Source organism: Lissotriton vulgaris, chromosome 11, assembly GCF_964263255.1.
Source record: "Lissotriton vulgaris chromosome 11, aLisVul1.2, whole genome shotgun sequence".
Classification (NCBI taxonomy): domain Eukaryota; kingdom Metazoa; phylum Chordata; class Amphibia; order Caudata; family Salamandridae; genus Lissotriton; species Lissotriton vulgaris.
The window spans coordinates 540,178,515-540,298,245 of NC_141699.1; the positions used below are offsets into that span (position 1 = coordinate 540,178,515).

Genomic DNA, 119,731 nt, shown 5'->3' on the forward strand with positions numbered 1-119,731 from the left:
TAGGCGTTAGATTTTGACGCATTAGCGTCCAAGAAATGGCACAGTGAAATCTTATAGATTTCACTGCGTCACTTCTATGACTCTTTCTAGCGTCAAGACGCCCCCCCTTGCATACATTATACCTGGCGCAGGTATAATGTGGTGCAGGGGTTTACAAAGTGACGCATCTACCTAGATGCGTCACTTTGTAAATATGGTGCAACAAGGTGCATTTTTTACTCCGCATGTGCGTCACAAAAAGTGACGCACCAGCGGCGTAAAAGTGACGCAAGGGATCATAAATAAGCCCCCATATCTCTGAGATATGGCTCTCTACTGCTCCCTCCCTATCACACAACACAGCACAGCCTCTTTGGATGCTGCGCTGCCTTGTGTGTCGTTTTTGAAAATCAGCCCCTCTGTGTTCTATACAGCTCCCGTCGTCATCCTGATGTCTGTGTGCAGCGCGGAATGTATGGATCTTCGGTATTTCTAAAAGTTTGGTTCCAGAAATGTGTTCTGTAACAGGCAGTTAAATATTTTTTACTGTATTATCTTCTTTTGGATTGAAGCATTTGTATAGCGCTTATGACCTCTATTTGGGGCTCTGAAGTGCTCGCCCTTATGGGCAGCGATACACATTTTGCGGTGTGCAGTCGGAAGAGTATTCTTGTTTTGAGCCTACATTGAAAGTGATTTCATGTTGTGAGTGATGACCACGAGGTGTGGTTATCATATTATGGAATAAAGCACCTTGCAGTGTGATTGGTGATGGTATGTGAGCGACAGACGTGCAAGTATTAATTGTAGACGTAGTAAAGCATAAAGGCAGCTACACAGCCGGAGTGGCCTTTTACTCCACCGGGCATTTTCCCGGTGGGCTGTTGCCATTGGAGGCCACTTCAGAAGACCCAGGGCCACTCTGATGCCTCTGTCATGTTCCCTAGCTCCTTGAGATTAACTGCAGCAGGCACAGGTGGGTTCAAGAGGTAAAGAGAGGGGAGCGTAAAGAGAAGGAAAGCGAGAGAATAAGTGGATAGAGGAAGGAAGCAGGGCAGGTTCCAGGGGCCTTATTTATGAAGGCCTTGCGCCACCGGTGCGTCACTTTTAAAATGGGAAAAAGTGACGCACCGGTGGCGCAAGGCCTTCATAAATAAGGCCCCAACATTTTTGCCAGGGCTGCTTTTGCTTCCTCAGTCAAGCTCTAGAAGCTCAGTGTGTGTACATCAAAAAGAGCGGGAATCAGAGAAGGCCCAATAATCCCTATGGCAGCCTGTGCCAGACACAGGGTCTGTGAATAGTCTTGCTCCTACCACGCTTTTGACTGTCCATGACCCCGAGGTCAGCTTATCTCCAGGCTGGCCTCTCAGTCTGCCACCTTCCTACAGTTCGACAGCTACCCAACAACCTCTCAGTCTCCTTGCAGAGCCCTCAGTGCCCACCATCCAGCGGTCTGTCCTTCTACCTCCTGTTTAACAGCCACCCTCTTCTTCCTGAGCCCTCTGTCTGTCGCTTACCCCTTCAGAAACAGCCCTGTCTCGCATCTCAGCAGAACTGCACTTCTCCCTGCAGTCTGACGTGTCAACAGTGGCGTAGAATGAGGGGCGGGGCCCCGCGCTTACCTGCGGCATCGCCAGCACCCCCCCTGTGCTTTTACATAGGGCCGCGGGCCCACCAGGGGTGCAAATCGTCTAGCTACACCCCTGCCCTTCAATGCAGAGACTGCCCTTCTTGGATAGCCTCCTTATCACCTTGCTCTCTGCCTGGCGCCATCTGCCACTCTTCATCTGGGCTGGCTTCTTACCGCCTACTTCTGCCCGTCTGCCCTTTCTGAAGTACTAGTCACTGCTGCCCCTATAGCTCCTTGTATAGATAACATTCTCTGAGTTCCTCCTTACACAGCCTTTGTTACTACATACACGTCCCCCTTCAATTATTACAGAACACGTTTTTCTGCAACTGACCCGCTCACATGACGACCAGAAGGAGGTTCTTCTAAGCCAGTGGTTCTTAACATTTTGACTTCTGTGGACCCCCACTTAATCATTACTGCAATCTGGAGATCCCCAATGAATCATTATTGGAATTTGGTGGGTCCCCAACTGAGTCTTTCGTGGAATCCAGGGACCAAGGCCTAAGCAATTTTGAGAATTTGAGCTGGTGTTTACTTTTCTTTCTCTGACTTCTAGTGAGAGGATTCATCGGACAATCTCAGGGTGTAAAAGAAAAAATTATTATCTAGCAAACAACAACATTTAAGTGTTTGTAAATGGACTGTGCAAATATTTCACAATATATCAGAATTAGAAAAGCGTAAATGAAACATATATTTTAGTAATTCTGAAGTGTGCTGGAAACAAACATTTTAATACGATCAACAAACAAATCCATACTCTTGGTAATGCCATTTCAATGACACTCCACTCTATGACACTCTATGCGACTCTGCAACACTCTATGCCACTCCACCCTACTACACTATACTCTACGCCACTCCACTCTATACCACTTTACTCCACTCTATGCCATGTAACGCCCTTTACTCTACGCCACTCCACAACACACTATGCCACTCCACTATACGTCACTCCACTCTATTCCCCTCTACACCTCTCTACACAACTCTATACCACTCCACTCTACGACACAGTACTCTTCTTCATTCTACTCCATTACACTCTACATCACTCCACTCTATGACACTCCTCTCCACTCTATGCCATTCCACTCTAAGCAACGCCACCTCATTCTATGACACTCCACTCTGTGCCACTCCGTTCTACAACACTCCACTCTAGGACACACTCTCTACTCTACTCTATGCCACTCCACTCTGCACTACTCTACGCAACTCTACTCTACGACACTCAACTCTTGTGCAACTCTTCTCTATGACACTCTACGACACTTAATTCTAGGATGCTTCCCTCTAGGTCACTCTACTCTACTTTATGACACTTCACGACACTTTATGCCACTCCATGACACTCCACTCTACAACACTCTATGCGACTCTGCAACACTCTATGCCACTCCTCCCTACTACACTCCACTCTATGACACTCCACTCTATACCACTTTACTCCACTCTACGGCACTTTACTACACTGTACACTACACCACTCCAATCTACGTCACTACACTCTATAACACTCTGCTCCACTCAGCACCATTCCACTCTAAGGCACTCTACACCATTCTACACCACTCTTTGCTACTTAACTCTAGGCCACGCCACTCCACTCCATGACTCTACTTCACTTTACGCCACTTCACTCTACAACACTCCTCTCTACAACACTCTATATTACTCCACTTTACTCCACGCTATGCTATGCCGCTCCACAACACTTTCCTCCACTCTACGTAATACCATTCTACTCTACAATACTCTACTCCACTCTACGCAACTCACTCTATGCCACTACATGCCACTTTACTCTACTGCACACCACTTCACTCCACTCTACTCCATTCCACACCACAATCCTCCATTCTGGACCACTCCATCCTACACTCCCCCACTCTATGCAACTCCACTCTATGATGCTATACGCCACCCAGCCCCACTCAACGTCCCTCCACTTTTCACCACTCTGCACCACTTCACTCCACAACACTGTAATCCACATCACTCCAATCTACTCCACAGCACTCCACTCTAGGACATTCCACTCTATGCCACTCCAATCTACAGCTCTCTACTACACTCTCTAACACTCCACTCTACTCTAATCTACGCCCATCCACTCTACGACACTACTCAACTCCATCTATGTCACTCCATGTCACTTAACTTCACTCTACACCACTCCACAACACATTACTGCACTAAACTCCACTACTCCACTCTATGCCACTCCGCTACAGCCACCCTACTTTATGTCACTCCATTCTTTGACACTCAAATTCACTCTATGCCCTCCATTCTAAGCCACTCTACACCATGCCACTGTACAGCACTCCACTATATACCACTGCACTCTAAAGCACTCTACTACACTCTCTGGCACTCTACTCTACTCTACTCTACGCCCCTCCACTCTACGACACTCTACTCAACTCCATCTAGGCCACCCCATGCCACTTACCTTCACTCTACTCTACTCCACTCCACGACACATTACTGAACTCAACTCCACTACTCCACTCTATGCCACTCCGCTACAAGCCACCCTACTCTATGCCCCTCCACTCTACGACATTCATTGCCACTCAAATCCACTCTGTGCCCTTCATTCTATGCCACTCTACACCACACCACTGTACAGCACTCCACTCTACACCACTGCACTTTTCACCACTCCACTATATCTATTACACTCCTCTCTACTCCATGACACTCCACTCAACAACATTTCACTCCACTCTACGACACTCTACAACACTCTGCTGCACTCTATGGAACTCCACTCTTCAACACTCTATTCGCCTCCACTCTATGCCACTCCACTGTACTCTATGCCCCTCCACTCTATGCCACTCCACTGTACTCTATGCCACTCCACTCCACTGTACTCTATGCCACTCCACTCTATGATACTCTACTTCACTTTACACAACTCCCTCTATGCCACTGCACGCCACTTTACTTCACTCCACTGTACTCTACGACACTCCACTCCACTACACTCTACGCCACTTCACTCTATGATACTCTACTCCACTCTACACAACTCCCTCTATGCCACTCCACGCTACTTTACTCCACTCCACTGTACTCTACACCACTCCACTCCACTACACTCTACGCCACTTCACTCTATGATACTCTACTCCACTCTACACAACTCCCTCTATGCCACTCCACGCCACTTTACTCCACTCCACTGTACTCTACACCACTCCACTCCACTACACTCTACGCCACTTCACTCTATGATACTCTACTCCACTCTACACAACTCCCTCTATGCCACTCCACGCCACTTTACTCCACTCCACTGTACTCTACGACACTCCACTCCACTGTACTCTACGCCACTCCACTCTATGATACTCTACTCCACTTTACACAACTCCCTCTATGCCACTCCACGCCACTTTACACCACTCCACTGTACTCTACGACACTCCACTCCACTGTACTCTACGCCACTCTACTCTATGATACTCTACTCCACTCTACACAACTCCCTCTATGCCACTCCACGCCACTTTACTCCACTCCACTGTACTCTACAACACTCCACTCCACTACACTCTACGCCACTTCACTCTATGATACTCTACTCCACTCTACACAACTCCCTCTATGCCACTCCACTGTACTCTACGACACTCCACTCCACTGTAATCTACGCCACTCCACTCTATGATACTCTACTCCACTTTACACAACTCCCTCTATGCCACTCCACGCCACTTTACACCACTCCACTGTACTCTACGACACTCCACTCCACTGTACTCTACGCCACTCCACTCTATGATACTCTACTCCACTTTACACAACTCCCTCTATGCCACTCCACGCCACTTTACACCACTCCACTGTACTCTACAACACTCCACTACACTCTACGCCACTCTACTCTATGATACTCTACTCCACTCTACACAACTCCCTCTATGCCACTCCACGCCACTTTACACCACTCCACTGTACTCTACAACACTCCACTACACTCTACGCCACTCTACTCTATGATACTCTACTCCACTCTACACAACTCCCTCTATGCCACTCCACGCCACTTTACACCACTCCACTGTACTCTACGACACTCCACTCCACTGTACTCTACGCCACTCCACTCTATGATACTCTACTCCACTCTACACAACTCCCTCTATGCCACTCCACGCCACTTTACTTCACTCCACTGTACTCTACGACACTCCACTCCACTGTACTCTACGCCACTCCACTCTATGATACTCTACTCCACTCTACACAACTCCCTCTATGCCACTCCACGCCACTTTACTCCACTCCACTGTACTCTACACCACTCCACTCCACTACACTCTACGCCACTCCACTCTATGATACTCTACTCCACTCTACACAACTCCCTCTATGCCACTCCACGCCACTTTACACCACTCCACTGTACTCTACGACACTCCACTCCACTGTACTCTACGCCACTCCACTCTATGATACTCTACTCCACTTTACACAACTCCCTCTATGCCACTGCACGCCACTTTACACCACTCCACTGTACTCTACAACACTCCACTACACTCTACGCCACTCTACTCTATGATACTCTACTCCACTCTACACAACTCCCTCTATGCCACTCCAAGCCACTTTACACCACTCCACTGTACTCTACGCCACTCCACTCCACTGTACTCTACGCCACTCCACTCTATGATACTCTACTCCACTCTACACAACTCCCTCTATGCCACACCACGCCACTTTACACCACTCCACTGTACTGTACTCTACGCCACTCCACTCCACTGTACTCTACGCCACTCCACTCTATGATACTCTACTCCACTCTACACAACTCCCTCTATGCCACACCACGCCACTTTACACCACTCCACTGTACTGTACTCTACGCCACTCCACTCTATGATACTCTACTCCACTTTACACAACTCCCTCTATGCCACTCCACGCCACTTTACTCCACTCTACGCCCCTCCACTGTACTCTACGACACGCCACTCTACGACACTCCACTCTATGACACTCCACTCTATGACACTCCACTCTTTGACACTCCATTCTGTGACACTTCACAACATCCTTCTCCACTCTACGCCACTCCACAACCCTCCAAACCACTCTACGGCGCTCCATTCCACACCACTCTCCTCTACACCATTAACTTTTAGTTATGTTGAACAGCAGCCACGCTGGTGTACAACATGGCTAAAACACACTGACAAAGTCAATAGCTCTTGAATGGGCAAGACCTATTGGATTTGCCAATGCTTGTTTATCTGTTTTGTAATCCCTTTCTTTTTCTCTCTCTGTTTTCCCTATCTCCTCCCGTTTTCTTTTTCTGCACCTTCAGCCTCCTCCCACTCTGTTTTTATCTCTGTCCCTGCTCCACATTCTTCCTTTTTTCTGGTATTTCACTGAAGTTTCTCCTTTCTGTTGCACCCAGTCTCCGTGCTTCCTCTACTTCCGGCCTTTCTTTGCTGTTTCCTTCCTCTCACGCTCTCTCAATAGTTTTTCTCTTCCTGTAATTCTCCCCACTCTTTTCTCCTTCTCGCAGCGTTTCCTTTTCCTCCCTCTATTCCCTCCACTCGCTAGGTCTCCTCCAGCTTTCTCTCTCCATCTCCTGCCTGTCTTCCCTCGCCTCCCTCTTCCTCCCTCTATTCCCTCCACTCGCTAGGTCTCCTCCAGCGTTCTCTCTCCATCCCCTGCCTGTGTTCCCTCGCCTCCCTCTACAGCTGCCTTTTCACTGCCTCTCTCCCTTATCTCCCCCCTGCTGGGCTCTGCTAATCTCTTCACTCCCGCGGCATCACGGAGTCACATTCCTGGTGCTTTCACTGTAAATATTTTCAGCTAAACTGATTTAATATCAGTTTGAGTAGTTTCCTGGCACCAGGGAGGGACTGAAATAATTAAACACTCCTCCCCCTCCCGCCCCCCATAGGCTGTGAGTTCACTGGCACCTGCCCGCTGACCCGGTGAATAACTGATGGGCTGCGAGCCAGGACCACAGACACCCTCCACCCACGTCTGTCCCGCATCACTGCTCCCTGCCCCGCTCTCATCCTCGGGGGAGCGTCCTTCGGTGCCATCTTCCCTCACTCCGAGAGTCAACCCCTCCTCTTACTTCCTGGTGAGTGCCCCCTCTTCCCCAGCCCTCCTCGGAGGAGAGCTCTCCCAGCCCCTCCCCTGCTGCTCGAAAGCTTAAGATGGACTGAGGCCGCCCTTGGTGGCCAGAGCTGAGTCGGAGGCGCGGAGGAGAGGAGGACAGGAGGACAGGCAGCCCAGACTGAGGAGAACACTCGGGCATCCTGGGAGGCAGAGGGACAGCAGAGGCCAGACCTGAGGCGTCCTGGGAGGCTGAGGGACAGCAGAGGCCAGACCTGAGGCGTCTTGTCAGACTGAGGGACAGTGGAGGCGTCCAGGGAGACTGAGGGACAGCAGAGGCCAGAACTGAAGCGTCCAGGGAGACTAAGGGACAACAGAGGCCAGACCTGAGGCGTCCTGGGAGACTGAGGGACATCAGAAGCGTCCAGGGAGACTGAGGGACATCAGAGACCAGAACTGAGGCGTCCAGGGAGACTGAGGGACAGCAGAGGCGTCCAGGGAGACCGAGGGACAGAAGAGGCCAGACCTGAGGCGTCCTGGGAGACTGCGGGACAGCAGAGGGCTCCAGGGAGACAGGGGGTCAGCAGAGGCCAGAACTAAGGCGTCCGGGGAGACTGAGGGACAGCTGAGCCGTCCAGTGAGACTGAGGGACAGCAGAGCATCCTGGGAGACTGGGGGTCAGCAGAGGCCAGAACTGAGGCGTCCAGGGAGACTGGGGGACCGCAGAGGCGTCCGAGGAATCTCAAGGGGCCATACAGTGAAATTCCAGGGGGCATAGACACGTCAAAAGACATCCAAGGTATATAGAGCGTCTAGGGAGGGCCCAGGTGACAGCCAGGGAGCACCAACGAAACAGAAGACACCAAGAGAGAGCGGAGACATCCAGAGGCTTGGGAAGCCTAGTACAGCCGAGGGCACCACAAAAGACACCCAGGGACGCCGTAGGACCGCAGAGGAGGTAAGCGTCCCATCTGGGTGCATGCAGTTACATCTGTACAGAGCTCCATACCCCGGATAAGGGGCTCTTGTGAGGTGAGCCCACCTGGGAAGCGTTTGGAGGTGTCCGTGGGGATGTATGACGTTACAAAGCAGGCTATTACAATGCCTGCCTTTACAACGCGGTTTTTACATTGCATACCGTTACAACACATAGCGCTTAGAGGTGCTGGATAGTGAAAAGTTTAATTTTCTATTCCAACTCCAGTCCCCGTAGACACTAGGGAAGGTGTTGGATAGAAAATTAAACTTATTCCCTATCCTAGAGCGCCCCCGGCGCAATGCGTTGTAATGGTTTGCGTTGTAATGACCGCGTTGTAATGGTAGTGCGTTGTAAAAGTTTTGTTGTAAAGGTTGTTCACCCTTCTGTGGGGGTCCGATCGGTGCTGTTACCCTGTCTTGATTGGCAGCACTGACAGCGCCGTCAGAGCGCATGCAGTTTACATTAGTCGGTTACTGAGCATTACTCTGCACGTCCCGGCCGTAATGCATTCTGGGTGACGGCCAAAGCCATCAGCCCACACCTGGGCCGGACCCAGCTGTCAAGACTGAAGCTCTGTGCAGCCTCGGAGCCACAGGCAGTGCTTTAAATGTGCCAGTACTCACCGGTACTGAGTACCGGCACTTCCGAAATTTTGGGTCCTCAGTACCGGCACTTCTCTGACCGGTACCCTCATCGACGGCAGGCTCGGGCTAGGCATCTCCTCCAGGGGCCAGGCAGAGCAGGGCTTCCGAGCAGCCTGCAAGTAAATGAGCCGTGAAGTAGGCACCCTTTCGCAGAGTTGCTGCTGAAGATTAGAAGAGCCCATTTCATTGCGCCCAAACTGCAGGGGTTTGAGTGGGCGCTTGTCACACAGTGATTAACAGGGCAGGGTCTCTAGACAGACCCTGCTCTGTCAATATGTTGTGCAGTGATGAAAGTAAGTGCCAAACTGGGGTGTGTTGCGAGGGGAGCGTTGTGATTCTGGCCTCCGGTAATGTGCTTTGCAAGGGGTTGATTCACCCTTCATTAAACCCTGCTGTGTTGTTGCCTGAATTAAGTCAGGCAGCACAGTAAGAGAATCTGTCCCTGGTATCTTGAGAGGGCCGGTGTGAAGGTGAGCCTTCACATTGATATGATATGATATGATATAGTTTTTGTAAAGCGCGGCTTACACTCCAAGGAGCATCTTGGCGCTAGTGATAAGAGTGTCATCGGAAAGAAAGAGGGAAAGTGCTGGCAAAAAAAGGGGGGGGGGGAGTGCTGAAACTAAAAAGAGTTAAGTTAGATTAGTTTTAGAACTAACGTGTCAGGTGCATTAAAAATCCAGGTTTTGAGGGCCTTGCGAAATAGAATTTCAGAGGGGATCTGACGCATCTGGGAGGGGAGTTTGTTCCAGGCTCTAGCTCCCAAAAAACCTAGCGATTTGCCACCTTTGGTTGCGAGCCTGAATCTAGGGACCACCAGTAGGTTCAGGTTGGAGGACCTGAGTGATCGAGAGGGGGTGTATTTTCCAAACCTTTGGGACAGATAGGAGGGACCCGACTGGTGGTAGGCTCTGAAAGTGATAAGCAGGATTTTAAATAGTACTCTCTTATGAATGGGCAGCCAGTGTAGGGTTCTAAGTGCTGCTGAAGCAGATGACCTCCTGGGCAGCCTTAGTACTAGGCGGGCTGCGGTATTCTGCACCATCTGCAATTTGTGCAGGACGCTTTTGTTGGAACCTGCATAGATGCTATTGCAGTAATCCAGGCGGGATGTGATGAGGGCCACTGCGATTGTCTTCCTGGCCGTCAGGGGAAGGAGGTCGAAGAACCTTCTCAAGCCCTTGATGATGTTAAAGCAGGACCCTGCCACGGTACCTGCTTGTTGCTTGAAAGAGAGGGCTTCATCAAACCTAATCCCGAGGTTGCGGGCTGATTTGATTGTGTTTGGCGGGACCTCAGCATCTTGGGGCCACCACTGTTTCGGGCAGAAGAGGTTATCTTGACCGAAGGGGAGGATTTCCGTTTTTCCTGAGTTACACTTAAGGTGGTGGGTTCTCATCCATTCAAAAGTGGCGGTGAGACAGTCTTTCAGGTTTTCTTCAGCTGAGGTAGTGTTGTCTTGAACCAGGATGAGCTGCGTGTCATCAGCATACGATATTGTGCTGATGTTGAAGGAGCTGATGAGCTCTATCAGGGGGGTCATATATAAGTTAAAAAGAATTGGGCTTAGGCTAGAGCCCTGTGGCACCCCTGTGGTTAGTGCCTTCTCGCCTGATCGATAGTTTCCCAATAAAGTGACTTGCTTTCTATGGCTAAGGAAGTTTTTTAGCCAGTTTAGGGCGGTTCCTGCAATTCCCAAGTTTGCCAGGCGGCCAATTAATACGGGATGGGAGACCGTATCAAAGGCCGCCGACAGGTCGAGCAAGATCAGGACGGCTTTTTTGCCTTGGTCCATTGCTGTCTTGAGGGTCTCTACCGTATGTAGGAGGGCTGACTCCGTGGAGTGTTTTGCTCTGAAACCTGCTTGGCTAGGATGTAGTAGGTTGTTGTCCTCCAGAAATGCGGTCAACTGTTTGTTTACTGCTGACTCTGTGAGTTTAAACAGTAGTGGAAGCAGCGATATAGGGCGGAGGTTGGAGAGTGTGGTGGGGTCGGCAAGGGTTTTCTTTTGGAGGGGTTTCACGGCAGCGAGTTTCCATTCAGAGGGAATGGCAGCGGTAGCAAGGGAAGAATTGATAATATTGTTTATAGTGGGATTCACAGTGTCCACTATGGTTTGGAGTAGCAAAGGGGGACACGGATCGAACGGGGAGCCTGACTTGGTAGAGAGGATAGCTTGGCGAGTTTCCTCCATGCTGACCGGGGCAAAATTGCTTAGCTGCGGGTTTTTGTTTGTTGCTGGTAGATTTTCCTGTAGAAGGGATTCGGGGGGGTCTGGAAAGTCTTTAATTAGGTTTTGAATTTTTTGTTCGAAATAGTCCGCAATTGAGTTGCACAGGGCGGGAGAGGGTGGAATCTCTTGCCTAAGGATTCTGGGATTCATGAAGTCATCGACTATTTTGAAGATTTGCTTTTGATTGTTGTTAGACTTAGTGATGGCTTCAAGGAAATGTTCTTTTTTGGCGGTTTTTATCATTTCATGATAATGTTTCCTAGCAGTTTTGTAATCTAGGAGTTCAGTGTCGCTATAGGTGCGACGCCATTTCTTTTCGAGGGTTCTAACCTCTGAGCGCTTGTCTTTGAGGTGGGGGGAGAACCATGGGGCACATTTTTTGTTATGCTTTTTTCTCACTATTTGCGGATTGGGGGGTTTGCCGAGATTTGTGATCCATGTGCAGAAATTACTGTAGTCTGTTTCAGTGCAACCAGTGGGGAGGGGTTTTAATTTCTCGGCAACGAGGTGCAGATTGGGGGAGTTTGCTAGTTTTTTCCAGTCTGTCTGTGCCTGAGTGTCAACTCTTGGTTTGGGAATGTTTGTCCTTTTTTTAAGAGCGAGGTTGAAGGGGATTAGCCAGTGGTCAGTCCACGTTTGCGGCAGAGGAGTTGCTGTAGTAAGGGTAGTGAGATTGGTGCAAATGCAGTCCAGGGTGTGGCCTGCTTTATGCGTGGGCTTCTTGGTCAGTATTTCCAGTCCCAGAATATCGGTGAGTTCATTGAGCCATATTGTGTTAGGGTCGTTAGCTTTGTCCAGGTGGAAATTTAAGTCGCCCAAAACTGTGAAATTGGCGTATTTCATGGCGAGAGTGCTGAGTGCCTCTTCAAAACTAAGTGAAAAACCGTTCTGTGGTCCTGGTGGGCGATAGATGAGGGCACCGGCAAAGGTGTTCTCATCATTTATCTGGATGCGGAAACCTAAGCTTTCTGCTCCCTTAATGTCCGATATCTCGAACGTGGAGCATTTTATGGAGTCCCGGTGGATGATGGCAAGGCCACCACCTCTTTGTTCCTGTCTGTCAGCACGTTGAATGAGGTATCCCTGTGGAACAGCCTGGGCTATAACAGGGTTGCACCATGCTTTTAGCCAGGTTTCGGTTACGAATAGTAGGTCAAAATCGTTTTCTGTGATAAGGTCATAGATGTGAGCTCCATTTTTACATATTGACCTAGCGTTGATTAGGGCTCCTCGGACCAGGGTCGAGTCTTCCGTAGCGGGTGACAATTTCTCTGGGGTGAAAATGTTCGTGCTCACCCGACCCTCTCTCAAAACCGGGACATTTGATCATTTTTGCAATAAGTGTCGGACACCGGGACATTTCCCGAGAAATCGGGACTGTCCTGACAAATCCGGGACGTTCGGTCACTCTAAATTAGTGAGTACCGGCACTTTTAATTTTCCACTTAAAGCACTGGTGTTTAGTCTGCTGATCCAACGATGGATGCCTCCACAATGCAACATCTGGTGACTATACAGAGCACCATGGGTCACACACTTGCCTCGGACTGTCCAGAACCCAGACCCTCACGATTTAACTCTCCAGCACAATAATTTGAGGGCGATCCCCATTTTTCAATCTGTTAGCCCGGCCGTGACACTTTGTTCCTGGCTAGTGTTTTGAATCAGCCAATCGAGCGTACCCAAAATGAAGGGTTTATCTTGCGCTAGAGACGAGATGCTGCAGACATTTTAGAGGTTCTATATCACAGTGCTTAATTTGAGCCGGTGTTTTCCGGTGCTCAGCACCAGCACTTAATTGTCAGCACTGGAACTTATGACAGCCTGCCTACATGATGGCTGTGATTGTCTAATATAGAGAGGAACACAACATTTGCCTATTATTTCAATCTGCATTATAAATTACTAATACCTGCTGCCAAAGCCATTCTTATAGCCCTGGGGGGCTCGAATATAGTATGAATTGTCACACTTGGTAGTAAGAGTGATGGATAGTAGCTGTGTTGGTACTGCCATTGGCAACGCTGGCAGGGGAATGGGTGGTGCAAGCTGCTGTGGCCTCCTGACCAGGGCCCGGGTACTTTTTTTTTTTTTTTTACAAATTAAGCACTGCTCTATTAGCTCGAACTTATGCGTGGCTTAAAAGGAAAGAGCGGGGTTTGCTGGGGCAGGGTGTCCGAATGAGGAGAGCGTCCACGTAGGAGCGGATCTGAATATTCTCTGAGTCAGCACCGCAGCTTGCGGGAGAAAGCCAGGCTGGTGGGAGACACTTGTGCTGCTAGTGCACTAAATCCTCCCGCGCGCCCAGGGCTGTAACTGTTAGAGCTTTTCAGTAATAGCAGTGCTCAGGTCCCGCCCACCAACCTCCAGGCTGAAGATAAGGAACCGCAGCTTACAGTAAAAGTGTTTTGATGGCCTACCGCAGAGGAAGGGAAGCACTTTAGCGTGTTAAATATTTAACCCTGGGAGCTTCAGGTTCCGCTTTCTCAGCAACAAGCGCAAAACCCACTGAGCATCCTCATGGATTTGTTACTTCGCTGACTCGAATTGGTGTCCAGTGACAGCAGAACCTGGCAGGCATATGTGTGACTTGTGTTGTGTGTCTAAAACCCTGTCATAGTGGAGTGCCAGGGAAGATTCGTTCATACTTCAGGGCACTGTGTTTGAAAAGCTGGTAGTGGGGCAGCATGACTAGGCGGCCCCTACAGTATTAAGGAGCTTTCTTATTTGACTTCCAGCAGGACCCAAAAAAAAGTCCTGATTTAAGGGTCCGTCAGCCCTCTTTTTGCTCACCCTGAATGGGAGCTATATAGCGCCTAACACCTGGATGATGCCAATACAAAGAAGAGAAGCAGACCCACATCTTGTTATTGCTTCACATGTACTTAAAATAAACTATGCTTTGGAGGCAAGGTTTTTACTTTGTTCAACCCATGACTAATAGATGCACGCACTGTAAGCATGGCAGATGCACCTGTCCGTGTGATTAATGACACAAATAATTTACATAGCACAGTTTTTTTTTACTTAATATTTTTGTAGCACTACTCATCCCAATGAAGGGTGTGAGAGCGCTCTACATCACACACACACACACATTACACAGAGACAATGTGTTAAATTTGTAAAATGTAAGTATGTAAATCAATATATAGGAAATGTTGCGTAATGCAAGAAAGGCGTAGAAAACACTTATTGTCCTTACTTGTAGGCATTATTCGTTAATTGCACATGGTTGAGAAGAACCACAACGACAGGATTTAAAATGTAGCACAGTTGTCGTGCTTGTTTGTACTAGTAAGACTTTATTACTGCCCAAAATAACCCTTTTTAGCAATTTTAGAAATGACAGATTGAGAAACAAAACAATACGTTTCTAAACCCATGCATTGAAGTTTGCGTATAGTTCCTTGATGCCAGTTCATAGCTCACTGTGCTATATTAGAAGGACTGCAACTAAGGGACCACAAGTAATCAAAAGGTCTCTGTGTCAAATGCAGTAACCCACTTGCCCATCTACATAAAATAAAATCTGTGATCTGCATGTTGCATGATGTGCTTTGCAGTAGGCACATTAACCCTCTCTGCTGCTTTGAGTCAAAACTGTGACTAAATAAACACAGATCTCCCACGCAAGTGCATTAACATCCAGAGTTTTCTTACCTTTAATATTACTCCCTCAAAATTTCTAGGCACACAAAATCTCTGCAGCTGGTGCCTTAACCCTATTAAGATAAAATGCTGCCTCTTTGTAACTGAATAATCCACAACATGTGTCCTGTCATGATTCTCCTTTTTAATCAATTTCTTTGTATCAGAGATAATAAGAAAAATGAAAACTGACTGTCAGACTCCGCCTTTCATGACTCTGCCTCTCGCTACTCCACCCCCTTTCTGCTGCCACACTCTGACCCCCAATTTCTGAATTCCCAGAATAACATTTTTCCCAACTCTAACAGTGGTGTTAATACTTCTTTAGTGATACTTCTGTCCCAGAATGATTTTATTCCTGACATTAGTCTTATTCCCAGGAGGGCTTCTGTTTCCCCAGGTACACATATCACAGACAGCAACCATGCTCACCAGAGTACTTATATTCCCTGATATGCTTATATTCCACAGAGTTGTCATATTCCTTTAATTACCCAGAGAATTGCTGTTCCCCATTCCCTGTTAGTCCCCAGAGTACTCTTTTTTCCAGAGTACTTTTATACTCGAGCGCACTTCTATAAGTAGTTCTAACATTTCTCAGAATACCTCTCTAATCCCTATCACTCCTGTTTCCCAGAACACATTCTTTGCCCAGAAAACTGCTATTCCTAGCTCATATCGCACACAATGCGTTTGGTCCCCGGCTTATCCACATTCCCTAGAGTGAGAAACAACCGTTTTAACCCCGCATGTCGTTACAACGTGAATGGCTTGTTGCAGGGGGTAGAAGGTGTTGGATTTAACTCTAACACCTTCCCTACCGTTGCACTCACTGGAGTTCGAATAGTAAATTATACTATTCCTACTTCCAGGGCACCCCCGACAGAAAGTCAGGGTAAAGATTTGCGTAGTAACTGCATGCAGGGTAATGGCATGTGTTGTAACGTCATACAACCCCCTAAAGTACTTCTATTCCACAAAGCACTTTTATTTCCCAGACTTCTTTATCACCAAAGTCCTTGTGTTTTCCAGACCAATATTATGCGAAAGAATGCTTTCATTCCCATAGCATATCCTATTGCCTCTTCCGCGGAGGACACCCAATACCTACACTACTCCGATAAACCTGAGTACTCCTACTCCCCAGAGTACTGGACACCAGGGCACTACCTTTAGAGTGGTGAGGGGAGGATTCCTATTGGAAACCTGAGGCGGCGCGTGCAGCAATGGCTGACCGGAACTGAAGGAAGGCAATCTCTACGTGGAGCTGGGGTTCCGAGTAGGGGACGGCGCCAGCCGGTAGAAAAGTTATTGATTTTTGCTAATTCGAAGCCTCTTCTTTTTTTCCTGAGGAGGCGGTCAGCTCCTTTAATATTTCATGCTCCTGACTCAGCTTGGCTCACTTCCTGCAGATTTGTAAACAGTATGGCAGCCTGAGCGTCTTCCCGCGAATGGGACGGTGCTCTCTCAGGCCCACCATTCACTTCCCAGCTATGCTGGGCCACTGATGGACGAGCCGGACATGTTGGTGACACCTCCGCAGCTCTCTTGGCTTTTCAGAGCTGCCGACATTAAGTGGGACGACACAACATAATCAGGTCACCTTTAAGAGCAAAAGGCTGCTTTATTAGGACAGGTATGCAGCTGAACTTCGTGTTTAAGTACAACATTTAGCAAACCCCACTTCACTAATACATTAGTCAACCTATCCCTTCCACCCTTAAACCTCCCCCCAACATGAACGAACCCCAACAAATAATCTAAACACTCAATACCCCATCCCTTTCATTTCATTCACCGTTCTTCCACTCACGACCAGGGCCGGACTGGGAACCAAAACCGGCCCTGGCACAGTGCTCGCCCCTCCCTCAGGGGGTGCAGTGGAGCTCTTTTCCAGGGCCAGTTTTCGGCCGATTTTGTTACAGGGCCGATTAAGCTGCAAAAACGTCCCTGTAACAGAAACGGCCCCCAGGGTCCCAAAACCGCCCCCCATCCGTGCAGCCCACCGGGGGATTGCCTGGTGCCCGCTACGGCCAGTCCATCCCTGCTCACGCCCCAAGCGCTTCTCCCCTGTACTCCATTTGCCAATGTCTCCAGGCAAGGTCCCAACCCTTTGGGCCTAGTGCCCGAGTCCTATGCTGGTCTGCCATCTGTCCTCACAGCAGCAACAACCAGAAACTCATTTGCATCTTGAAAGTTTAACCTCAATAAAAGAGACCTAAAGGCAATGAAGAATTCATGTTTCTAAAGCTGACCCAAAAGGGAAAGAAGGACCAGGATTCAAATCGATATCTACTGTACCTGGCAGCATGGCGGGACCACAGTGCCCCTGGCAAACCGACTGTCCGTAACTGTCACTCAAACCGTAACCAATAGTGCTGACCCCAGCCCTGGTCAGCACCGTCCCCTTCAGGCATCCTGGTGGTGGACGCCTTCCAAGCTGCCTCCCCTGGCAGTCCCATTTTGGCCCATCACACAGGTCTCTCAGCATTGTTCTATGAACAATTCACCTGGCTTGAACTTTGACACATAGGCCAGCCTATTCAAAGCATCAAATCAAATTAAAAAGACATATACAGAAACGTAAATGCCCACATTAATTAACCTCCCAAAAGGGCGAACGTCAGGCAGCATCTTCGTGACCTCCACTGGTTGCCGGTGAAAGAGAGGGTGACGTTTAAATCCCTGGTAAGAGTTCACTCCGCCCTCCATGGTCACGGCCGAGCCTATTTAAGTGCAAGATCTAGCATCTACACTCCGGCTAGGCGACTAGGCTCTTCGACTAAGCTAATGGCGTGCGTCCCTAGGTTCCTCAAACAGAGGGCCGGTGGCAGATCTCTGTCACGGATGGGGGCTGTGGCCTGAATTAACTCCCAGTGGAGCTTCGCGCTGTGAGTGACCTGAAGGCTTTCAGAAAGAGACTGAAGACCCTATTTTTTTAATAGTCTTCTGTGATCCTTCTAATCACCTTGTAGGGCACGCGCCGGGACCCTCCTTGGAGTAGCTGTGCGTGCTAAAAGTGCTGTTAACATAGCATAACATATGGAGTAAGCGGGTAATTCACCTCACATAAAGATCCTAAGCACACAAAGACATTTATTTAGATAGGTACGTGGGGATGCTCCCTTCTTGTACCTTTTTGAGGGAGCATCACTGCCACTGCAATCAACGAGTGCGTAGTTAGTAAGAGAATAAATGCAAGGGTTCAAAGTTTTGCTCAAAAGCCCAAGGCTGACGTTTTCGTCAGGGTGCCAATTACCAAGGCAGCACAGGCTTGAGCCCATGTTATGACTCTTTAATCTACCACCAGACACTCCCTGTCCCTTTATCTCACTCTTGCAGGTTCTTTTTCATCTCTGCTTTCTGCCCGTGTTACTGTATTTCCACTTTACTCTTCCTCCTACTTTCCCTTGCTTGTGTTTTCCTTTCTCCTACTCTGGATCAAAGTTTGTTGAGCAAAAATAAGTGCCAGTCCCAAGGCTGGAAATGGACCAAAAAAACCTAGGCCGGTAAGGCATAAGTTAGCGGTCAAGTTGTGGCAGCAGAAGGAGTGTGGAGTCGTGGGGGGCGGAGTCATTTGTTAAAACTCTGTGGCAGAGAAATTTGCAAGGACAATTGTGACAGTAAACCTGTCCTGGCTTCATGGGTCCCAAAGAGGCTGCTTTTTAAAATATCTTAAAGGTTTAAGGCACCTGCTGCAGAGATCTTTGTGTGCCGGGTATTTTTATGGGATAATAATAAAGGTAAGGTAACTGGTGGTTAATGCACTTGCAGGAGATATTTGTTTTTGGTCTAGTCACAGTTTTTACTCAAAGTAGCTTAGAGCGTTAACCTTTTCGACGCTATTGACGGAACCGTTCCGTCATGCCCCTCGGGTGGGCTGTGCTCATGACGGAACGGTTCCGTCACGGCCCGCTCGCCGCGCCTGCGCGGCGCGTTTCATTAAGCGGGCGGGGCCGTGACGGAACCGTTCCGTCACAAGTACAGCTCACCCGCGAGCCGCGACGGAACGGTTCTGTCACCCACGCAGGTGAGCCGCGCGCCCCCCGCGACCGTTAGCGCTGCGGCGAAATAGCTGCCGCAGCGAAGGTGTTAATGTGCCTGCTTCATAGCACAGCGAGAGCCATGCAAATCACATATTTGTATTTTATGTAGATAGCTCAGTAAGTTACTGCTTTTGTCACTGAAATCTGTTGTGCAGTTCATAAGGCGCAATCCATGTAATATAGTAGCACAATGAGCTATGAACCGGCACCAAGGAGCCGCATGCAAACTGCAAGGCATGGGTTTAGAAACATATTTTTTTCCTCAATCTTTCGTTAGTCTAAAGTTGCTAAAAAGTTTTTTTTAATTGTAATAAAGTCTCATTAGCATAGACAACTCCTAAATCCTGACTTTGTGTTTCTCCCGACCATGTGGCCTTAAAATATAATGCCTACTAGTATGGATGGACAATATGTGCCTCCTACACCTAATCCTCATGGTTTTTTATGACGTTTCCTGTACATTTATTTACGTACTTGTAGAATTTATTGTCTCTGTATAATGGGTTTGTGTGATGCCAAGCGCTATATAAGAAATTAAGTAGAAAAAATAAATTAATTAGAGCTATTTAAATCATTATTAATGTAATTACTCATACATGTACATCTGACATTCTTACAGTGTTTGCATATTTTTTTACATATAGAGGTTGAACAAAGTCAAAAACCTGCCTCCAAATTATACATTCTCTTAAGTGCTTGTGAAGTGATAACACACTGTGTGCATTTTTCTCTTCTATTACATTGGCATCTAACTGTTAGTCCTCAGTTACTCCCTGCCAGGATGGTACTCGAACGAGGAGTGATGACCCTTTAAATGAGGCCTTTGTTTTGGGGCCAACATAAAGTGTCAAATCAGAAAACACTTTCACCGTTTGCAGCTTGCTGTTCTGAACTGAAAACAGACACATTCAACATATTTCACGGGGTCAACCCAGATCCCAGATCCGGCTGAATAATAGTTGCCGGATCTGGGATCTAGCTAGAACCCACCTCATTTGCTGCACTGCTAGTCCCCAGAAATGAGTGCAGGTTGGCCCAACCTGCAACAACCTGCTCAAATTAAGGACTGAATACAACATGATTGGCAGAAAAAGCACTCTTTCATTAGGCACCGCCCATCCAGATGATGTTCAAACCCAGTGTACGTACAGCAGTAAGAGCTCAAAGTATCTAGAATTCCTCAGATACGATGTGAGGAAATCTTGCCCTGAAGGACTTGGACCAACATGTCTCCATCCAAGTGCCGGCTTTAGGGCTGTGCGACTGGTGCTGTTGCACCAGTTGCCAAGGTCAAGGAGTGCTCTCTGCATGACAGGCTAAATTGATGCAAGAGCAGCCTACAGAGATCTTTTTGTGTGCAGCATTTTTCAGGCGATATTACACTGGCATGATAATGTTTGTGGTTAATGTGCATGAGGGAAAGAGCTTTGATTTGTCTAGTCACAGTCATGACTCATAAAGTAGCATAGAGGGTAAACGTTCCAGCCGCAAAGCACCACTTGTGACATACAGACCTCAGATTAGTACTTTATATTGAGGGTTATTCCTTTTTTCTCAGAGATCCTTTCGTTAGTTGTAGTTCACAAGTTACAACCTTCTAGTAAGCACATTGAGCTATGAACTGGCATCAAAGCGCTGCATGAAAATTAAAAGGCATGGGTTTAGAACCTTATTGTTTGTTCCCCTCAATCTTTCACTATTCTAAGGCTGCTAAAGCTTATTAGTATGACACCCCAGTTATTGTGTTATCTTTATATGGTGGATTAATTAACACTTTATGCCTGTTTTCATCACAAAAGTGATACAAACCTGGTTCAAAGTGTTGTTTTGTGACTTACTTTCCAGTTCAAACTCTGAATTTAATTGGACAGTAGCCCTAAAAATAACACAGAGTAGAGTTATGTGCTACTTTATGTAAAAGAGGCATACCATGGGTGATACATGGACCTTCCCATGCACTCACCCGTGCATTTTTAGGCAAATCCATGTCTACTAACTTTGGTAGAGATTGGCATAAAAAATTATGCCTCCCCTGGGGTGGAATAAATAATGTGAAAAGATGTATTTTCTCCAAACCTTTCCAGCTTTGTATGTGTGCTGCACCATACAGCACACATACAATGCAGTAAAGTGTTAAACTAGAATCGTGTGCTGGAAGGGTACCCTTCCAGTATAAAACCTAAGCTTGACATCACGCAAACACCCTGACACTATGGTGCAAGGATGTGTGCATTGGATCAAGTCAGCCTAAGGTATGCCAGCCTTAGAGGAGAGAGTAACACCACCATATCTTAGTAGTACATACGGTGCTGTCGCGCTCTCATTTTCACGCAGTGCAGCACAGCAACTTTGTTTACAGCGCATCATAAAAACCTCTGCTCCTTCGTTGCTCCAGACCAAGTACTTTTAACATATAATTCTTACCAGTATAGATAACATGTGACTCCTACACCATGTACTCCTCATTGTCTTAAGTTACATTTCCTATACATTGATTTACCCACTTATAGGAATTATTGCCTCTGTAAAATGTGTTTGTGATGTAAAGCGCTCGGACAGTCGACTTACGGGTAAGTACTGCTATAAAAGAACAACAGTTACCGCAGCCTCCTCGCATCCCCATACATGTACTGCCTCTCAGTGGCCCATCTGAACCAATAGGAGAAAGGCAGAATCGACCAGGTCCACGGAACTGATCATCTCAGGATCCATCAAACCACGTGCATTTGCATCTGTTGTGGAAATGCTACTCCCTTTTGCTAAATGAACAGTTAACCCCCTGTCATTTTCCATAGCCTCCGCCTTAGCATTCTCCAAGGTGGACCTGTATCTCAGAAGTTATTTTAATTGCATGTTCTACAGATCTTTTTTACAGCGCTGCATTATCTACATGTGAAGACTGTAACCTAGAAATATGTTTTTTAAGCACACAAATCAAATACAAATGCAAAAACCACAGTTGGTGGACAGAATGCAGAACAATGTCATACATTCACCCCAGTACAGAGATCTGGGCCCTAATCCGACTGATGTGCATATGGCCATGTCTGAACTGGGGTGGTGTGGTGTGGAGTGCAAAAAACGATGGATTTAGGCCCAGATCTCTGTACTGGGGTGAATGTATGACATTGCATTCTGTCCATCAACTGTGGTTTTTGCATTTGTCACCCCGAGTGGGATGGGTATGCTCAGACGTGAGTCCCTTGCACTCCACACCACTGGATTCAAGCAAGCTGGGCTGAAGACAGCTGGAATGCCAGAAACCGGTCCCCGGAAGCCTGTTTCCGGTCCAGGGAAGGCATGGCTTGACAGTTCGGGCTGGACTGTTCCCATGAGGCACAGGGTCAGACTGATTTGCATATGGCCATGTCTGAACTGGGGTGGTGTGGAGTGCAAAAAAACGATGGATTTAGGCCCAGATCTCTGTACTGGGGTGAATGTATGACATTGTTCTGCATTCTGTCCATCAACTGTGGTTTTTGCACAAATCAAATACAGGCATCTTCCCAGGGACCCATCAGATAGAGCTGGAAACCATAACTGTTGTGTGGGACAAGTTTGATTCTCAACAAAGAATCAATTTGGTTCACTGTGGAAGAATCAATGGTTAGGATAGTTGGGTTGAACAGTGTTTGAAAATAAGGGTTGGTACTTGTTTGTTGAAAAGATTAGGCACATGTCTGCATCTGAAAGAGAAGCTTCAGAGAGCTGCTGAGGGCATGGACAGGAAATCTGTACTTGAAATGACCTCCTGTGAGATCTGTGAAGGACGGAGAACCTGTAATGGTTATCTAACACAGGCTCCTGGAATGGGTTCAAAGAGAAGCTGATGCATACAAGCTTGAGCGAATGACCGGTTCCTCACATTGCGGGAGGTCAGGCTGGGTGTGATGGTGTCTTTCAGGACAGGAACTGGAAAGCTCATTGCAGTGTCACTACTTTTGGCTCAAAAGGAGAATGATGACGTGGATGAGGTCTCGGAACACATCCCGTGATTTCCTGGTACAAGTAAATAATGAAGGCGCTTATTCAGAATGAGATCACGTCTGTGGGCCAGATCGCCCTCCGTAGCGTGTTTGCCTAGCTTTCTTCTTACTGCTTCCTTCTAGATGATCTCTGGATCCAGAGACCACCAGATGAAGGAAGCATTGTCGCATAATGATGCAGTAGAATTGAAATGTGGTGAGGTGAGATGACATGCAGTTAGGTGATGTGTGGTGAGATATGGTCGTGAGGTGGTCAGTAGTGAAGTGTGGTGATCTGTAATGTGGTACAGTTATGCATGGAGACTGCAGTGAGGTGTGGTAAGGTAAAGTGTGATGAGGATAGACACTGTATGGCTGGATGCTATCTAAGTGTAATGAGTTGTGATGTGATCTGTGGCGGGTGAGGTGAGTTATTGTCGAGAGCATGATGTGTGATCTTTACAGATTGGTCTGTTTACATAAGTGTTAGGTCTTTTGTCCATGTCTTGGCGTTTGAAGGGATCACTGTCTGTATGTATGTATTTGCTGGTATTCATAAAGCAGGAACCTAGCTACCTAGCACTGTTCATTATGTTGGGTGTTGGAAAATGGTCAATATCATAAGTACATTACACACAATTTATGTTTTTCTTTTTTTCCTGACTGGTAGATGATTCTAGATATGACTTTCATACAAGGGTTAGCCACGACTCCCAGAAGAGTTTCCATGTCTCTCCACTGGGAAGTATGCTTCAGCTGTCAAACTTTACTCAAAGGAGGTGATGTAAAAGTGGGTCTTAGCATTTCTAGGGGTGGCAGCCAAAGTCCTCCTCCTGCTGATTATGTATGTATGTATTTGGTATTCGTTAAGTGCATATTTCACCCGTAGGTCTCATAGTGCTAGCTTATACTCAAAAACCAGAAAGAAAAGGGGTGAAAGAGCGAAAAAAGCCAGGTTTTGAGGGATCTGCAGAATTTCTTGTGATCGATTCCCAATCGGAGATGTAAAGGCAATGTGTTCCATATCACAGGAGCAGTTCTGGAAAAGGTTCTACCACCGTTCCTGACTGTGCAGACCTTAGGTACAGTTAGGAGTTGTTTACTGGTGGAGGGGAGGGTTCTTACTAGTTGATGTTTTATCAGTTTCTTAGCTGGATATTGCGGTCCTTTACTGTTGAGGGTTTTGTGTACCAGACAGCAGAGTTTGAAATTGATCCTTTTTCTGATGGGAAGCCAGTGGAGGGTCTTCGGGCTCGGAGCCGAGGGTGAGCGGGGGGAGGTTTAGGGCCAGCCTGGCCGCAGTGTTCTGCAGGACCTGAAGCTTTGTTAGATGTTCTTCATTTATGGATGCTATTAATGTGTTTCCGTAGTCCAAGCGGCTTATGATTAGTCCCTGTACTAGGGGCATGCGAGAGGATAAAGGAATCCATTTAAAGATGTTTCTAAGACTACACATTAGACCACAGCTGGTGCTAACCACATTGTTAATGTGGTCCAACATGGAGAGTTTGTTGTCTATTATCACTCCTAGTTTGCGGGCTGCCGTCTTGGGTGGGGGGGGCAGGGTCCCAGAGAGGGCGGCACCAGTCGTTGGTCCATAGTTTCTGGGCTTCACCAAAGAGCATGATTTCTGTTTTACTAGCGTTAGGTAGAAGATGGTTGTTTGTCATCCAGTCATTTATGGCTGTCATGTAATATTTGAATTTGCATTTAGTGTCGGATTATGGTTCCGGACCACAGAAAAACACACTCATAAATGCCTATTGTGGTTGATCACCAATTGCTACACCCTGGTACTGACCAGTGCAGCCATGGATAGCAGTCACTGCATCCTGGTCCACTGACTAGTACACCCACCTTTAAAGGGCACTGAACACTCTATCTGGCACTGTGGCGGAATACACCAGTTTCTGTATCCCTTAGTCAAACCTATTGATAATCCTATGATTAATATGTTTTGCTACATGCTCCAGGCCTCTTTGCAGTCATTGGAGGCCCCAGGAAGGGTAGTAGTACTTTCTTTTGGCATTGGACAGTTCTATACTGTCCTAGCGTGCATTGGGATCTAATGCTCCCTTTTACAGATGCTCTGAGATTCCGATGCCCATGTCAAAGAGGCAGAATTTGGGCAAAGTTTATGTGAATTATTACACACTCTCTTGTGGTGCTCTTGTGATTGTGATTCTGGGTTAAGCCAGTGTTTAATTTGAGCCAGTGCTCGGCACCAGCACTTAATCGCTAACACCGACGCTTACAGTACGAACTCGACCCAAAGGTATATGGAGCGCTTTTTATGAGCACCAGTTAAGGACTCATTCATTTTTTGTAGGCACAGGAAGATTAAGTGATTTTCCCAGAATCACAGGATGTTGAGCCTACGCCGGTACTCAAACCGGTTTCCACAACTCTATAGTTGGAAGCTCTGGCCATTATGCCACACCCACTCCTCACTTGTAGGGTTTCATTGTTAGTAGTTCTGTTATAGGCAGCGCTAATAGGAGCAATGGGCTTTTGCAAGCTGCCTCCTGACGAAAGCCCCAGCACCTTTTTTTCCACAAATTAACCAATGGGTTATTTTAAAGTGTGTTGTCATTTGCTTGCTCGTTTTCCACCGCCGTTGCCTGGGGCTGTAGTCCAAGCCATGTGGGGTCTGTGAGATAGGACGCACCGTGTTATCATGCCTGACACACACTTGCATTGCAGCAACCAGTCTGTCTCAGGACTTACACACACAGGCCCTCATTATGAGACAGACAGAGCAGAATTCTCATATTCAAGTCTGCTCCGCCTGATCACAAATTACTCATTTTCGAAACTAGGGGGCAGATTTACAAGCCCCTTGCGTCACTTCTGCGTCATTTTTAACATGGGAAAAATGACGCAAAAGTGGCGCAAAGGGCTTGTAAATAAGCCCCTAGGTTTCCTGGGTGCTGGAACATAGACCCAATGTTACTGGTCGGAATAACTAGCCAGTAAAATAGCTTCAGGCGTCAGTGGCAAAAGCAGACTGGCCTCCCAACCCCATCGCCTTCTGACCACCTCATCTGGCTTGGGGAGAGCATGCAATGCCCTCACTGCCAGGACACTCCTGACAAAGGCAGAGGCAATCCTAGGGGGAGCCCAGGGCAGAAGGACCTCTGCCACCACACACTGCTCCCTTGCTTCCTCTGCTATCATCCACCTCCTGTCATGGGGAGGTTGGGTTTATACCTTACACGCTTAGTTGAGGAACACTTTATGCAGGTTCACAAGACAGAGATGTGTTGAGTAAATGCCAGGCGCTATTACTCATACCGCTGTGGAACCCTTCCTGGCTTTCCCTGTGATGTGTCCACTCCTGGGCACCCCCAGGCATTCCAGCGCTGTTGTGGAGGTTAAGCAAGCTATTACTCAGCGTTGGGCCCATGATTAGAATAGGCACCGAGTCGAGAATTGTCAGGTCCAAGGAAATTGAGCCCAAGACCCACCAAGGCGGGAATTGAACCCTGGTCCCGGACCAGAACTCTGCATCAGGGTCTGCCGCTCTAACCATTGAGCCACACGCCTCCACATGAGTACTGACCATCGTTTTCTGCCAAAAGTTATAACACCCTATCAGAGCAATGAATCTGTTGAGTTACATTGTTTTTTTCCCGCCCCAAAACAGCTAGCACTAAATATATTTGATGGTGGAAAGGCCATTATGCATTATGTCATCTGTCCACCGCCTATTAGAAAGACGTACCAACATTTAATTGCATTTGTACTACCACATTTTGGTAGGCCCATCTCAAAGAAAGCTCTAGCAAGATGGATTATTAGGTTCATTAAAATCTGTTATGCCTAAACCAAAAGCGCCTACGCAACGGTTCCCAGATCGCATACCACTCGAAAAAAGAAGCCAAATGCCATCCCTAAACGATATTTTATTGACAGACGTTTGTGAAGCTGTCACACAGTGTTCCAGCCAAACATTCAGTAAACATTTCTTTGTGGATATTCACGTTCTGGAAGAAGCATTTGATAGGCAAACAGTACTTAAAACATTGTTCCAAACACCGCCCACTTCTTCTTACAAGCCATCGCATAAGACGTTTCGATACTACGTTTCCGTCTATGCACGGCATGTGATGTACAGCGACTTATTCTGCAAAAGGAGCACATTACTTACTTGTAACAAGTGGTTTGCTGCCTATGGTGCTGTAGATTCACATGCCGCCTACCCACCTCCCTGGAAGTGAACAACAAAAAGGCATATGACTATAGTCAGAGTTCTACGTGATTCATACACATGCATTATAAAACGTTATTTCGTCACATGCATACCTACCACTGGAGGGGGAGCACAATCTGAGGTAGAGTCTGTGCTCTGGTGCAGTGTGGATTTTAAAGGAGGTACCAGAAGTCACCTTGAAACCCCTTCTTCGAAGAAAAAACACTTGTATCATTCCTATCCCAACACTAAACCGCAGAGGTATGCACAGCTTGTGATCTACAGTAAGTGAGGGTGCAAATCTATTGCAGCAGTAAGAATGTGTTCCTTTTTGGCCGTCAGTGTCTCTGCGTGTCTCCATATTTCTCCATTTGCTTAAATTGGACTGAAGTTTTAGGTTGGAGAAACCTACATTACATAATTTTAGCTTTAAAGTCACAGAGTTTGCGTGTTTGTGTCAGTGCATGTGAATTTGTGAGTCTTACCGCACATTTTTTTGCGTTTTCACACCCTTTTAAATGAGTCTGTGAGAAGCCATTGTAGGTACGACATTAGCACACACTGTGTTTGTGGTGGTCTGAAATGTTAACCCTCATTTATTGATGGTCAAGAAATTGTGATTAATAATACCATTCAGTAATTGTGATATCCTAGACTCGGGTGGGAATGGGGTGTGATGTTGGCACATGGCTTTTGCTCGTGCTAAGGTGCACTGAACCGCAGTGAAGTTGTATTACTTCATTCAGTACACACCCTTTGTATTTTGGCCCACTTCTTGGTCTAGGAACTATTACACTGCCCGCCTATCTTACGTGATTGTAACTTTCAGCCAGAACCCTCAGTAATATGTAATTCAACAGGCCTTAAGTGCTTATATATTGTAAGTGCTCTCATGTAAAGGGCTCTGTCACCCTCCAGACTTGTCCACACTTCATAAAACTGCAAATAAATAATAACAACACATTACTGTAAACAAGAAAACACTGCTCAAATGCACAGAAATGTGCTTGCCGGACATTTCTGCCAGTTTTTCCACTTTCCGACCTTTTCCATATGAGGGCCTTACCCATGCATCTATATGACTCTGCTTCTCTATTCTAGTTCCCCTATTCTTTCCTTGCTTCCTCCTCTTTTTTTCCAGTCCTCTCTCTTCCCTTTCCCCTTATTACAACTTTTTTTTTCGCTGTTCCCTCTCGTCATTCTCCTTTCATCTTTTTTACAATCTGGCTTCTCTCTTCTCCTCTCACTGTTTCTTCTCCTCATTTCCTGTTCTCATTTTGCTGACCCTGGTGCTCCTTTTCTCTTTCTAAATCTCTCTACTCTGATTTTCCCCTTTCGTCTTTCTTCCTTCCTAGCCTCCGTGCTGTTTTGTATTATAATCTGGCCATTTAAATTGTGCGATTCTGTGGCCCTGCTGGTTTCTGCACAGTTATGGATTTATTCCTATATAAATAGCTTTTCTTGCCGCCTAATTTCATGAACCCTGTCAACTAATTCGAACCTCCCCTGGTGCATAACCCCAGTGACCCTGCTTCCATTGCAGCACTAGTATTATGCCTCGAACCCATCACGAGGCCGTGATCACTTCCTTGTTGCAGTCGAATAGGAGGGGCTGCCTACAGTGGGAAGAGTTTAGATTTTGAGCCTGATCTTCGAAGGGGTGATACTGCTGTGATGAAGCAAACGTGTCACTCCTCTTTCTTATTTCTTCTTCCCACCGCCCCAGTGGTAGCCCGGGGGTTAAACGCTGCCCTAGATAATGTCGTCATTCCACCCCCCCTAGTGTACCAATTAAGTGTACTGAGTGAGGGCGATTGTCGCATTGTAGGGGAGTGGATGGAGGGGGGGAGGATATACGAGACTACAAGAAATTGTGTTATTCCCTTTGAATTTATTACCACGCTTGGAAGGTTGACGGCCCTTCCTTCCATCCTCCACTGACCGCAGCACGCCGGCCCTCAGCCTGGGAGGGGGGTTTCCTGTGTGTCAGAGGCCCACCTAGTCCATCTCTGCACTCGCCCTTCTTCCCTCTCTCTGTCTTCTCTCTTCTTTCGCCCTTACACTTCCCTCACTCCACCCCTTTCCTTTGCTCCCTCATTCCCTGTTCTTCTTCCCCCCCTCTGTCTTCTCTCTCCTTTCGTACTTACACTTCCCTCATTCCTCCCCTTTCCTTTGCTCCCTCATTCCCTGTTCTTCTTCCCTCTCTCTGTCTTCTCTCTCCTTTCGTCCTTACACTTCCCTCATTCCTCCCCTTTCCTTTGCTCCCTCATTCCCTGTTCTTCTTCCCTCTCTCTGTCTTCTCTCTTCTTTCGCCCTTACACTTCCCTCACTCCACCCCTTTCCTTTGCTCCCTCATTCCCTGTTCTTCTTCCCTCTCTCTGTCTTCTCTCTCCTTTCGTCCTTACACTTCCCTCATTCCTCCCCTTTCCTTTGCTCCCTCGTTCCCTGTTCTTCTTCCCTCTCTCTGTCTTCTCTCTTCTTTCGTCCTAACACTTCCCTCACTCCACCCCTTTCCTTTGCTCCCTCATTCCCTGTTCTTCCCTCTCTCTGTCTTCTCTCTCCTTTCGTACTTACACTTCCCTCATTCCTCCCCTTTCCTTTGCTCCCTCATTCCCTGTTCTTCCCTCTCTCTGTCTTCTCTCTCCTTTCGTACTTACACTTCCCTCATTCCTCCCCTTTCCTTTGCTCCCTCATTCCCTGTTCTTCCCTCTCTCTGTCTTCTCTCTCCTTTCGTACTTACACTTCCCTCATTCCTCCCCTTTCCTTTGCTCCCTCATTCCCTGTTCTTCCCTCTCTCTGTCTTCTCTCTCCCTTTGTCCTGACACTTCCCTCACTCCACCCCTTTCCTTTGCTCCCTCATTCCCTGTTCTTCCTCCCTCTCTCTGTCTTCTCTCTCCTTTCGTACTTACACTTCCCTCATTCCTCCCCTTTCCTTTGCTCCCTCATTCCCTGTTCTTCCCTCTCTCTGTCTTCTCTCTCCTTTCGTACTTACACTTCCCTCATTCCTCCCCTTTCCTCCCTCATTCCCTGTTCTTCCCTCTCTCTGTCTTCTCTCTTCTTTCGTCCTAACACTTCCCTCACTCCACCCCTTTCCTTTGCTCCCTCATTCCCTGTTCTTCCTCCCTCTCTCTGTCTTCTCTCTCCTTTCGTCCTGACACTTTCCTCACTCCACCCCTTTCCTTTGCTCCCTCATTCCCTGTTCTTCCTCCCTCTCTCTGTCTTCTCTCTCCTTTCGTCCTGACACTTTCCTCACTCCACCCCTTTCCTTTGCTCCCTCATTCCCTGTTCTTCTCCCCTCTCTCTGTCTTCTCTCTTCTTTCGTCCTGACACTTCCCTCACTCCACCCCTTTCCTTCCCTCCCTCATTCCCTGTTCTTCCTCCCTCTCTCTGTCTTCTCTCTCCTTTCGTCCTGACACTTCCCTCACTCCACCCCTTTCCTTTGCTCCCTCATTCCCTGTTCTTCCTCCCTCTCTCTGTCTTCTCTCTCCTTTCGTCCTTACACTTCCCTCACCCCTCCCCTTTCCTTTGCTCCCTCATTCCCTGTTCTTCCTCCCTCTCTCTGTCTTCTCTCTCCTTTCGTACTAACACTTCCCTCACTCCACCCCTTTCCTTTGCTCCCTCATTCCCTGTTCTTCCTCCCTCTCTCTGTCTTCTCTCTCCTTTCGTCCTTACACTTCCCTCATCCCTCCCCTTTCCTTTGCTCCCTCATTCCCTGTTCTTCCTCCCTCTCTCTGTCTTCTCTCTTCTTTCGTACTTACACTTCCCTCACTCCACCCCTTTCTTTTGCTCCCTCATTCCCTGTTCTTCCTCCCTCTCTCTGTCTTCTCTCTCCTTTCGTCCTTACACTTCCCTCATCCCTCCCCTTTCCTTTGCTCCCTCATTCCCTGTTCTTCCTCCCTCTCTCTGTCTTCTCTCTTCTTTCGTACTTACACTTCCCTCATTTCACCCCTTTCCTTTGCTCCCATTCCCTGTTCTTCCTCCCTCTCTCTGTCTTCTCTCTCCTTTCGTACTTACACTTCCCTCATCCCTCCCCTTTCCTTTGCTCCCTCATTCCCTGTTCTTCCTCCCTCTCTCTGTCTTCTCTCTTCTTTCGTACTTACACTTCCCTCACTCCACCCCTTTCTTTTGCTCCCTCATTCCCTGTTCTTCCTCCCTCTCTCTGTCTTCTCTCTCCTTTCGTCCTTACACTTCCCTCATCCCTCCCCTTTCCTTTGCTCCCTCATTCCCTGTTCTTCCTCCCTCTCTCTGTCTTCTCTCTCCTTTCGTCCTTACACTTCCCTCATCCCTCCCCTTTCCTTTGCTCCCTCATTCCCTGTTCTTCCTCCCTCTCTCTGTCTTCTCTCTCCTTTCGTCCTTACACTTCCCTCATCCCTCCCCTTTCCTTTGCTCCCTCATTCCCTGTTCTTCCTCCCTCTCTCTGTCTGTCTTCTCTCTTCTTTCGTCCTTACACTTCCCTCATCCCTCCCCTTTCCTTTGCTCCCTCATTCCCTGTTCTTCCTCCCTCTCTCTGTCTGTCTTCTCTCTTCTTTCGTACTTACACTTCCCTCATCCCTCCCCTTTCCTTTGCTCCCTCATTCCCTGTTCTTCCTCCCTCTCTCTGTCTGTCTTCTCTCTTCTTTCGTACTTACACTTCCCTCATTCCTCCCCTTTCCTTTGCTCCCTCATTCCCTGTTCTTCCCTCTCTCTGTCTTCTCTCTCCTTTCGTACTTCCACTTCCCTCATTACTCCCCTTTCCTTTGCTCCCTCATTCCCTGTTCTTCCTCCCTCTCTCTGTCTTCTCTCTCCTTTCGTCCTTACACTTCCCTCATTCCTCCCCTTTCCTTTGCTCCCTCATTCCCTGTTCTTCCTCCCTCTCTCTGTCTTCTCTCTCCTTTCGTCCTTACACTTCCCTCATTCCTCCCCTTTCCTTTGCTCCCTCATTCCCTGTTCTTCCCTCTCTCTGTCTTCTCTCTTCTTTCGTCCTAACACTTCCCTCACTCCACCCCTTTCCTTTGCTCCCTCATTCCCTGTTCTTCCTCCCTCTCTCTGTCTTCTCTCTCCTTTCGTCCTTACACTTCCCTCATTCCACCCCTTTCCTTTGCTCCCTCATTCCCTGTTCTTCCTCCCTCTCTCTGTCTTCTCTCTTCTTTCGTACTTACACTTCCCTCACTCCACCCCTTTCCTTTGCTCCCTCATTCCCTGTTCTTCCCTCTCTCTGTCTTCTCTCTCCTTTCGTCCTTACACTTCCCTCATTCCTCCCCTTTCCTTTGCTCCCTCATTCCCTGTTCTTCCTCCCTCTCTCTGTCTTCTCTCTCCTTTCGTCCTTACACTTCCCTCATTCCTCCCCTTTCCTTTGCTCCCTCATTCCCTGTTCTTCCCTCTCTCTGTCTTCTCTCTCCTTTCGTACTTACACTTCCCTCATTCCTCCCCTTTCCTTTGCTCCCTCATTCCCTGTTCTTCCCTCTCTCTGTCTTCTCTCTTCTTTCGTCCTTACACTTCCCTCATTCCACCCCTTTCCTTTGCTCCCTCACTCCCTGTTCTTCCTCCCTCTCTCTGTCTTCTCTCTCCTTTCGTCCTTACACTTCCCTCATTCCACCCCTTTCCTTTGCTCCCTCATTCCCTGTTCTTCCTCCCTCTCTCTGTCTTCTCTCTCCTTTCGTCCTTACACTTCCCTCATTCCTCCCCTTTCCTTTGCTCCCTCATTCCCTGTTCTTCCTCCCTCTCTCTGTCTTCTCTCTCCTTTCGTCCTTACACTTCCCTCATTCCTCCCCTTTCCTTTGCTCCCTCATTCCCTGTTCTTCCTCCCTCTCTCTGTCTTCTCTCTCCTTTCGTCCTTACACTTCCCTCATTCCTCCCCTTTCCTTTGCTCCCTCATCCCCTCTTCTTCTTCCCTCTATGTTTACTGGTCCCCCTGCTACTATTTTCTTCGTCTCCGGGAAGAAGGCGATTCCATTCGATACAATATCTCTGTGTTGTCTTGCCGAGCGGTCCAGGGCCTGCTTAGGGGAGGCTGCTTGGGGGACATGTTTTCAGATGCTCTGCCCTCCCCCCGTCCGTCTCTCAGCCTCTGGCTCGGTTTCTGCTCTGACTCACGCCTCTGTCACGCACCCTCTCCCGGAGCCGCGGCAGCTGCAGCGCCGATCTGCTGAGGCTGCACCCCGAGCTGGAGAGCACAGAGGACCGAGGGAGATGGGGAGAGAGCGGCGGAGGGACGGAGAGAGATCCGGAGGGAGTGACGGGGGGTCGCTTCGCGTCCAGCAGGTGAGAATTGCGGCATCCATCGTCCTCTTTTCAGAAATCACCACTCTGTGCCCACTTCTTAATGTCACGCAGAGGCTGAACTTGAGCTAATGCGGAGCTGTGCTGGGCTCCCTTCCCACGGGTGCACGTGGCCAGGCCGTGTATTCGGGCTGAACTCCTCGAGTGCATGTGTGGGCTGCACATAACTCCGACATGTCTCAGCCATACGCAAATCAGCCTCGTCCCTAATCCTCATGGGAACAGTCCAGTCCGAACTGCCAGGCCAGGTCCTCCCTGGACCGTAAGCAAGCATCCTGGGACTGGTTTGAGATTAACACCCCTCATCAGCCAGGCTAGATTGAATCCAGTGGCACAGTGAGTCTGGGCATACCCTTCCCAATTAGGATGACTATAGCTACACAAAGAGATGATGGACAGAATGTTAAACATTGACAAATATTCAACCCACTCACAGATATGGGTTAAATCCACCCTTTTTTTGCTCATCACCTCACCCTAGTTTGGACTCAGCCATATGCAAATCAGTCTTACCCCTGCTCCCCATGGGAACAGTCCAGGCCAAACTGCCCAAATTTATTTGGGGTGCACATGTTGTGCATGCCTATAACTATACCTGTAGATGACCAGTTAATTTTTCTGGGGCACACATCCAGGACATAGCTTTGGTTCTGGGTGCCCGTGAATGTCTTCAGGAAGCGTGTTCCAAGACATGCCTTTGGGTATAAATTTCTGGGCATATCTTCAGGGTGCATGTTCCAATACATGTTTTTGAGGTACACACGTCCGGGGTATGCCTTCAGGGTATTTGTTCCAAGGTATGACTTTAGGTTCTGGTCCATGTTCCAAGACATGTCTTTGGGGTGCTTGTGTCCTGGGACTGTCTTCAGGAAGCATGCTCCAAGAAATAACTTTGGGATACAGGTGTCAGTGGCATGTGTCTTGAGTGCATGTTCCAAGACATGTTTCCGGAGTCTGGGTGTCCGGTGTATATTTTGAGGGAGCATGTTCCAAGACATGTCTTTTGGACGCAAATATCTGGGGCATGTCTTCAGGGTGTATGCTGTAAGAAAAGTCTTTGGAGTGCACATATCTGTGGCTTGTCTTCAGGGTGCATGTCCTAAGACATACATATGTGGTCTGTGAGTTCGGAACATGTAACCAGGAAGTATGTGCCAAGACATGTTTTTGAGGTGCTCTTGTCCAGGGCATGTTTTCAGGGAGCATGTTCCAAGCATGTTTTTGGTGTACTCGCTTCCAGGGCACGTCTTTGGGGTCTGGGTGTTTGGGGCATGTCTTCAGGATCATGTACCAAGACATGTCCTTGGGGTGCGTGTCGCCAAGGCATGTCTTAAGGGTGTATGTTCCGAGGCATGCCGTTAGCGTGCGCCTGCCCTAGGCATGTCTTCAGGGTGCATGTTCCAGGACATGCCGTTAGGGTGCGCCTGCCCAAGGCGTGTTTGCCTTTCGTGGTACACCTGCCCAAGGCATGTCTACAGGCTACTTGTCCTAAAGATGTTTTTTGAGTGAAGGTCCATATCATGCGTCTGGAGACCCCATTTGTAGTATGAGACTCCACCTACAGCCCTCTGAGATTACATGAATCCGTGCAAGCTGCAGGTTCCGAGTGTCTGGGGCATGCCTTCATGGTGCATGTTCCAAGATATGTCTTTGGAGTGATTGTGCCCTGGGACTGCCTTCAGGAAGCATGTTTCAAGAAATAACTTTGGGATATGGGTGTCCGTGGCATGTGTCCTGAGTGCATGTTCCAAGACATGTTTCCGGGGTCTGGGTGTCCGGGGTTTGTCTTCAGGGGAATGTCTGACATAATATCGACAGACAGAATATCGAAATGCAAAAATATTGGAGCAAAAATATCGACATCAAAAATATCGGAATCCTATCTTCATAAAGGTAAGTACAAAAAAATCGAAAAAATAATATCGTAGTACAAAAATATCGGAATCAAAAATATCGTTTTTTTAAATGTATTAATAATAATGTAAAAATAATTTTAAAATACATATAATTTTACAAATATGAAATAAAAATATTAAAACAAAATTAAAACTAATACATATACATTTAAAATAAATAAAACACTTAATAATTTAATGTAATTTTTTTTTTAATGTTATTTATTTGATTTAATGTAATATTTTTTTGTTTTTACCCTGTACGCCTGTACCCCAAAAACCCAAAACTGACCCTGAACCCTAAAAATATCCCTGTACCCCAAAAACCCAAAACTGACTCTGAACCCTAAAAATACCCCTATACCCAAAAACTGAAAACTGACCCTTATCCCTAAAAATACCCCTTTACCCAAAAACAGAAAACTGACCCTGAACCCTAAAAATACCCCTTTACCCAAAAACTGAAAACTGACCCTGAACCCTAAAAATACCCCTTTACCCATGAACTGAAAACTGACCCTGAACCCTAAAAATACCCCTTTACCCAAAAACTGAAAACTGACCCAGAACCCTAAAAATACCCCTTTACCCCAAAACTGAAAACTGACCCTTAACCCTAAAAATACTCCTTTACCCAAAATTAATTAATATTATTTAATTACCAATTAATTATTAATTAACAATAACAATAAAGTAAATATATTAGCACATTAGCTGTAATAATTTAATTTAATATTTAATATTATTTTTCCAAATTAATTAAGAATAACAAAAAATTATATATAAAAAATTACTATAATTAATGTAATTAAATAATTAATATTAATTATTTACCAACTAATTAATAATTATAAATATGTACAAAATTATATTAATTAATTAACTAATTAATATAAATTAATTACCAATTAATTATTAATTAAAATATGTACAAACATATATCAATTAATTAATTATTATTAAATTACTTCCCACCCTATTCCCCTATAAACCCATAACCCGCTACAGAACATATTTATCAATTAATCAATTAATTAAAATTAATTAAAAATTATTTCTCAATTAATTAATTAATAATTCCTACTAATTAATAATTAATTTAACATAATTAAATTACTTCCCACCCTATTCCCCTATAAACCCACAACCCGCTACAGTAGTAAAAGACAATATTTAATTAAATTACATTAAAAATAAATAATAAAACATAATAAATACAATATAATATACACTACATTTATTTAAAAATTGATATTAGTAACATCAAAGTTATTTATTTCGATATTATTGACATCGATATTTAAAACTTCGATATTACTGATATCATACTAATATCGATATTAAGACTGTCGATATTACTTACCTTCGATATTTTGTCCCATCGATATTTAAACTTCGATATTTTTGTATATCGATATTTAAAAATCGATATTTTGTCTGTGTACCCTTCAGGGAGCATGTTCCAAGCAAGACATGTCTTTGGGGTGCAAATGTCTGGGGCATGTCTTCAGGATGCATGTTCTAAGAGATGTGTTTGGAGTGTACATATCTGGGGCATGTCTTCAAGGTGCATGTCCTAAGACATGCCTATAAAGTCTGGGTATTTGGGACATGTCACCAGGAAGTAAGTGCCAAGACATGTTTTGGTGTGCTCTCGTACAGAGCATGTTTTTAGGGAGCATGATCCAAGGCATGTCTTTGGGGTGCAAATGTCTCGGGTATGTCTTCAGGGTGCATGCTCTAAGAAATGTCTTTGGAGTGCACATATCTGGGGCATGTCTTCAGGGTGCATGTCCTCAGACATGCCTATGGGGTCCGGGTGTTCGGAACATGTCACCAGGAAGTATGTGCCAAGACATGTTTTTGGTGTGCTCTCGTCCAGGGCATGTTTTCAGGGAGCCTGTTCAAAGACATGTTTTTGGTGTACTCGATTCGAGGGCATGTCTTTGGGGTCTGGGTGTTTGGGGCATGCCTTCAGAGATCGTGTGCTATGGCATATCCTTGGGGTGAGCGTCGCCAAGGCATGCCATCAGGGTGCATGTTCCAGGGCATGCCATTAGCGTGTGCCTGCCCAAAGGCATGCCTTCAGGGTGCATTTTCCAGGACATGCAGTTAGGGTGTGCCTGCCCAAGGCATATCTACAAGCTGCATGTTCACATGTATGCCTTTAGGGTGCGCATTTCATGCCTAAAACAGTGCACAAAAAAGCATTGTGAACAACCACTCGCGTTCTGTTTTTCTTGTGCGTTCGTGACAAATTTTTATTGAGAATGTGCTTTTAACGAGAACAGTGCGTAATTACGTGAAGTGGCATAAGGCGTAATTTAGGGAATTTTGTGTAACAAGTGTAATTCAAAATTCCTAAAATTATATGAATTTCACTACTGTAATTTAAATTTCTGCCAGGCCTAATGACATTAGAATTGTGCATATTTTTCACTGACATACATTCCCCCCCCATATAGGTTTCAGCACGAGTAATTTGAGCAGGGAAAACATTACACTATTCCAAATTTTGAATCTCTGAACGTGATGGGAATTACAGCAGTATCCCTCATTCTGACTTGTGGAACTTGGAACGGGGAAGTAAAACCGCACCATGTGATATTAATATGTTCCTGGGCAGTTTACCGCACCCACATCTGTTCACCTTGGCAAGTAGGCCCAAGTGTTTGGGAGCCAGGTCTTTCAGAAGCTGCAGCTGTTGATGCTGTCTTGGCAGATAAAGTGCCTACACTGTGTGGGAGACCTTGTTAAACCTCAAACATATATGAGGCAATGTGTACATAGACAGCCCCCAAACACAAGTTCAAAAAACATCATTTCAAGGAAATAAGTCCACAGGAGTTAGAAATAAAATGAAAACCATAAAGGTTTATTAAAATAATACAGGTGCAATATAGAAGGCAAAAAGTAGTTGCACAATAATTCAGTATAGGGAATTAGCATTAGGCTCAATCAAATGCAGGAGTAAAATGACATGAAGTCAAAGCAATAAACATACCAAAAATAAACTAAGGGGCAGATTTACAAGCCCCTTGCAACTCTTTTGCGCCGCTGTTGCATCACTTTTTGTGACGCAGCGGCGGCCTAAACGATGCGCCACATTGCAGCCGATTTACAACTTGACGCATTTAGAGAGATGCGTCACCTTGTAAAGCCCTGCGCCACATTATACCTGCGTCAGGTATAATGTATGCAGGGTGGGCGTTTACATTAATTGCCACTGCTTGACATTAATTGTATATTTTTAATTGATTTGTAATTTTGTCATATCAAATAGTAATGGTTTTATTTTTACTGTATTTACTAGCATACTTTATGTTGTATATGATTCATGATTTTAATATGACTGTTTATTAAAAAGGAATATAGATTTTTAATAGATTATGTTTGTTCATGTCCATTTTTAGCAACCTTGGTTCCTTTGCTGTTATTGTGATTGCCTAGGATTGATATATACAAACTGCAGGGTGGGCGTTCCCACACGATAAAGCTTCTTAGAAGTGATATGATTTTACTGAGCCACTTATAGGACGCCCCTGTGTCAAAGCCCTTTGCCTGCTTGGAGCAGGCGTAAGGAGTGACACAGTGTATTAGGAATAGACCTCCCCATGCATCGCTGGAGTTGCGTCGTGCTTGCGACACGACTCCAGAAATGCGTGACTTTGCGCCTACAGATTCGTCAACATTTCTGATGCATCTGTCAGTTCATGCGCCATGGTGCCCCGAATTGTAAATACGGCGCATCCATGATGGTGCAAGGGTTTAGCACGCAGGCGAAGGGAAACTGATGCATCTATACAGATGCGTTCGTTTCTTGTAAATAAGCCCATAAGTTCAAAGCAATAAACAAACCAACAAGGGTTCTACCTCCAAAGTTGAGGAGTCAGAAGACTGGCTCCCCTCCAGAAACACATCATTTTATACCCTATTTTACAATGGAAGTCAACAGAAATTGCTCAGTCAGCATGGTGTGAGCAAAAGTGTCAATGAATTAGGAAATCACATTACAGAATTAAACAAAACCATCTAATGCCACCATTCTAGCACTAGCCCCTAACTTGAATATCAGAGTGCCCCATGGCAACCTAATGTCTTTGGATGGATACAAACTAGTTACAAAGAATGGAAGTTATGCAAGTAAATGGCTACTGGGAGGAAGAACCTTGAATGTTGCAAAGGCCTCCCCTGTGGTCCAGTTTAAGTAGAGCATGCCAAAACAAAACATTATGAGTGGGTGTGGTGAACAGTAGAACGAAAACAAACATTATGGCTGTAACATAATAAAATAAAGTCAAGGCCTATTTATGTCAAGCATAGAAAAATATAGTTCTATCAATTGCAGCAATTTGGTTTTAGTGCAAAAATGCACATAAGGGTTAGTTAGCCCACATTTTATTTAACCAAAATGAGCGCTCACACAGCTGAAAGTCACAGGTGACCACGGTTCCTTGAATGACAGTCTTGACAACCTACACATCCCAAATTCAACATATCCCCTAAGGCTCCCCAAACTATTGTGCTCCCAAAAGATGTTATAAGAGCTGCATAGCCCTCAGCCTGCTACAAAAGGAGTTTTATTTTTACAAAAGTGTTTTTTAGGAGGTCTAAGTTGCTCTCTTTCTACACGAGTACTTCAGTAGCCTCAAAAGGAGACAAGCAGTACTTAATTTGAGCCGGTGGTTTCCGGTGTTCAGCACCGGCACTTACTCATCAACACCGGCACTTTTCATGAGCACCAGTTAAGGACACTTTTGTTTATGGTAGGCACGGGGAGATTAAGTGATTTGCCCAGAATCAGAGGATGTTGAGCCGACACCAAGACTCAAACTGGGTTCCCCAGCTCCGAAGCCGGCAGGTCTGCCCATTATGCCACATCGCCTTCCCACTTTCATGTAGTTGGTTCTGTTTTAGGCAGTGCTAACGGAAGAAATGGGCTGGTGAGAGCTGCCTCCTGATGAGAGACCAGGCACTTATTTTTTTTTACCACTGGAGACATGCGCTTACTTTGTAAAAAAATTTTAAAAAGTATAAGTGCAAGTGCCCAAACATTTTCTTAAGAGGCCATTGCCCAGTTCTGTCACTTTCACTGAGCACTTTCATAACTGGCACCGCCCATACGGACCACTTCCAAGCTGGATTGAGAGCGAGCTCAACTTATTTGAAGGGGATTTTGGGGGGGAGGGTACTCCCTTAAGGATATTTTGAAAACATGCTTTAAACTAGGAAAGTGATTCACTGTTGGGTAGTAAGGACCAGTCACAGTTATGGTGCCCCGGGGGAACTCATATCCTGGAAGTGGGTGCTACTGTCTCTGCTGCACTAATGATAGCTACACCACTAATTCTGTCCATTATGGTATGCAGCACTTGTATTTGAAGGGATGCCCCTGTACTGTGCCTATAGAGACTTTGCACTGCTGTTGTCCACACCATAACCGTTCACAGCGCTTCAGGTACCTTACATTATCCTTGAATAAAATGTATATAGTGAATTCCTTGGCAAAGGCCACTGGAGTCTGTAAGAAACTGTCAACAGCAGCACTGCCTCTCTGAACTCATGCATTTATTCAGTGCTCATGCCTTTATTTTTTATTTGGTGCTAAGTAACTGTCGGTCTCCTAACTTAAGCCCTTCAGGTGACCTGGCAATGGAAGTCTTGGGGTGTACACCTCATGGGGATTTATACCTTGGGGTGTTTATACCTTGGGAATGTTTTGAAGGTGCAAATGTCCAGGGGGTGTCTTGGAATGTTCATATCTAGGGGACCTTCTTTGGCTACACACCCACATATATAAACTCTTTGGCGTGTGCGTTCCATAAGACGGCTCTGGGGTGCACATGTCCAGGGGATGTCTCTGGGGTGCACATGTCCAGGGGACGTTCTTTGACTGCACATTTCCATGTATCCTCTTTGGTGTGCACGTTCCATGGGATGTCGCTGGGGTATAAATGCCCAGGGGATGTCATTGGGGTGCACATATCCAGGGGATGTTGTTGGGGTACACGTGTCCTCGGGTGTATATGTCCACAGCATGTCTTCGAGGTGCTTGGCTGGAACCTTCCCCTTTGAATGTGCAGTAAAGTATCATTTCATTGATTCATATGTATGCCACCATGCTGCGAAGGGCACTCAGGTACATATGCCCAAGATAGATGAGGAGACAGAGGCAGGCTCCGGAGGTCTAGAGGGCAAGCTGGCAGTGCCAGAAGGGCTTGTCTGGCAGGACTGTATGTGGGTCGGTTTTCTGGCTGTTTGTGGGCCTGTTTTATGTGCTGGTGGTCTGGTTTTGTTTGGTGATATCTCTGATATTACCGCAAACATTGCCTGCAGCAAGCACAAATGCATGCAGTCTTCCATAATTTACAAAACAACACTACAACGTTTCTTTACATGTTAAAATCTTCCTTGCTTTGCATATGTAAAACCAAAGGGAATGATGGACAGAGTGTTAAACATTGCAAGCACTCACCCCCAGTCAACTGATCTGGGTTTAATCCATCATCGTTCTTTAGCTCACTCCACCACCCCAGTTCAGACATGGCCATATGCAAATCAGTCTGAGCCATGTCTTCCTTGGACTGGAAACAAGCATCCTGGGACCGGTTTCTGGCTAATCAGCCGTCATCGGCCAGGCTAGCAAGATGAGTCCAGTGGCAAAGTGAGCAAGGGACCCACGTCTGGGCATACCCTGCCAACTTATGGCGAACAAAGCAAAACCAAAGGGGATGATGGACTGAGTGTTGCATATGTAGGCCACTTTTTGTAGCTATCTGATTCGCTAATGGGGGGCACTTTTATTTTGTTGCCCACGTAGTCTGATCCGGGACAGAGGGTAGATTCTAAAATTAAGGAGTTAGAGGCATCCAATTCAGTTTAACCGCAAAGTCTTTTATCGTCAATGGGATCACAGGCATGCCTCAACTGCTGCAAGAGCTGTAACACTGAGAAAGGATTTAAGAAAAGGCAATCATTGGCCAGGAGAGGGAAGGAAACTGGCACCAGGAGCAAGGAGAGAAATTGACACCAGCAGGGGCATGAGTGTAGTGCCCAAAAAGTGAAGATGAACTAGTGCCAAATGGGTGTTGTCTGAATCTGGCCCTAAGAGGCAGATGGGGACCTGACAAATAAGTAATTTCAGTATCTTTACCCACTGTATATAATGTGTAGGTAGGTGTGCATGGCTGTATAATTATTGCACAATTATACTGCATTTATATACAAATACTTACGTTTATGTTTACATACAAGTGTACATGTGTAAAAACCAACAAACCAATACTTTAACCCTTTTTTGTTTACTTATATACTTCTTTCTAGTTTAAATATAGTTCATTTTACCCATAAACACACAAAGACTCCTTTATAGAGTCCCATAAATTCTAAGCTTTAGATTACCAATAAAATTAATTTCCATAGGTCAGTCCAACAGAAATAGAATCAGCAGCAAAATAAATTTAATAAGAAACTTGTATTTCTGTTTAAACTAAAATTAACTCGCCAATGAAGTTTAAAACAGAGCATTTTAGGAACTTACAGGGACATAGTGTTGTTTATATTATCTATACTAGCCCCTTCAGTTAGTGACTATACATACAGTACTCCATCTCTATTCCCACTATAAGAAGTGAAATGGATGTAAAGGGCAGGTTCGGCATGGCTTTGACAAAGAACAACAGAGAGAAAGGAGGTAGCGGGTTGAGGTAGGACGAAACAAAAGATAAAAAAACAGACAAAAGGAGGAAACGGATGAAAAAGAACAAACAAAATTGAGATAAAGAGACAGGAAGAATAGGGTGGTGTAAAAAAAGATGCATGAGGTGGAATCAAGACTATGCAGCATCTGTATTCTTCGGCCCCCTGAATTTGACAGCACCTGCGGCTAGATCCTAAGGAAAACATTGGGTCCAGACCATCAGACCATGGCATCTCATATAGCAGCGGCAGCAGGACTTCAACTTCACAGGACTGAAATCTATTCACCAAACTCATTTTTGTAGACTTCAACATAGATTTAAACTTATGACTATTGACATCTGTATTAAAATGAAAACCTGTTATGTTATCTCGAGAACGCTACCTTCCGTGGTTAGATACCTTTGCTGAAAGCATTGTAATAATCTCAAAACACAAATATCTAATCCTCAATATCATTTACAAAAATATCTCCCAAGGTGGAGTTGATAAAAGAAAATCTACTCCCAATGAGGTGATAGGTTTGTAAACTTTAGTTTGGGCTCAATAGTAATATTAGACATTATTTCTGTAAATGATATTCTGACATACAACCCTGCCTGCTCCTGGTTGAGGTGCTCCAGGGGGCAGTTCTTGGTAAGATTGCGACACACACGGGCTTCACCTCCACACATCTTTGAAATCTTTGAACAATGTCATGTGGACTACCACCACCTGACCCTTAGTGTCTGACCCAAATACGGACCCTTAAGATAGGGACTAAACCCAGTTTGGTGTTTGCTGAAGATTTATTGCCATAAGACAGACGCCATTTGAAGAAACCGCCTCTGCTCTGCTGCTTCACAGGCACCGCCATTAACCCTTTCGATGCTGATGACGAGCTCAGCTCGTCATGATGCACAGTTGAGCTGTGCTGATGACGAGCTGAGCTCGTCATGAATATAGCAAAAGAGGATTTTCCAGCACAGGGGGGGAAAACGCCTAGCAGCCAAGGTGTTAATATAGTAGGCACTGACAGAAGAAACTGTCTGGTCCACTACATCTTGTCCAGGTCAGGGGCATCCTTCTCCCCAGCAGTAGAAGATTTTGCAGGAGGAGTATGACTGGACCAGTAGAGGAGTAGAGGAACCAGTAGAGGAGGTACTTCATTCAGGCCTCTGATGATTTGCCCTCTACTGGTTGCCCTGGACCAAAAGAAAGAAGGGTTGGAGCAGATACAGTGAAACATACTATCATCGCTGAATCCCTAAAATCCTTTTAAGGGACAAACCAAACTTTCCAATGCTTTCTGCAGCCTGAGAGGAGGAAAACCTTTCTTCTGCATTATTGCTCTGGGATATTCCCACGCCTGATGGTAGGCAGAGCGCCCTATGGAGAGAACAGAACAAAGTGGAAAGGCTTGTCTTCCCTTGCTTCTTGGCCAGACGAATGCCCTAATAAAGGTTTTCGGACGATCTTATGGTAAAGGTGAATTCTTTAATGAATGGTGTGACTCGTTAGGCCTCTTATGTCGGACCTGGGGTAGTTAGTGGTTAGAGAGCAGTGACCGTGATGACGACTTTAATTTACATCTGGGAGTCAGAGACCAGGCTTCTCCTGTTATTCACTCAGCTCTGCATGGGTAGTGGGGTGAGCAGTCAAAAGTTACTGCAGGATGTGGTATAGAACTCAGATACTGTATGACATAAGTGATTACAAACAATAAACTCAGTGTTCACTGAGGGCTATTTGTTTCAAATGGAATAGTTCTTTAAATTGAGCATAGGAAAGTAGAGCAGTTAAAAGTAGTGGTTCTGTGACCTACTTTAGTCAAGATACAACCACAAACACAAGCCTGTCATTATGTGGTGCATCAATACATTTAAAAATACATGGTGCTCTGTGGCCAGTGTGAACCCATAGGGCAAAGTTCCAAGTATTCTCAGCTATCTTTGAAAACTCTCGGGACTCACATTTTTTCACAATGGCAACATTTTAAAATTCTGTAGAGGACATCCTCAAACCCAAAGGGCTTTAGGGATGATTTAAAGAGTTTTGAAATAAAGGCTACTGGCCTCTGTGAAGGAGACAGTATACTAAAACCTGCCAATTTTGGGCTTGTATTGGGGTGGGTAAATCGCTCAAAGTGGGAATAGCACAGGACAGATCTGTGTGAAGCAGTCTCGCCATATATGCACTTCTGGAAGGTTATTAGCAGGAGCTCAGCCTCATGCAAGGCAGATGTCTTCAGTTTGCTTCTTGATTGCAAGGTCCCTGATCTTCTAGGCAGCTAATGTTCCTAAAATGGCCTTACAATATTCTGGCTTTACACACATTCAACCGTCAAGGAGATACCACATTTCACTAAGTGGCACAGCTGGTAGTTCAAGTGACAGGCTTAAAGCCGTGATAAATCTCTTTTCTCTAGCAGCAGCACATCTGGAAAGTGAGAAAGAACATACAGGCAAACCAAGTAGGGCCTTCCCATCATCTTTGTCCTGTTGCCTTCAGCTCTTGGCTTTTGGTAGATCCTAAAGTGTTTTGGACAGCTGTGGCTGGACCTATTTGCCACAGTGCAGTCCCTTCTGTTTAGTAATTCCACTTGCGTGGCCTTGCGTCCATTTTTTCTTGCGTGTGGAGTTTTATATAGCGCGAAGTAGACCTGAAGGTATCAGAGCGCCTTACTTGAGAACCAGTTAAGTTACAGACAAACACATTTATTTTTGTTAGGCACGGATAGATTAAGTGATTTGCACAGAATCACAGAATGTTGTGCGTTCCTGCCGAGACTCGAACCCAGTTCCCCAGCACCGAGGTCAACCGTCCTGTTTGGTGGTACGCATTGCACCTTAGATAACTATAAATCTATATATATATATATATATATAAATATATTACAACAGGTTTTCCCCAGTCCTGGGGAGGATTTGGAGTTGCAGAAAAAACGGAGATTAGTCGCTTATTTTCGTGAAAGTCTTGTGTTTATTTCATCAATCCATTTGGGGGATCAAAAGCAAAAAACAACCAATGCGTTTCGACAGCGTCCGCTGTCTTGATCACGGTCAGCTTAGTGCTCAGCGCTCACAAGTTTAAAGGACAATACAACAATGACGGTTACGCCCCTATGGTCACATGGTTTGTCCTACAATTTGTTAGAATTCTGGGACTAGTAGTTCCTAGCAATGCTATGCTTTAAGATACCAGTTTCACGATTTTCCAATTACATGAAGTGTTGTAAATTGTCCAAACCATAATTCAGTTTTAAATAACACAAAGTACTGCCCTCCGGTGGGCGAAGCATTCGTAAACAAACAATTATTTACAGTTATTTACAACCATGAGGGGATGATCAAATTATATAAAGTGTTGTAAATTGTCCAAACCATAATTCAGTTTACACAACACACAGTACTGCCCTCCGGTGGGCGAAGCATCCGTAAACAAACAATTATTTACAGTTATTTACACCCAGTACTGCCCTCTAGTGGGCGATTAAGATCTGTTGGCACTTGGGTTGAAAGGCAGATATGTGTATTCTGTGAGCATTATACAAAAGTGAGAAAAAGTGGGGAAGTGAAAATCAAAGGGGAACAATAATGTTAAAATTGGATATGGCAGGCAGGATGATTCAAGGAAGTAAATTTGTTCTTTTTCAAAGGTGTATGTATAATTCCTCTGATTGGTTAAGCCCAAACGGTGTCATTGTTCTGAAACTTAGGATATGTTTTGACTCTTTGTGTCGAAGAAGTTTTTCATTGTGGCCACCCCTTTGCTGATAGGCTCATGGTTTCAATACCCCAAAAGCGTAACTGTTTCCAGTCCCCGTTGTGATTCGATTCCATGTGCTTAGCAACTGCATTGCCTCTGTCCTTGTGCACAGTAGCACGAACATGTTCCAGAATGCGCTTTTTTAATTTGCAGATGGTACTGCCTATGTACCTCAGCTTACATGGGCATTCGATCATATATATGGTGTATTTGCTGTTGCATGTTATGCATTCCTTGATTTGCCAGATCTTGTTATTTGGCATAGTTATTTCTGTTGTCGGTTTGGCAATCTCACAGATTTTGCAGTTATAGCATTTTACAAAGCCCTTAGTTTGTAACCAGTGTTTCCTTTTCGTGGTGGGTTGGAAGTGACTGTGGACTAGCTGGTCCTGGAGGTTTTTGGCCCTTCTGTATGTTATCGTGGGATGATTGCCCATTTTTTTACCTATAACTGGATCCAATTTGGTTTGTGACAAACTATAGCAGGGAAACCAAACAAATAAACCAAATCCTGAAAAGAAATTGGAAGATTTTACAATTGGATCCAGTTATAGGTAAAAAAATCCCCAAAAGAGCTACTCATCACACGGGTTTACAGTTGTATACTACAAGTAGCCAATCTCACTCACGAACACAAGGGCAGCTAACAGCTGGGCGTAACTCGCGCTTCTGCGTGATGTCAAGGTTTCCAATAATTAGCACTAATTCACCTCCCAACAATATGCACGTAGCAAACTAGATCACTTTCAAGCCACAATATATGTAGTGCTGCCATGGCTACGTGTGGTGATTTGTTATGAAATGTGAAAATAACATGAATATCAAATACCGTAATTAATTTCCGCTGTTATTATACTGATGTAAGTTATTAACAGTTAACGGATGTGCCAAACTTGTATTATTATTTGTTAACAATGTTCTCGTATGCACGAACTTAAAAGAAAGACTAAATGTAGAGACATGACTCGTCACATGTAGCAATGCATAACTCTACCATGACCATGACTGGGAAGTTTCCATGGTAACACACACACCTGACCTACCACCTAACCAATCATCACTGCCCATGTATACATATCACTGTCACTGGATTTTGAACTGTTGTGAGCAAGGCGGTTCTGCCGCCGAAACGCGTCAAGCCATCCTTATGGAGAAAAAAAAAATTCTTGATAATCTGATCCCACTGTGTCAGCGCCTGATTTCGAATGAGGTGATTCAGGATTGGAAAATATATATATATATATATATATATATATATATATATATATATATATATATATATATATATATATATATATATATATATATATATATATATATATATATATATATATAAGTGTGTGTGTGTGTATATATATATAGAGGGAGAGAGAGAGAGAGAGATTGAAATGTAACCCTAAACCAACAAAAAATAAAGTTAAGTAGTATTTGAAAACTGTCTAAATTATTTCTAAATGATTATTAAAGCAAATGGAAGAATTCTGTTCATTATATATAAATTAATTTCTATATATTTCCATCTATCAGCTCTTGGCCCTTCCAGGACACCAAAACGGAAACTAATGGTCGGTACTTTTTTCCCGAGAAAGGTGGCAAACCCTAGATGTGCTGAAACACTCCGATGGACCGAGAGTGTTTAAACCTGCCGCCATTGCGCCCAGCCGCACCCCTTGTACCCACCTGCCCTTCTGATACAGAATTGCTCGCTGAGGCAGAGCCTGCCACAGACTCTGCCAGCACAAATCAATCCTTTCTTCTCTGCCAGCGGGGACTGCGGTCCCAGGTGGGGGGCAGGGAGTGAAAGAATGGGGCTTTTGTGAGGAAGAGGAGGGGGCAGGGGCCGCGAGGGAATCTTCCCTGCAGGGCTTTAGGTTTCCATGGGATGTCGAAGGGAGGGAGGGGGGTGCGCCTGCGCGGGGGCTGCCTTGGGGTTTTGTTTTGTTTGACTCTATTGTTCCCCTGAACATAGTTCAGACGTGGTTCATTCAGAGGGTGATAGAGCAAGGCAGAGGTGTCTGGGAATGGCAAGGGGGAGGCGAGTCTGCAGGTTGCGGCAGGTGGGAGGGGGGTGTTGTGGTGCTGGGAGGCGACTCGGGTAGAAAAGAGCATGCAGGTCCCGTGTGACCCTGGGCAAAACCACAGGAGCAGAGTCGTATATAGCAGAAAGTAATGAGTCTGTGAATTGATAATGAAGGGAGAGGAAACGTTTCAAAAGGGACCTCAAACTCATTCTCCTCAACAAATACTTTCATGAGCAACGTCAACTAACCTAGACTTCTTTATCCGAGTTGTCTCCTCTCTCCCTGTACATTCAAGGATAGTGGGTGGCCGGACTATGTCATTCTCGCCTTTTCTTTCATTGCTCTCTCCCCCTCCGCTGCACTGCATATTTATTTCCCATGCTGTACTTTTTCTGTGGTTTGCTTCCTTACTACCGGCCTACTATGTCCTTCTGCTGTTTACTGTGTGCATGTAAAGCGCTCTGATACTTATGGGACAAGTTAGCGCTATATAAAACTTTTAAAATAAAATAAATAAAATAAAATGACAGGAGGGCGTGAAGGCACTGGGAGGTCTGGGGCGTAAAAGGAGGGAATTTCAAGGCGATGGGAACAGAAGAGACCTCTGTGTGGGCAGGAGGAGTGCAGAGCCACAAGAGTACATCTACAGACTCCTCAGTGCAGTACAGGATACTCCATCATCCGGACCAGACAGACAAGTGTTGCCAAAGTCCATGGAATACATTAAAACCCCTAATTCTCAGGCAGTGGCCATTTCCGTCCCTCGGCGATGCCAAGGCCAAGCCCCGAGTTTGCAGGAAGTTTTTAATGACTGGCCATGACCCTACAACCTACCATACCCAAACCACCCAGGAAATTGGGATATATGGATGTTTCTGGGCTTGTCATATCTGTATGTATGTCATTGAGAAAAACAAAAAAATGATGGGTGAATTGCTTGAAGTTATATCAGCCAGTGGCAATTACCTCTGGTCAATGGAGCCAGTCACTGTTTTGCACCCAAGCCTCCTCAGACAGGAACCCGCTATTGGCAAATCATCGTCGGTCCTGTTGGAGTAGGAACAGTCCAACCTGAGGTGCCCAGACAGATCCCCACTGAACAGAAACACAAACAATCCTGTATCAGTTCCGGACTATTTGTGCCTCTTCAGTAGGGCACTGCTTGAGTTCCAGGTGTCAGCACGGGACCCATATCACGCCCTAACGGCTAGGGCGGTCAACCTCAAATCTGGAAAACCGGGTTCGAGTCTCGGCAAGGACGCGCAACATCCTGTGATTCTGGACAAATCACTTAAACTCTGCATGCCTAACAAAAAAATGAATGTGTCCTCATGTAACGTAACTGGTGCTTATATAAAGCGTTCTGATACCCAATACCTTTGGGTCAAGTTTGCGCTATGTAAAACTCCGTAAAAAATTAATAAACAAATAAAATTTTGTGTGCCTCAGCTCCTGTTGCCTAAAAGGGGTTGGTTTAACTGTCGATTCTAACTTTGAAGCTGCAAGTCTCAGTCTGCAGAGTGCAGGTGGCTCACCAGTCTTGACTGGCTGAAGGTATCAAACATTACCTGAGGCCATTTCCTGTCAAAGTTAATGTGTATTTTAGATGACGTATCATATAGCTTGTGAGCTCCATGCCACGCAATAGTAAATATGGAACACTTTTACCTTACCGGGCATGAACATTTATAATAGTTAGTTGCAGTGCTTGAAATGGAAACGTAGAAGTGCAGATACTTCCAACCTAGACTATGTTTGCTGCTAAGAAGTGCAGGTACTCTCCCATTAAAAGTATTGCAACCCTGCTGAGAAGTGCGGCTACAGCCCCCTGCAAATGTAAGAAGTGCAGTTACTCGGTACCTGACAGCACCTGCCCATTTAGTGCCTGGGTAGTTGTGCTTTTAAAGTGTGAGCAAATACTTTCATCTGCACTATTGTATACTATTTGACAATTTACACATGCCTGCAAAAAAGGATGTGCATTATCGTTGTCGTCTTTGTAAAGGTTTTTGTACTTGTATAGCGCACAGCTACCCGCAGTGGGTTTCCCGGCGCTTGTACGAATACCGCAAGGGAACCCTTCCTGGCTTTCCCTGTGAAGTGTCCACTCCTGGGCGCAGACCAGTCATCCCTCGCGTTGTGGGGGCCATTGTGGCGACTAAGCAAGCTATTGCCCTGAGTTGCAGCGTGGGACCCATGATCAGAATAGGCACTGAGGGGAGAATATCTGGTCATGAGAATTTACGAGCCCAAGACCCGCCAGGGCAGGAATCGAACCCTGGTCCTTGGCCAGAACTCTGCATCAAGGTCTGCCTGCTCTAACCATTGAGCCACACTTCTCCTTCAACTTAAACTGTGTTTATAGCCTAATTTTTGAATAACTTATGATGTTAAAGCTGATGTCTTTACTTCACCTTATAAGCTCCCTTTGAACAACATATGTATGACAGTGGTCGGTAAAAGAGCAGAGGGAAGGAGGGCAAGAAGGGAGAAGAGAAGGAAAGAAAGTGAGGAAAGGAAAGAAGGTATGCTGGGAGGTGGGATGGAGAGAGGAAGTAAAATAGATGGATGTGAGGGGGTGTGAAGGAAAGATGAGAGGTAATAAGGGACAAGGAAGAGGAGTCAGTGTGGCAAAGGAAAAATAGGGCTGAGAAGGGCCAATGCAGACAGTTATGTTATGCTATTTTAACTTCTAAAGCGCAACGGTTACCCTGGGGCGTCCTGGCGTTGAGCACTGCCTAATTGATTGCAATGGCGTGAGTGACTGTACAGTGAACAACCAAGATTTTAGCCCTTTCCTAAAAGCAAGAAGCTCAGTTGCGTCTCTGAGGTGGATTGGTAAATCGTTCCAGGCCTTTGCGGCACATGTGATAAAGCTCCCACCGCCCCAGCTAGCTTTTTTAACTGGGGGAACTCTCACTTGTTTGGCTCCCATAGAGCGAAGGGTCCTTCTGGGAATGTACCATTGTAGCCGTTGTTTTATGTAATCAGAGCCCCCTCCATTTAGGGCCTTATAGACTGTCCAAAGGGCCTTAAATTGTGCCGGCCGTTTGACTGGAAGCCACTGCAGATGCTTTAATTCTTTCTTAACTGAGACAAACCTAGGTGTCCCCGTCAATAGTCTGCCTGCTGCATTTTGCACAATCTGGAGTCTATTTATGTGTTTCTTTGGATGTTCAAGTAGAGACTATTACAATAGTCTAAGCTTGACATAATGAGGGCGGGAAAGGGAGAGGACGACAGGAAAGAGGAAACATACAGGCAGGTAGGATTCAAGGAAGTTAGAAGAGGGAAAACCATTAAAGATGGAATGGAGGGAGTGGCAGGTGAAGATTAGAAGAGGAAGAGAGGTGAAACAGCAAGCAGAGGGAGCAGAGGAAGGATGCGGGAAGGTGTAGCGAGGAAGACAAAAGGTAAGAAGGAGAGAAGGGAACGGCTAGAAGGATAGGATGTCAGGGGGCTGGAAGTCAGACAACAAAGCAGAAAATATAAAAAGCAAGTGATGCAAGGAAAAAGGAGGTAGGAATGGAGGTATCAGGGAAAGGGTGACAGTAACATATATAGTTCTGACTCAAGTCTACAACTTATAAAAAGTGGTTTTCTTACAACATGCTCCCTTTCAAGATTGATAGTTGGCTACAAAAATACCATCTTCTGTTGCTTGATACCTGCCAGCGCATAAAAGGCGCTCCAGTCATTCTGGAAGCTGGCAAACAAAAATATGTGGCAGTCTAAAACTGCCATCTGCCTTCAATTGGTCTATTTCTTTTTTACTTTAGGCGAAGAGAGTTTAAAGTTTCAATGCATAATCTGACAAATCACAGTGCAGCAGTGCCGAAAGTGGGTTATTATTTGAAGGACTGCCAACTTTATTAAAAAAACTTCTTGGATTTGTAACATAGTTTTCTGACAAACTCTCTGCAACCCTTGATAGTTATGACACAAGCAGCAAACGTTTCCCTAAATACACCTGTGATAGGTTTAAGTAGTACTCGCAAAGTTAAGAACACTACATAATAATATTCTCAAACCAATTCAGAAAAAAATAAATTAAAATGTAATAAGCAAAATAAAGCAAAAATGTTTAAAACAGATTATGGGATGGGAACATAATATTTATTACAGCATATTTAATTTTGCATTTTCTTTCTCTAGACATCTGAAGGAAACCCCGGACTCAAGATGATTTTTTTCTGCTTCCTCCTTCTGCTAAACGATGTCTCCTCTTCAGCTCATACGGTAAGACTGTCTCGAGATTCTCTTGCCTCAAGACCTTGGAGAGTGGGACCTTCAGTACATCCCAGTGCCCAGGTTGAAGACCACATAGAATAGAGCGCGCATGGCACCCAGACTCTGTAGGTTAAGACCCGGAACAGAGGGATCATCAATACAACCAGACCTATCACTGTGAGATTCCAGAGAAAGTTGTGCTTTTGACACCCCTGACCTTGGCCAAGGCTGTGTAGAAAAGGACTCAATACATCCATGCCCTGGTGCCGAAACACCAGAAAGAAAAGGGCACTCAGAAGTCACCTCTGGCACAAACGACCAGCATCTTGCAGAGCAGGACCTTCAGTGCAAACAAGACCAATGCCCCTGAGACCCCAAATAAAAAGGTACTCAAGAAACACCTGACCCTACAGGCGATAGCCCTGTAAAGAGCCCCCTTCCGTATACCAATGGGCCAGAACCCCAAAACACATGAAAACAAGTTCTAAAGCTACCCAAAGTTAGACCTTCCGGTAACATCTGGCCCAGTCCAAAGCAGGTGAAAGGGGTCCTAAAAAAAACACTGGCACTAGGCAACAATACTGTGGTACGGGTAAGACTCAGATTCCATGAAGATTTCATTGGCCAATATACCATAACAAACCTCATGGGGTGTCTCTCTAGGACCTCCGTGCCTGGCCACTGCTCTTGCAATCAGATCTGGGAATCCTCCTTAGCAGAGGGGTTTAGAACAACGCACTGAACCAGGCATTTCCTCTCCCAACATATCAGGGAACATGGTACTACCGTTATGTCGGAAAAATCCAGTATTTGAAAGAGAATTATTCTATCTCTTTTTGTATGCTAACATCCCAGTATCCCACATACTGCATCGAATGGTGATTATTCTAATTTGCTGTAGGACAGCATGGTCTGTATTTTGATAAGATGCATCCCTCTTTATGTTTCTGGACCTTTTATTGTTCCTCAACAAACTGAACTTTGTTGTAAGCATAACGCCTTAAGGTAGTGTGGGCAGCATGGCGTCTTTCTGTCTGGTGCTTAGTAGCACCTAGAATACTATGACATCAAGTTTGTCTAGTGCCGGTGATGAAGGTAACAGACTAATAAGCTCTGCGATAGGTGCAATTGTAATTACCTATATGCACACCTAAGAAGTGCGTGAGTGTGAGGGGTAGCCCCCTTATCATCCGCTTTATTAATGGCTCGAACATAAAGATGCTTTAATAACACGTATAATATTGTTTTAAAGATTGGGCTGTCGTCACAGGGAAATAAGCCATATTGTAAAATGTAATAGTATAGCCATAAGCTTATAAATGTTAACTTTCTTGGTTGTAGGATCTTCATCTTCGACTGAAACGTGGAACAAGGACGTATAGAGGTGAGCGATTCTGTCACACAGGAATTATGCAAAGCATACTGCATGTTGTGTTGGGTTTTTACAAGATCAAGGATGCAGTAAGCAATTACAGAATTTACCTTTTGTCTGGAGCTTGAGACTGACACTGGGGGAGCTGGCAGATAAAGAGTTAGTAAGAATGCGTATGGCTTAGTATCCTGTATCAAAAATGTGGAATATGTCGCCCATTCTATATCAAAATCGAACTAAATCAGTGTTACGTTTGTGGTGTTAATGTCATGGGTTGCAATTATCTTTTCTTCTTAGAGTGTGGTCTTGATACATAGTTTATATGGGCTTGATTTGTAGAACAAAGTTTGGCATCAGGTTTTGCGGACAGGTTTTGCGGCCCTTGTGTTTGGCTGTGTTAGGGTTAAAATGGTATTGATGTTTGGAGTCTCTTTGTAACAGGTTACCTAAGAGAAAGGAATATATTTGAAATCAGATAGTAGGGACTTTAATTAGGCTACATTGCTTTGATTGACACAGAGGTTTTAGGCCTTCTTATTTATTTAATGTAGTAGTAGAAGTTTTGGGATTCTGTTTGGTTGTGATGTTACCGTTAGAGGTTAGTATTTGGCTTTGTGTTAGGGTTGAGGGTTAGTAGTGGGCCTTTTTGAGTCTGGTGGCAGTGTTAGGGTGAAAGGCCTTTTTTGTACTTCTATTCGCTTCTGGTGTTCAGGTAGTTTAAGGTTTGGCTCACTGACCCAGTGCAAGTTGAGGAAAGCCCTATGCTCCAACTTCTATAAAACTTAAACTGACCTACTGATGACCAGCGGTGCACCACTCACTCAGTAGTACGGGATCAGAATCATTGGCTCACCTTTTGGTAAGCTAGCCGTGTTCAAGGCAAGAACTGAAGGAGTAAACACAGAACACAATTTGCAGCATTTTGAAGGGATAAATAATACATTTTTTAGGTAAAGCAAATTCCATAACATCAAATCAGTACTAGAACTACCACTACTACACCTCGTACGGCAAATAATAATAATACAACAATATCAGAAATCATCATAAAAACAGAATAATACTGCAGTGGAGATTAAATAGAGCTAACTATTCAATGGGGTTTTAAAGATCTGACCCAAGGACAATGGCTAAATTTAAAGTCTCATTAAAGTTGTTGGGATACAAAAATGTTCAACAACAGTAAATAAAAGTATGGAGATTTTCAGCAGAACAATGCTCAAAGCTGAAGTAGGCCAAGAGGGGACCCAGCAAGCCTGCGATTAGGGTTCAGCCAACTGAAAAAGTTACCACTGCAGATACAAGATCTTTCTAGCAGACAAGAAGCACAGATGGCAGCCAGTGAACTCAACATCCGTGGCCTGAGTGAAATTACAAATATGGATGGGAGCTGGTGCTGTCAGAGGCTAATCATGATTCAATGTCCTCTGTTTGATGTAGCTGTGATCCCCAGTCATTTCGTTTGTGTTTTTAAGTTCAGGGGGTCACTGAACAATTCTTGAGTCACCTTGCATGGAACTTTGAGGTGCTCCATGAGATGCTTTTGATCAACACTTATAGTTTTCTTACTCTCCTTTCTGCTGCAATTTCAATTCCAAATTGATTTTTGAAAACGTCTGTAGGTCTTACGATGCAAGCAACAATTGGACTTACCATGATTTCTCCTTGTTTAGCTTCTCCAAGACACAGGATCGAAATCTTGCCTTCACCTGTCCATTTGCTGGTGTTCAAGATTCATACTCAATCGGTCATAGGAAATAAAGTATGGGAACCAGTTATTCTAATATTCTAATTGTTTGCCTAACTTTGCATATGGCTAACACATTAAATTGATCTGGGAAGATTTAGCCTGTGTGTTTCATTGTGCACAGCAGTAAATAAATAGAAAGAGGCCTGCAAAGGAAGAAGATCTATGTTTTATTTCAACATTCAATTTTGGTGTGTGCAGGCATTGCAATTCCAGTGTCTTAAAGGGAGAGGGATCACCAGGCCCCCAAATAGACAAATCGGGAATGAGACATTAGGGGAGCAGCTGTGTTAGTAGTTATAGTTCAAAATAGACATCTTCAACTTTGCAAATGGTAACAGATGGAGACAGAAAGCATCTGTGTTCCTTAAGGTCCTAGAAGAAGTGGATGATGTTCCTGTTCTGTCCTAGTTCATTGTAACTCTCAACTTCTTGCAATGTGCGCATTGTGGTCCAAAATGGCAACTGTAAATCGCAATGCTCATAAGGTCTTCTGAATTGTAACTTGCATTCACAAAAGCAACTGCATTGCACAGCCGTGTCTTTGAGAATTCAAGATCAGTTAGTACCTGTGCGGCCATCTTTTGAAATGTCCAAAAACTGAGTTGCCGAATATTGAAAGTATTTCAACCAAAGAGCCATCTGGCTGCTCCTCGTTGGTTCTTCGCCAGTTTATTGAGTTTCTCAATCCGCGCCTACAAGAGGAGTGCTGATCACAAGTCCTCTCTTGACTGTCAAAGTTTCCACACCCTGTCAATTATAGAAGCTTTGGCTCCAAACAGAGGCCAATCCCCCCCCCACCTTACACATGCACCAGATCTCTAATGGAATGATTCGACAAGGGACTCCCAGTGATGCTGCCAGGCTGCTTGAAATGTTCCTATGGAACAGGTCAGGAGTCCAGGCAGTCGGTTTTTTTCAGGACTTACAAGGACTCTTGAAAGTTCTTCTTACCATTTAGACAAAGTACCCAAAGAGGATTTTAATTGTGGCCCACTGCTGTCACATATAACTAAGGCTCTCAGTTTTCCATTTTTACAGATACAGGGAGAAGCCATTTATTTTCACGTTTGTATTTATTTTAAAATATGGATAAAATGTATATTAGGTTGTCTTTTGAGTCATTCTATGTGCTCTTAGTCAGATGCCCCGTCCATCACCACCCCCTTTTGTACCGCTTTCGGCCGCCATAGGTGTGGCAGGGTATGCTCAGACGTGAGTCCCTTGCTCACTTTGCCACTGGATTCAAGCAAGCCGGGCTGAAGACGGCTGGAATGCCAGTAACCGGTCCTCGGAAGCTTGTTTCCGGTCCAGGGAAGACATGGCTTGGCAGTTCGGGGTGTACTGTTCCCATGAGACACAGGGGCAGACTGATTTGCATATAGCCATGTCTGAACTGGGGTGGCAGAGTGGGCTAAAGAACGGTGATGGATTAAACCCAGATCTTTTGACTGGGTGTGAGTGTTTGATTGGTTCAGATGCTCCGTCCATTACCACCCCCTTTTGTACCGCTTTTGGCCACCATAAGTGTGGCAGGGTATGCTCAGACGTGAGTCCCTTGCTCCCTTTGCCACTGGATTAAAGCAAGCCGGGCTGAAGACGGCTGGAATGCCAGAAACCGGTCCTCGGAAGCTTGTTTCCGGTCCAGGGAAGGCATGGCTTGGCAGTTCGGGCTGGATTGTTCTCATGAGGCACAGGGTCAGACTGATTTGCATATAGCCATGTCTGAACTGGTATGGCAGAGTGGGCTAAAGAACGGGGATGGATTAAACCCAGATCTTTTGACTGGGTGTGAGTGTTTGATTGGTTCAGATGCTCCGTCCATTACCACCCCCTTTTGTACTGCTTTTGGCCACCATAAGTGTGGCAGGGTGTGCTCAGACGTGAGTCCCTTGCTCACTTTGCCACTGGATTCAAGCAAGCCGGGCTGAAGACGGCTGGAATGCCAGAAACCGGTCCTCGAAGCTTGTTTCCGGTCCAGGGAAGGCATGGCTTGGCAGTTCGGGCTGGACTGTTCCCATGAGGCACAGGGTCAGACTGATTTGCATATAACCATGTCTGAACTGTGGTGGCAGAGTGGGCTAAAGAACGGTGATGGATTAAACCCAGATCTTTTGACTGGGTGTGAGTGTTTGATTGGTTCAGATGCTCCGTCCATTACCACCCCCTTTTGTACCGCTTTTGGCCACCATAAGTGTGGCAGGGTATGCTCAGACGTGAGTCCCTTGCTCCCTTTGCCACTGGATTCAAGCAAGCCGGGCTGAAGACGGGTGTGAGTGTTTGATTGGTTCAGATGCTCCGTCCATTACCACCCCCTTTTATACAGTTATTGGTAACAGCTCATTTCTCTTCACAAATCACAAAAATAAATATGGATAAAGACACATAAAATATGTAAAAAATAAATACTGATAAATACACCTGGAAATGTATAAAATAAATACCATAAAACTGGGAGCACCACATATAATGTTTGTAGTAAATGTTATTGGTGTGGACCTCAAGCTGGTTAAGCAACCCACTCCAACTTTATCTGAAATGTCTTTCAACGTACACATTAATTATTCTTATTTCCTTGTGGAAGAAAATAGGGGACAATTGGGGAGAGGAGTTGGCCTAACAGCTAGGGCGGTCGACCGCTAATCTGGGGAACTGGGTTCGAGGTTCGGCAATGACGCTGGACATCCTGTGGTTCTGGGCAAATCACTTAATCTCCCTGTGCCTAACAAAAATGAATGTGTCCTTGTGTAATGCAACTGGTGCTATGTAAAGCGTTCTGATACCCGATTCTGGTCAAGTGTGCGCTATATAAAACTCTGTAAAGTAACAAAATAAAATAATTGGCACAGATGTTGAGAGGCGTTTGAGGGATTGGGTGAGGGGGGACGCAGGATTTCATTCCTCTTGATTTTGAGACTCAAGAATTTCCTTTCTACATGCAGATATGATCCTATTTGCACATAGTTTCTTCATGTTCCCCGCTGACAAAGTCATGTCCATGATGTTTTTTTTAACAATGTAGTCACTTCGATGGATGTGATATGTATCATGCTTCTTGTTTACTGAGCAACAGTTTAATCAAAAGAATCTTTTAAAAAAGTGTACCAGGGAGGTTCCTGTCTTCAATGAATGCAGCCCAGAGATGGGACCAAACAAAATGCACTGGGTGCTTTAGGTATTCATTTATTACTTTATATCACAAAAAGCCCAACTGCAGTTAAAGTCTTTGCATAACTGACAGCATTTATAAAATGCTGCCAAACTGTACCCAAATACAGATTTTGTGGTGCTTCTTGTTACTAAGTGAAAGGCCTGTCTGCATAGTGCTGTCCAATCTTCATTACTGATTACAGTGGTAACACAACAAAAATGTTGTGGCTGCAGGTTTACAGGTCAAAATGTAGGGCCAAGATAAAGAAAACAAAACACATGGAGTTTTGAAAGATATGCTCCCAACAGTTAGTTAGCTTTGGGTTTTGTGGAGATTGTGGTTGATTTCTGCTGTTAGATGGGTTTACAGTAGGAATAATATTTGGGGGCTCTTTGTCAGGTTCTGGTGTTAGAGTTGATTATTAGAACAAAACTCTAGTTAATCAGGTTTCCGTTGCAATGCAAAAGGAACGCAATCTGGGGTGCCATGTTAGGATGCATTGCCTAGGTTAATTGCTGCTACTACTGCTATCCTGGGAGGTGTGTGGTTGAATTGCATGAAAGATGGGACTCTGGTTGTAGGCCTTTGGAAATAGCTATAGGGTTGGTTTCAAGGGATGGTGTGGTGTTTTTTCCGGAGATTTTCTTTCTAAAGATTTACCATATTGATTTCCCCAGACACCTGCACTGAACGTTCTTCCAATCAGATTTACCATCGAGGGGAGACCTGGCTTCGCCCTGCAGGCCGGCGGGTGGAGTTTTGCCGGTGTGATGGGCTGATTCGTTGTCATACAATCCCAGTGATAGGTGGGTGCCTAAAGGTCTGAAAATTAGCTTGTTTCTGGTGAGTTGAAATCACAAGGTTCTCTGCCTGCCCCGTTCCCCCGCGTAAGCTCTGGCTCCATCACTTCACCCACCTGAGGAGCTACTTAAGCGGGGAAGGTCCACTCTTTAAAAGGCATGCACGCATACAACAGAAAATGTGACCTAACCCTTAAGAACACTCATTCGTTCTCTATGGTCGGATATTTGAATGCTAAACTGATAGATTTAACTGTAAACAGTGAATACTTCAGATTCACCTGTGTTCCTCAGCACTAAGCATCGCAGGCATTGACTTTCTTAAAAACCCTACTGTTCCTCTATACTTTTACTGCTAGGAACTGACTACCCCCTCTGACCCTGGTGAACATTGTATCCCATTATAGCCCTGACCAGCCTATACTGACAGCGTCTTCCATAATTGCACAATATTGACCTTGCTAGATATCGTTGCCATACTGACCCTGCAGAAGTCATCCATAGATGTATATTTACATTTTACCAGACATTGTCCCCAATACTGACCCCTCCAGATAGAATCCATACCACAACGACCCTAATGCTGATCCTGCTGTTGCCTGTGCAAAGCCTACCAGAACTCATCACCGTCATATTGGCAGTGTCAGGTAACTCTCCCCTTCTGACCCTACCAAATATCATTCACACTCACTGATGCAGCTGGGCAAAACCCCTGTACTGACCAAGCCAGCCAATCTCCCCATTCTGATCCTACCTGTTGCATCCCCATAATGACAATGTAGGTGCCCTCTAAATAAGGATCTGCTAAGCAGTTTATGTTAGCATAGCACATCAAGACCCTAGGTACAACTGAGTGGTACACACTACAATGTTATCTTAATAAAGACTACACGCTTGGTGCATTTCATTTGAGAGACTGTATGAGTGTGGAGGCCTTTCTCAATCAAGGGGTGTTCAGTTTAGCAGAATTTGGCTTGAGCTGGAGTTTTGTGGTTGTATGTAGATGGACCGCCTTCTGGGTGAAGCATGCAGTCTTATATGCTGAGAGACATTCCCGGGTAGGCCAACCTAGGAACACAAGGACAGGCATGGTGAGCCAATATCTTTCCGTATTAAAGACCCTTGAGGCTGCCACATGAAGGACTGCTTTGAGGGAAGAAAGGCAATATTTGGGCACCCCAGATAGGAAGGTATTACCATAAATCATACTTATAATGACTGAGGCAAGGGCAGTCATTTTCGAATCTCAATTTAGAAGGAAAGGGAGGCAGAGATTATAGGGATGTTCTAATTGGAATGTGGCTTTTCAGGAGTAGTTTAGCAGGTTTGAAGCCCACAGATTTTGCTTAGGGGACCAATTTAGATATAAGGTAACCCTCCTGAAGTTGTTTGTCGCGACAGTGGGATGGTCCTGGCCTTTATTCGTGGGTGCAAGAAACACTTTGTCTCCTGTGGGTGAAACCTTAGTTTTAAAATAATAATCCACTTCCCATTTCCCTTAAGAGGAGATGATAAAACCTTGAGGCTCTTTGAGCATTCAATCCTAATTTATAGTTGGGTGCCATCCACATATTGTAGAAAAAGTACACTGTTTTTTAAGGATTTGCTCAGTCGATCTACATGAAGATTGTAAATGTGGTGAGGGTGGAGCTGTCATGGACCTTTTATAGGACTTAAACTGGGAATGAGAAAGAATTCCCCATTTTGATGCATTGTGTTCTGTGTGAGAAATATGACCTGGACCAGTTAAGCGCTGTACCTTATTTAATCGCTTAGGATTGTTAGGAGGGTTTTGTGGTCAATGGTACCAAAGGCTGCTGATAGACTGAAAAGGAGCAGGAGGCAGGAGTTTAGTTTATCAGAGAGATGGAGGACACCAACTATAATTTTGAAGACAGGGTTCAATACTGTGACCAGAACGGAAACCAGATCGACATTTCCTAAGAAATAATAGTTATTGGTGTAGTCCTCTTGTTGATTGGCACACATCTTTCTGTGATCTCGGTGCGGAAATAGAGGTACATGATGGGCCTTTAGTTGTCAAGCAATTCCAGATCAGCATTAGGTTCATGAAAAAGAAGCCAAAGGGGGCCCATCCTAAGGAAGTACAGGTTAGAACCATGGTTTAAGGAGAGGTTGATCTGTATTCACAGAGGGGAGAGGGCACTTGAGTGTTTCTTACCTAGAGACAGTGGGATGAGGTCTGAAGAGTCATTAGACAGCTTAGTGTTTGTGATTGCTGCCTCCAGCATTTCAGTGGTACTGGGCAGTGTACGTTTGCCTTTGTCCTCTCTGATTTCCAGCATTCTGTTAGAGAAGTAGGAGCCTAGGGTTTTGCTTTCAGGTTCCTTGGGGGATAATGGGGGTGGGTTCTGTAGATTGATATTGTATGATCTTGAAAAGTTCTCTGGAATGATTAGGAGTAATTAGAACTTTTAATTTCCTGAAGGAGGATTTTGCATAGTAAATAGTTTGTAAGATTTCCTGGTAGTTTTGAGATTGAGGAGGTGGGCAGATGTGGGGAATTTTTGTTCATCTTCTTTCAGTTGCTCATTAGGTTTTCCACATCTTAATATATTCGTTGCATCAGGTACACATTTCCTTCGATCCTGGTTTACAGCTGGCGGAAGCTATTTTGTTCATGATGCTGGAGAAGCATGGACTCGTCCCCACTGTGATCTCCGGGTAGTTTTATTGTGTAGATCAAAGCATCTAGGTTCTTCTCGTCATAATGTTTAATGTCGCTTGACTGTATCATTGCATTCTCTGGTTTAGTATATCGAGGGAACGGTGAGAGAATTATTTTGAAGGAAATGAGGTAGTCCTTTGACCAGCCCAGTTGGAGATGTTTTGAGATTTCTGGGTGGTATGTGTTACAAACATCAGTTCCAAGGTGGAGTCCTTATTATGAGGAGGAAGGATACAATTGTGGGATACATTATTGCTATATAAGGCGGATTTGAGCTACAGAGCTGTAATGCATGAGTATCTTCTTCCTCTTCAAAGTATGTAGGCTGAAATCCCCCAAGAAAATCTGATCAGATGAGAAGAATTGATCTGTGGTGTATTCAAGGATGTCTTCAGTGGAATTCCCTTTGCTGCTAGGCAGGCAGTAGAGGTTGTTTAGCCTCAGAGATGTAAGTGTTGTGTTGACAGTCTAAACAGTGGAGCATCGGGAGATGGAGTTAAAATGCTTAATCTCATTGTATAAGGGTAGTCTGATTGATAATCTCTTTTGAGATGTAGAATGTTTTAATCTGCTGTTAAGTTGGTATCAACGATCAGGCAGAAGGATGGGTTGAACCAGGTTTCATTGATGGTGATAGCATCAAGCTTGTAGACTAGAATGAGAGCAGATATGGATGAGGCATTTATAGTCGCCATAATTTAGGCTGGCAGCCTCATACTGATGTTACCACTCCCATACTGACGCTGATAGACACCATCCTCCATGCTGCACCTATTGGACATTATTCCTCTGTACTGATCGTATGAGACACCCTCCCATATTGACACTGCCAAGCATCATTTACACATACTGGACCTGGCAGACCTTACTGCCCGACCGATCATGTGAGATACCATCCCCCTTCTCTCTCTACCGTTTGCCTTGCTGATCCTGCTGACCCCCCACCCACCTCCATGCCTCAAAACCCACTCTTCCACATTATAATGACATCAAGCTCTCACTATTCTGCTCTTAATCCCAGTGTTTCTTTGTTTTCCAGACTGCCTTGAGCAGAAATGCTACAATGGAGGGCAGTGTCGCAAAGCACTTTACTCTGCCGAATTCCTCTGTCGCTGTCCCAGAGGTTTTGCCGGGAAGCTGTGTGAGATAGGTGAGTCTGATTCCAATGTTTGACTTGTCAGTGTGAGAAGTAAGTGAATAAGAGTGCTTGTCTGGCCCGAGGAGGTATGTGAACAGCTGGAGGTGGCACGTGGTACGTGTGTCATTACCATATGTGGAAATGACGTGGCTGTATGCTGTGGGGTAGGCACCTGCCATGACTGCTGCAGGAAGATTTTGGGTGGCTCTCTGGTCTAGGAGAAGCTCTTATCATGAGTCACCCCACCAAGGCTCCTATGGGGAGATGGAATGTGTGCCTGGGAATTGGGCACAAGGCAAGGCTGACCATTGATCTCCTCACCTACAGATACACAGACCACCTGTTACCAGGACTCAGGGGAAACATACCGGGGCACCTGGAGCCAGACAGAAACAGGGGCTGATTGCCTGAACTGGAATTCAACTGCGGTGGTACAGAAACGATACAACGCCCAGAGGGCTGATGCTATCCTTCTGGGACTGGGAAACCACAACTACTGCAGGTGAGTCAAAAACAGCCGTCAGTCGTATTCCGCAGAGAGGTTCACCCTTACCGACTACCAGCAAACTACTTCACAGATATGCTCAGTCATAACGTTGCAGGGTATTATACCACTATATCACCAAGGTTTATAGACATGGAGTGTAGAGGTAGTTAATACAGTGGATCCAATATTTTGGAGGTGGATATTTCAACCACGATACATACATTCATACATACAATATACAGCCCTTTACAAAGTTGCCTGTATGGTGGATGCTGTTCTACCTTTCTGCACACACGCGTCAGGGCTGGGGAACTATTTACTGCTGTGCTGCAATGATGGTGTCTTGTCTACCTCTGTGGTGCAGTTGTGATGGAGTTTGCCCTTGGAGGTCTCAGATGCTGTTGTCTTAGAGATGTTCACAGCTTTCTGGAGGGTATCACATGAAGACATGCAAGATATATCATACGAGGAAGAAGTTGTCTTCTTCCTCAAGGAAATGGGCCTACTCTCTTGATCATTGAGAATCTCACAGCACTACTCTCTGATGCTGACCTCTTCTTTGGCTACGGAGCCTAAACCCGATTCTCAAAAAGGTGAAACTGGAGTTTCCGTCTCACTCTGTTGACTTGGCAAAGATTGGCGCTTTCCAACTGGCCATCCTGGTAATCCTCAAGTTGGCCCCTCAACCCTATTCGTAACTCCTCAATGTGGGTCTGATTCTCCTGGTTAGACAATTCCAGCGGCTCTGGTCCCATCACAATACATCTCTGCAGAGCCACAGGCTATGGCTTTGGCACATGTTCCAAAGAAGCTTAGGACTGTTAAGGCGCTAGCCCATGTGACCGCGACATGACCTACAACACTGATGCTGTCTTCTGGGCTGATTTGGCACAGCTTACAAAACTTTCAAATTTGGGTGATATCTAATGGGAGAAGCAGTATATTTGGGTCTGTTATCAGGATGAGTCCTTGGCTAAATCCCTTTCTAGATCCAGGAGTTCCAAAGGAACGTTTAGATCAGATTCAGATTGTTTGGAGACTTCCAAAAAGGATTATTGGTACACAGCAGAAGACAATTCATAGGCTGACAAACTCCTTCCAATACATATGCTGGCCTCTGTATAGACTTACAAAACACTAGTGGCCGTGACACATCTCCAGAAGGTGACATTTTTTATCCTTCTGGACCGCCTTCAGCGAAAGCCTGATCTTTTACCTCCGTGGTATGAAAAGCAGTGGAAGCACTGGAATTAATAAGGTCAAATACAGAACCGAAATTCAACATACGGAAATCCAAAGCCATCAGTTTCAGAACTCTTGCTTACTTTCAGTGAGGTTACCTGGGAGAAGATGTTTTTGGGCCCAGCAGTCCACAGATAGATCACAAAGTGGCACACACAAGTGCCCTCTGATATGAAATTCTTGTCCTCATACCCTTCACCAGATGGTGTAGAGGTGAAGTCTTCTGCAAAACTATAATTTTAATCAAACAACTTTCCTAAGGCTCCACCACCAGGGTCTGGACTGATTCACATGTGGCTGAGTCCAAACTGGGGTGATGTGGCGAGCAAAACAACAATGTATTAAACCCAGATCTGTGACTGGGGGTGAGTGTTTGAAAAGTTTCAACACTCCGACCATCATTTCTTTTGTGATGGTGGCTACGGGTATGGCTAAACGTGGGTCCCTTGCTTGCTGCATCACTGGATTTAAGCTAAGGCTGGCACATGAGGGGTGATACCGCAACACCGGTCCCAGGATGCTTGTTTCTGGTCCAGGGAGGTCCTGGCTTGGCAGTTCGGGCTGGACTGTTTCCAAGGGGAGCAGGGTCAAGACTAATTTGCATATGGCTGAGTCCAAATTGGGGTGACACAGCGAGTAAAATAACAATGGATTACACCCAGATCTGTGACTGGGGGTGAGTGTTTGAAAAGTTTCAACACTCCATCCATTTTATTTTGTGATGTTCCACCAGACTGGGTGTCAAAAAACTTGGCTCTGTAAGCAGAAAAGATGTTGCTTCTGGCAGTCTACCCACCGCACTGCAGATTCAACATGACTTCTTAGTCGACATGTCCAGATTTTGCTGAAGTTGGCAAAATGGTTGTTATCACCCACTCAGAATATATCGAAAATCAATTTTCAGATCTAGTTAGTGATAGTTCAGATGCTTCAAACATGACTTCTCAGCCAACATGTCCACATTTTGATGAAGTTGGCAAAATGGTTATCACCCTCCCAGAATATATGCGAAATCCATTTTCAGATCTAGTTAGTGATAGTTCAGATGCTCCAGTAAATATTCGGAAAAAGAGTAGCTCGATCTATGGCCACAGCAGGTACTCAGAGCAGACAAGTCTAGGTGGGCTCCACAGGCTTTTGGGGAAACGTTCATGCAACCCTCACTGACATATGTTCACTGGTGAGCTCCTCTTCAGAAGACAGTTGACTCACATCAGCTATATCGCTCCTTGTGGGGCAGAGGTTTTCCTCTGGAATGCCCCTATCAACACTGGTAGCTCCAGTTTTCCCCACATTGTACTGGGTCTGCTACTTCCAAACCTCACTGACTTCTGCCACTTCTACCGCCAGCTTCAGGTAGGGGGTTTGGTCTCCCACATTTTCTCTAATTAGTAGATGATAACAATAAGTCACTAGGTGCCTCCAGCTTACGTAAAAGGGATATGCTCCTTCCTTCCTTTTCTGCCACCCCCAGAATGCCTTCTTTCTGCAAGGATATACTCTTGGCGGACACCTTGATTTTAGAGGTTGAGGTTTTGGCCATGCTGGCCAAAGCAGCCATATAAGTGGTGCCCATGGAAGAGAGGGGGGTAGTATTTTGCTTCCTTTACTTCTTGGCCCCCAAAAGGGTTGTGACTCAGATCCTTCATGGATCTTCATGTCTTAAACTTCTTCGATTCAAAATGCAAGTTCAAAATGCTGTCCCTGAGCCAAGATCAACTGTCCCTCAATGCATTAGGTTAGTGTACGTGGCTCTCCAGGATACAGTTCTTTCCACCCACAGGAGTCATTGCTGATTCACTATGGGGGCAAAGCACTTTCCGTTTGTGGGTCTACCATTTGGTCTGATGGCCGTTCCGCAAGTGTTCACCAAAGTGATGGCTCTGGTCCACTCATGGGGTCAGAAGTTCATGGATTTCCATATTTGGATTAATGGCAGGTAAAGGTTTGTGTGTCAGGACATCTTCAGTGCACCATGACCCTCTTTTATGGCTTGAGCTTTACCATAAATGTCCTGAAGCCCCATCTTACCTGAAAGGAGAGGCTGACCTTCACAGGTGCAGTGTGGAGCATGACCTGCAGATAGGCCTTTCATCCTCCTCAGAGGATTGGAAACAATCAGGATGGGATTCTGATGTTTCTTAATTGGGTTCTGATCCCAGTTTTGAACGCTTTATACCTGCTAGGCATTATGAAATCACGGATCCTGGTTTTCGTACAAGGGAGATGGTTTATGAGGGGCCTCCAGCCGTACCTAAATCGGCTGTGGCTGGAGTACCAGGGGAGCCTTTCGGCTGTTCTTTCGAATCTGACCATTCACCCCGGTCAGTCACCGGGAACCGTGGTCATGGATGCCTCCTCTTTAGACTGGGGCTTCCATCGAGTTGACATGACAGCATGGGGCCTTCAGTTCATATCGATGCAGCAGCTACATATAAATATGTTAGAACTGTAAGCAGTTCACCTGGCCCTGAAGAGCTTCCTCCTTTCTATTTTAGGGAGTATCATCCAGATCCTCCCGGACAACAATGTCACGATCCACTATATGAACAGTTTGAATGGTGTGAGGTCTGGACCATGTTTCAGGAGGCCCCACATCTGTGGAGATGGACTCTACCGAAGGACATCTTTCCAGTGGAAGCCCGTATTGTGGGGTCTGTGAATGTGAGGGTGGATACGCCGAGCCGTCTTTCACTTGTGCCCCATAAGTGTGAACTTCATCCTGAGGTGACATTGTTGATCTTCTACAAAGGTATGTCCATATTTAGATGTGTTTGGCATGGTTAAGAGCAAGAGCTATCCCACCTTTTGTGCACAACTCTGCAATCCTAATAGTTCCCTGTGGGATGCCTTCCGATTCAACTGGGATCCGTGGAGGGCCATGTCCAACTGATCTTGATTGCCCTAGACTGGGTCAGGAAGTTTGGTATTAATGATCTTTTGGGACTGAGTGTTTACTCGCCTCTCCTCCTTCAGCACAGAGCGGATCTGCTCTTGCAGCAGCAAGATTGTGTCCTTCATCACACTCCTCTGAAGCTGCACATGTGAAGATTGAGCAGAGCAAGCGGGAGACTCCTACTTACCAACATAAGTGCCTTAAGTTAGTTTGGCAACCAGCAAACCTGCTTAAACCTGTTTATGCAGGTTACTGGTCTACGCTTTCCTCCTGGTGCGAATCAGAAGGCTTGAACCCTTTCCCAACTCGTCTTACAGATGTTCTACATTTTGATCTGTCTCCAGCAAAGCAGGGTTTGATGAATGCCACGGTTAAATGTTATTTAGCAGGTTTTTCTGCCTCATTGTCTTTTTTTAAAAGACATACAAATGCACCAGATAATGAATTTATAATAAAGGAAGATACATCTCTTAATTCCTAGAAAACAAGACCACATACACAGTTTATATGAGCCATGGAGGGGAAGTTTACCTTTCAGATAGGGGGTTGTTTTTCAGAGCCTTCAACCCGTCTGGGGGCCACACCAAATACCATGTTCCACTTGTAGTCGTCATATGTACGTAAACCCTTACACACAAGTAACATAGACTTTGCCAAATCGTTTTTAAGATGGAAACTACGCTCAAAAAGAGCAGGCAAAACCTAACTTCCATACTCTAAAACGAGAGAGAAATGTGGTAGAAGGAAAGAATAAAATTATGGTTATCATCCACCATAAACTGATGGGGAACATCCATTACGAAGCAGTGTTTACACTGTGCTACCATTACAATGCAGGTATGACAACGCAAGTCGTTACAACGACTTGCGCTGGATGGCGCTAGAGACTAAGGAATAGTAGATTTACTATTCCAACACCTTCCCTACTGTTGCATAGACTGGAGTTGGAATAGTAAATCGTACTATTCCTAAGTCCAGCACCTACAGCGCAAGTTGTTGTAACGACTTGCGTTGTCATACCTGCGTTGTAATGATAGCGTGGTGTAAACACCGCATCGTAATGACATACATCCTAAACTGATAAAATGCTAGAACAAGGCTCTTCTGTCTTCGAGAGAGTTTCATCGCAGAGTTGTCATTCCAACAGGGCACCATCTACACTGGGTCTACCTACCATGAGAGCAACTCACAACTTCTGTGTACACTCAAAGCTACCTAAAAAGAGACCAATATACTCGTCAACAAACAAAGAGTTCACAACAGCAGATTTCAGTCTAGCAGACAACATGTTGCTTATTGTCTATCTTTCTGCTAAGGTTTGATGCTGGAGTTTGTGTTTTTTTACCTTAATGCAGCCTGTCTACCAGTCTATGTTGAGAACTGCCTGGCAAGAGTGCTGCAATTCTGGAATCCATCTGTCTGTGACCGAGTCTGTCTGTGTGTCTGTCCTCATATAGAAATAGTAGGGCCTGTCTGCTGTAATTGAAAATATTTATTTTGTATATTTCAGGAACCCTGATAAGGATTCAAAGCCCTGGTGTCACATTTTCAAAATGGGAACGTACAGCTGGGAGTACTGCAGCACCCCATCTTGCACCAAGGGTAGGTATCGGCGCAGCACCCAAGACCTACAGGGTAAAAAGTTCTGATAGCTTCTGGATATGCATCAGGGCACCTGCAGGTAGCAGCTACAACCACCGACACGTGCAGCTCCCAACATGATCCAAGTGTATGTACTGACACTCTCCGCACTCCAGCGTGTAACGGAAATACATACAGGCCAGTATAGGTTATACTGCATCACTCAGACCATACATGAAACAAGCCTTGAAGAGTAGCTCAGAACGAGTTATTAATCTGGGTGTCGCTGGCCTTCTGACTGCGCAGCAGATAGTGCCTCTGGAAGACATCAGACGCGGTCCTAACCTGACCAAACGAGGCAATATCACAGACCCTGAAAGGGATTGGACCAAAGTAGATATATGGTAATCCAGGGCCGCCAAATCAAGCCTGTGACTCTCTCTGAAGACAGGAGAGCACACTGTCTGGTCATACTGGCCTTCCATCCTCCCAGACCTCCGGATCTGGGCCCTTCTTGTTGCTTGTTGTCATTGTTTTCAGATGGTATTTTGTCCAGCATTAGAGAGCAACCAGAATTCACAACTGAGGGTTAAATGGCATCAAATTAGCGAGCCCAGGCAAGAGTGCAACCTGACCCTGCTTGACAACCACAAAAAAGTGTTAAGATACGTGTTGATCTGTTTACCCTCAGGGCCCAGACCTACAAACCGACAGCCTCCTCTCGGAACTTAACGGAATCTCGCCACTCCAGACCACCACCACCCCTACCTTCTTCCCATCGGCCAAGTGAGCAGTACTTTTGTGCCTGTATTGTCCATGACCCACGTGCATTCCATGTCACTGCGTGAGGTGGCCACCTTGAATGGCCACAGACTGGTTCTTTCAGATCCCAAATCTGCTCTCTCAATTTTCTAAAATATCGGAACTGATCCTGCCCCTCCGCACTCCACAGAAATCATGACATTGATGCAAAATCAAAAATTAATTATTTCTATTCGGAGCTGCCTGTCACAGGGAGCATTCTGAAAATATTGGTAACAGTGTGACTACCCCTCTCCCAGGGATTGCCTAACCTTTATCCTTCGGCTTTCTCTGTCTGTAGCATGTGTCTCATAGTGAACCGTCTCTTCTGAGCCCTCAGGCATGAATAGCAATTAGAAGTAAATAACCCTGGACATGGCCAATCCCATGCTTTCCGTGTCTCGGTCCATCCAAGAGGTGGAATAGCTTACCGGATAGCAAGGAGGTGCTTTGATAATTCAATATTTCTGAAAGTTTCAGAAGGACTTGCGTAGACTCAGTCACTTGTCTGAAGAGTCTTTAGAATGTCAGTCAGCAGACAGACTCAGTTAAGTTCCACCTAGTGCCTCTGAAAGGGTGGTTAGGTTGTGGTTTAAAGGTCCAATAGGCCTCTGTGATTTAAGGCAGCAAGAGATAATGTTTAACAGCCCACTGATGAGGAATCAGGGTCCATGAGATGTGGTATAAGTGAAGAGATGTAAGAGTCCAGGAGAAGATATTTAAGGGTTCTGGGGAAGATCTTTACATATTAGACAGAGGGGGTCTACGTGTGGATGAAAATAGGTGTAAGGCTACACGTGATGGTGATTATAGGACCAAGAGATGGCAAAACTGCTTCCAGGATGTAGGGTGTAACAGCCATGAAGGAGGGATAAGGATTCACAAGAGCAAGTTTAATCTAAGGGGTCATTAAATGGTGATAACGGTCCATATACTCGGTTTAAGGGTAAAAAGGTTTTGTTTTAGGGCCAATAGACACGTTTACAGGTTATAGAATAAGGGTACCACGCTCGTAAATACTGTAGCCTCAACCCCCAGATAGTATCCCTAATTCATATTGTTTATTTAACATACTCTCCATATGAGATGATGCTAAAGGGCCAGAGGTGTTGTATATTTAGTTCAGGTGATGACATGTAAGGGTCCATTAGACAAATATTGCCTTAACAGTGTAGTGTGGGATGAACATACAGTCTCATTCTTTTCTAGTTTCCTCTGATGACTGCTACTCCAGCCGGGGCACAGAGTACCGAGGCAGCCACAGTGTCACAGCTTCCGGCGTCACCTGCCTCCGATGGGACTCCCCAGTGCTCATCAACAAGTTCTACACAGCCTGGAGGAGCACAGCCAGAGAGATGGGTCTTGGAAGCCATAACCACTGCAGGTAAGTGATACTGTGACATCATCACCCATGGATCATTCACCCAGTGTCCGACATCATCACTGGTACATGATCACCCAAGCAAAGTCATCCCTCAGCCTCAGTCTGTGACATCTCCTGCAGGGATTTCTACAAACCCAGACCTCATTCACCCACAACAAGCTACTTCAGTGCCCCACACATCACCCATCCAGTCAGTATCTGTGGCTTTAGTAACCATAGAGACCATTACTTCCGGAACACATCACTGGAATGTGTTTGATGGTGGCTATCGCGTGGCAGGACGGAAGCTTTGTAGGTAGAAAGGAATTCTAGTGTCGCTTTTACCAGACTGTGGTGAGTAAGATCTAAGCAGAAAGTGAAGGGAAAGGGGAAGTAAAATGTGACTTGTTATCATCAGTAGGCTACAATAAGGTAAGGACTGATGCCCCATAGGAGGCTAGAGTAAGCTTTGACATGCAGCGTGACAAGAATGGTGGAAAGGAGACATGCATACAGTTGTCACACTTGGAAGTCATAGCAATAGGAGATTAGTTAGGGGCACAAGAGTGAAAGTGAAGCATCCGATGAGACAGGAATAGAACTGGGAGATGCCACTAGCAAACGTGTCAGGCGGCACCATGAACATTCAGTGACAAACGCCTTAGTATGGGCTTTTTTACAGTGTTAAGCTTTGATGCGGCAAACGTATGTGTGGCCCAGGAGAACCACTGGCCACCAGCATTTTACATACTGTGGAAATCAGAATGCACATGTAGTATTTTAGGTGTGGTGGTGTAGTAAAATAACTTAAATGTGGTAGATGTAATGTACGCTCTGAATGTAATGTCATGTTGTTGTTGTAGTGTTAAAATAATAACAACAGACAGATAAACGGAGGGCCCTAGGGAATATTTACCGACCACGCAGTTACAGCCCCCTTAACAAAGTTTACAATACAAAAAAGAGTAACTGTGGGTCAACTATGTGTCAGAATGTGTCTAGATGACTGAGTGTGTGCTTTGGGTGTGTTCGAAAAGCACACACCAAGATATCGCACTGTATGGGAAGATATCCATCAGTTACTCGCACTTTGCCGCCCTTTCGTCATTTGTTGAAGTGTTGTCATTGTAGTAATCCAGCTGCATTTGTTGAAGAGTTGCAGTTGTGAAGTGGTTGTTGCAGTGCTGTAGCAGAATTGTTTAATGCTGTTGCTCTAGTGTTGCCAGGTTTTGGTGGTGCCTGTGGTGGTCATGGTATTGGTGTTAATGGCTGCAGTTGAAGTGTTAGTGAGGGTGTGGCTTGTGATGGTGGTGGTGCTGGATGTTCTGTCTGTGGTAGTAGTGCTTCCATTAGTGGTTTGGCTTGTATAGGTGCTGGGGGTGCTTGCGCTGTGAGTATTTGTGTTATTGGTCCTCGTTATGCCTATGGTGGTGCATGCCTGTGGTGGCAGGTTCGCTTGTGGTATGCTTCTGGGCGTGGTGTTGCATGTGCTGGTGACTATGGTGGTTGTTTTAGTGGTGCTTGTGAAGGTACTTCTGTTGTTGATGAAGCTTGTAGTGTGGTGGTCCTTGTGCTGGTCTTTACCGCAGTGACAGTGCTTGTGGGGCTCACTGCACCTTCTTATGCTGCAGCAGATATGCAATTGTGGATGCACAAGCACAAAGTAAACGTTTTTACCCCTATCTTTGGGCCCAGCCACTGCAGGCCTTCAAAAGCAGGTAGCTAGCATTGACCACATACCTACACCACCCAAAACGGTTTAGGCAGAATTTAAATGCAAACCTATTAAACAGCGCTCCACCAAAACAGATGAGTAGTGCACTGAAATACAGATAAAGACCACAAGAGGCAGCAAAACTAAGTGCAGTGGAAACAGCAGTTAAATAGATGTTTAGAGGGCCTCGAGCACCTATAGAACTCACACACATACTTTTTGCACAGCCACTGTCTGTGGCATTAGATAAAAAGAAGGTCCCATGTCACCTCCCTTTCCATTGTAAGCAGTTACCTGTAATGGCCATGCCTGCAGGTTGACTGTCCCAATCGGCTCCAGAAAATTCGGCCTAACCGGCATTTTCTTAAAAGGGTGCTGTGATCCTTTATAGAAGAGAAAGGGCTCCTCCTGTCTGTTTCTGGGTGCAAAAGGGGGAACGCTGTTGTTCCATTCATGGTTCCCGAAGAGGGAATTTAGACCACTCAACACCTTCCTTTACACCCATCGAACCTAGTTGGGCCCCAGCTAAAGCGGAAATTAAAGCAGAATGGTATGTGAAGAGAAACTAAGACATATCCCAGATAGACAGCACTACCTTTCATAGGCATTTTTAGCGGAGTACCCCTTCCCATGATTTTATGACAGCTGCCCTGAATGGGTCAGGTGACCCCGAGTTACCCCTGATTTTCATCAACTGCATAAGAGGGTCTGGCTCTCACCCCTTTTTCAACACCAGAGTGCAAGTGTTCCCATTTGCCGTGGGAGCAATACTGCCCAGTGAACGTAATAAACTTTAAATATCACAGGATCTTAAAAGGATCCGGAACAATTTTTCTGTTGGATTGGTCAAACTTTAACCTTTGTAAAACTAGTTGCTGAATGATTTATTCATTTGAAAAACCTTTTTTCTAATCAAATTGGGAATATTTTTAGGTAACGTTGACAACTATTGTCCTACATCACTCAACACCATCATTTAACATCAATAGGGTGATCCTGTGTTTCATGATTTGATGCAGGACATCTCCATCTAGTCCTGGTTAACATCATTTATGATTCACGATGGAAATGCCATAAGGAGGCCCAGATGATGACTAGGGCGGTATCGAATGGTGACTGATGGGTATCCTTATTCATAAGGAGACTTTATTGGCTATTCACGCATTTAACTTTTTGGTTTAATGTCTTTCTAAGGTAGATTTGTTGTTGATAGAACTGTGGACACTCTGTGTATAGTACTACTATTTGAGCAGCCTCAGTTATACTTCTAATATTTTGCAGATTAAGTCATTAAATTCATATTTATTGAATTGGGTTTACAATCCTCATACATCGTATTAGATAAGACTAGTCTAAAGTGTGGCAAAGAATCTACAAAATGTAGACACAAATTCATATGTACAGATATCGTTAATCAGGTTACAATTTATTTAGGCCTGTTGAGTATCTAATCTCTCCTTTTTTGTGTTATTTTACAGTACTTTATTTAAAAAAACAAATGAACTTACAGTAATTGATTTAATTCTGTGTCAAACATTCTGTGTGACTTACTCAGTTAATCTGAGTAAAAATAATATATGTGTATTGTATGGCCACCCAGGATGTTCTTGTTTTCAGCTATGTATTCATTTCTCATCCGATAGAAGACGCCCCACTACCCTGAGCTATGTAACCAGGGATTGTGCACAATGTGAGAAAAAAACATTTCCACTACCACACTTAAATCTGAGACACTGACCACATAACAGCCGCCTCACGTGCCGTCATAGACGCAGTTACCACCAGAGATCACTGCTTCCACTGCTAACAAAGTATCATCGCCAGCGACCAATGACTAGGCACCCTTAATGTCCCCACGTATCACAGCTCCAAAATGTGTGCCATTAGCCTGGCGGGGCATTGGTTTAATGCCTGTGACGTCATCACTGCTCCTCCACTTGTGACCTCAACCCATATATTGCGGCATGAACATCCAGCATCATCTCTGCTACACACAGTAAACTTGTAATAACATGTGCGGGCCCAACGCTTTTCTTGAGGAGCTTGTTTCTGGCAGTGCTGAATGCTGGGGTTACCAGAGACAACAGCTGTCTAGTGTTCATTCTATCTACCATGTGCCTCTTTATTCCACCCCCCTACAATGCCTGTCTCTTTATCTCACCCTTGCAGGTTTACTTTCATCCCGGCTTCTCCATTTGTAGCTGTTTTATCTCTCTCTTCCTCCTTGCTCCGTGTTCTGCCTTTCTCTGGCTTGCTGTGTGTCCAAGGCCAATGATGAACAAGCATTTGCAATGCAATAGGTCTCGCATTTGCGGGAGTTTAAACTATTGGCATTGCAAATGACAATGGCTTTTATTTATCTGTTTTAATAATTAACACACAAATAAAAGACATTCTCATTTACAATGCCAATTGCTCAAGCTCTTGTAAATGCAAGACCGATTTAATTTAAAAAAAGCAGCTACCATTGTCCCGGGCTGCTTGGAAAGTGAAAGCACGCATCGCGAGCTGAATTTTGCAGGAAAGCATGTCATGCCTGCAGTTGGAGAAACTCATTAAAGAAAATAGTGCTTACAGACTAAATAAGACTTACTGTGTAACAGAAGTAAAAGAGCCAGTCCTCATGGGAGGTTACAAATGAAGACAAGGCGGTAATAAAGAGGGACTAACAAGTCTATTAACGAATCAGAAGTCAGCATTTACAAAGGACAATGACACGAGCTGTAGTAAGTAATAATGGTATCAGAAGGCAGGAGTTGTGGTGAAGTAAATAAGTTATTTATTAAATATGTGGCTCTCCCCTGGCCAGTCAATCAGCAACTGTCAGAGTGTAGAACCATGAATACCTCATAGGAATGTGGAACGCACTAGGCAGAGTGCTCCACACTCCATAACAAACATAGAAGATTACAACACAAGCCAATGGAAAATATGAGTGGAGGGTCGGCGGAGCTTCACGTCCATACTCAAATACACCATGCCTCGCAGAGCAGCACGTGCACTGTAAGTTAGGGCCTACCAACAGTAATCTCCGGCATAACTTAAGCCCTGCTTCTACATGGGTGGCCCAGAGCCTCTGGCTCTAAATGGGTGAGATTACAAAACAGCTCACCTGTGGTTAGTTTGATGCAAGATTCCAGAATTTCAGCCACCTTGTAGAATTGTACTTTTAATCTTGATAACCCACTCAAACATAGAAATGTCACCATTCCTGACCTCACGACAACGTCTTTTCTTTTACAGAAATCCAGATAATGACACCAAGCCCTGGTGCCACATATTGAAAGACGACAAGACCTCCTGGGAGTACTGTGCGGTGCCCACCTGCTGTAAGAGAGCTCTCTCAAATCTTGCTTCTCACTGCCATCCTCACCCATAACTAGCTTCCCAGACCTCTTGATCTAAAAGCACTAGCACCGTTTTACCTGCGAGCCCTTCTTCTCTCACCCACTACTTCCCTTGTCATGCAAAATGTGAAGGAGGGAAATGCGTTCTGCATGCTGCCACCTGCTGGCATAGTGCAGTAGACCACTGTGACCTCATCAGTATGTGCCAAACCAGAATGTATTAATGTAGGTGCAGAGCATATAGTGCAAAAATGGATTAACTTAATAGGTACTGACTGTTAATGTGATAGAGTGGGGTGCATATACGCAAATTTGATGATCTGGTGTTAGAGCCTGAGTGAGTAAGGTGAGATAAATTGTAAACCTAAAGAGTAATATTACTGTTGTGTGATTGGTTTATATTCTGGTAGTTTACAGAGATAAGCTTGGGGTGTAATGGTGTTAGAGTTGGATGCGGTTATTGTTTGAGAGGCTAAAAGAGTCAAAACATGATCTAATTCCTTAGAGTGTGGTTGGGTTCAAGTATGAAAAGATTAAAGTGTGGTGAGGCTGATATGTGATAGGGTTATCAAGGGATATTATTAACGTGTGATAGGGTTACAGTGCGATAAAGTTAGAAAGGATAACATTAGGTTGTGATAGTATTAGAGTGTGATAAGTTGACATAAAGGTAAGCGGGTGTGTAATATTACCACATGACAAGGTTAATATTACCATCAGTGCATTTATATTTCATTTAGCATGTTAGTATGCTACAATTTGAAACGGCTACCATACTATAAAGTTAGTGTGCAATCATTTGGTGGAATTCTGATAAGATTTAGGCGTGTGATAACATTCATGTGTGAGGACATGAATTTGTGAAACATGATTGTGTGATACTATTATGGCTCTGTCTGCTGTGACACAGTGGGTGAAAAATTCTGGATTGGAATATGACACAATGTGACCGCCATTGGCTGAGATTATTTCAGGCATTCCTTTCATCTCATTGCTTGTTATGTGATAATATTAGCATGTGACAGTATTTGAGCAATAGCGTTTACATGTAATCATACTAGCTTGTGATACCATTGCTGTGTGATAACACTTGTCCTTGTCAGCTCCAGCTTGCACCTTGTCAGGTACCATAGCTCCCTTAAGGTTTCCTGTTATGTTCTCTCTGCAGCAACGTGTGGTCTGAGGCAGCCCACACAAGCCAGGTACCGCATCAAAGGCGGGACGCTTGTCGACATCACCTCTCATCCCTGGCAAGCGGCCATCTTTGCCACATACCGCCGTGTTACAGGGGAGCACTTCTTGTGTGGAGGAACCCTCATCAGCTCCTGCTGGGTGCTTTCAGCGGCCCATTGCTTCGAAGAAAAGTAAGAGGAGACGTACATATTGCTAAAACATTATCTGGGTGAAGCTATTGTTTCGAACCAGGTTCCTAAAATAGTTACCGAAAAGTCAGGACATTTTTTTATCTGCAGCCCAGACGTACCCTCACCTTTTCTTTCTGCTGTTCACTCCCCCTTTTAAGTGTTTTTCTACTCCACACCCCCTCCTTTTGTACTTCAGAACGATGGAAATATGGTAGAGGAAGACCCTCGAATTCCCTTAATATACTATTATTATTATTATTTATTATTAATTGAATTTATTAAGCGCGACAGCTACCCCTGAGGGTTTCCCGGCGCTAAGAGACAGATCGACTACATAAGTCAGGAAAATTAGAGATCAAAGAGCCAGGTCTTCACCGCTCTGCAAAATCGTATACTAATGGGGTTTGCTGTGCCCTCGTATCACTCTCTTCTCTCCTTCGCCCCTCCTCCACACACCCTCTTTTTCCCACTCACTCTCGATTTTATTTGTTTGTCCTCTTCTGGTTCTTGTGTTTTTGTGGTCTAACCTCCCTAAGCCCATCCACCTTCCCAAGTATTAACTTTGCTTCCTTATCCATATCCGGACTCGGTAATCCTTTTTGACCTATGCAAATCTTTTCCTCATCCTTAATTTTTTGTGTGTGTGTGTTAAATAAATAATTAATAAACTGTATATTATTATATATTTTTAGGAACTTTTAAGGGTTTTCTAGATTCAATGCCAGGCCCAGTGCTTTATATTTTATGAGAAGCAAATCATCAGATTTTCATCTCACAAGTTTTCCTTTATTTTAGTTGTCCTCCATGCTGGCGATTTAGCAGGCATTTCCTTCACTTTAGTATTCCACAATTTAAAAGACAGACTAATCGATGGAGAAAACAAAACCAGGCCATTACTATCCATGTTAATGGCCTCTATGCAGCAGTAACTGATCTTGTGGTTACTATATGCCCTTAACTTTACTTGTGATCCACAGGTTTGATGTGAATCGGCTCAAGGTGGTGCTGGGACGGACCTACCGGGCTTCACCGTCGGACGAGGAGCAGCGGTTCAGCGTGGAGAAATGCATTGTTCACAATAAGTTCGACATCGACACGTTTGATAATGATATCGGTATGTATTGGTCAGCCGTGTGCTCAACTGTGTATTTCCCTACAGGTGCGCCATCCCTTACTCCTCATCCGCTCCTTCCACACTATATGGGACTACCCCACCTACTTGAGCATGCTCTTCTACTTCCTCACCCCTCTCAGCACCTTTGCTCCTGGCATTCTTGCTTCCTACTCCTCATCATCCCTTACTTTCCCTCACTCTTTTATGGCTTCAACCACAGACCCTCTTTTCATATGAAGTATCTTCCTCCTTCTGGGCATCAACCCCTTCTGTCACCTGAAGTCTATCCTTCCCTCCCTTGTAGCTGGACCTGGCTCTGTATCCCTTCCCAACCCACGCCACATTGTTATTACCTCCTCCCATCAACAAATGATCTTTTTTCCCTCGCCAACTCACTCTCCTTTCTCTCTGTTCCTGCCCCAGTATCCTCCTCAGTCAGTATCTTCTTAGCTGCCCACTCGTCTTTTTCTCATCCAGGCTTTGCCTTCCCTATTTCATCTCAGGCTTTCCTTCCCCTCGTCACATCCGGTCTGCTATTTTCTTCTCACTTCAACCCTTCCTTTGCAGTACTCATCCCAAGCGCCCTTCAGCTCGCTGGCCTTCCTTCCCCAGTCGGCATCTACGCCCTCATTTCTTCTCTCCACATGTCTCGCTCCTCAAGCCTCCATTTCACATCACAACCACTCATTACCTCCTTGCCCTTCTTCCTCCCCACAGTAATTACACAATGCACTTTAGCCTCCCACAGAAACTCCAAAAGTTAAAGTCAGCAAACCAGCCTCCCATCCCTCCAATATGGCTGACTCCGTCATCCACCAATAACATAAAAGGAACCCCCCCCCCCACATAACATCCTGTTACCAAAGCCACAAGAAAGATGAAGCCCCAAACAAAACAGGGCAGGGAAGAATGGGACACTGCACTGTGGTAAGGAAGACTAGGAATCGGAGTAATGAAGATTACCAGTAAGTAATCGGGAATTATCTCTCCTTATCTGGTCAGCCTATCAGTCCCATATTCCTCCTTCCATGCTTCATTCACTCCCCACTGTCCTCTTCTCACCCCAGCCTTCCTTCCTTTCTTCTCCCTTCTCACGCTAAGCACCTCCAGCCCTTCCTTTGTTATCCCCCGCTCCTCCTGCGCTCCTTTCCTCCAAGCATTTCCCTCACCCCTTTTCTTCTCACCTCAGATCCCTTCTTCCCATACAGTGCTGCTGAAGCTGAAGTCGGAGTCGGGTGAGTGCGCCACAGACTCCCCCAGTGTCCGCACCGCCTGTCTCCCACAGCCGAAGGGACAGCTTGCTGACTGGACAGAGTGCGAGCTTTCTGGCTTTGGGAAACACGAGGAATGTAAGTGCCTTGGGGGGGGGGGGGACACATGTGTTGCAATATCTTAGGGTAATGATGCAAGGGTGTGTGTATAGTCAAGATTTTGCAGTCAGCAAAGACTATTGTACAATTCTGTGTTACACTGCTGCGGAGGCCTGTTCCAGACACTCCCTGCATCTGTTGAGGCCTTTTCCACGCATTCTTCACCAGTGCATGGTTGTTGCCAGACAAGACATTCTGAAAGTTTGCTAGGCACTCAAAAGTGAAACTTCTTCCTTCCCTCCTTGACAGTCTCCCCTTTCTACTCTGAGCGTTTGAAGGAGGGCCATGTCCGCCTCTACCCGCCTAGCAGCTGCACCCCTGCTCTCCTTGCCAACCGTGTAGTGACTGAGAACATGCTGTGCGCTGGTGACACGCGGAACCTGGATGACGCCTGCAAGGTAGGTGCATCCACATCAGGAACAGTCAATAAGTAAGGACTGGCACAAAGGGCGCTTTCAGGCAGGGGGTGTGGGGCGTACCACTAATCTTAAGACTTGGGGGCTTTAAGAAAGATACCTTGACATCTACCTAGCGGATCAGTCTTCAGCCGGCTGCCCAGATATGTGCATGATATCCGCATCTCATGGGGGTGCTGAGCTGGATTAGGTTAAGTTTCAGCAGAACCAACTGGACTGGAGACTCAAGAGACGACAGCGGATCCCATTTGTTAGCAGAACCACTTACCCGAGTTGTAGGGACTGAGACTCTTGCTGCCTGTAGTGGCTGCTCTGGAATCTTACTTTAACCCCTGCAATCCTCTGGGGCGCACTGCAGGAGTGGAAGGCACCATTCAGGCTAGATAGCAAAACATGATTTTCATGATTTAGTTGGCAGTTATGCTTCACCGTACATTATGCTTTTGAGTGTCAGGTATTTTGTAAAATGGTGGTAGGATGGATTTTGAACATAACATGAAACATTATATATTATATTTTTGAAAATCTTTTTCAGTTGATGTGGTGTGCATTTGTAATTAAGATAACATTTTTGTTATGCGTGGCTTCTATAGAAAGCTTCTCTCGTTCGCACCACTTTCTAAATCTGATAACTCACTGTTGTGACGTAGTAACAGTTGAGAACACAACTCATTATTCACGGTTGCTGCAATATCGGCCCCTTGTAACAAATGTGCAGCAGCGGTGTTTCCCACCAGCACCCACCCCCCTGCCCCCAAATGCGGCAGTCCGACTTAATTAACAGGGCTGGTTTGCGTTGCCAGTCCGTCCCTGGGAAGCCCAGCTGCAGGAGGGGGAGGAGGGAATATGGTGGGGTTTGCTTAAAGGTGGCAGGTAAGGTTTTGTAAGGTTTTTTTCACATTTGAGTCAGAAAGGAGAAGACATGTTGTCTATGGCTCCCCCATTGCTCTGCTGCTCCTGCATAGTGGCTGAGGGAAGGGGCAGATGATTTTAGGACCTTATACTTTACATAAAATTATAGATGGGTGAAAAAAGTTATGAATGACGTCAAAGATAACTCGAGATTCGCTCTTGTCTATTTCATATCACTTAGAACTCCTCGGTCGAAAAGATCCCAGTAATTTACTCTTACCCATCTATATTCTATATATTAGAAATTGATGCAGATTAAGAAGTTGTGTTCAACACCACAAACAGTACTTCGTGATATTATGCTATTAGAAACTCTGGGGCAATCCGAATTCACAGATTTTTTTGGGGTAAAACCGTTTTTATTGCAGAGTCAAATCATATATACATCATACACTTATGAGCGTCTTGCATGGTCATTATTAAACCTTATTTCCTGTTTGGGTAATTCGTATACACAGCCTATAAGCCCACAATACGGGGGTCGGGCGGCGTAATCAGTGAATCACCCTTCGCAGCAACCCCTGAGCGCCTTTAATTCACCATGCAAGGCTTTCTGCAATCTGCTTTTACACTTTTCACCCCTCCTTCCCCCCAAAACTCTCCTCCCCCCCTACTTCTAAACTCCCTGAACTCCCCCCCTCCCCTCAACTCCCAATGCCTGCACCTACGCCTGGCCTCGCTGTTAGTGTGTGTGTATGAACTCTGTCAGGAGCGAACCGGGATGCTCAAAGAGAGTGCCCCTGGTGTGTCAGTGGGATCTTCAGTTTCTGAGTTGGGTTGTCCTTCTTCCTCTTCTAGCGTACTATCTCGTAGTGCCTGCACTAGCGCCTCCCATGCTGCTGCCGCTTCCAGTGCCCTATCGTCAGCCCTGCGGCGGGCCAATTGGTATCTGAGGGTGCTTTCGCTCGCCGCCCATTTGAGATATTCATTGAGCCATCTTTTGTGCGTAGGCCCCTTTTTTGATTTCCAATTTCTAGTTATTTCCCTCTTAGCCAGTATCAGTCCCATATCTATAAACTTGCTCGTGATCCTATTCTTGGGTGTGTGCGGAAACCAATGCAGCACTCCTACCGCTTTAGTGTATTGTAGTTCTCTGTCCGTTGCGTTGTTCAGTGTCTCGCCAATCTCCTGCCAATAGTCTTGTAAGTGTGGACAGTCCCATAACATATGCCCTAAATCCGCCTCTGCTGTGTTGCATATGGGGCAGGCCGCATTTTCCACCCCGAAATATTTTCCGATTTTCCCTGGTGTGAGGTAGGCTCTGTGGAGAATATAAAAATGTATCAATTGGAAGCGTGCGTTCCTCGTACTCTTTCGTGCTCGCCTCAATAGTTGTGCCCACGTTGTGTCAGGGATCTCCATCTAGAGGTCTAGTTCCCATTTGGCCTTCAGTGTTGTTAGAGGTTGTAGTGGTTCTTGCAGCATTCTAGAATAAAGACACGTCACTGCCTTATATGTACCAGCTGCCATCATGGTGTATTGGCAGGCCATGGATGTGGTGGGCTCTAGCAGTCCCTCCCCCCAGTGTGCCTGTATAGCCCTGGTCACAGCCGCGTGCATCAGGTAGTCTCCCCTCGGGAGTTCAAAGCGGTCTTGTAAGATCTGGTATGAAAGTAATGCCCCGTCTTCATACAGGTCACCCAGCATTTGTAGCCCTGCATCCTCCCACCCCTGCAACCGCGACCAGTCGCCGCCGTGTGGGAGTGCTGTCACCATTCCCAGCGGGATTTCGGGTGCGTACATACGCTGCACTCCCGCTCTGCGCCGTGCACGATTCCAGCAGAGCCTGAATGTCTGCTCTTCCAGGGACAAGTCTTTGAGGATGAGCTTCTGTTGTAGAGTAATGTAGGCGACCACGTGTCTGGGGGTACCTCTGTCCCTCTCCTGCTCCGGGCCTCGATACACCCTTGCCACCTCCTGCATAAAAACTTGTAATTGAGCCGCTAGGTAGTAGAACTCAAAGTCCGGAACCGCCATGCCCCCCTCATCCTTAGGTCGGATCAACGTATCTAACGCTATTCTACGTCTGCCCGTGCCCCACAGGAACGATATCAGCAATGATCTCAACTGCTGAAAAATAGAGCCAGGAATCCACACCGGTAACGTGCGGAAGTAGTAGAGTAGGCGTGGTAGAGCTAGCATTTTCACCAAGGAGATGCGGCCTGTCAACGAGAGCGGAAGAGTGGCCCAGAAGGACATACTTCCTCTCAATGCCCGGATACAACGGCCCACATTGCCCTCTAGCATGTCTGTCGCCTTGTGGTACACATATACTCCTAAATATTTTAAACAAGTAGGTTCCCAGTTGAGTGACGGGCAGTTGGCAGGTCGCTCCTCTCCCTGTCTCAATGGGAATAAACAGGATTTAGCCCAATTTACTTTTAGGCCTGATAGTTTCCCAAAAAGTTCAAGAAGCCTTTCTGCGCCCTCCAGCGCCTCACTGGCATCCTCTAGAAACAATAAGAGGTCGTCCGCGTACAGCGAAATGGCCTGCGGGTTTCCCCTATATACCAGGCCCTTGTAATAACGTCCCGTCCGTGCTTCCGCCGCAAATGGCTCTATCGCTAAGGCAAACAGCAGGGGGGATAAGGAACACCCCTGCCTAGTTCCGCGACATACTTGGTACTGGTGCGATATTAGGGAGCCTATCCGGACTCGTGCCGTCGCAGACGTGTACAGTACTTTGGTCCCCCCTATATAATTATCGCCAAGGCCGAAGCGCTTCATAACCCTATAAAGATAACCCCGTTCTAAGCTGTCGAACGCCTTTTCGATATCTACTGATAATACCAAGGGCAGTCGCGCCTCTGGCAACAGGTCACCCATTAGTCGTATCAATCGGCGTATATTGATGGTAGTGTTCCGCGTGGGGATGAAACCGGATTGATCACTGTGAATCAGCTCCGTCATGTGGCTCAACAGTCTAGTGGCTAGTATTGTACTCAGGATTTTGTAGTCCGTTGTCATCATGGACAGTGGGCGATAGGAGGCTGGCTTGGTCTTCTCCCTCCCTGGCTTCAGTAAGGGGATCATCAAGGCGTCGCACATGGATTGGGGCAGCATTTCCCTAGATTTAGCTTCGTTGTAAACCACCTGGAGCCACAGAGCTAGTTGCTCCAGGTATTTGCTATAAAATTCTATGGGCAATCCGTCCAAGCCTGGGGTATTGTTTCGGGCCATCTGCTTCACCGCGCTCCCTATCTCCCCTAGTGTAATATCTCTGCCCAGGTCGTCTGACTGTTCTTGATCTAACTGCAGCAATTGCAGTCCCTCCAAAAAGGTGTCGATCTCACCTTCTCGGCCTTTCAATCTGCTTTCGTAAAGAGTTTCATAATACGACCGAAAGTTGTCCAGGATCCCTGTTTGAGTATTGCATATGTGGCCTCCCTCTTCTTCCATGGCCAAGATCGGGTGGCTACGCCTAGTTGGGTTAGCCAGCCAAGCGAGCATCGTCCCTGCATTGTCCCCCTCGGCGTGCGCCCCCGTCAGGTAAGTTTTATGATCGAAGCTATGGAGCCGCTCCATTTCTACCGCCACTGCTTCCTTGGCCTCACTAACAGCTTCCTGCAGCTCAGGGTGGTTAGGGCGCGCCAACTCAGCTTTCCGCAATGCCCTCTCTGCCTTATCCAAACCGTCTAATAGCGTTTTGCGGGCTCCTGCATATTTCCCGATACAGTGGCCCCTAGCGACCACCTTGAAGGCATTCCACTCCATCGCACTCGTGGCCGTGGAGCCATCGTTTTCCCCGAAGTATTGTGTAATTCTCTCCCCTAGCGCTTCCCTAAACAGCGGGTCATCTAGGGTGTCTGGACGTAGTTGCCATGTCGGGATCTGCGAGGTCTCAGTCACCCAGTTTAACGTCAATAATAGAGGATTATGGTCGGACAGCGTGCGAGTTAATTACTCAGCATTTGCCACTGTGGAGATCACGAGCGGGGAACACAAAACCGCGTCCAGCCGGACATGGAGGTCATGCAGACTAGAGTAATACGAGTAGTCCCTCGTGGAGAAGTGTGGCTCACTGGTTAGAGCAGGCAGACCCTGAAGCAGAGGTCAGACCCGGGACCAGGGTTCAATTTCCGACGCAGCAGGGTCTTGAGCTCAAATGTCCATGGACTCGATAATTCTCGCTTCGGTGCCTGACCTAATCATGGGTTCACACTCTGCAACTCTGGGCACTAAGCTTGCTTAATCTCCACAGCGGCCCCCCGCGGCGGGATGCCTGGCTTTCACCTTGGGGATGCCCTGTAGGGGCTATCTCACAGGGAAAAGCCAGGACGGGTTCCCAAGGCAAGCGCGGAGATACCCCTTTGGGGGTCGATTCTGGCGCTATATAAGAAACATATTAATAATAATAATAATGGTAGGGTGTCGCGCTCCAGGCGTCTACCAGCTCCCATCTCTCCTGCCATTCGAGCCTGCGCTTCGCTAATCGATGCACTGGCGACGTCCCCAGCGGTGGGTGAGATCTGTCCGCTGATCTTATTTTCACTCGCCGGCAGAAGTCCTCTCCCGAGTCGTTGTCGGGGGTCCCGTCGGGTGGGCTCAGACGACTCCTCTAACTGTTCTGTGCCCCCTAGGGGGCCGCCGACCTCCTTCCGTCTCCTGTGCGCTATCGCCGGGCTCAGTCCGCCATTTTGGGCCAACACACCGCGGCAATTTTGAATCACGGTGGCAAGGCGCAGAGCCCACGGAACGGCGATCTGCACAGCTCCCAGGGTGCTTGTGGTCCTCCGACGTCTGGTTCTGTCAGGAAATGTCCAGGCACAGCGGATTTCGCGTCTTTACTCAGGATAACATCGGGGATCGGGCGCGGAGCTCCGGGCTCACGCTGCCATTCCCCTCTGCATCCAAGCCATGCCATCCGAATTCACAGATGTTGCAGTTAACGGAACCAGACCTGATCCACAGAGAAATGGTTTGAAAGAGCCCCGATGATGTCACCAATTGACCTGCACTATGATCTTTGACCCTCCAGCAGAGATCTCCAGGCTGGGCTGGCCTGTCCTGGAAGGAGGCCTGGCCCATTTCTAACTTGTCGGCATCCCAGCCATAATTCTAGCTTTATGAAGAACCAAAACATTAAAAACATTAAAACGTACACATCAGATCAGGGGCGCAACTAGAGCAAAATTTCGGGGGGGGGGGGGGGGGGTTGCTAAGAAATTATTTCGGGGGGGCTGACTCTTCCAGCAATAGTCAGAGTGGAAATGTAGGGGCTCTAGAAGGGGTGAAAAAACAACAAAGCCTCATTTACAAGTAAATGGTCTTTTAAAAATACCTGTGAAGTAGGAAGCTGTCTCAGTCGGTCTGACACACACGACGGGACACACACGACGGGGGGAGGGGGATGAAGCCCTTCGATCCCAATGGCAGTCCTGCCAAGTATCACGCATCAGGCGTGATACTAAAGCATTTTTGGGCAGTGGTCCGCATCACTGCAATAAAATGCCAGGTCACGCATTTGTAGCACCTCCTTGATACCGCCGCAGGTGTAGAGGAAGAGACAAGCAGGACCGAAATTGCCGCCTTGGCCAAATTCTCCTGATGAGCATGCAGCGGCGGACCGCATGCTGCTCTGTCAGAGTGTTTTGCAATAGTCTAGTGAGCTAGAATGACTGGCAGGTCAGAAGTGTTGTGCCGACCCGGTGGCCTATTATTGCGTTGGCTGCACCAATAAGCATTCATTATAGCACAGCTGCTGCAGGCCGGCCAGGGGCATGGCATTCACGTGACATGGTCACGTGATTGCAACAGTGTATCCATAATCTCTCTGAGTGTACGGCAGTTATGGGTTTTTTTAGTTTGCCGACGCTGCCCGCCACGCCACAATAATTATTTGGGTGCCTCCTCCATAATTGGCACTGGCGTTCACTAGATAGTGAGATGAGTCCGCACTGAGTCTTGGCAGAGGCAGCTGAAGTTATGCACATGCCACTGTGACCTGCGCTGTGACCACTCGCACCACCGCAGGCTTGCCTCGGCCTCCTGAGGCTCACCAGGCCCCACCAGCGTTGGCGGCAACCAGGGCCGGACTGGGAACAGAAACCGGCCCTGGCAAACTGCTCAGCCTCCCCCCCCCCCCCCCCCCCCCCCCAGGTGAGGAGGAGTGCAGCTGAGCAGTTTGCGAGGGCCGGTTTCGGATGAGTTTGTTACAGGGGCCCCGTACTGCCGACCCACGGTAACAAAAAAGGTCCCCCCAGGGGCCCAAAACCGGCCCCCACCCTAGCGGCCTACCGGGGAAACGCCCGGTGCCCGCTATGGCCAGTCCGGCCCTGGCGGCAACTGGCTCAGTTGTGAGCCTGCTGCCGCCCTGAAGCAGAGATAGCTGCTGCTGGCCACTTTCGGCCCGTACTGTCAGAAAAAATCATGATCCCCTGGACAAGTGGTCAACCAACTCGGGCCTGACCGGAGCCTGCTGGCGGACTGCTGCCTGCAGCTGTGAGAGCACATCCCAGCCAGGGAGTAGGCACCTATTGCCATGGCGCCGTCTTTGCTCATTGCCTGCCTCAAATTGAAGTATGTGAAAACTCTGAACTCGTAAAACTATCAGTGGTTTTAAATAAAACCCATGTCCCTTTACTCATTTGATTAGGCCAGATTTATAACGCCGAGCAGTCAAGAAAGAGATTAGGTAAAGCTTGTTATTTTACGTTAGTCAGAGCAGAAGAAATTAAGGAAGAACACCTGCTCAAAATTTCAGTAGTGGAGTCTGCAGTGCTCAGTGGCTACATTCCATACCCCAGAGAACGTTGATGTGTGCTTTCAAGTGAGGAGACCCATGGAAAACAGTGCTTATCTACCTCCCTCTCTTTTTATCCCCCACTACAGCAGTCATGTTATTCTCTGTACTTGAGGTGAGCAAGTGGCAAGCAAACTGTGCCGTTTTTTGAAAAACATAATCTAACCCTATCACAATAACTGACCGCTAAAATTTACAGAAACATTCTTTTGTTTGCAGTGGCGTGCTGCACTCTGTAAATGACTGGCGCAGACCTGAGTCCTCGTTTTGTGTTAACAGTACGATCAGCTTAGAAGAGAACTAGATGCTTCAGTTTCTGGTGCTTTGCTTTATTTTCCTGGTTTTCATTGCTTGGTTTTGGTTGCGACAAAGTGTCACTCATAGTTGTTGAAGTGTCACACATAATTACACTGAATTTATGAAAATGTCACACACACAGCAATCTGAAACCTTGGCAGCTATGCAATGGGCTGTGCGCGCCTGCATCAAATGCTTTCTTTGGGCCCGAGGCCAGGTCATGTCACTCTCACCAGTTCACGCTACATGGCGAATATAAAGAAATGGAGCGATTTATTATATCATTAGTGTTCTCTTCATGAAAGGCGGCACTAGTGAAAAACGTAAGCGATTAAAAAAGCAACGACTGCGGTCTTTAAAATATCAATAGATATAAAAAAAGAAAAAAGTATTCTCTAAATCATTGTAGGCAAAAGAAAAATACAAGCAGAAAAATTAATGCAATCAATCCAGTGTGAGCCGATACACTGCTTTCTGGAAACAAACCACCAGATGGCAGTAAATCAACGGAAAACTGCAATAAACAAGTGATGGATGATACGAGACGTAGACGCGTTAATTCAGTACACGTCGATAGGACATTAAGGGAGTAATTAGAGGCTATTACAAACAATTAGTGCTAATACTGATGTCATTTGCCTCTGTGCCCGTTTTAGTACTAACGTACACTGAACGGTAAACTCAAATCGCTCTTCCTTGTTAACTAGAACTTCACCAGAATGTATTTGGTTGTGATTGGTTGGACAAACTTTTCACAAGATGAAATAACGTAGGAAGATACTGCTTGTGCCAGATATTTACCGCGAATTTACAATTATCTGTAAATCGAGAGCACATAACAACCCAAGCAAAGTGCAAAAGTTACTAGAGTGGCCTCCAGGGCTCGAGTCAGGGTACCACGCGGGTGGACGGCGTCCCCCCACTTATTTTTCTTCTAGGAGCTCGAGTACTGGAGCAAATGGAGCCACACATTCACTCTTTGGTCTCTCTGGGAAGAGATCGGAGCTCATTCAGAACGCTGCTCATGCGCTGGCTTCTTTGATGCAATCGCATCTAAGGGGTGAGCCAGGGGAGGCAATGAGTCCAATGCTGCAAGCCACCTTTCGTGACGTCACTTCCTCTCGTGACGTCAGCGTCCCCTCACTTCTTTTTTTAGGACTTGTACCTTGGTGGCCTCCAAGTAGTGAATCCATCGCAAATCTGTCAGGGACATTGGAAAGACTGATTAAGGTTCGGTGTGTAGCCACCTACTGACGACAATGTATTTGTTTCATTATTTTTAAAATTTTATATAGTGTGCACTAAAGGCCCTCGCAGCAGCAGAGCGCTGAACGAGGGTGGCAGCTAAGAGTAATGTAGATGAAATATAGTCGTATCAACTACTGTAGTGAACGTGCGCAAACATTATTTGTGAAACATAAGAATAGAACATTCAAGTCAAAGTCAAAAAGGCTTTATTTCGATAAAAATTATCATAAAAGCTTCACAGTAAAAATACATAAGTTCATTTGATTTAAAAGAAAAAAGGAAGATACAACAATTTAATTACAATCGATTTTTAAAAATCTTGATTTTCAGATAAAAGAAGCATTTCATAAGTGATTGATTAAAAAGGAATTAAACAATTGCTTTAAGCCTTTTACTTCAAATACACCAGGCCCATGATAAAAATTTGGAGAGAGTACAAAGATACAGCAGGCGAGAGTCTGACATTAAAATGCGTAGTGCCTCAACATGGTGCCTGGTCCCCAACAGGCGGCACAAATGCTTAAGCCATTTTCTTCTTGGTAGGGCATACTCCTGGCACTCAAACATAAAGTGCGCCACTGACTCTTGTCTAAATATACACGTTGGGCAGAACTGTGTGGTCTGTGCTGGCTGTTTCCACCGAGATGTTCAGGCATGCAGGGGAAGAGTTCCAGTTCTAAATTTGAAATAAAGGGCCCTATCAAATCGTTTTTCAATATTGTCTAAATAGAGTTCCCGAATTGGTAGGTCCTTGAATTTCAAAAAATCCTCCGTGAGTCTACCCAATGTGCAGTTGGTACTCCGTTGGGTCAGAATCCAGTTCCAGTACAGACTCTTGAGCGTTGCCTTTGGAGGAGAGGACTTATTTACCCAGGCTTCGCTTAGGCCCAAATTGCACAAGAGGGATTTCAGATCTCTTAACCATTTGATTCTGTGCCACCCTGGTAATGACATAATTTCAGAGAGCCCTTGCGCATATTTAGCAAGCTCCGGGACTCGCCACAGCCGGGCCCATAGCAGTAAGGGCCGGAACTTAGCTAGATCTCCAATAGGTCGACATCCTAAATCAAGCATTAATGGGGCCATAGGAGTACCTTGGGGAAGTGACATGATGGCCCTACAGAACTTCCTCTCAGATCTTGACAGTTCATTGGTGTTACATGAGCCCCATAGCTCTGCCCCATAGAGAGCAGAGCTAACTCCCTTTGCTGTGTAGATTTCAATAACAGGGGCTATAGGTCTAATAGCACAAGAGTGCTGTTCCTTCAGGAGAGCCCCTGTTACCCTCTTGTGGGCTAGCAGCATTTTATCTAAGTGAGGGGCCCACTGCATATTGTGCGACAAACGAATGCCTAGGTAATCAAATACTTCTACCCTCCCCAAAGATACAGCGTTCAACTTCGGGGGACGTACAGGTTTTTTGGGGGGATTCATCACAAGATATTTCGTTTTGTCGGTATTGATTACCAGGCCCCGTTCTGTGCAGAAGGTCTGAAAGTTGTTAAGGAGTTTTTGAAGACCCATTGGGGATTTAGATAGCAAGAGCATATCGTCGGCAAAGAGAAGGGTAGGTATGCGCTCCCCCGCCAGGGATGGTTCATCTGAAGGATCTTTCAGCAGATGCTCGACCACTCCGTTGATATACAGGGAAAAAAGGGTGGGAGCTAAAACACATCCCTGGCGGACCCCTTTCTCCACCGGAATGCTACTGTTTTTTTCTCCCTCTATACCCCATCTTATCTGAGCAAAACTATTTTCATGAAGCCTTACAAGTAACAATAGAATATAGTGTGGTATCCCCATACCAGCAAGGACTCTCCAAAGGGTCTCCCTGGGTACAAGGTCAAAGGCAGTCTTTAAATCGATAAATGCGAGATAAAGACTGCCTTTGCCTATGACCACCACCCTCCAGTACACTAGCATCAGTCTAAAGGCTTGTTCTATTGTGCCAGTGCCTACTCTAAATCCTGCCTGGTAATCAGAGAGGATATTATTATCCTTAATCCATTCCAATATTCTAACCAGCAGAACCTTGCAGACTACCTTTTGGCTTATGCCCAACAAGCTTATGGGTCTATAGTTGGACGGGTCGTCCCTAGCACCTTTTTTAAAAATAGGGACGACCTCCGCCCCTTTCCAAGATGTGGGAATCGGTGCACCCCTACAGATGGCAGTAAGCAGGCAATGAATGAATTTCCCCCATTTCGGGATGTCTGAACGCAGCAGGTCCCCGGGAATGCCATCCGGACCGGCCGCCTTTTGGGGCATGATGGTACTAATGGCATACTCTACTTCTTTTATTGAGAAGTCTGAGTCTACTAAGTCTGCCTCCCGATCATTTTGGGTCGTAATTGGGGCCATCTCCCATCCCTGTTCATCCTTAGGTGTATCTATGGTATTATGTCCGGATTGGCGAGTGTATAGTTTCGAGAAATGGTTAACCCACGCTTGGCTAGTGATGTTGCATGTTATGAGGTCACTATCTGGTCTGTTTCTGGCTCAGATTGTGTCCCAGAAACACCTTGAGTCTTATTTTTGTGCTTGCCTCTTTTAAAATACTCCAATACTCTTCTTCCCATTCCTTTTTTGCACATGCCAATATTCGCTTATGCTCTTTCCTAGCTTCCTGTATCAGGGCTTGAGACTTGCCTTTAACAGCCTTAATCAGAAGAGACTTTGCATGCCTGCATGTAGATGTATACCAGTCATGCTTGCCCCTAGGGTTCCGGGGTACCATATTCCTCCCCACACACCCCTTTTTCAGGAATACGTCCCCTATAGACCTAAGCGTGATCTCAAAGATGGATGTTGCCCTTCCAGTTAATAAGGCCGGATTGATAGTATCCAGTTCCATTTGTGAAGCCATAAGCAATTCATTAATGATATTAAGTTTGGCTTCATCAGTAGAGATTTTATTCCACTTCAGGCGTCTCCCACAGGAGGAGACAGAGATTTTGTGGGCTTGTTTAGGGAGCAATACGGCTGATTTATTGGGCCAAGGATTTATTAGAGATAAAGAAAGCGAATTATGATCGCTTTCCACAGTAGGTAAAACTACCATGTCCTGCACTAATCCCCATAGTGTGAAATCTAACAGAATATAATCGATCCTCGAAGTGTGATTAACTCTATTGAATGTGGCAGCACCCAAGCGGTCTGAAGTTGTACGACCATTTGTGGCTCTTAGGCCAAACTCCAGTGTCAGAGCATTTAACTGGATTGCACTATGAGACCATCTTTTAATCAGGGGAATGGTTAGGGCTGGAATACCCCATCTAGTGTCATCCTCACCCAGGTCCAGGATGTCATCCGTGGAAAGTGGCTCATAGGTGCAATTAAAATCTCCCGCAAATAGGGGAGGAGCCAAGATGGCGACCTGATCGGACGCGCAGCCCTCGGCTCCGCCGGCCCCGGAATCCCGCACCATAATCCTGCTAGCTTCGCTAACCTGTTTTCGTCCTAGAAGGTGCGGGAAACGGCGCTGCTGTCACCGGTGATCCGCCGGCCTCTCCACTCGCCCGGAATCGTCGGCTAAGGAACGATTTGCCCCGGCCCGGGAACCAGCTCGCACTACAACGCGCCCAGACCCCGCATACGCTGCACAGCCGATCCGCTGCGGGGGTGGCGCGATTGGACGGCGCTTCCTCGCAGGAGCGCGCCCTTGGCGCTGCCTGCCGCTGGTGAACGCTGTACACGCTTCGTGCAGTGCGGTGGCAGGGAGAAGAAGTGTTACCCGGCAAGTCCTTTGTTCCCGGCCGCCATGTTTTGGCGCTGCTCTCCTCGTCCCACTGGTCGCTAACTGCAATCCCCACCAGGCACTGCTTGCCTCATTGCTTGGCTATGGACCCACAGGCACTGCCCCAACTCGGGCGGACTGCCGCACGCCCGGGGACTGATCCGGCACCAACATCGCGCCCCGTGATTTCCCCCGTTCCCCACCCCACAGCGTCTCGTTGGGGAGAAGACAAGATGGCGACGCCGGTGGCTCGCCATGGTGCGGACCTCTACTTAGTCACCCCACGGCATAGCGAGCGCGTTGATCCTGAGGGGGCCGTGGCAGGCTCCCCCCATGGGTGTGCGGGAACGGGGACACTTCTGCCTGACTTCACTCTTGGAGATGTGCTGGCAGCCCTGGGTGAGTTGGCATCAGCGATGAAGACCACATACACCGAGTTGGGGGTGCGGCTCGATGCTTGCGCCCGAGCCTTCGGCCAGGAGCAGGGGTCTTGTCCTCCACAGAGCTCCAGGCGGGAGCTGCCACAGCCTGCTGCCGCGGCATTTCCTCGAAGGGATACAGTGGATGCTACAGTTGCTACACCTGTGGAGAGTAGCGGATTGTTGCCATTTTACAGCTCGGTCGTCGCTACAGAGTTTCCCCCTAGCTCCGAGCTCAGCTGTGTGCTACAGTCTGCGATGGGGGACAGTCGGCTACCGGTGGATTGCCCTCCTGGTTTTTCAACTACACTCTTGTCGCGAGTTTGGATTGCTTTGATTTGTGACTCTGATGGCCTGGACACGCTAGAGGGGATTGATACCGAGGGACAACAGTATCCTGGGAGCGGACGCCATTTCTCCTTTGTCTACGCACCGCCCCCCTCCTTAGGGCGGCCATTTCCTAACGTCTTCCTGGACCGCACTGGACTACCATGTAGGAGGGGTGAGGGGCCGTGTCCCAGAACGGGCCAGGGCTAGGAGACTTTCTATGGTTTGATAGCCGGGCGGATGGGGGGAGGCACGGTGGTTCTTGACCTAGGCCTGATTTTTACGGACTGTCCATTGATTCGCCCTGACTGATTTACTGTTGTTGCTTTGCTTGATACTGTTGTGGGGGCGGGAACTGTTTCTTAGGCCGGCGGAGTCTGTATGTATATACGATTGGTCCTCCTCCCGGTTTTCACTCTTGTGGGAGTTCGGGGAAGGTTTACTGTTCCTACTCTCCAAGTCACAGGGTTATTTTTACTTTTACTTTTCCCTTTGCTTTCTCTTCTTCTTCCTTTCTCTACTCTCGCTATATTTCGGGTTTTTTGGGGCGACAGACACTCTGCTAGGGGGGGGGGGGCAGGCCATAGCCTCTGCATGTGTGTAGGGTGGGGGGTTACTTATTGGTTCGAGGGTTTTTTTTTTCTATGGTGCCTTTTTTGCTCTTTTATGATTTTTCCTTTTTCTTTGGTCGGTGTTAGGCATATTGGGGGATGGGTGGCGGCGCAAATGTTTAGGGGTCGTTGAAACAGCTTTCTGGTGGCGTGACTCGTTTGTGACCCTCCTCTGGTCGGGACTTGCATGTGGTGAATCGAACTGTTTGGTGCTGCTGTTCCTTGTCAAGTCCCACCTACACGGACCTGTTATTTATCTTCTACTAGCTTATGTACGGAGTACTGTGTTCTGATCTAAATAGTCGCTTAAAAAGTTCAAAATTAACCTGCATTGCTCCTGCGCCTGGGTACTGTGGTGTTTCCTGCTCTGTATTTTACATTACACTTGCTGCTCGACTGCATTACCCTGTCACCGTATTGCATGCACTAGTGCTTCATGAGAGTTCGTGGCCGGCCGGACGGTTGTAGGCCCGTATTTGTACTGACTTTGTGCACAATAAAGGTTTTCAAAAATTTAAAAAAAAAAAAAAAAAAAATCTCCCGCAAATAGAATTTGGGCACCCTCAACATTTTCTCTGAGTTCTGCTTCAAGGGTGGTTACTATCGGGGACATGGACCCATGTTTAGTGCCTCTAACATAAATATTGAACAGATCGAGGGTTAACCCCCTACGGCAGAGGTCTTCAATCTGTGGGGCGCGACCCCCAGGGGGGTCGTGGAGTCCTGGGAAGGGGGTCGCAGATTCTGTTGGAGCGTGCAGCAGTTCCTGGCGTCAGGCTGATTGAGGCCGGGTGATCACGGTGGAGGCCTAATTCACGCCTCATTAACAAGTAAAGGTCTTCTGAAGACCTGTGAAGTACTCGGGTGTGCCTTTCTGTGTGTCCCGAAGCTGTTTCAGCCGGGCTCACTCACACGTGCTGGGGAGTGGGGGGGGGGGGGGGTTAGGGGTCTGGGGGAGGAGGCTGTAGCCCTTTGAGTTCAATCAATGGACTTAGCTGTGGGGTTTATTTTTATTTTTAACGTTTTATATAGCGCTAGCTTAACCCGTAGGTATCAGAGCGCTTTACAAACACACATAGCAAACAGCAGAAGGACATTACAGTCATTGGTTCAAGTCCCACATACCTGGCGCCTGTGCAGGAGAAATGTGCCTGAAACTGTTCTTCACCGTGAGGTGTTTATACAGCCTGTCTGCCCTCCCATGAGAGAGGAAGAAGGAAGAAGACACAGAGAGATACTGACCCCACCCCCATGAGAGAGGCACAGAAAAGGTGGGTGGATGAAGGATGAATGTATGTGTGGATGGAAGGATGAAGGGTGGGTGGATGGATGGATGGATGGATGGAAGGAAGGATGAAGGATGGATGGGTGGATGTAAGGATGAATAGATGGATGTGTGAAAAGGTGGGTGGATGAATGATGAGTGGATGGATGTAAAGATGAAAGGGTAGATGGATGGATGAAGGATGAATGGATGGATGTGTGAAAAGGTGGGTGGATGAATGATGAGTGGATGGATGTAAAGATGAAAGGGTGGATGGATGGATGAAGGATGGATGGATGTGTGAAAAGGTGGGTGGATGGATGGATGAAAGGGTGGGTGGATGAATGATGAGTGGATGGATGTAAAGATGAAAGGGTGGATGGATGGATGAAGGATGGATGGATGTGTGAAAAGGTGGGTGGATGGATGGATGAAAGGGTGGATGGATGAAGGATGTATGTATGGATGGATGTGTGAAAAGGTGGGGGATGAATGATGGGTGGATGGATGGATGGATGGATGAAAGGGTAGGTGGATGGATGAAGGATGGATGGATGAAAGGGTGGATGGATGAAGGATGTATGTATGGATGGAAGGACAAAAAGGTAGATGGATGAAGGATGGATGTATGGGTGGATAAAAGGTTGCATGGATGAATGATGGATGGATGTGTGAAAAGGTGGGGGGATGAATGATGGGTGGATGGATGGATGAAAGGGTGGGTGGATGAAGGATGGATGAAAGGGTGGATGGATGTATGGATGGAATAATGAAAGGGTGGATGGATGAAGGATGGATAGGTGAAATGGTGGATGTATGGATGGAAGGATGAAAGGGTGGATGGATGAAGGATGGATGTATGGATGGATGGGTAAAAGGTTGCATGGATGAATGATGGATGGATGGATGTGTGAAAAGGTGGGGGGATGAATAGATGGGTGGATAGGTAAAGGATGGACGTATGGATGGAAGGATGAAAGGGTGGATGGATGTGTGAAAGTGTAGGTGGATGAATGATGGATGGATGGATGTGATGAGGTCTAATAGGCGCATTTATGGTTGTCGATAGTTGTTGATGATGAGGAGTACCAGTTTCTAGAATCTTTTGTCGTAAGGGGGTCCTTACGCCTAAAAAGGTTTTACAAGGGGGTCTCGGCATCAAAAAGTTTGAAGACCTCTGCCCTACGGGGACCTCTCAAGGAAATTCCTAGGATATCTGGACTGTTAATCTGCTTAGGTGTTATGCGGCAATTAAGTGAAATGCTTGCCCAGATGAGCAGGCCCCCCGAAGGGCGTCCCATCCCATTTCTGGGTTTTACTGCAGGCACAAAGTATGAAACGTAGCCCACGCAATGGAGTGGTTCTAGGCTCCAAGTCTCCTGGAACAAACCGATTTTGTGCGCCTCCACTAAAGCATTCCACTCGAATGAGCCCAGTTTCCTATGAATACCTGCTAGGTTCCAACTAAGAATCTTTAATAAACCCTTGGAGTCTTGACCATTGTTATTTTGGGGGCCCAGACAGTCAACTAAGGGCATGGACGCAGTTAAGGGTATGGACTGAACTTTATCTAGTGTCCACTAAAGGTCCTCGCAGCAGCAGAGCGCTGAACGAGGGTGGCAGCTAAGAGTAATGTAGATGAAATATAGTCATATCAACTACCGTAGTGAACGTGCGCAAACATTATTTGTGAAACATAAGAATAGAAAATTTTCCAGCTTATGCAACAAGAATTTTAGATTCTATTAAGCTGTTTTATGGTGCAGTAAAGATTGAGAAGCACAATCTGAGCCTCCGGTCCTGCCATAGAATCCCACTGCCGATATTGCGGTACTCTTCACATCATAACATTCATCCTAAGTTGAGCTCTGCTGTTTTATAGCTAGGTTCGCCTTATCCGTCCACCTGTGTTCAAACGCACACGCGTAGCACCTACGTACAGACGCACATGCATAGCACCTTCTATGTTTAAGTACATAGAATGGGCCAACCTTACCTAAAAGGTGTGAAAGACATCCTGAACGTGGAGGAAAATAGGCTCTAAAACTCCTGGCTGGTTTGAAGTGAGGGAAAGAGGAGGGAAGTGCAAGAACAGACAAACCGTGAAAAATGACCGGCTTCCCACGCAAAGAAACGTTCTCACTTGGTTTTAGACTGTCTTTGGGGTTGGCCAACAAGGTATAAGCACCACAAATGGGCCAGCCCACCAGGGATTAAACCCTCTTCCCGGCAACTGAAATTAGCAGTTAAGCCATACCATTTCATGTTGGGAGACCGGATGGGGACGTTCCGGCCTAAATTAGCAGAGGACATAAAATGGACAACCATTAGTACAGGTCGCCACTTCCTATGCTTTTTATATGCAAGCTGCATAATACATATTTTACATGTTATTTACCAGGAATAACCACCTTCATGTGAGGGAATATTGGATGACCGGGAATCTGTATGCACCACAAGAAATGTGTATTTTTGGCATTTGTCTTATTATGGAGTAGTGTGCTTGTCAAAATATGGCTGCTCCGATAAGGCTCCTAGGTACTCGCTTAGGGGGCAATGGATTTTACAGCGAGTGTGGTCTCGAGAGGACTGTGTGCTGGCCATGGAATGAGCAGGCTACAGGATGGCACAGATGTGGCCCAGTGATGTTTCAACAGTGATGCCCTGCCTTTCTAAAGGTTCAGCTGCAGAGAAATCCTAGGTAGCCCCTTTTTTATTTCGGTGTTTTCGACTTGTAGGATCTCTAGGTAAGGTTTGAAGTTCCCTGGGGGAGTTCTCAGCTTCACAAATTCAGAGGCCTTTAATCTCTCCGATATTGGAAAAGGATTCTAGGGCATACTCAAAGGAGTTTTTAAGATTCAATGAAATACCCGTTTTCCAGCACAGCACTGGGATTCGTGAGAATGTGGCATTTTTCACACAGTTATGCATTTGCTGTTAAAACGCTTGATAGTTGGAGCAACTATGGTTTGTGCTAGGGGTATTTTGCAGGGTTTAACACCACATTGGTATATATATGGCTGCTAGAGTTAATGCACTATGAGAGGCAGATTTGCTGATTAACTGAAAATAATGCTAGAACTCAAAAGCAAACGGCAGTGCTGAACAGTGAATTTCGATGATGAAGCATCCATCAGGCAGCCGGCAGTCTGGAACGTAGACAAGCAATGAAAGGTCTGCGTCCCAAGCGAAAAGGTCCGAGCTCTTTACTTGCACCCAGTGTGATCTGAAGGATCTTGCATGGTTTACAGGTGTTATATTTAATCAGCCATGTAAGGTAAGTAATATAGCCAGAGGGCTAGCTGCGCTGCCTAAAGCCCCAGCCCTGTGTGACCTGAGACATAGCTGAATGAATTTGTACTTGTATAGTGCACTTATACCCTGAGGCGTCTTGGCGCTGTACACATACCGCTGTGGAACCCTTCCTGGCTTTTCCCTGTGAAATGCCCACTCCTGGGCACCCCCAAGGTGAAGCCAGGCATCCCAGGCTGTTGGGGCCATTGTGGAGATTAAGCAAGCTATTGCCCAGAGTTGCAGAGTGGGACCCATGATTAGAATAGGCACAGAGGCAAGAATTATCAGGTCTGAGGAAATTGAGCCCAAGACCCGCCGAGGCGGGAATTGAACCCTGGTCCCGGACCAGACCTCTGCATCAGGGTCTGCCACACTAACCATTGAGCCACACTTCTCCACTCTGAGCTCTGAGACCTGAGCTTGTAACATGTCACATGAGGTATAGTAATGCTATCATGGGATAGTAAATGTAAGTCCTGTGAACAGCAAGAGATATCTCTGCTGTCTGAGGCTTGAACTTGTAACCTGCCACATGAGATATAGTAATGCTGTCTTGGCCTAGTAAACATAAGTTGTGTGACCATTGAGAGACAGCTCTGCTGTCTGGCTTGTATCTGTAAGTTTTCCACAGCCAGAGGGATGGGGAACTGCTGAATAAAGCGAACACTTGTGAGTTCTACTTAACCTGAGAAATAGTTGTGCTGCCAAAAGTAAAAGAATTTACTTTCCGTGTGACTTCATGGATATCTCTGCTGATCGGGCCTGATCTGTAAAGTTTGTGACTCCTCAGATACACCTCTGCTGTTTAATAGGTAACACCTTTAAGGTCTGGGTAGCGTGAGGGATAGTTGTGCGATGTGAGGTTTATGCCTGTCAGTAGTGTGCCACTTGTGGGATAGCCCTGCAGAATGAAGAGCAGAAGGAAACACAACTTCAGGGCTTCAAGTGAAGACTCCTAAGTGCCTACTGACACTCAGCGTGGTCCTGAGCCACTCACAGGTTTGATGTGTGTTATTTGTACTCAGTCCCCTTCTGGAAGTAAAGTGACAGTTACAATAGTCCGGCTGTCTAATGCCTTAGACTGCCAGGTCTTTGTGACCAAGCAATAGGTTTGAGGCATAAGTCTGGTAGTTCTGTGCAGAGTGTGACACGGATCTGCTATCTGAGGCCTGAAGCCGTAAGTTAAGTGTAACATGAGGGAGAGTTCTACTGTCGACAGCAAACCCCTTTGAGATTTTTGTAATCCAGGAGGTAGGTCTGTTGTCTAAAGTCAAGACAGTACAGTCTGTACAACTCGATGGGTAGCTCTGCTATGCCAGGCCTGGATTTCACCTCTAACTTGAGGAATAGCTCTGCTGACTGCAGCAAACACTAAAGGCCTGATTACGAGTCTAGCAGTCCGAGGACCACCGGACTCGCGGGGGTGCAGTGGAGGTGGTCCAGCCATCGCCACACTGGCGGCGCAACCACCCTATTACAACGTGGGCGGTCGGACCACCGCAGCCACCAGGCTTAGGGCCATGGGCCATGGGGTATAAGCAGGGGGGCACATGCTGTGCCCCCTGTGTGTATACACCCCAGTACCTGCACGGCATGGACTGCACCAGTGCATGCCAGCAGGTACTGTCTTTGATGTTCCCATTGCGTGCCTATTTCATAGTCACTACCAAAGAACTGCCTGCCAGTAACAAAAAAAAGCATCTGGCGTGCACACAGGTTTGGCGGTGTGGGAGTGGGCCGCCGGCATGGCAGTCCCTCTTCTGCACCGCCAAACTCGGAATTACGCCCTTAGTGATAGCTTTGATGTCTAAAGTCAAGGCAGTGTGTCTGTGTAACTTGCTGGGTAACTCTGCTGTGCAAGACATGAATGCGAGTTCTGGATAACTAAGCTGCCTTAACCCAGAGCCTGTTGGCATCTGTAACCCGATGTATAATCCTTCTTTCTACGGCCTCAGACTGTCAGGTTGAGTAACCCAGGAGATAAATCTGCTAACAAAGGCGAGAGCTTGCGAGATAGTGCTACTGTCTGAGTCCTGAACGTATATGTTATGTATTAGCTGAGGTGCAGCTTTCATACCTGATGTCTGATCCTGTGAATTCTGTGAGCCCGAGAGATAGACAGAGGCTGAAAGTTCTGTGCTGCCTGACGAATAGCCCAAGTGGGAGTTCCACAAATCACCCAGGGAGTAGTGGCTTTGAAAGCAAATGCAAACCATTTAGACCTGCTATACATGGTGTCACTTGGCATTTCACAGCTATGTTTGGTTAGAAAATAGCAGCAAAGTACAACAAATAAAAACCTGAGCTTAAAAGGCAAACACTTGATCAAAGGTGACTTATGTCAAAGTCAGAACACTTAAAAAAATACTTTCTCACAATAAATATGGAAGTAATTCAAAATCTGTGATTCGGTAACGGCACAAATGTATAACCATCCGTATACATGCCACACTCGTATCACATGTGTAATTTTTAGCCATTCCAGGCTATGTAAGCCACATCACAATGCATGTTTGGGCTTATAGTTCTATGAGATCTCTTTAGACTCATGCCCCAGAAACGACCGCTCTACAAAGTGATGATGCCGAAAAGCCGGTACTGGCTGAAAGTATCACACATGTATTACTAGATATTCCGTTTTTCGTTCTTTGGATTCTGATACATACTGTTTGCTTTTTTTTCCCGCAACTAACTTTATTGAGTTTTGAGCCACAGCAAGGCACTAAGGGCCATATGTATCAACACATTTTCCCATAGACACAGAATGGGCCAAACCCTTAGATACATCTGGCCCTAAGAGCCGATATACATTTGCAGAAACATACATGTGAATGACTATGGCTTTTTGTTTAGGAGAAAAACATAGAAACAGAGCAACATATTGCTTCATAAGTTGTTTGCTTTTTTAAATCAGAAACAGACCCCTGGAAGCAAAGGTAAAAAATAAAAAGATGAGCTAATAACGCTTACCTTGTGAGAACTCGAAGACCCTACAAACTTCACCAGAGCACCACAAATAATGCAAACCGTTTTACAGAGTCCCTGGCTTGCTAGTACATTCCAAAGATCTACAGCACAGAACAGAAAATGCAAAAGATTGATGTTTACCCCTTCTTTCTTTATGCCCGTTACTTCCCTATCGCAAAAATGTGCACTGTAGCACCTTGTCAGGCTGAAATTCTGCCCTCCCTCCCAACAAAACTGGCCCCATAAACTCACCTAATGAGCATAGCCACCATGATCACTCTTGCAAGATGTTCCTTCACTGTCACTCAGGCCTGAGCACAGTGCGTCAGCATAGGAAGCATCCCCTTCCCCAAGCAAACACAGAATTCAATAAGTTAAAGCTCTGTAATAGCCCGATGTTAAATGATAGACTGAGCTCATCGAACCTCCAAGTCATCCAAAAAGTGGGTAACTTAAGTGTGACATTCGGTTGACCGTGAACTCACGACTATCTTTGAAGTGAACCCAGATCTATTTTTAAACATAAAGCGGGAAGTTCGCTGGGAAGGAGTAGATCTTGGGATGCAGTAGCAGTGATCTAACCAGATTGTGTCTTTCTTTCAGGGTGACTCAGGGGGACCACTGATGTGCCCGCACAATGACCGCATGTACCTGACAGGCATCATCAGCTGGGGCGTAGGCTGCGGCCAGAAGGACACACCCGGTGTCTACACCAACGTCACTCGTTATCTGGGCTGGATCCAGGAAAACATGAAGCTCTGAGCGTGAGGTGGCGACTTGTTGCCTTGGGGTCCCGGACCTCGCCCCCACCCCCTTACGCACTGAGAGGATGCCAGGGGCCCCAGGGGATCTTGGAGCCTTAGCCGCTGGTGGAAGCTGGGCTTCTAGCAGAGGAATCCTTTGGGCTGCCTCTCAATGTTCAACAAAGCATAGGAACTGTGAAGGACAGAAAGAGGAGGAAGGAGAAGGGGACCTTCAGCACAGTCTGGTCAAATTGTTAGTGCATTGAAGGTTGCTTCCATTACTTGGGGTTCAGTGACAGAAACCACACCACCAAAACACAGTGAAATGTGATAGGACCCAAAGTCATTAGCACCACAATGCAGGGTCAAACCGCACGAATGCCTAGATCCAGGGCTATTTAATAGAGCTCAGCACACCTTCTGCAAGCAGGAGATATCTTGACCGGGAAAATAATTTAGAGGGGAATTCACCACTAATCTTCAGGGAGCGCGAGGAATGTCTTGATCCTCAGCCCCTTAAGAGGAACTCAATAATTATTCAGGTGCCCAGAAAAGAGAATGTTATATGAATGACCTTTATTTGATGGTGCTGTGTGGAACACCTTTTAAAAAGAGAACCTAAAGTGCTGGTACACTGTTAAGTGACATTGAATGTTCAGGCCTGCAGCATTTTAATGTTCTGATCTGGGGCCATTTGGGTGACCCTAAACCTGCAAACTCCCTACATTCCACCTGAGGCTCCATTGGTCTCCACTCCCAACACGGAAATGTGTCCCCACGCTGTGAGCTGTGGTCGCCCCTACTCATTTGTTAACCCCCAGGCCTTGGGTTCTCTCTACTCCTCCCACACCCTGGGGTCTTTCATCATCAATAAAAATTACCTCAAAACCAACTGAGAAACCATTACTAACTGTCCGTATCCAGGGCATGAATCCCACCTTGGGAATCTCATAAAACAACTAACCCTTCACCCAGCTCTGTGGTATTTTCATCTTTGGCCTAGCAGTGCCTTACCTCATCGCACTGTCATCACCACTTTAACCCCTACCAGCTCTTATTCTCAAGTCAGCACCCTCAGTGTTCCTCAAAACCCTGTTTAGAGTTTCCTTCATCCCTACCAGGGGTATTCCTGTACCCAGTCTCCACTCCCTCAGCCTCCCCCCCCCCTCACCCCCCCCTGTTTTGCACACTCTCTTCGCATTCATAGTTGTCCTTACATCAAACCCCTCCCCCACCTCAAAGTTCATTTCCATTGACAAGAATAATAGGCCAGGAGCCCTGCAGGTTCAAAGCACCAGTTATTTACTTTTGCACATTTTATATTTATTATGTTATATTTAATCTAATTTTTAATAAATGTATGTTTACTGCAAAATCTTTACAATCTTATCTGTTCTTATTATTCAGTTTGAGATGCTAATAAAGACAATTTTTTAAAAATGTTTTAAGGTGGACTATTTGAGATGCTTTCTCTCTGCACACTATTCCTTCTAGCAAGAAAGTAGCAGGGGACCATGCAATGTTTTTAAATGTAAATATAAATGTGCGGGTACCTGCTCGCTACTGAGAAGTTCCAGTACTCTCCCATTACAAGTATTCTGAGAAGTGCAGGTCCTCAATATCTGCCCGCTTAAAGCACTGGGACCAGTTGATCAAAGCCAACAGAACTCTGTGGCTCCACAAACTACTGCCTAGAGACCATTCCTCTTCAATAATACACCACACGCACTTCAATGATCCTCACGACACAAAAACGAAGCGAGCAAAGGCCCCGTATGCTCGCAGACTTGAGCCGCAAAGTAGGCTACACAGGAGAAGAATTGAAGAGGAAGCAGCTGAGAAACTCAATGCAGTACTGAAGCTTCAGGAAGGAGTGAGAAGTATTTTGAAGAAGGATTACTCCAATGAGTAATGGAGGAGCATAATGATGCAAGCAAACTGTTAGGTAGAGCTCGCTGCAAGAGAGCAGATATGGGACTGGGGAAACTCATTTGGCAGGCAAGGTTTGGTATAGCACTCTATTCCCTCTTGCAAGGCCACAATGTGCATTCTGGGTCACACCCACTGTAATATTTATATAGTGATTCATACCCCAATGAGCAGGGTTGACATTCTCACTGAAGCAGGAGGGCTGCCAGAATGAGCCAAGAAGCTCGCTGAAGCAGCGGAGTTGTTATACAGACCTGAAAAACGTACAGACGATGGAAAGCTGTCAGTAGGAGAAAAGATATCTCTGAAGGATTCGAGCTGCTAAGACGAATGAGAACTTATTGAATCGTAAACTGAGAAGCTCATTGCTCATCTAGGAGTAGCCAAGCAAAACCATCAAAGAAGAGGCACCGACTGAAAAAAAATGAAGTACCTAAAATCCTGCAGCGAATCAACCACACAAGAATTGTTGTATCTTGCATGTTGTGTGGTCGTATGATCTGAGGGACAGAGTTTCCGCCCTGATGTGGTCTGCATGGAGAGATGACCTGGGAGGGTTTCATCACTAGGAGGTCTTTAATGGTGCCAGTTGGATGGCTTCAGTGTCAGGGATGAGCTGAAGACATCAGGAGCTCCGGGTGGGATTCTGTGTTTCTGTCTTGAGTACTTTTGCACTAAGAATAGTACTTATGACTTTTCTGTCACTTAATGTGAGGAATAAAATAACTTCTAAATAAGGCTCCCAACATTTACTGATATTTACAGATAAATACAGACAGAAAACAATGTGTATTTATTTTTAATAGCTGATAAATACAGAAAATTGAGCTTCTTTTGAGCAAATCTCCATGCTGTCTTTGATGACTTTTAGGCCAGCTGCTGAGCAGCTAGATAGCTTGGGGAGTTAGAAATAGGATGAGATTTCCTTAAATAACAGCATATGTCAACATACACTTTTTATATAATGCTACTATGCCTTAAGCCTGGCTGCTTAATTTGCTAAAACACAAAAGGCATCAAAGAATGAATGCATGTTTATCAGTCAAATAAATGCAGAAATAGCAATTTTACTACTTCATTTTTTCACAAAACCCCAAATATAGATAAATACAGATAAGATGGCCCAAAAATAAATATGGATAAATACAAACAGATATATTTAAAAAAAGAAAATACCATAAAACTGTGAGTTTTTTTATAAATATTAATAAGGCAGGAGGGGTTTTGCTGCTCTGCAAATGGACATTTTTCAATGCAACTGATAAGCAAATAAGTTCCATCTCAAATCGACGATGGGATTGTAAAACAGTTGGTGTGCAAAGCACACCACCTGATTAGTAATCCAACCTTCATACAACAGTCTGCTAATCCCTGTATGCAGTCTCGAGTAATATCCAGTGCACAACTGGTACACATGGAAGTCACTCTTTAGCAACCCTCTGCATCCAGTGCTTGTCCTTTTTGAGTGGAAGTCTGTCATTTTAGTGCACACTTGTCCTTCAGTGCATTCTTTTTATCCAATGTGCTTTGCACTACTTAGGATAGTAGACAAAAAAACCATGGTCTGGAATACAGCTCCGACCGAATGCTAGTTCACTCAAGCAATCCTTCCATCACCTGCAGTAAAACCCTACAAAGTGGTCCACACATACACACATTGTTGTAGCCTTATGCTTAGAAGCACGGGCATGAATCAGGCACAGAAAGGGATGGCCGTTGCACCTGGCAAATCCCATGCTATCCCTGGACCCTGTAGAAAGGAAGGTATTGAAGGACCCAGACATTTCTTAAAATACCCTCTTCCATACTCGCATACTGAATATATGATATAATTAAAGTCAAAGTCAAAAACAGCTTTATTCGATTTTGATAGAAAAAATCATAAAAGCACAATAAAAACAATAAATAGACATTTACATCTTAATTCTTGTAAGTATATTAAAAAACTAAGAATAAGAAACAATTAAGAGGGAGAGTTTGCGGTGATTACAAAGTTTATATTGAGTCAGTTCATTGAGATCCTAGATCTTATTATAGTTTTTAGGAATTATGACACAAGGGATATAATTAAGCTTCGTAACACATATGTAAAATGTTATTGCGCCCATTTCTAATTCTCACTGGAGATGAAAATCCAGTAGAAATGTACGCCAATACCACAGCCGCACAATGGTGGTGAAGTGTATTTCAAAATACTCCTGCGGCTATTGTCAAGAATGATTGTAATATCAGTAATAGGTATTGTTATATATTGTTTTAATTTTATAAAGCGATTAAATCACCTCGGGAGGGGTATCTCGGGGCTAGTGCAGTCTCAGACATCAGAAGAAAAGGCACCTTCAGAACAGAATCGTCTAAAGCATTTTTCTGAACTTGTAATCTGTACAAAGCCATAGATGGAGTGGTAAATTATTCCAGTATACAGGGGCCAAATAGGAGACAGCTCTGCCTCTGCATCTAGTTAGTCGAATGTGAGGAACCATCAGCAGTGCTTTGTCCGTAGGTCTTAGATTCCTCACTGGGGAGTAGCGTCTAAGCCTCTGCTTAAGGTAACTGAGACCTTTACCCACCAAGGCGTTGTGTGTTAGGCAGCAAACTTTGAAGATGCTTCTTTGCCTAATGCAGTAATCTGAGCAAAGGTATAGAAGTAGGGCCAGAAGGAAGACTGCATACCAGTCTAGCTGCTGTATTCTGTACCACTTGTGTTTCAGAGAAGAGTGCCTCATTTGCTGCGGCCAGTAACGCATTACCATATTCCAGTCTACTAATAATCAGAGCCCGGACTAGTTACCTGGCAGTGATGGAAAGAAAAGGGAAGGCTGTCATTAAAAGACGCATAACATTGAAACAAGAGCCGGTGATAAATGGGACTTGTTCTTTTATGGTTAGAGCATAATCAATTTTCATTCCGAGATATTTTAGCTACCTCCTTCGGAGTGGGGGCAGCACCTAGGTGGCCACCAATTATCCAACCAGGGTTTTTGGGCCTTACCCATCAGCAAGATCTCAGTTTTACCCACATACAGCTGTAGGCAGTTAGTTGTCATCCAACCTGAGATCTCTGCCATCCCCCTGGCAAAGTGATCTCTGGCCTTGTCCAGGTTTTTGTGAAATGCTATGACTAACTGCGTGTCAACTGCGTAAGATATTATTTAAAAGCCAAAGGATTCAGCAATCCTAGCAAAGGAGGCCATATATATGTTGAATACGGTTGGGCTCAAACAAGAGCCCTGTGGGACGCCCTTATTCATCCTCATGGTCCAGGATTTGAACGGGCTAAGACAGAAGGCTTGGGTTCAAGGGCTCAGAAAATCCTGAAACCATTTAACCCCTTCGATGCTGATGACGAGCTCAGCTCGTCATCACCCACGGGTGGCGTGAGCGGATGACGAGCTGAGCTCGTCATGTAACGCGGAAAAGAGAAAAAAGCTGCGCAGCGCAAAAATCGCCGCAGCAGCGAAGCGGTTAAGCGCTGTCCCGCAGATGCCTGTCTCGCACAGTCTCCGTTAAAAACTTTTATTTGAAACAGTGTCAAAAGCTGCAGACAAATCCAGCAGCACTTAGATAGGTGGAGATCCCACGTCCAAAGAGAGTCTTAAAGAGTCAGCAGCTTCTAACAGTGCAGACTCCGTACTATGAGAAGAACTACACCCAGATTGGGAAGGGTCCAAGATTTTATTCGCCTTAAGATAGGCTGTAAATTATTTATTAATTAGGCCTTCTAATTGCTTTCCTAAAAGAGGAAGTAATGAAATTGGACGATTGTTACAAAGGATAGTGGGATCTATATTCGTTTTTTGGATATGTGCGACGTATGCTGTCTTCCATGCTAGGGGATCATTCCAATTTCTACTGTTAGATTAAACGTGCAGGGATAATGTAGCTGTGGTTCTCCTAAAGCTTAATGTCAAGCACCATTGCTTAAAAAGGCACCTATCCCATTTTCATACGATGACAACTAACCTATAGTTGCACACCAATCTGGGCAATCCCAGCACAAACACAGGATGAAAAAATGTAAAGAGAGGAACAATATGTCAGACGAGAGGAGTTGCAATTATAGGCACACCATGATATGCTTATTTTCACCAAGTAAGCCCTGTTTCACCTTACACACTGCACAAAAAACTGTCCCCTAACTGCTCTAATCACTCACTTCTCATTACAAGGAAGGAAAGAGGCAGGCGCACTTTGCATACCAGTGGTTCCATTACGATGCACGCCTACAATTCCTGAAATCGGAATGGTCACAGACCCACCCATACCCACTACCCACACTCCTTTCAGGAGGCTTACCTACAAATGCTTCTAAAATATAGAAACTCCCAACTACATGCTGGGCTTGGGCCAAACTCCAACGGTACCTTGGTTTTACCACCTTGTGCTCTCCCCATATCCCTATTGCTGACAATTCCTGGCTACCACTGACCACAGAAACACTCCCCGAACAAAATGTATCCACATGTTGATTACATAGTCTAGGCGATGTCTTTGCTGATACAGAAATATGTTCTGTCACACTGCTGATGGAAGGGCACAACGGGTCATACATGGACAGGTTCAATTTACATTGACTGCACAAGACATTACGTGTTACGATCCCGACCACCCAGGCGGATCCTCTTGACTTTCCATTGTTATCGTTGGTCATTACAACTCCGGACGGTGCCAACATGGTCTCTCGGCTATACCAGGAGGCTCTCTCGCTGAAGCCTGTCGTAGATATGGGGTGCGCGAGCTGTGTGGGAAGAGATCTAGGCAGCCCAATACCAGACAAGACATGGTACATTTGCTGTGAGCAGACTAGATTGGTCTCTAATAATCAACAGCACAAACTACTACATTTTAAATACCTGCACTGCACCTACACAGCTAGCCAAATTTAGTTCCACCAAATCACACTGCTGCCCTTTATGTGCTGCGTAACACACGGATTTCTCTGACTTGGCGTGGAACTGTGCACCAATGCTTGCCTATTGGGAAGAGGTATTTCGCATTTTATCAAAGAGGACCGACACTGAGCTTGTTCCATTTCCATTAATGGCACTGTAGGGCTACGTTCGGCTGCTTCCTGTGGGAGGGATGTTGTTATTGCGCTCTTGTTAGCGAAGCGCCAGGTATCTTTGCACTGGGGTGGCACATCAGTCCCAACGATTAGGGGATGGATTCAAGATCTGGGGTGCTGTAACACCATGAGTGATACCTACGCTAAAATAACCACCCACTTCTAGGCCTAAAAACATATGGCAACTGCTGCGAAACCACATATTACTCTTTTTGCCTGATGCTAGGGGGCCTTACCATGATTGAAGCACACTTTGCCCAGAGACCAATACCTATAATCATACAATGTAACAGCAGGGTTTCACTACAGTATACATGACTAGAGTCCCTGTTGCAACCGTCCCTTCGACTGAGTTTACTTTCCCATTATTTGCCCTTCCTTTTGTTATCTGTCATCCTCCCCATTACATAGGTTACTCTACTTTTCTCTCTCCTTCTTTATTGACGCCATGTATTTCTTTCCAAATCCTTATCATTGTGGTCTTTTTTTTATTTCTACCTCTTCAGGAATGCCCAACAGATTGTAAGCTTCTGTTCACTCTAGATTCCTCCCTTGTATCAGTATTAGCTTATGCAATTGTTCTGGATTGTTTGCTTTTTATTACAAAATCAATAAAGAAATATTCTTAAAAAAACAGTGAAGGAAAGAGAAGTCTGAGACCAGGGACTGTCTATATGTACTATATTGTTTTGGTTTATGAAGTGGAGGGGAAAAAAGGTAATAACCCACTCCTGGTGTGCTTGCGGCATTTACATTTGGGGGCTTATTTTCAAGTCCTGTGCGCCGCCATAACGTCACTTTTTGTGATATCCCGATGGCGCACACTCCACCTGTGTGGCTTTTCATGGCCTGTAGATATGGAGTGAGGAATGTTGTCTCACACTGCAATGGGGAGGCCTGCCATGGGTGTTACGGTAACAATAACACCCGTGGCATTTGACACATTCCCAGATTGACAAGAATCTGTAAACCCGGGAACGCGTCAAAATCTTATGGCACGCCAGGTGAGGTGCAACAAGGAGAAATATCTTTATTGCTCCCCTTTTTTTCCTCTTTAGTATGTGTGCTGCATTATGCAGAATGCATAGAACGAGGAAAAAGCCTTCATGGATTGGTTTTGTGGAGGAATGTGCCCCTGCCTGCACAGAAACAATCCTGTCTGCAACGCAGGCATTCTAGCCTCATGGTGCAAGGGTGCCGGCATCAGCACTAGGCAGCCCATGGTGCGCCAGCACAGGGGTAGAGGACAGAAATAGGCTCTATCATTTCTGCCCTTTCCCTGTGGCGCAGGGCGGTGCAGCAACGTCACGGTCTGTGCTGCCCTGCGCCATGGGGCTTGTAAATAGGCCCCTTGGCGAATACTGCGTAGCCACTGGGCAGCCAGTTTGGGGTTGAATAATGTTTACTTCTGTGGAATGCTGTAAATAACCCATCATGCTCAGCATAGCACTGTTCACAGAGGGTGTGGCCTTCAGGAAGGATGGATGTGGTGGCAGCATTGTCTTGTTGCGAGCTCTACCAATAAGACGCTGGCGTGAACCTTCATGCATTTTAATTAATTAACCACCACAATCATCAATAATCAATGTATTCATATTGCTAGAATGAACACCGACTCACATCGATTTAAGAATATAGTCTACGTTTCATCTATATGTTAAAATGGCTTGATGTTTCATAACAGTGAGCAGTTGCTGTAAGAATTTTTGTAAATGCCCAACATTAAAAGTATACAGACTAATATTTTTAAGCACATGAAGTATACTTTTGCTACATTTGGACAAGTTTGAGGTGTCAAGATTAGAGGAGTCTCCTTGAGTATTTAGTTCCAGGTATTGTAATAAAGTGGCTTGCATCACTATAGAGAAATCACTCCATAGTAACTGGAGCTCGAACTATGTGTTAGAGTTTCATTTAAGAGCAGCCAATTGGGGAAACAGACTCATATGGTCATGACCACTATGAAGAGGATTTCAGACCTTTCAAAAACAGAGAGAAGGAACCCCTATACATATTATATATATATATATATATATATATATATATATACACACTCATACTCTCTCTGCCCTTTTTGTGTTGCTGATAACTTTGGTGCTGTGTTTGATAAAACTTTCCCTAAAAGAATTGCTTTCTTTTGACTAATTTGTGCCTTCAAAGTTCGGGGTGATCCGTCAAATCGGGAAGAAAAAGAGGGGTCCCAAAACGTATTTCCCCCTAGGTACTTTAGACACAGCTACAGGCCAAACCACTGCGCGGATTTACACCAAATTTGACAGAAAACTAGATCTTGATCCAGAAAGAGCACTTTTTGGTGTAAATCTGTTCAGTAGTTTTAGAGCAATTAATGCTCAAAAACGTGGGGCCTGATTTATGAGAAATGACGCATCGCTGCGTGAAAGCAGTGATGCGTCACTTCTCAGTGCGCACTCCTTGCGACATACCTGATGAGTCATATTTACTGTATGACGCATCATGTCGCAAGTAGTTACAGATACGTCAGTATTTCTGACGTATCTGTATTGCTGGAGTGTGTCACAAAAGAGACGCAACTCCAGCAATGCGTCCTTTCTCGGCGTGACTTCTACGAGGCTTTTTGCAGGGGAACGCCCCCCCTGCATACATTATACCTGGCGCAGGTATAATGTAGCGCAGGGGTTTACAAAGTGACGCATCTGCTTAGATGCGTCACTTTGTAAATAGTGCGCAACAGGAGGCATGTTTTACGCCACTGATGCGTCACAAAAACTAACGCATCAGAAGCACAAAACTGACACAAGGCCTCATAAATGAGGCCTGAGGTATATTTCACACAGAGGATCTGCGGAATAGACAGATCTCCGGTAGATCTTAGGTTGAGATCTGATAGGCTGCCACCACATCAACCTGGAAGTGGTGACAGCCATCTTAGGAAGTGAGACTCAGTCCCAAGTTCTACAAAAGCACGAAAAAATGAAATAGGGGTTAGGGTTGGGATACCCTGACCCTGTATCCTTGAGGTTTTTTTTGTTTTTTTTATATTGCTGCAAATATGCAGAAGATTTGCGAATCTGCAGCAAAAAAAACAAAAAACTAAGCACAGGCTCTGAGCTAGTTTTAAAAAAAAGAAAAACCTTGGGTGGGCCAGGGCCCAGGAGGGGCAACGCTTGTATTAATTCTGGGGTGTGGATGCGTGAACCTTCTCCCCGAGCCTTTAAAAGGCCCAGAGGACCTCACTTTCCTTGTCCAAGTAAATAAATGAAGGGAGGGTGTCAACCTGGAGCCTAAAAAGGACCAGAGGACCCCATTCCCTGGGGCCGAAATATAAATAAAATGGGAGGGGGCTGCACAGCCTCCTCCCCAAGCCTTAAAAAGGCCTGGGGACCTCACCCCCTAGGGCCAGCTTGGTTACTATGTCCCTGGGAGCCCAACCCTAGAAACAGTAGTTTCCCTGCCCACACCGGAGTGGGCAGAAAAACAAATGTTTGCTCCTGACTGACGGGAGCATTTTTAAATCTCCCACTAGACTGGAACAAACGTGCCAGTGTGCTCCCACCCCCCAGGAGATTTAAAAATGCTCTTGCCTGCTGGTAGTAGACTTCTGGTCTGTTTCCCTGCCTGAACTCCTGCAGGCAGGAAAACAGAACACATATTGCGCCCGCCCAGATGGAGCAAGCATAGATAGCAGTGCCAGCTCCCGCTCTATGTGGGAGGCCAGCGGGAACCACTGGTGCCATGAGGCTCCCCTGTTGCCCCAATGAGTTGGTTGTGGGTGCACCGGGTACACCCGTACCCTGGGGGATGGCATCCCAAGCTACGAGAAAGCTCGGGGAGGGGGATGGCACATACCACTCTCCCAGTTTTACTAGATACAGCCCGGGGGTGGTCCTCAGGGCCCGAGAAGTCTCACCTTTGTTGAATTGGCACTAGAGGATGGGGGTCTCTGGGCCTTAATGAGGTTTGGGAAGGCATGAGCCCCACCACTTTTATTTTAATTTAGCCTTGGTTAAAGGGATGTTATAGTTAATAAATAGAATTTTAAAAAACATATAAATTCACTACAAAAACAATGGTTACATGGTTTTATAGTCACGTTCATATTTTACAAACACTCAAAGCCACAGAAATTCAACAATTATAGTTATAATTATCTCCAGTAACTATAACTCGTGCCCTAAGGTAACCATAACTCGCGCCCTCGCCATGCGCTGCCAATTACCGCACATATTCCATCACTCATGACATCTATGTCATTGTTGATAATATCATTGCAACATTTGGAGTGAAATTATTGATGAGAAAACGGTGCTTGGCAGGGGCACAAGTTATAGTTACTTGAGATGGCTATAACTGCTGAATTTCTATGGTTTTGTGTGTTTAAAATCCGAACCTTTTTATAACGTCCCTGTAACCTTTGCTTTGTCAGTGAATATTTCTTTTAAGAGTTTTATATAGCACTGCTAAACCCGGAGGTATCAGAGCGCTTTACATGAGGAATTTAGCATTTAGCATATTACAAACGTTACAAAATTTACATGAAAGATCGTTGCGAGGAAGAGGAAAAACAAGGTTATACAAATACATCTAATGATTAGATCATTACAAAAACAGAAGATATTAAGGAGCAATGGGAGCGAGGGAAAATAAGGGTAAGGAAAAAGAGGGAGAAGGGAAATGTGGGAATGAGTGGGAGCAGGGAGAAAGGAACTGACAAAGGACGGAACAAGACGGCAGGTCAGGATCAGAGGAGAGGGTGAGAAGGAAGATGGGGACAAGAAAAGGGGTTCCGAGAGAGGGAGAGGAGGTCATCGGAGGAAGATATAAAGAGACAGCAGCGAAAGGACGAGGAGTGCCATGCCACAATGTCCGGCTGGGTAGGTGACGGCAGCGGGCGCCAGACTCCTCTATAGCCGAACCAAGCGGCTCCACCGGGCATTGGCCATGTCGTCTCAACGTCTTTACATAAGTTTCCACAAAATTATAGAATTACACCAGTTACAAGTTACATGAGGAATTTAGCATTTAGCATATTACAAACATTACAAAATTTACATGAAAGATCGCTGCGAGGAAGAGGAAAAACAAGGTTATACAGATACATCTAATGATTAGATCATTACAAAAACAAAAAGATATTAAGGTGCAATGGGAGCGAGGGAAAATAGGGGTCAGGGAAAAGGGAGAGAAGAGAAGGGAAACGTGGGAATGAGTGGGAGCAGGGAGAAAGGAACTGACAAAGGACAGAACAAGATGGCAGGTCAGGATCAGAGGAGAGGGTGAGAAGGAAGATGGGGACAAGAAAAGGGATTCTGAGAGAAAGAGAGGAGGTCCTCGGAGGAAGATATAGAGAGACAGCAGCGAAAGGAGGAGGAGTGCCATGCACCAATGTCTGGCTGGGTAGGTGACGGCAGCGGGCGCCAGACTCCTCTATAGCCGAACACAGCGGCTCCACCGGGCAATGGCCATGTCGTCTCAACGGGTTTACATAAGGTTCCAAAAAAACAGATGAACATGAAAATCAAGATCAGAAAGGATGGGGAAAGCTGGTAAACCACAAGAGGAGACAGCAGCGGGGAAGAAAACGAGACAAATGTCCAAAGTTCGGCTGGGTAGGTGACGGCCATAGCGGTGTGCCAGAGCCAGTCTCCCCTATAGCTGTCGGAGCAGCTCCACCGGGAGTCGGTCATGTATGCGTTTCGGACTCCGCCAGAATAGAGTGAGGATCAGGAGGAAGAATTATATATATATATAATTATAAATATAAACATAGAGAGCAAAGTAATGTGGAAAGTGAGCTGAAAGTAAGATAATATCTCATGGTTATCTGCCCGTCTCGTTCATCCTTCAACCACTCACTGCAACATTTCAACTTGAAAATCCATTTCCATTCCCTCAGACGTAGCAAATGGTAAATATTCTGAAGTAGACCCTTACATGCTACATGCTTAATGATGATCCACTGAATGCCATTCGGAGAGCGTCCATGTGATCTGAAATGGGGCACTAGTTTTACTGTAAAATTATATAACTGATGGTGCTCTTCTGTTAGAGGAACTTGCAGCATCACTGATGACGCCTGAAAAGGGGCTTTTTTTTAAGAATGTTCTAACTGTAAATCACTCGTGCAATGAACATCCTTGCACTGTTTGTGCAGCTGTTGCGTATCTCATTGAGAACTGATAGTACAACTACTTGTATGCCCAATGTCTCTCTTGCCCACCTCCAGAAAAGGCAGTGGTACATTTTAGCATTTTTCCTCCGACTCAGATGAGTGAGACCTTATAGGTCATCCAGTGTAGCTCATTACTTTTCCTTAACAAGCAGGGTAGGGTGATCGTTCAGGAAGTTTGTGCAGACTGTTTAAGGAAAGACTTTGTGCCCTTGCTACAGCCATCTGAAATCGCAGCAAATAAGTGACTTGATTTCCACCATAGTTCTTCAGAAGACGCAGATGAGTTCTTCTAGTGGTTGGTGAGAAGTTTTTCCCGCCCTGAAATCTTATTTTTTTCAAATGAGAAGCACCAAATTATTCCTTGAGCAAACACTAACGTATCTAGAGTCTGTGTGAATGATGGAAAGACAGGGTGTGACCACAGAACCAGCAACAATTCTTAGTAACTTACATGGTTAGTATTGAAAGGTCCACCTGGGTAACATAGGTCGAGCCTATCATTCCCAAAACATGCATTTTGTACTTCTGGCTAATGTTAAGCATATGTGTTGTTACAATATGTAAGTGTATATTTCAGTTGCAGCCATGCTTCAGTCTCTGGCCTTATTGTGTATTCTCAACCTAGGCACATGGGTTTGCATTAGATCCCTCAGTTCCCACTCTTCCAATAGTCAAGTCAAGTCAAAATGTACTTTTATTTGATTCATTAAAAATCATAAAATCCAATAGATTAGTATTGTCTTTTGATGAAACATTGGTATTGTGGTTTCAGATCAGGAGATTTGCACATCTCTTTGCTGCTTTTTTGCTCCGGTCTAGGAGTTTTTGTGTTCACTGGATAAATTAAGTGCCTCAAACTGATTTTATTTTTGAGAAAGTGGATTGAAAAAGTTTTTTTCTCTCCTTAGTCATCTATTAGCAAATTTGTTGGCATGGGACAGAAGTAGCTTGCGTCTTTCTTTCCATGTTGAGCTTTCTTTCTTTCTGTCAGGTGCCTTGTTCAGATATCACTTTCTCCATCAGAAGAGTGAGTAACCATGCAAGCAATGCGAAGAGTGATATGGTTGAATGTTACGTTTTCAAGCAGTTTGAAGGATGGGTGCAAATAATTTGCCAAATTAGTGTAGAAAGGCTTATTATGTATCCATGGGAGGTATTTATAAGTTAAATCATTTCTCCACGGATCATGGCATCAGTCGAGACCTTCAAAAGACTCTGCCAAAGGAATGGTGGCAACAAATCCCAGTAGTCTGCCCATGTGGACATTTGTGGGGTCTTCTTTCCAGATCTTTCGACCAGGCGACTGTTTCCAAGACTGAATGTTTTCATTGCTTAAGTGTTTAGTCAGTTGAGGGCTGAAACTGTACTGTTCATGATATTACTGCACATGGACAGCCACAGGTCAGCTATGGTTCTTAATTCTGTGCCACAGGTTGGTCCATAAACTGGTATTAATCACTAACATGACCAGGCCAAAGAAGGGCGGCACAGATTTCATGCTTAGATAACCTTCTCCTAATCCTGTAAGCTCCTTGCACACTGCATACCCTCCCAAAGTGTCAATAGGTTCATGCCAGACATTGGAGAATACTACAAGCCGATCGTTGGTTATGCAGCACTATTTATGGTACCTCCGTATGCCCGGTAGGGATTTCTCAAGACTGAATCTGAGCAACAGGATTTCCTGTCTTGGAGGTGGAAGTGACATTACTAGTATTAAATAATCTATACATTCGAACTATAAATAGTGCACTATTGTATTTAATTAGTTAGGCGCTATGGTAATCAATTAACTCATTGTCAGTCAACTCTCCCCATTTAATCACAAAAAAACGGAGTCGGTGTCAGTGTTCTTACATAATGACAGATAAGTAGACAAGGGCATAGTGAAACCATCAATTACCCAAATCATACGAGTTGGTTATGTAGGAGAACCAGCACTGCAATTTAGGGTTTCTTGGTTCAGGGTTCATGACTTTTCTACTACACTGCACTGAAGTGCCGTCGCCCATCTGATATGCTTTTTATCTTAGTCTCCAAGTTAAGCATTTTTTTTTCCTTTTAGCTGGTGATTTGTCTACTCTCTATTAGGCTCTTGGAGGGCAGCCCTAGCACGGAGTCGCTCCAGTTGGCAAAACCAGGCACTTTATAAAATGTA

The 119,731-nt window shown here is 45.7% G+C and overlaps 1 protein-coding gene across 3 annotated transcripts; it reads left to right on the forward strand.

The window, feature by feature from the left end:
- Positions 1-7,686: 7,686 nt before the first annotated feature.
- PLAT (plasminogen activator, tissue type) lies at positions 7,687-105,870 on the forward strand. 3 transcript variants are annotated; one of them, XM_086943582.1, is made up of 14 exons: positions 7,687-7,742; positions 53,202-53,285; positions 54,618-54,660; positions 60,224-60,352; positions 64,075-64,185; positions 64,501-64,675; positions 70,309-70,400; positions 72,390-72,564; positions 77,501-77,586; positions 78,773-78,968; positions 79,946-80,082; positions 81,291-81,431; positions 81,702-81,850; positions 104,289-105,870. In XM_086943582.1, the coding sequence occupies exons 2-14, from the start codon at positions 53,229-53,231 to the stop codon at positions 104,445-104,447; spliced, it is 1,650 nt and encodes a 549-aa protein (XP_086799708.1). In that variant the 5' UTR covers positions 7,687-7,742; positions 53,202-53,228; the 3' UTR covers positions 104,448-105,870. The 3 variants fall into 3 exon arrangements, with proteins under 3 accessions (XP_086799708.1, XP_086799709.1, XP_086799707.1); XM_086943583.1 differs by lacking the exon at positions 7,687-7,742 and adding an exon at positions 7,804-8,675; XM_086943581.1 differs by lacking the exon at positions 7,687-7,742 and adding an exon at positions 33,487-33,667.
- The last annotated feature ends 13,861 nt before the right edge of the window (positions 105,871-119,731 follow it).

What these genes read in the sequence shown, in the direction of transcription:
- PLAT (XM_086943581.1), top strand. Translation starts at nt 33,596, where the DNA reads ATGGGGAGAGAGCGGCGGAGGGACGGAGAGAGATCCGGAGGGAGTGAC. An exon ending in TCTCCTCTTCAGCTCATACG is followed by an intron (nt 53,286 to 54,617) that starts GTAAGACTGTCT and finishes TCTTGGTTGTAG; the next exon opens with GATCTTCATCTTCGACTGAA. An exon ending in CTTTGGGAAACACGAGGAAT is followed by an intron (nt 81,432 to 81,701) that starts GTAAGTGCCTTG and finishes CCTCCTTGACAG; the next exon opens with TCTCCCCTTTCTACTCTGAG.